This window comes from Phyllobates terribilis, unplaced genomic scaffold (assembly GCF_046119375.1).
Source record: "Phyllobates terribilis strain yellow unplaced genomic scaffold, ASM4611937v1 Scaffold_2__4_contigs__length_985480577, whole genome shotgun sequence".
NCBI classification, from domain to species: Eukaryota; Metazoa; Chordata; class Amphibia; order Anura; family Dendrobatidae; genus Phyllobates; species Phyllobates terribilis.
This window is the reverse complement of record NW_027362762.1, coordinates 524500720-524644898: the sequence shown is the minus strand read 5'-3', so window position 1 is coordinate 524644898 and position 144179 is coordinate 524500720. Positions and strand designations below refer to the sequence as shown.

The 144179-nt window shown below is 42.8% G+C and overlaps 1 protein-coding gene across 1 annotated transcript; it reads left to right on the top strand.

The window, feature by feature from the left end:
* Positions 1-32687: 32687 nt before the first annotated feature.
* On the top strand, positions 32688-120259 carry HNRNPR (heterogeneous nuclear ribonucleoprotein R). Its single transcript, XM_073666019.1, has 9 exons — positions 32688-32832; positions 62451-62558; positions 88874-88987; positions 91449-91625; positions 95464-95599; positions 95936-96141; positions 96876-97025; positions 103452-103573; positions 116664-120259. The coding sequence occupies exons 2-9, from the start codon at positions 62478-62480 to the stop codon at positions 117274-117276; spliced, it is 1599 nt and encodes a 532-aa protein (XP_073522120.1). The 5' UTR covers positions 32688-32832; positions 62451-62477; the 3' UTR covers positions 117277-120259.
* Positions 120260-144179: the final 23920 nt, after the last annotated feature.

Sequence of the window (144179 nt, the reverse complement as noted above, 5' to 3'; positions counted from 1 at the left end):
TACTCGGGCGGGAGCTCGGGTCTCCGCCCTGCATGTTTGGCGCTGTTTACAGAGCCAATGAACATGCAGGGATTGCCAGCCAGTCACTGTAATGCCGCAGCCATGTTGTTTGTGGGCATTACAGTGATTGGCTGGCCGCACAGCGTCACCTCCCAGACGATCAGCCCGTCATGATTGGTGTGTGTGGGTGTCTGTGCGTGTGTCTGCGAGTGTGTGCGGGGTGTCTGTGCGATGTCTGCGGGTGTGTGCGGTGTCTGTGCGATGTGTGCGGGTGTGCGCGGTGTCTGTGCGGTGTCTGCGATGTCTGCGCGATGTCTGCGAGTGTGTGCGGTGTCTGTGCGATGTCTGCGGGTGTGTGCGTGCAGGCAGACATAGGCCAATGTGACACTACTACTCCCATCGGCCTATGTCTGTCCCCCGTCCACTCGTGCCAGCAGGATCAGCTCGATGGGAGCAGTAGTTCCCATCAGCCTGATCCTGCTATTTAAATTGCCCTACTGTGTCCCCAATAAATTTTAAATACATGTCATTGGTGGCCAGTGGTTGCCTATAATAAATTAGTTCATACATTACCTGTCCCTGCCGATCGCCACCTAAAATAAAGTAAAAAATAAAAAACTACACCTATACTCACCTAGACACCTAATTCCCCGAAGCCATTGATCTCCTGTAATAAAATATAAAATAATAAACCACAACCTTATCCTTACCCCTCCGTAGTAGTCCATGAGTGTCCCACGATGATCTCCAGTTTAGAGCAGCCACATAGAATGTGACCGCTCTGAACCGATGGGGCCGTAAAGCAGCCCCGTCATTGCATAAGCGGGTTCGCCGGAGTTCAGGCAGCGCTGCTCCGGTTAGCTCCTTTACGGCCCTGCTGTATCGTGAGAAATTCCCACGGTACAGCAGTGCCGTAAAGGAGGTCTCCGGAGCTGCGTTGCCTGAATGCACTCCGGTGACCTCAGTCAGTGGCTCCCGCTGCCGGGAGCAGACGTGTTCCCGGCAGCGTGAGCTTACAGCAGCCATGCACAGCTGTCACCATCTCCAGATGTGACAGCTGTGCATGGGAGATCAGCGCAGGAACGTGGAAAGGTAACTATTTTTTTTTAGTAAACTAAGAATTAAATAAAATTGTGTGTTTTATTTCAAATAAATTATCTTTTTCTGGGTGTAGTGTGTTTTTTCTTTTTAACACTTTGTAGGTTAGTAATGGGGGTGTCTTATAGACGCCCATCATTACTAACCTGGGCTTCATGGCAGCTGGCGCTGACATGAACCCCAACCCTATTACCCCCTGCCACTGCACCAGGGCAGCGTGGAAGAGCGAGGCTAAGTGCCAGAGTTGGCGCATCCTATGGATGCGCCATTTCTGGGGCGGCTGACGGCTGGTGTTTCTAGCTTGGGAGGGGGCCAATATTCATGGCACCCTTCCTGGGCTATTAATATCAGCCCCCAGCTGTCTGCCTAGCCTTTGCTAGCTATTAAATAGGGGGTACCCCACGTCATTTTTTGGGGGGGGTCCCCCATTTTAATAGCTAGTAAAGGCTAGGTATTCAGCTGGGGGCTGATATTCGTAGTCTGGGAAGCTCCGTGGGTATTACCCACTTCCCAGGCTTCAAACATCTGCCCCAGCCGTCTGCTTAACCTCCGCTAGAGCCTAAAATTATGGGGGAGCCCACGCCAATTTTTTTTTAAATAAATCCTTTATTTTAGCACTAAATGACATTTGAGGAGTTAATAAAGATGCAGTCCCTAAATTATTATTTATTTTTTAATTAATTTTTCCCAAAAATTTTGACGTGGGCTTTGCCATATTTTTGTATGCCAGCCAGGTACAGCATCCAGCTTCTATGAACGCGCCATTTTCCGGGGTGGCTGCGGACTGCAATTTGCACTGGGGGGGGGGGGGGCAGAAAGCTTGGGCCTCCCTGCGCTGCAGATTCCATCCCCCAGCTGCCTAGTTGTACCTGGCTGGACACACAAATAGGGAAAAGCCCCACGTATTTTTTTTTTTAGTTATTTCATGAAATTCATGAAATAATAAAGAAAAAAAGGGCTTCCCTATATTGTTGTGTCCGGCCAGGTACAAATAGGCAGCTGGTGGTTGGGCGCAGCCCGTTCCTGCCTGCTGTACCTGGCTGGACACAAATATAGTGCGAAGCCCCACGTCAATTTTTTTTTAATTATTTCAGGAAATTCATGAAATAATTAAAAAAAAATTGATGTGGGGCTTCGCCCTATATTTGTGTCCAGCCAGGTACAGCAGTCAGGAACGGGCTGCCCCCAACCACCAGCTGCCTATTTGTACCTGGTTGGAAACAACAATATAGGGAAGCCCTTTTTTTCTTAATTATTTCATTAATTTCATGAAATAATAAAAAAAAATAAAAAATACGTGGGGCTTCGCCCTATTTTTGTGTCCAGCCAGGTACAACTAGGCAGCTGGGGGCTGGAATCCGCAGCGCAGGGAGGCCCAAGCTTTCTGGGCCCCACCTGCTGCAAATTGCAGTCCGCAGCCACCCCGGAAAATGGCACGTTCATAGAAGCGCCATCTTCTGGTGCTCTACCCAACTCATCCAGGGCCCTGGTGCGGTGGCTCACTGGGTAATAAAGGGGTTAAGGCCAGCTTGGCATTATCAGCTGTCCCTAAGCCCGAAATTCATGGGGTCACGCCAATATTAGACATGACCACCATGAATTTCTAGTAAAGTATTTAAAAAAAACACAACACCCAGAAAAAAGTCCTTTAATTGAAATAAACACACAATTCTTTATTGTTCTAAATTAAACTATACTTATCATCACGCCCATTCCAGCTGAAGCCAACGATCTCCTGCAATAAAAGAAAAATAATAAAGCAACCTCATCCTTACCTTTCCATGGTTCCCACGACAGCTTCAGCTCTGCTACATCGAGATGACAGGCTGGACCGCAGCAGAACGCTGCCATCCAGCCTGTCATCCCGCAGACACTGAGAAGCGCAGGCATGCTTGCGCTCCTCAGTGTCTCTCTGTGACGGCATAAAGATGAGCCGAGGTCATGTCCAATGAACTCGGCTCACCTCATGCACGTCACTGACAGCGTGGGAAAATTCTCCTGCACTCAGCGCTTCAGCGTGAGAATTTTCCCACGCTGTCAGTGACGTGAATGAGGTGAGGTCATGTCCAATGAACTCAGCTCACCTCATGCACGTCACTGACAGCGTGGGAAAATTCTCACGCTGAAGCGCTGAGTGCAGGAGAATTCTCCCACGCTGTCAGTGACGTGCATGAGGTGAGCCGAGTTCATTGGACATGAACTCGGCTCATCTGGATGCCGTCACAGAGAGACACTGAGGAGCGCAAGCATGCCTGCGCTTCTCAGTGTCTGCGGGATGACAGGCTGGATGGCAGCGTTCTGCTGCGGTCCAGCCTGTCATCTCGATGTAGCAGAGCTGAAGCTGTCCTGGGAACCATGGAAAGACGAATTTTGGTAAGACCTTACCTGTAAAATCCTTTTCAGCGAAGGAAGGAAGGGAGACACAGTCATTACTAGTGGGGTAGGCGGAGCCCACATAGGATAGAACACCTCAGATTAAAAAAAAAAAAGAGTGTTGTCCGGCCCCTCCAGCTTGGGCTCCTCCTACTCCAGCTCTCCAGTCCGTACACAAGCTAAGGAAGAGCAAATATCACCAGCGGAGCAACATAACCCCTTCTGAAGAACTTCAGAGAAAAAACAAGAGACAGGTTATGCATATAACAGAAAAACCACACAGTCCCAGGTACTACTCACTGGACCTGACCACTGCGATGAGCTGGCAATGCTGGAACGGAGCCTTAGCGCGCCGACCTCAGCCCAGATAATCGCTATCAGAGAAGGGTCACGCTGCATCTGAAAACACAACAACACACTTCTGCCATGGGAGGGAGCTGTGTCTCCCTTCCTTCCTTCGCTGAAAAGGATTTTACAGGTAAGGTCTTACCAAAATCCGTCTTTCAGCAGCAGATGGAAGGAAGGGAGACACAGTCATTACTAGTGGGACGTCCCAAAGCAGTCCAAAAATTAAGGGTGGGAAAAAACCAACAGAGGCAGAATCCCAACAACCTCGAAAAATGCGCAACTAGCGCTAAATACAAGTTAACGATAACTTAAACTACAGCCGCCTGCAGGACCCTACGTCCTAATGCTGCATCAGCGGAAGCACTGACGTCCACCTTATAAAACTTTGTAAAAGTGTGGACGGAGCGCCAGGTAGCCGCCCGGCAGAGTTGAGCTGCCGAGGCCCCTTGATGAAAAGCCCACGATGAACCCACAGCTCTCGTGGAGTGAGCTCGAATCTTAATTGGACAAGATTCGCCCTTGAGTCGGTAAGCCTCTAAAATGGCCGACCGAATCCATCGAGCTATAGTGTCCTTGGAAGCTCGTTGACCACGCCGACGACCTGCTGGAATCACAAACAGAGAGTCCGATTTCCGAAAACCTTGAGTAATAGACAAATAGAACTTCAAAGCTCGCACTAAATCCAATGAGTGCAAGGCCCGTTCCTTCGCATTCCTCGGTTCCGGACAGAGCGAGGGCAACACAATATCCTGGTTAACATGAAATTGTGACACCACCTTAGGTAGAAAGTCGCCCCGTGTGCGAAGCACCACGCGATCCGGGAGAAACTCCAGAAAAGGAGGCGAGCAAGAAAGAGCCGCCAGTTCAGAAACCCTTCTCAAAGAGGTGACTGCCACTAAAAAGGCAACCTTCCAAGAAAGCAAAGAAAGGCTAACGGAGTCCATAGGCTCAAAAGGCTCATGTTGAAGAGCCTCCAAGACCAGATTGAGCCGCCAAGGGTACACAAGCGCCTTCCGTGGCGGAAACTGACGGGTTACCCCGCGAAAAAAGGAACGAACGTCCCTACGCGAGGCGATAGCCTTCCGAAACAGCAAGGACAAAGCAGAAACCTGACCCCTCAGAGTGCTAACTGCCAAACCCTTGTCCAGGCCATACTGCAAAAAGGCCAACAAATTGGGAATGGAAAAAATCCTCGGGTTCCTTGAAGAACCCGAACACCATGAAAAGAAGGCCTCCCAAGTCTTGTGATAGATCCTAGTAGTGGCAGGACCCCTGGCAGCTCGCAGAGTGGCAATGACTTCGGCTGAAAAACCTTGACGAGTCAAGATTTCGGTCTCAAGAGCCACGCAGTCAAACGCAGAGACTTCAGGTCCGGATGACGAACGGGCCCTTGGGTTAACAGGTCCGGGCGAAGAGGGAGAGGAAGTGGAGGCGCAGCCAGAAGCGAAACCAGCGTCGAGAACCACGTCCTCCTTGGCCAGTCTGGGGCTACTAACATAGCCGGGACTCTTTCCAGTCTGATCCGACGCAACACCAGAGGAAGTAAGGATATCGGCGGGAACACATAGATTAGCTCGAATTGGTCCCACGGAGCCACCAGAGCATCCACCGCCACAGTTTTCGGGTCCTTGTACCTGGACATGAACGTCGGTAACTTGGTGTTGAACCTTGATGCCATCAAATCCACTTGAGGAGTTCCCCAACGGGAGCACAGCTGTGCAAAAATTTCTGGGTGAAGACTCCATTCTCCGGGATCCACCTTCTCGCGACTGAGGAAGTCCGCCGTGATATTCTGAACTCCCGGAATGTGAATCGCAGAGATGGCTGGCACCTTGGCCTCGGCCCATACCAGGATCCGAGACACTTCCATCATGAGCCTGGAGCTCCTCGTTCCACCTTGATGGTTGATATACGCGACCGCTGTCGCGTTGTCTGTCTGCACTCGGACTGGCAGACCGTTTAAAGGGACCGTCCAGTGTTGGAGGCAAAGGAAAATCGCCCTCAATTCCAGGATGTTGATCGGCAGGACAGACTCTTCCGACGACCATACTCCCTGAATCCAGAGATCGTTCCAGACACCCCCCCCCAGCCTGACAGGCTGGCATCGGTGGTTATGACCGACCACCTCGGAAGGAGGAAGGACTTCACCAGGGATAACGCTTCCGGACGTAACCACCATTCTAGAGACTCTCGCACCCTGTGGGAGATGATGACACTGCGATCCAGCGAAGCCTGTGATCGATCCCAACGGTTCAGAATGAGCATTTGGAGAGTCCTGGAATGAAATTGGGCAAACGGAAGTGCCTCCATTGACGCCACCATAAAACCCAAAAGGCGCATACACCTTCGAAGGGACATTGCTGTCGAAGACTTCATAACCTGTACATGTCGAAGAAGACTTGCTTGCTTGTCTGGAGGCAGGGACACCACTGCTCGTACCGTGTCGAAATGCATCCCCAAAAACAGGATTGACTGCGACGGTTCCAGAGACAACTTCTTCCAATTGACCAGCCACCCGAAGTCCTCCAGGAGCTGAAGGGATAGATTGCGAGCCGTCACCGCCTCCTCCTTTGAGGACGCCACAATCAAAAGGTCGTCCAGGTAGGGAAGAACCGTAACCCCCTGTCTTCGAAGGATCGCCATGAGAGGTGCCAGAATTTTTGTAAAAACTCTGGGCGCCGAGGCCAACCCGAATGGTAGGGCCACAAACTGGAAATGGTCCTGACCTATGGCAAAACGAAGGAAGCGTTGGTGGGCCCTTCCGACAGGAACATGCAAATAAGCGTCGCGAATGTCGATTGACACCAAAAAGTCGTTCTGCGACAGGGCCGCCACAACCAAGCGAAGCGACTCCATGCGGAATTTCCGGGTGCGGACATGCCGATTCAATCTTTTGAGATCCAGAATGGGGCGAAAATTGTCCTCCTTTTTGGGGACCACAAAGAGGTTTGAATAAAACCCTCTTCCCCGGTCCTCCGGCGGAACCGGTACCACCACACCCTTCTGCAGAAGGGAATCGACCTCCTGCCGTAGAGCGGCAACTAGCTCGGGCTCTGACGGAATGCGAGATCGGCAAAACCTGTCCGGGGGTCGAGAAAGAAACTCTATGAAGTAGCCTGCTGACACAACCCGCGTCACCCAGGCGTCCGAAACGCGGGACGCCCAAGTCGATTCGAATTGGAGCAGGCGACCCCCCACTCGAGAGCCCTCGAGTGAAAACCTGGCGTCAGTCCGCCTTAGCGGGCTTTTTGTCAGCTTCCCGCTTGTCTTGACGGAAGCTCTGTTTCCAGGGAGTGCGGGATTTCTGAGAAGCCTTTTTTCCTGAAAAAGAGGGACGACCCGATCCCCAAGAGGGCTGACCGGACCGTCCCCTGGACCGAAAGGGCCGCCGACTACTACCGGCACTAGGCCTGCCCGACGCAGAAGCCACAGTTCTTCGCTTTGGTAAGGCCACTTCTTTTGCCTTTGCCTTGACAATCAGCTCCGTGAGGTCAGATCCAAATAACTGACCACCCTTGTAAGCTAAAGATAGCAAACCTTGCATGGAAACCGCGTCCCCGGTCCACTGTCTGAGCCACAGTGCTCTTCTGACTGTGACCGCCGAGGATTGCGCCCTGGACAGCAGTGACGCGGTATCCAAACCTGCATCACTGCCATATCGGGCCGCATCCTCCAACAACTTGAAAAGCCCATCTACCTCGGATAGCGGGGATCCATCCTGCCACGCCGTCCGTAGATGGTCCAACCAGCTTAGGGAAGCTTTACAAGCACACATGGATCCTAGCACCACTCTGAATCCATGACCCGCGGCCTCGTAGATGGATTTCGCCGCCATCTCCGTTTTTCTGTCCAGCGGATCCTGCAGACTCGCCTTCCCTTTAACAGGCAGTAATGAGGATTTGCTAAGCTGGGATAAAGGGACATCCACTTCAGGAGAAGGAATCCAATTATCAATCAACTCCGTGGAACACGGATACAGTGCCTCAAAAAACCGTGTCCCCTGAAAACGTTTATCTGGACACAGGCGTTCCTTCTCCACTGCCCCATTAAGCTCATCCAGAGATGGTAATGCCAAGCGTGACCTATGCGACTCCTGAAACATCCGGGCCGACTTACCAGGACGTCTAGTTACCTCCTCCGGAAACTGTAATGCCACCCTCATGGCTCCAATAAAAGCCTCTGCACGGCCCAAAAAAGAGGCAGAGTGCCCCTGCCGATCCTCCTTATCCGAATCGGACATCTCCCCATCTGAGCTTGATGGGGAACCCTCCATAACAGAGATCTCCGAGTCGCTGCGCGGGGAGGGCAGTACCGGCCTGTGGCGCTTCCTGCCATGAGAGGATCTAGCTGACACCCAATAACCTAGAAGGTCAGACAGGCCATCAATAGAACGAGTGAGGGCCTCCATTTTGACCACTGCCCCATCACCAAAACCCCCGACCGCTGCGCTTGACGCCGTCGAGGACTCCTGCGTGTCAGACACGCGAGACTGATCCTGTAGCGGACCTGGGAGACGGTCCGCACCTCCTGGACCCTGATCTGACATGCCCTCACACAGTATATGGCAGGTTAAACCTGTCAGTAAGTAGGACAGTGTGGTTTCTTAAAAGAAAGCTGAAGGGTTAAAGCTCTTAAAGAGAGAGCTACCCCAGCTGACCCCCAATTAAGGGATAACCGCCTAATAAGGGGTTAATGTCGCAGACTCCCCACAACCTCTGTGAAATGAAAAGGATGTGCGAGCCCCAGACAAAAAAAGGAACCTCTATATGAGGTAATAGCTGCAGGACAGCACAGTCTGCCACCTTATTGTGCCTCAGAAAGGTGCCCTGCGCTGAGGGGGTGAGGGGTTAAGCTTCTGCCCTGACAGGCAGAAGCAACTCACCCAGCTGGCTGCGGTGCAGTGTTCTTCGGTCTGTCGGGAGGAGAGGAGAGTGAGGAGCCCGATGGAAGCCGTTCAGTAATGGCCGCCGCGCTGTGAGGAGAGAGAAGCCGGAAGAGGAGGGGCAGGAGAAAGCGCGCGCTCAGAGCGCTTCCTGCCCGCGAAAGACCGGGAAGGCGCGAAGCCACGCCCCCCGCCGGCTTCAAAAAAAGCGCGCGCGACTCCTCCGCTCTCCGCTCCTGCCCCGCTTCCATGTCCTGCAGGCATCCACCTGCGGACAAAAAAACACAAGTCACCACATGAATACATGTAGCAGCGGCTGCCGCAGCAGCCGCTGAAGCACTCAAAACACATTAACATGCTGAGTACTCACCCAGCTGAGCGCCACAGGGACCCCCAGGGATTTGTGGCGCTGTGCCCAAGCTTCCCCCCAGGGCGGAGAACGCAGTGACCCCAGATGCGCGGTTTGCGTCCCCGCCAGGGAAGCATCCCTCATCCCCCGGGGCCGGCAGGGTTCTGCAGGGACCTCTCTCAAAGGGTAATGCAGATCCGCCAAGGGAGGGGTGGGGGTCCAGCAGCGCTGAGACCCCTGAGACCTCAAGACCACGGGGGTCCAAGTCTCTGTCCGATAAAAATAAAAGAAATTTCTGAGGAGCTGCTTCCAGCAGCGACCATCCTCTGTGACCTCAAATTTTAGACTGGAGAGCTGGAGTAGGAGGAGCCCAAGCTGGAGGGGCCGGACAACACTCTTTTTTTTTTTTTTTAATCTGAGGTGTTCTATCCTATGTGGGCTCCGCCTACCCCACTAGTAATGACTGTGTCTCCCTTCCTTCCATCTGCTGCTGAAAGGTAAGGATGAGGTTGCTTTATTATTTTTCTTTTATTGCCGGAGATCGTTGGCTTCAGCTGGAATGGGCGTGATGGTAAGTAGAGTTTAATTTAGAACAATAAAGAATTGTGTGTTTATTTCAATTAAAGGACTTTATTCTGGGTGTTTGTGTTTTTTTTTTTAACTTTGACTATGGGGTTAGTAATGGGGGTGTCTTATAGACGCCTCTCCATTACTAACCTGGGCTTGATGTCAGCTGGCATTATAAGCTGACATCAACCCCAACCCTATTACCCCACTGCCACCGCTACAGGGCAGTGGGAAGAGCGAGGCTAAGTGCCAGAATTGGCGCATCCTATGGATGCGCCATTTCTGGGGCGGCTGACGGCTGGTGTTTCTAGCCTGGGAGGGGGCCAATATTCATGGCACCCTTCCTGGGCTATTAATATCAGCCCCAGCTGTCTGCCTAGCCTTTGCTAGCTATTAAATTAGGGCGGACCCCACGTCATTTTTTTGAGGGGGTCCCCCATTTTAATAGCTAGTAAAGGCTAGGTATTCAGCTGGGGGCTGATATTAGTAGCCTGGGAAGCTCCGTGGGTATTACCCCCTTCCCAGGCTTCAAACATCTGCCCCAGCCGTCTGCTTAACCTCTGCTAGAGACTAAAATTAAGGGGAACCCCACGCCAATTTTTTTTTAATAAATCCTTTATTTTAACACTAAATGACAAGTACAGTAATCAACACTATCACTGTACTTCATATATATGTGATTAACATGTTTCTATCTATCTAATCTATGTATGATTCTCTATTCCTTCTATTCTAAATTGTCGGGTACCGCTGCTGAATTGCCGGCCGGCTTTTTTAAAGAGACAGTACATGAAAACACTATTATTTTTTTAAATAAATCCTTTACACTAAATGACAAGTACAGTAAGCAACACTGTCACTGTACTTCATATATATGTGACTGACATGTTTCTATCTATCTAATCTATGTGTGAAGCTCTATTCTTTCTGTTGTAAATTGTTGGGTACCGGTGTATGCCGCTGATGAATTGCCGGCTTTTCGCATAATACATTCTACATTATTCTTAGTTGTTTTACTTCATGTAGAATTAACCTACAAGGAAAGAAAGGGTTTATTTTCATTCCGATATTTGTGTCCCATTGACTTGCATTGGTTTCCGGTATCGGAATAGGCGATATCCGATACTTTTTGGGTATCGGTCCGATCCAATCCGATACGATATTTCCTGATATCGGAAGGTATTGCTCAACACTATCCTTAACATATTTCACAGGAAAAAAGTTTCACTTTCGTTTTTGAACGTTTTATTGTGAGCCCGTAAAAGTGGCTTAATACCTCTGACCACGTTGTTGACAGCAGTGACCTGGGGGTCAGAAATGCTTCCTGGGGCGATCCCCATGCTGTCCCCATGTCATTTGAGCACTGTCACTATCGTTTTGGGCAATTGTTAGGCTTTTAAAAGACTGCCGGGGGTGCCGCCGCAAAAATGCTCGAGTCTCCCATAGACTAACATTGGGCTCGTTGCTCGGGTCGAGCACCCGAGTATCACGGCGAGCTCGGCCCGAGCTTCGAGCACCCGAGCATTTTAGTGCTCGCTCAACACTAATAGCCACCCTTTCTTTGAGCTGGAAAGCTTATTCATCTTGCTCCTCATGTCTCTGTGTCCACTGTTTTGGTTCAGTCTCTCTGCCCCTATCCACATGTATGTCACCTGACAAATGGTAAGGTTTTAAATATTAGAGTTAGGACTGTCCCATAAGGGTGGCCTTGACGAGGCGGGATGGCTTTCGCATTATTTTGATCAAAATTATGTTAACTAAGTACCTTTTATTATTTTCATGCACTATTGCGATTTATTTATTTACTGCAGGGTACTTGTGTATTGTATTTCTGTCTTTGTTTTTTTTCACATATGTAGCCAGCAGCTTTTGTTTTGGCCAAAGATTTTTAAGACGCCACCATGACAAGGAGACTCTTCTGGCCGAACCCTACTCTACTCTAACCTATTAAACATTTCTTATAATACCCACTACTCTTTTAGGTATATTTTTATTTATGAGAATGTGTCACATACATTTTTTAAAATTACCTATAATACTACATACAAAAGATAAATACCACCACACTATGACCATATTACCACCACATAGTGACCGTATAATACCACATACAAGGGACAAATACCGCCACACCGTGACCAGATCACATATTACCACCACATAGTGACCGAATACTACAATACTGATCATTAGTAAAAAAACAGAATACTAATATTACCATAAGTACCATTATACACAGGATCTCTGTACATAGTATACAGTGTATAGTGTAAGTGTACAGGTAACACACTGACTCACCGGTGACGTCTCTAGTTGAAGTCTTTCATCTTCGCTTTCCTCTTCAACCAGCGCAGACCGCCATCACTTCTTCCAGCCAGGGCTCGTCTCTGCATAAAATAACACAGTTGTGAAGAAAAAAAGTGACAGTGTCGCCCTGCACAGTAACAGGACCCCCCCCACTGAAAACAGTATCCTCAAAAATAACACATCACAGCAGTAATAATATCCTTTAATTAGCCCCGACAGTAATAATGTCCCACATCTTGCCCCCATGTCTCCATCCCACCCCCATTGTCTCCGTAATTAGCCCCTACAGTAATAATGTCCCACATCTTGCCCCCATGTCTCCATCCCACCCCCATTGTCTCCGTAATTAGCCCCTACAGTAATAATGTCCCACATCCTGCTCCCATGTCTCTCCATCCAGCCCCCCATGTTTCCATTCTGCCCCCATGGCTCTCCATCCTGCCCCTATATGTCTCCATTCTGCCAATGACCCTCCGTCCTGCCCCCGTCTCCCATTCTGCCCCCAATGTGTCACATTTTGCCTCCATGTTTCCTGCCCCCAACGTCCCCCATGTTTTCTGCTCCCAATATTTTCATCCTGCCCCCAATGTTCCCCATCCTGTCCTGGTGTGGCTTTAACCCCTTTACCCCCGTGGGTGGTTTGCACGTTAATGACGGGGCCAATTTTTACAATTCTGACCACTGTCACTTTATGAGGTAATTACTCTGGAACACTTCAATGGAGCCCCTTGATTCTGAGATTGTTTTTTCGTGACATATTGCACTTCACGATAGTGGTAAAATTACTTCGATAACTTGCATTTATTTAGGAAAAAAATGGAAATTTGGCGAAAATTTAGCAATTTTCAAAATTTTAATTTTTATGCCCTTAAATCAGAGAGATACAGTACAGAACAAAAGTTTGGACACACCTTATCATTTAAAGATTTTTCTGTATTTTCATGACTATGAAAATTGTACATTCACGCTGAAGGCATCAAAACTATGAATTAACACATGTGGGATTATATTCTTAACAAAAAAGTGTGAAACAACTGAAAATATGTCTTATATTCTAGGTTCTTCAAAGTAGCCACCTTTTGCTTTGATGACTGCTTTGCACACTCTTGGCATTCTCTTGATGAGCTTCAAGAGGTAGTCACCGGAAATGGTTTTCACTTCACAGGTATGCCCTGTCAGGTTTAATAAATGGGATTTCTTGCCTTATACTGTAAATGGGATTGGGACCATCAGTTGTGTTGTGCAGAAGTCTGGTGGATACACAGCTGATAGTCCTACTGAATAGACTGTTAGAATTTGTATTATGGCAAGAAAAAGCACCTAAGTAAAGAAAAACGAGTGGCCATCATTACTTTAAGAAATGAAGGTCAGTCAGTCCGAAAAATTGGGCAAACTTTGAAAGTGTCCCCAAGTGCAGTTGCAAAAACCATCAAGCGCTACAAAGAAACTGGCTCACATGAGGACCGCCCCAGGAAAGGAAGACCAAGAGTCACCTCTGCTTCTGAGGATAAGTTTATCCGAGTCACCAGCCTCAGAAATCTCAGGTTAACAGCAGCTCAGATTAGAGACCAGGTCAATGCCACACAGAGTTTTAGCAGCAGACACATCTCTTCAACAACTGTTAAAAGGAGACTTTGTGCAGCAGGCCTTCATGGTAAAATAGCTGCTAGGAAACCACTGCTAAGGACAGGCAACAAGCAGAAGAGACTTGTTTGGGCTAAAGAACACAAGGAATGGACATTAGACCAGTGGAAATCTGTGCTTTGGTCTGATGAGTCCAAATTGGATATCTTTGGTTCCAACCACCGTGTCTTTGTGCGACGCAGAAAAGGTGAACGGATGGACTCTACATGCTTGGTTCCCACCGTGAAGCATGGAAGAGGAGGTGTGATGGTGTGGGGGTGCTTTGCTGGTGACACTGTTGGGGATTTATTCAAAATTGAAGGCATACTGAACCAGCATGGCTACCACAGCATCTTGCAGCGGCATGCTATTCCATCCGGTTTGCGTTTAGTTGGACCATCATTTATTTTTTAACAGGATAATGACCCCAAACACACCTCCAGGTGGTGTAAGGGCTATTTGACCAAGAGGGAGAGTGATGGGGTGCTACGCCAGATGAACTGGCCTCCACAGTCACCATACCTGAACCCAATCGAGATGGTTTGGGGTGAGCTGGACCGCAGAGTGAAGGCAAAAGGGCCAACAAGTGCTAAGCATCTCTGGGAACTCCTCCAAGATTGTTGGAAGACCAGTTCCAGTGACTACCTCTTGAAGCTCATCAAGAGAATGCCAAGAGTGTGCAAAGCAGTCATTAAAGCAAAAGGTGGCTACTTTAAAGAACCTAGAATATAAGACATATTTTCAGTTGTTTCACACTTTTTTGTTAAGTATATAATTTCACATGTGTTAATTCATAGTTTTGATGCCTTCAGTGTGAATGTACAATTTTCATAGTCATGAAAATACAGAAAAATCTTTAAATGAGAAGGTGTGTCCAAACTTTTGGTCTGTACTGTATGTCACAAAAAAATAGTTAATGAATAACATTTCCCACATGTATACTTTACATCAGCACAATTTTGGAACCCAATTTTTTTTTTGATAGGGAGCTATAAAGGTTAAAAGTTGACCAGCGATTTCTAAATTTTCCAACAAAATTTACAAAACCATTTTTTTTAGGGACCACGTCACATTTGAAGTGACTTTGAGGGGCCTTTATGACAGAAAGAGATTAGTTACTTACCGGAAACGGGATTTCTCGGAGACCATGACAGCACCACGAGAGAGAGGGAATCCGCCCACCAAGGACAGGAAACCTACTGGCTTAAAAGGGGGCGGCCCTCCCTCTCGCCTCAGTTTGGATTACAGAGCATTGAGAGGACCGCCCGGTTAGTAGACATAGCAACATAATCATGAAACAAACAGTATATACATTTTCTTACAACACCAATGTGTGAGAATAAAGAATGAAAACAGATAAGAAGTGCTCCCAAAAAGGGGTGAAGGGAGGGAATATAAGGGTGCTGTCATGGTCTCCGAGAAATCCCATTACCGGTAAGTAACTAATCTCTTTATCGGTCGACCATGACAGCACCACGAGAGAATTGCAGAGATGAAGATTCTAGGGAGGGACCACCGCTTGGAGCACCCTTCTCCCAAATGTGAGGTCAGACGAAGCACCCAGATCTAGTCTATAGTGCTTATAGAAGGTAGATGGAGAAGACCAGGTAGCTGCCTTACATATGTCCTCCATTGAGACGCCAGACCTCTCTGCCCATGAGGTTGCCACCGCCCGGGTAGAGTGAGCTTTCAGGCCACGCGGTGCTTCCTCTCCACTGGATACATAGGCTAGCGTAATGGCCTCCCTAATCCATCTAGCTATGGTGGATCTAGAGACCTTAAGCCCCTTCCTAACCCACTGATAGGAGATAAATAAGGAACTCTCTCTCCTAAAGGGCTGAGTGACAGCAAGGTACCTAACCACACACCTTCTCACATCTAAAGCATGGAAATCTGCTTCTATCTGATTACTAGGGTTCGGACAAAAAGAGGGTAATATTACTTCCTGAAGTCTATGAAACCGGGAAGCTATCTTAGGCAAGTATGCTGGATCTGCTCTAAGAATTATTCTGTCGTCCAGAACCTGGGTGAAGGGAGGGCCAGAGGACAGAGCCTGAATATCACCAATCCTCCTAGCAGATGTTAGGGCTACAAGAAGTGCTGTTTTGAGGGTAATAGATCTCAGGGATACAGAATCTATTGGTTCAAAGGGTGCCCCAGCTAACGCTTTCAGAACCAGGTTTAGGTCCCATGGAACGACATTAGTTTTGGTAACCGGCCTGGACCTACCTACTGCTTTTATAAAGCGGGAAATCCAATAGTTTTCTGCAAGGACACAGTTATAGAGGGCACCTAGTGCCGACACTTGGACCTTCAAGGTGCTCGTTGCTAACCCCAGCTCGAAGCCCCTTTGTAGGAACTCTAAAATCTTCCCAATTGGCGCTCCCTTATCCACTGAAGATTTAGAAGATAAAAACTTTACCAAAATTTATGCAAAAGTTTGGAACGTGACAGGCTTTCTACTACGTAATAAAGTAGATACTAGACTCTGGGAAAAACCTTTTAGTTCTAGCAGGGACCTCTCAAATTCTACGCCGTCAAGTGGAGGCCCGGAGCTCGCGGATGGAGCACTGGACCCTGGCTGAGGAGATCCGGAACTTCGGGCAGGACCCAAGGGTCCGAGATGGACATGTTCCTCAGGCATGAGAACCAGGGTCTTTTGGGCCAAAAGGGGGCGATCAAGAGGACCCTTGCCTTGTCCTCTCTGATCTTTCTTAGCACCATAGGCAGAAGGTTTAACGGTGGGAAGGCATAGGCCAGACTGAAGTTCCAAGGGATTTGGAGAGCGTCTACTGTCAGGGGCCTTTCTCTCGGATCTAGGGAGCAAAAAACCTTTGTCTTCCGGTTTTGCTTTGTGGCGAAGAGATCCACCACCGGAAGACCCCATTTCCGGACTAATAGGGAAAAAATGTCCTGTTTTAGTTCCCATTCGCCTTGCCTTAAAAAATGACGGCTTAAGAAGTCTGCCTTTGAATTTTCTTTCCCTTTGATGTGGAGGGCTGTTAAAGAGAGGAGATGGTGTTCCGAGATCTGAAAAAGATGATCCGCCACTCTCATTAGTGATCCAGCACGAGTACCCCCCTGATGGTTAATATAAGCTACTGCTATATTATTATCGGACAGGATCCTAATGTTCTTATTGTGAAGGAATGGTAAGAAATGATTAACAGCCCTATCAACTGCCAGTAGTTCCCTAGTATTAGAGGAAAGAGTTCTCTCAGCGTCCGACCAGAACCCCTGGGCAATCATATCCCCCAAGTGAGCTCCCCATCCATGTAGACTTGCGTCAGTTGTAATTATTTCAGATATTCTGACCACCCAGGGAACTCCTCGAGACAAGTTTTCTAAATTCACCCACCACTGTAGAGAGTCAATAGACCGGGGAGATAGGAACATCCGTCTCTCCAAGTGCCCATGTAACGAGACCTCATTCTGTAGGACGTCCCACTGTAAAACTCTGGAGTGGTATTGTGCCCACATTACCCCCGGCAGACAAGATATCAGGGTACCAAGTAAGGACATTGCAGCCCTAAGGGACATGACCGGGTTCGCAAGAGCTCCTTCCACCAGCCTTTTGACCTTCTGTTTTTTGGCTTCTGGAAGGAAACACATCTGGAGGTCTGAGTCTAGCATGATACCTAGGAACTGCTGTACTCTCGAAGGGACTACCCTGGATTTCTCCAGATTTAGGATCCAGCCCAGGCCTTCCAGAATAGAGGAGACCAATTTAAGATGGGAGAGACATTGAGAGGCTGAGTCTCCAATGATCAAAAAATCATCTAAGTAAGGGAAAATTAACACATTATGTTCCCGTACATGAGCCATCACCTCCGCTATCACCTTCGTAAATATTCTAGGGGCTATAGCTAGACCGAATGGCAAGGCCGCAAATTGCAAATGTCTGATTTCATCCCCTATGACCAAGGCCACTCTAAGGTATTTTTGGAAGCTTCTGTGTACAGTTATGGCCAAAAGTATTGAGAATGAGACAAATAGTAATTTTTCCAAAGTTTACTGCTTCATTTTTTGTAATGGCAATTTGCATATACTCCTGAGTGTCAAAGAGTGATCAGCTTAACAGCAATTACTGTACTTGCAAAGTCAATATTTGCCCAGAAAATGAACTTTAACCCCCAAAACACATTTCAACATCATTGCAGTCCTGCCTTAAAAGGAGCAGCTAACATCGTTTTAGTGATTGATCCATTAACACAGGTGTGGGTGTTGATGAGGACAGGGCTGGCGATCAGTCAGTCACGATTAAGTAAGAATGACATCACTGGACACTTTAAAAGGAGTCTGGTTCTTGGTATCATTGTTTCTCTTCAGTTAACCATGGTTATCTCTAAAGAAACACGTGCAGCCATCATTGCACTGCACAAAAATGGCCTAACAGGGAAGAGTATCGCAGCTACAAAGATTGCACCTCAGTCAACAATCTATCGCATCATCAAGAACTTCAAGGAGAGAGCTTCCATTGTTGTCAAAAAGGCTCCAGGGCGCCCAAGAAAGACCAGCAAGCGCCAGGACCGTATCTTAAAACTGTTTCAGCTGCGGGATCGGACTACCAGCAGTGCCGAGCAAGGGCTGGTTTCAAGGAGGGCAGCAAAGAAGCCACTTCTCTCCAGAAAAAACATCAGGGACCGACTGATATTCTGCAAAAGGTATAGGGAGTGGACTGCTGAGGACTGGGGCAAAGTCATTTTCTCTGATGAATCCCCTTTTCGATTGTTTGGGACATCTGGAAAACAGCTTATTCGGAGAAGAAGAGGTGAGAGCTACCACCAGTCTTGTCTCATGCCAACTGTAAAGCATCCTGAAACCATTCATGTGTGGGGTTGCTTCTCAGCCAAGGGAATCGGCTCACTCACAGTCTTGCCTAAAAACACAGCCATGAATAAAGAATGGTACCAGAATGTCCTCCAAGAGCAACTTCTCCCAACCGTCCAAGAGCAGTTTGGCGCCCAACAATGCCTTTTCCAGCATGATGGAGCACCTTGCCAATAAAGCAAAGGTGATAACAAAATGGCTCATGGAACAAAACATAGAGATTTTGGGTCCATGGCCTGGAAACTCCCCAGATCTTAATCCCATTGAGAACTTGTGGTCAATCATCAAGAGACGGGTGGACAAACAAAAACCAACAAATTCTGGCAAAATGCAAGCATTGATTATGCAAGAATGGACTGCTATCAGTCAGGATTTGGTCCAAAAGTTGAATGAGAGCATGCCAGGGAGAATTACAGAGGTCTTGAAGAAGAAGGGGCAACACTGCAAATATTGACTTGCTGCATTAACTCATTCTAACTGTCAATATAACCTATTGGTACTCATAATATGATTGCAATTATATTTCTGTATGTGATATAAACATCAGACAAACACTAATAAAAACCAGAGGCCAGCAGATCATGTGAAAATATAATTTTGGTGTCATTCTCAAAACTTTTGGCCATGACTGTATAGGTATATGGTAATATGCGTCCTTTAGATCCAATACTACCATGTGACAGCCTGAGAACAATAGTTTTATAGTAGACTTAATGGACTCCATTTTAAAGGTGGGAATTAACAAAAATGTATTCAGGGCCTTAAGGTTAACAATACACCTAAAGGATCCGTCAGGTTTAGTGACCAAAAACAACGGTGAGTAGAACCCCAGTCCCTTCTCTGCTATCGGGACCTCCACTAAGACGGCCTTATGGACCAGATTCAGGACCTCCACTTGTAGGGCCATCTGCTCCCGTGTTGAGGACCGGTTTGGGGTCAGGACGAACCTCCCACGAGGGACTCGCTGAAAGTCGAGTCTCAGGCCGGAACCTACTAGACCAAGGATCCAATTATTAGAAGAGATATTTGTCCAGGCAGGTAAGAAGCCCAAAAACCTCCCCCCTACCTGGGCCGCGAGTCATTGGCTCGGTTTTCGGGGGCCTTGGCTAGCAGAAGATGATCCGAACAGGAGCCCTTTACCTTTCGGTCTACGGTCTTCCCATTTATCCTGACCCTTCTGGCGCTTATTACGTAGAAACCTTCTTTTCTGAAAATAACGTTTGTACGTGGGGGCAGATAGGTTAGGAAAGCCCTTTTTTGTGTCACTTGCTCTATCCAGTAGCTCATCCAGAACCGACCCAAAGAGATGTCCCCCTTCACAAGGGATAGCGCAGAGTCTTGTCCTCGCATGAATGTCCCCCGGCCAACATTTTAACCACAAGGCTCTCCGGGCCGAGTTAGACATGGCGGCCGACCTTGCTGCTAAATGACGGAATCTGCTGATGCGTCCGCCAGAAAGGCTGCCGCCCCCTGAAGAAGAGACATGTCCGCCAAGATTTCCTTCCTGGGGGTATTGTTTTTAAGATGGGCTTCCAGCTGGTCCAGCCAGATCATTAGGGACCTGGCGGTACAAGTAGCTGCCACCGCGGGTTTTAGGGCTCCCGCAGAAGTCTCCCAGGTCCCTCTAAGGAAAGAATCAGCCTTTCTATCCAGGGGGTCTTTAAGAGCTCCCATATCATCAAACGGAAGGGAGGAACTCTTAGAGGCTTTGGAAATGGCCACATCAGTCTTGGGGGCTTTTTCCCAGGAGGAAGAGGCCGATTCCTCAAAGGGGTACTTCCTTTTGAAGAATGGAGGTAGAGCGCCCTTCCTTTCCATTTTTTTCCATTCGCTAAGGATTAAGCCCTGGATTTTTTCGCTCAACGGAAAACTCCTTCTCTTCCTTTGACCCAGCCCCCCGAACATAACGTCCTGGACTGACTTCTCCTGCCTGGCCTCTGTGATGCCCATAGTGGACCGAACAATTTTAATCAATCTGTCCACTTCACCAAGGGGGAAGCAATTTTGTCCCACACCACTATCAGAGGTGGAAGCAGAGGAAAAGTCTGCACTATCTGAATCCGACTCATAGGGAGAGGATAGGGGGTCATCCAAGACTAAGGGGATCTCACAGTCCGAGTTCATTTTCTCTTTAACTCTCTTGGAGAGGACCTTGTGAATCTCTGTTTTAACTAAGGTTTTTAAACCAGAAGCTAGAGCAGGACCCTCTTCTGCCAGTGTCTGGTTTATGCACAACTGACAAAGCTTTTTAGGGTATACGTCAGGAAGAAGAGACTTGCATAGCGCACACTGTATATGCTTTGCCTTGGCGTTACATTTCTTCCCCTGATAAAATATGGAAGGGGAGAAGGGATACCATATTACTAAGTGAACTTACTCAAAGATCACTTACCCAGGCGGCTCAGGAAGAAAAAACAGCTGGTACCGGATTGGAGGAAGGACCCTTCTCAGCCGGGGGACCTTCCCTAGAGGCTGCAGATTCGTCCGTTCTACCAGAGGTATGGTGACCAGACCTAGACCCCGAGCTCCATTTTCCTGAGGACCGGCTACCAGGACCACGTGCGCGATGCGTTTTTTGGGGCTCCCTAGACAGCCGCTGAGATGGTGAAGATGGCGGCTGCTCAACCTGCTGCTGCTGCAACTGGACACCTTCAGACTCCATAATGAAAGAATGAAGGTTTGGGAAGCACTGAGCCATGTTACCTGATACGTTAAATAGGTACTGGCTCCTCCCCTCTAGCAGCGCCTCAGCACACTCTTTTTTTTTTTTGAATTTCGCGCTCTTTTGCACATGATCGCCGAGTCGCGGTGACGTCATCGGGCCGCGACTTATCGAAACCCGGAAGTACGCGCCGCACGAGCTTCGCGCGAGGACGCATGCTGTCAGCGCTTCCACAGGTAAGCCGCGCTTTCGCGATGTACTGCGCTGCGTTCACCAAGGGCAGGGCGAGGGGACACAATCACCTTGGCCCTTGCCCCCCCTCCCCATACTTACGGAGGGTGATGGTGGACTGTCACCCCCACTTGGAATGCAGACCCCACCGCACTTTTGGGGCTCAGCCAGGGCCTACACTCCCACGGGAGGCGCACCTGGCTGAGGCAGAAAAAGGGGATGCCACCCCAGACAGGGGCACAGCCCCACTGCAAACAAAAAAGAAAAGAGAACCCCCAGTGCCTCAGGATACTGTGCCTCTCCCATATAGGGGCGCACGAGCATCGGCCAATGCTGGAGCTGCTGTCCCCAGACAGGGGTGCAGGATCACAGCCGTCGCCATCCATGTTTTACGCCTGCGACCGGCTTCCTCCATCAAGGACAGGAAACCAAACTGAGGCGAGAGGGAGGGCCGCCCCCTTTTAAGCCTGTAGGTTTCCTGTCCTTGGTGGGCGGATTCCCTCTCTCTCGTGGTGCTGTCATGGTGGACCGATAAAATACCCAAAAGTGACACCATTCTAAAAACTGCAACCCTCAAGGTGCTAAAAATCACATTCAAGAAGTTTATTAACCCTTCAGGTGCTTCACAGGAATTTCTGGAATGTGGAAGAAAAAAAATGAACATTTAACTTTTTTCACAAAAATGTTAATTTAGACCCCAATTTTTTTATTTTTGCAAGGGTAACAGGAAAAAATGGACCTCAAAATTTGTTGTGCAATTCCTCCTGAGCATGCAGATACCCCCATATGTGGGGGGAAACCACTGTTTGGGCGCACGGCAGGGCTCGGAAGGGAAGGTGTGCCATTTGACTTTTTGAATGTAAAATTTGCTTGAATAATTAGTGGATGCCATGTTGCTTTTGAAGAGCCCCTGATATGCCTAAACAGTGGAAACCACCCACAAGTGTCCCCATTTTGGATACTAGCCCCTTCAAGGATTTTATCAAGGGGTATAGTGAACATTTTGAGCCCAGAGGTACGACACAGAATTTGATAACATTAGGTCGTCATATTTAATAAGTGGTCATTAGTCTTGAGCGCAAGTTCTCGCTACTTGTGTTTACATCGGGTACTCAGGTATGCACCATGTATCGCGGGTGCTCAAGTGACATACTCGAGTCCCCGCATGTTTCACGGTTATTAGACCCCCCCCCCCAAAAAAAAACAATATGCAGGGATCGCTTGTGCATGGCCTAGCCCTAGAGTTTATTTTTTTACACTGTTCCTCGTGCAGTATAAGTGATTAGACAGCTTTATTCTTCGGATCGGTGCGATTACAGCGATATCAGATTCATATCGAGTTTTTATGATTGACAGCTGTCACACACTAAAAGACGCTTTTTTTTTTTTTTTTTTTTGCAAAGACTAGTTTTTGCATCGCCATATTTTGAGAGCTATAATTTTTCCGTATTTCGGCCGACTGAGTCATGTGATAGCTTGCTTTTTTGCGGGACAAGGTGACTTTTTTATTGGTACCATTTTTGGGCACGTGACATTTTTTGATCACTTTCTATTCCGATATTTGGGAGGGAGAATAAATAAAACCAATTCCGGAATTGCTTTTTTTTTTTTTTTTTTTTTTTTATACCGTTCCACTTGTGGTAAAATTGAAAAGGCAGCGTTATTTTTCGGGTCAGTATTGTTTTTTTTTATGTTTTATAGAAAAAATATTTTTTTTGTATCGCTTTATTCTGAGAGCTATAACTTTTTTATTTTTTGGCCGATGGAGCTGTTTGGCAACTTGTTTTTTGCGGGACAAGATGATGTTTTCAGCGGTACCATTTCTATTTGCATTAGTCTTTTTGATCGCGTTTTATAGCATTTTTTGTTTGGCAGTGATGATAAAACATGTTTTTTTGCTTTGTTTTTTTTTTTTTTACTGTGTTCACTAAAGGGGTTAACTAGTAAGACAGTTTTAGAGGACAGGTCGTTCCGGACACGGCAATACCATATATGGGTACTTTTATTGTTTTTTTTTTCCACTATATATATATATATATATATATATACATACACAGTTATATGAAAAAGTTTGGGCACCCCTATTAATCTTAAGCTTAATGTTTTCTTAAAATTGGTGTTTTTGCAACAGCTATTTCAGTTTGATATATGTAATAACTGTTGGACACAGTAATGTTTCTGCCTTGAAATGAGGTTTATTGTACTAACAGAAAATGTGAAATCTGCATTCAAACAAAATTTGACAGGTGCATAAGTATGGGCACCCTTATCATTTTCTTGTTTTAAATACTCCTACCTACTTTTTACTGACTTACTAAAGCACTTTTTTTGGTTTTGTAACCTCATTGAGCTTTGAACTTCATAGCCAGGTGTATGCAATCGTGAGAAAAGCTACTTAAAGTGGCCACTTGCAAGTTGTTCTCCTGTTTGAATCTCCTCTGAAGAGTGGCATCATGGGCTCCTCACAACAACTGTCAAATGATCTGAAAACAAAGATTATTCAACATAGTTGTTCAGGGGAAGGATACAAAAAGCTGTCTCAGAGATTTAACCTGTTAGTTTCCACTGTGAGGAACATAGTAAGGAAATGGAAGAACACAGGGACAGTTCTTGTTAAGGCCAGAAGTGGCAGGCCAAGAAAAACATCAGAAAGGCAGAGAAGAAGAATGGTGAGATCAGTCAAGGACAATCCTCAGACCACCTCCAGAGAGCTGCAGCATCAACTTGCTGCAGATGGTGTCACTGTGCATCGGTCAACTATACAACACACTTTGCACAAGGAGAAGCTGTATGGGAGAGTGATGCGAAAGAAGCCGTTTCTGCAAGCACGCCACAAACAGAGTCGGCTGAGGTATGTAAAAACACATTTGGAGAAGCCAATTTCTTTTTGGAAGAAGGTCCTTTGGACTGATGAAACCAAGATTGAGTTGTTTGGTCATACAAAAAGGCGTTATGCATGGCATCAAAAAAACACAGCATTCCAAGAAAAACACTTGCTACCCACAATAAAATTTGGTGGAGGTTCCATCATGCTTTGGGGCTGTGTGGCCAATGCCGGTACCGGGAATCTTGTTAAAGTTGAGGGACGCATGGATTCCACTCAGTATCAGCAGATTCTTGACGACAATGTTCAGGAATCAGTGATAAAGTTGAAGTTAAGCAGGGAATGGATCTTTCAGCAAGACAATGATCCAAAACACCGCTCCAAATCTACTCAGGCATTCATGCAGAGGAACAATTACAATGTTCTGGAATGGCCATCCCAGTCCCCAGACCTGAATATCATTGAACATCTGTGGGATCATTTGAAGAGGGCTGTCCATGCTCGGCGACCATCAAACTTAACGGAACTGGAATTGTTTTGTAAAGAGGAATGGTCAAAAATACCTTCATCCAGGATCCAGGAACTCATTAAAAGCTACAGGAAGCGACTAGAGGCTGTTATTTTTGCAAAAGGAGGATCTACTAAATATTAATGTCACTTTTCTGGTGAGGTGCCCATACTTATGCACCTGTCAAATTTTGTTTGAATGCAGATTGCACATTTTCTGTTAGTACAATAAACCTCATTTCAAGGCAGAAACATTACTGTGTCCAACAGTTATTACATATATCAAACTGAAATAGCTGTTGCAAAAACACCAATTTTAAGAAAACATTAAGCTTAAGATTAATAGGGGTGCCCAAACTTTTTCATATAACTGTATATATATATATATTTTTTTACCATTTTTTTTTTCACATTCTGGATTATTTTTTTTACTTTTACACCTTGTCCCACTATAGGAGTTTCACATTTTATTTTCAGATTGCCTGTATAGCATAGAGAGCAGCAGCAGCTCCCTGTGCTATACAGGCGGTCACTGCTGCAGAGGGAGAAGATACTTTGGTCATGCACTGTGTATGACCAATGTATCTTCCTGCTGTCTGGGTGACTCGGATGTTGTCATGACGACATCGGGTCGTCATGGCAACATCCGGGAGCCGCGGCAGACAGCATTGGACGCCGGCAGGAGAGGTGAGTATCTGCAATCATCTCCCCTTGCCCCCGCATTGCTGCGATCGACTTCGATCGCAGTATTGAGGGGGTTAATGTGCAGGGAGCGGTGCAGGCCCGCTCCCTGCACATTGTCACAGCTGACACCCGATACTATCAGCTGACACCCGGCGGTGATTGCCGCGCACCACTTGTGTGCGCGCATGATCGCCATATGACCTAATAGTACGTCATTGGTCCAATCGGTCCAGGTCACCATGACGTACTATTAGGTCACATGTCAGAAAGGGGTTAAAAAAAAGTATTTTCTTACCTTGCGGGGCTCCCGCGGTGTCCTGCTCTGCCATCGCCGGAAACACGATCGCTGGCACATGACAGTGACGCCATACGCCAGCGACTTGCGCACTGACGTCAGCCGCCGGCTAATCCCTCACAGCATTAGATTTAAAGTGAACCTGCATCCGAGGACTCAGGTTCACTGAACCAACAGAATGCTGCTGCTCGGGCTCGGTGAGCAGAAGAACGGGGCCCCAACCGGGCCCTCTCTGCTCACCGGGCCCCATATTCCAGTAATGCCCTGATGGCGGCCCTGACAGTGAATGATGAAACTGTGACAGTACCCCCTCTTCTAGGGGGGACACCAGATCCTCAGGGCATTTTGAATGAAAAGCCCTGATGAGTTAATCGGCCTTAACCTAGTATCTCTCCTCCGGTTCGTATCCCTTCCAATGGAAGAGGTACTAGAATAAATTTCGGACCCTATGAGAATCCACAACTCTCTGCACCTCATACTCTAGACTAGGGGTGGAAAACCTCTTTTTCTGCCAAGGGCCGTTTGGATATTTATATCATCCTTCGGGGGTCGTACAAATTGTGCTCTAACTCCGCCCACAAAATACATCCTGATGCTAAAACTGGTGTCAGGGCGTAATCTTTGATTGTACGTGCCTCAGTGTTCAGTAGTGAACATTGCGTGCGCGTGCTCACAGAGCGAGAAGAAATTAACCCTCCGTCACATACAATGTGACTGTCAGGCGCAGGCTAGAAAAATACCTATAATATCTAATGTTTGCAATTTCAGTGCTCTAAAAGTGATAAGTGACATTCATAGGGATGTAATAAAAGAGACTACACATAATCAGGTGCAAAAAACCCCCATTTACTTAACATAAAACTAATAACTCTGAAATACAAACATTTCAAAACTCCCGCCAAATAGTCCCCAGTTCGAGTCTGTCAAAAAACTCTACAAAGAAACTTTATGGAAACAAACTTAATTTTAAGGTACCTTAAGTACTATTAAACACATATTCAATCAGAATTAGATCCTGAAGTTTCCCCAGAAAAATTACACTTGCAGAGCAAAGAGCAAGAATTACACATCATTTTTGCATGTGTCAGGCAGATTGCATTATGACATTTGTGACATTCATAATTAGAAAGCCTTCTGATTCCGCTTTCCGTGGTGCATCTCCTTCTTTTGGGAGGTGGTGCAGGTGGTGAATTTTCACTATCTTCTGGGCGGAATCTGTTGAGCTGAACTTGAAGGCGAGAGGGGATACCGATTGTTTTCATACTTCTCCTGCGTAGCTCTCCAAGCACTAGTTCATGGGCCAATTTTTTCAGATAGAATCGTCTACGGAGTGGTTCAAGCTTGTTTTCAAGGTAAATGACTTGTGAATTTATACCACCCAAATTCAACATAGCAAAAAATATGACCATTGGCTAGAGTTTGGTGTTTCTGCTGACGTTGAAAGTTGAGCACATCTGATCAGCTGTATCAACACCCCCTTTGGTTGCATTATAAAATGTAATTATCTCCGTTTTATTTTGTGCCTCAGTCCCAGGATCGATGGCATCATCATCATGAAGTGTTGATAGAAAAAGTACAATTTTTTTTGCTTGTGGTACATAGGAAACCAAAACCTTTCCATTATGGAAAGCAAACATACTGCTGTACTGTTGTCTCCCTTTCACACTTACAAACTGTGTAGGCAATTCTCTTTTATTTTTTCTTACAGTTCCGACATATGAAAGCTTCTGCATTTTCAGATAATCAATCAGATCACAATTTGAAAACAAATTGTCAGCTGTTCTATTGCGACCCGATCCAAATAAGGGCTCAGCCAGTCTTTTTACAACATCACTGGGTTTGTTGCTGACACAGTAAGGACCTTCTGGTTGTTTTCCTGCATAAACTTCCAGGTTGTAAGTGTAGGTCTTACTGGCATCAACAAGGGCATACATTTTTATTCCATATTTGTTAGGCTTTGATGGAATATATTGACGAAAGGCACATTTACCACGAAAACCAGGGAGCATTTTGTCAATAGTGAGATTCTCCCCAGGGCAATAGCTTTTTTTACAGTTTTCAACAAATTTTTGGAATATATCACGAATTGGAGCAAGTCGGTCATGTGTTTTACGTTTGGTTCGGGTAGTTCTGTCGTCAAACCGAAGGCAACGAATTAGAAGCTTGAATCTGTTTATGGACATAACAAGGCCAAATTTTTCAACTCCATCCCCATCTTTACTCCAAAGTTCCTCCAAACTTTGTCTATTTGCCCTATAAGCTCCTGCAAGGTATAATAATCCAAAAAAAGCACGCAGTTCTATTTCATCTGTGGCCTTGATGGTTCTGTTGCAGATGAACTTGTCCTTTATAATGTCTATATATTGGTTGGTATATGTGACAATAGAGTCCAGAATGTCATCTGTGAATAAACTATTCCAGCATTCAACTGCAGTTTTTGCATTACTTGCAGTTCCTATAACTGCAGGAAGGTGAGTAATAATGTTTTGAGGTTCCCTACGTTTTTTCTGGAGTGGCTTCTTGTTCCATTGTTTTTTTTTTATCTTTTCCCATATAATAAGATTCTACATCTTCATCCTCATCACTGTCACCATCTTGCTCTGTTTCAGAATCCACTTCACATACTTCCACCTAATCATGAGAATCAATCTCACTTTCCTCTCCTAAATCCTCATTCAGTGTGGGGTCTGCATCATCTAACAGCATGTTTGTTACTTCCTCAACATCAAGGTTTTTTGATAAATTGTACATTTTCCTCTCCATTTCAGCAGATAATCTGAAGCAAGAGAAGGAATATGTGTTAGGGAACTACCGTATATGCCTGAGCAGCACACTTTCTTTTTTAATCTGCCTTATTTCTATGAAATATCCTCACACTTTGTGCTATACATTCATAAAACAAGCTAAATAAACAATTGTGATGAATAAAAACATAAAATACCAACCTTATTGAGTGTGACGTGTTCACATACAATGAGCCTGAGAGATTAGCGCAGTTATATCTGTCCTCCTGAAGCTCTGCAATCCAACTGTGGTATGAGGTTTCACAGAGCTGCTAGAGACAGGAGACTACCTGGAGGGAGGGGATTTCCTCACAATCTGGTGAGGAAGGAGAAATGAAAGTAAAAGAGATGTGCATGTCAGGCCTATTGTATGTGACGGAGGGTTAATGAGTCGTCAAAACGCAGCTGCCAACATAAGCACTGTGGTCCCGGGGAATCTGCCCGGATAAAAGGTCATCGAGGGCCATAAACGGCCCACGGCCCTGAGGTTCCCCACCCCTGCTTTAGACTGTCATCGACAGCAGCCGGAGAAGGCAGGCACAAGGGCGACACCACCAAGGGAACAATCTCCTTCAACAGGGATCCATGGAAGACGTCAGGGATGAGGAGAGATGTAGCAAGCTTCAACCTAAAGACTACTGGTTTGACCACTTCCAGAATCTCAGAGACGGATGAACTTCAGACCCAACTTCGCCAAAGGTAGCTCAAGTTTAAAGTTTCTGGATGACAGCTATACCTTATCACCTACTTTAAAAACACAGAACCGCCGAACGTCTTTATCAGTCTTACATTTTCTGCGAACTTGAGCAACCCCAAAATTCTTCTGAACCTCCTTCCAAACATTCTCGATCTTCTGTATAGCGACCTCCACCCTAGGACACTCAGGACTTATCATGGAAAACTCCCCCAAATGGGGATGAAAACCATAATTACAGAAAAAAAACTAAGCCAGGCCCAGTTGCTGTTGTGAGAGGTGGATACAGGAAGTGTAACACAACTGGCATTTGCTTTGTGAAACGTGGGCTTAGTGCATTGGCCCTGTCCATACAACCACACTCTACATAACAAGAGATGCTACAGCGCGGGCCATTTTGGTGCATGTAAATTTCATATGTGGCACACAAATTACACAGGCAGTATTTAAAATAGCAGGCAGGTCACTGAAAGCAGTGATCTGTCAGAAGGCAGAAATATGAATATATAAGCAGAGTACCAGTTACAGCCCCTCCCCAAAGGCCACCCCAATGCACGAGCATCTCATTATGTCAGAAATGAAAATAAAGATTATAAAAGAACCACAGCACGGATTTAATCAACAAAGGTATCATTTTACTCAGTGTAACGGAGCCCACATGACAGTACATGTGGTTTACTAACAGGCCCGGCGTCAGCACCTGGGCAAGTGCCGGGGCCCTGAGCAGGCGAGGGGCCAACTAGCAGTCGGGCACCCCGGCGCACTATGGGGCCTGTGAGCGGAGGCGTGCGGTGTGGCGCCCCCCCCCCCCGTGCTTGGTCAGGGCCCCGGCCGGCACAATGCGGACCCCTCCCCGTGCGTCTGCTCTGGTGTCTTCACGCTCTCTGCTGCACTGTGACGTCTCAGGTCAGAGGGCGTGGTGACGTCTTTCAACCACGCCGTCTGCTGAGCAGTCATAGTGCAGCAGAGAGTGGGAAGACGCCATTGACGCGGCTGAGGAGTCCGGACTTTGGAGCAGAGCAGCAGGTGAGGTATTTGATATATATTTTTTTTTTATGTATGGGGGACAGGAGGCATGGCCCATTATATGGGGGCCAGCAGGCATGGCTGCATGGGGCATTATATGGGGGCCAGCAGGCATGGCCGCATGGGGCATTATATGGAGGCCAGCAGGCATGGCCGCATGGGGCATTATATGGAGGCCAGCAGGCATGGCCGCATGGGGCATTATATGGAGGCCAGCAGGCATGGCCGCATGGGGCATTATATGGAGGCCCGCAGGCATGGCCGCATGGGGCATTATATGGAGGCCCGCAGGCATGGCCGCATGGGGCATTATATGGGGGCCAGCAGGCATGGCCGCATGGGGCATTATATGGGGGCCTGTATCCTGTAAGGAGCATTTTATGGAGTCCATTATTCTGTATGGAGCATTATATGGAGTCCATTATTCTGTATGGAGCATTATATGAAGTCCATTATTCTGTATGGAGCATTATATGAAGTCCATTATTCTGTATGGAGCATTATATGAAGTCCATAATACTATATGGAGGACTATATTGTCCGGTCTGCACTGTGCGCTGCGAGGATTCACCGGTTTCTGAGCTATACTGGTACTAATATATATATATATATATATATATATATATATATATTTTTTTTTTCCGCCGCATTTGTGCGTCATGAATCGTGGAATGTGTTAAAGGGGCCCATTGAGACTCTTTCGAGAAGGGCCCACGAAAACCTGGAGCCGGCCCTGTTTACTAAGCACAATCCAGCTGACAGGTGCGCTTTAAAGAAGCATACCTGTGAACTCTTTTTCCCCTAAGTCTACATGGTTTTACAGTACCAGCAAAAGCTATGAGATTTCAGAAATCTCATGCACACACATTGTTTTTTCATCCTGACTGAATTGTAAGACTGCTGCATTTTTGAAAACTGCAGCATGTCACTTTTTTCAGCGTTTTTTCACCCATAGAAAGCAATGAGTAAGTGCAAATACGCAACAAAAACCGCAGGTATCAGGTTGTGCAGCGTTTTTGGTGTAGAAAACTCAGAAAGTTGCATCATGTTTTTTGGGGGGTTCTAAACCTATATCAGCATGCACAACAGACAAATCTACCTGAAAAAAAAAAAACGCAGCAAAGCCTGCCTTTTGTAAGCAGCTTCTTTACTGCTAAGAGAGCAGGTTTTGCCTGCAGAAAAACGCAATGTGTGAACATAGCCTAAACCTGTGTATATGTGTATATATGTATGTACAGTAGTTTCAGTGTGTTAATATACTCACCTATCACAGTCATCTCCGGAAATCAGCACCGATATGATCCTCTTTTCAGTAATCACCTATCACAGTCTTCTCCGGTAATCAGCACCAATATGATCCTCTTTTCAGTAATCACCTATCACAGTCTTCTCCGGAAATCAGCGCCGATATGATCCTCTTTTCAGTAATGTCACAGCTCTTCAGACTCTCCGGATTACACTGCGCTCTGAATGAGGTTCCATAGGCTTACATTGAAAATCAGACTTTGGTTGGCTCACACAAAGAATACAATGATCAGGGGAGTTTGAATTGTCATAATGTTCCCACTCTGCTCCTGTATCTTCAGGTCCTCTAGACACCCCTGTACAGCTTAGGCGCATTGTAATGATGTCATGGCGCCTCCTGCGCTGAGACGTCAGACACAGGGGGAATGATGGGACAGGTAGCGTCAGCTGATGCTCCGTCCTCCATCGTTTCTACTGTAACGGCATCTAGGATGTTGATATAGTTGAAAGTGCGATACCGGGAGGGGGAGGGGGGCCCGCCCTGCATCATGGGGGCCCGCCCTGCATCATGGGCCAAATATCCTCACTCTGCGGGCCAGGGTTTGACATATGTCTTTTACAATATGGAGATGCTGTATACTTTACAATACAAGTCAATGGGAAGGTTAAAATAGTGCCTACAAGACCCCTTGTGTCTTTTTGAAAGAGTTGAAAGTGATTTTGCTTAAAAAACCCCACTAGCGTTGTCATTATTGTTAAATGGACCGGAGAGCGACAGCTTAAAAAAAGAAAAAAAAAATGGACGCCTCACAAATGCTTTAAAAAGCTCTCATAAACCACCAGCAGTCAAGAACATTGAAAAACAAGCACTCAGAAAATGGAAAAATGACGCTGTTTCCCGAAGCATCGTCTTCCTGAAATAACGCGAGGATTTGACCGCCTGAAAAAGCACGTTGTGTGTACAGAGCCTAAAAATACGCGAGGAACGCCATACTAGAGCTCTGCGCACTTCTCATGGGGCTTCTCAGAGTTGCAAAAAATATATAGTTTAATTACTCGCCCCTCATGGCACATTCAAGCGCCAGGACAATTCCTGTCAGAAGTGCTACATGATTTGCCTCTCTCCCCTCCAAACAAAGCTGAGGGATTGCTGCTGTGAAATGCGCCTGTCCAACTCCAGGTGGCCGTGCAGGGAACACCACAGGAGGCTGCATTGTCCCTCGCTCTACGAGTGATTGGCCAATGCCGCCCCTCGGAACATGCGGCATTCCAGCCATGCTTCTCCTGAGCGGCGGTTGGTCGGAGCCGCTCATCCCCCTTCCCGCTCCCTTATCCCTTGCTCAACCCCATTGGAGAGCCCCTGGTATTGGCTGCAGACAGCCCCGCGTGCGGCGCCTGGGATTGGCTAAGCGTTCCGGGAGAACGAGGCGTGGTCTGTCGGGGAAGACGCGCCATTTTACCAGCGTAGTGCGGTGGCTGCTTGCTGCAGCCTTTTTGTACTCGGGTGAGTGAGCTGCTCAGACTTCGTGTCATTGCATGTGGTGTGTGAACGGCTCTGCACGGCCTCCGTGTGTGGCTGGTTAGCGGCCACATTGCCGCTGCCCAGCGCTCTGTAGGCGTGTGCCTGAGATAATAGGTTGGCAATCAGTGCCTGCCCCCTGTGGCAACTGATAAGAGGTGTGTGCTGAGGATACAGGCGTGTGGCATCCGGCAGGACCACAGCTCTGCTAGCCATATTGTGTGCCTGTGGGTATAGGCCTGGCCTTCTGTGTGCTGCTTGTGATGGCAGGGACATGTGTGAGGTATATCCTCTATGCATGAATTATATCGCCTACTGTAGAGCTCATTGTTACAGGATCGATAAATCTATGACATGTTGCGTATCTTAGTAAAACATTGGGACATGACTTGTCATTGAGGTCTGGAGCTGCATTCACGACTCTGCTTGTATTATACACAGTTTGTGAGCTCGACAGGAAAAACGTTTATGAAAAGTTAAAGTCAATTTTTCTTGCCGCACTGGAGTGGTGACACTAATTTAAGTTCTCTGCCCCATGTCTTATACTTGCCACTGTGTTTTGTTATTGGCACCGCTTCGGTCGTCTTCAGCAGTTTGTGACCAGCTGGATCTCTCTAGTGTTTGCTGGGTGATCTTGAAGTCACAACTCAGATCGAGGCTCTCCGACTTACACTGAGAACTTGTGACCATTACCTCTGACTTCTGGTCAGTCACAAGATGGAGACCCAGAACCCCTAGCAGCATCAGATCAGCTGAAGATGGTGGCTGGCTGGCAATTAAGACTGGGGACAGGAAACTTAGATTAGTAGCACCACTCCAGTGCTGAAATAGTGCTGGGTTTTTAAAGCAGTTGTCCTGGCATGGGTATTTGACTACAGTTATCTACCGTATAGGACATTAAAGAAGCACTCCTCCCATCAAGGTTTTCATCCTCTTACTATATTGCAATCCTCATATTATATAGCACTCTGTACTTAAATTACTAATTTTGACTTTCTCCCCAGATAATTCTTCTTCTCTTTTCCATTAGGTATATGACCAGGGTCGGACTGGGATGTCTGGGGCCCACAGGGGGAATGATTCTAGGGGCCCAGCCTACAGTTATATGCAAATATCCATAAGTCGTTATCCCTGTTATAGTGGAGCGTTGACTGTAAAACAAAGGTGGCTCCTGCTCATCTACTGTGCGCCACCATAACTGGGATGTACAATTACGGTAGTTTGCAAGAGTTCTTTGATGAAAACTAGTTATCACCAATACACAGGTTAGGTAGGTGATAACTTATTGATCGGTGGATTCCGAACATTGGACACCGTGCTGATCAGAAGAGTGGGGAACTTTTAGGCTGTGTGCCCACAATGCGTGTTTTAAGCGTTTCCGCAGCGGCAAAAACGCTGCAGAAACGCTTAAAAAACGCATGGTAGAAGGCCTGCCATGTCCCCCAATGATAATCCGCATGTGCTGTGCACATGCTGCGGAAATTTCCGCTGCAGATTATCATTGCGGAAAAAAACGCAGCACTACCAATTATTTTGCGGAAGTGCTGCGTTTTTGCCAACATTGACTTGCATTAGATCGCGCCAATTCCGCAAGACTGCACCTGTACTTGCGTAATTGGTGCGTTCTAATGTGCGGATGGTACCCGGGTGTAGAGGAGAGGCGAGTCTCATCCACACCCAGGTACCATTAAAAAAAGCTGTAGAAAAAGAATAAAATAAAAAATAAATGTATACTTGCCTTTTTGCGGCCCGCGCTGCGCTCCTCCTTGCTTCCCGGCACTTCGCGATGGAATGAAGGACCTGCGAAGACGTCAGTCATGTGACGGGTCACGCGACGCTGACGTCGGCTGGTCCTTCAATGTACCGCAGCCGGGACCGAGCGAAGCAAGACAGCGCGGGCCATCGGAGGGTAAGTATATATTTATTTTTTTTATTTTTAACCATTCTCTCAGGTCACACTATATAAATCCATGCTGTTTGCATGGATTTATATAGTGTGACCGAGTTCTCAAGCACTTTCCAAGTGATGCTAAAATCGCTTGGAAAGCGCTTGTCAACCCGCATGCGGAAATGCAAGTGAAGAACGCTTCACATCCGCTTGTCCCTGGCAGGAAAACGCATGTACAATGCGCATGCATTTTTTTCTGCCAGGGAGATGCAGAAACGCTCAGGAAAAAATCCTGAGCATTTCTGCATCGTGGGCACATAGCCTCAGCCACATTTTAAAATGGGGTGGCAGGTGGGATGTCTGACCACAGCTCCATTCATACTCTTTGGGGATTCCAAAAAAGCTAAGTGCAGCCCCTTAGGGAATGAATGGAACAGTAGTAGAGTCGTACATGCCGCTTCATACTAATGGGGATAAAAGTTGCACATTCTTGGAGTCAATGGGCGTTCATTTTGCTGAGTGCTGTCGGTTCCTTCTTCTTTGGACAATGCCGTGCGCTGACGTCACATAGACGTAACATGGAAAGGCCGTTGGCCATTTAATGTCACTGTTATGTGACGTTGGCGCACGGCCTGTCACAGGTGCAGCCGGTGTTCATCTTGATGTGCGTCGTCGCAGCGGATAAGGTAAGAACCCTGCGTGCGCCCGCCCCTGCCTGCAGTCTTAAAAGGCCCGTGCCCCTAACAGGTTGTTTTTCTCCTCTCTCTTCTTTCTCTCTCTGGAGCGCTGGACATTTCACCAGTACCCCGCCAGGTCAGTCCGACACAGTATATGACATCACATGATTAAAAACTGACTAGCTGAATCCTTCTAAGCGTTATGTAGATACAGGATGTCTCTTTTCCCTGTGTGCCTCAGCATTAGGACATCACTGAAATGTCCCTGGTAGCCCAGCTCCACCTGCTTTTCAACTCCTGACCCAGCTGCTCCCGCCTCCCTTGCTTCTATCTCTCTTCCTTGTTTCCTTTTGTCAGTGACAGAATTGTAGTTCTAATGATGACTCGTGAATGGAAAATGGACTTTGTCTTTTGATATAGATCTTAGAAGGATTCAGCTGTTTTTAATGACATGATGTCATAGACCTAATGGAAAACAGAAGGATTACCTGGGTAGAAAGACAAAATGAGCAATTGGAAGTGCACCTTGGGTTTTTTATGTGTGTTTTTTTTTTTCTTTTTTTTTGCGGCTGCCGGATATGTTCACCTTGAATGGAGCTGCTGAGAGCGACTTCTTTCAAAGTTTAGCAGCTGCCACTGGGTACTACACTGCTCAAAAAAATAAAGGGAACACTCTAATAACACATCCTAGATCTGAATGAATGAAATATTCTCGTTGAATGTGCTGACAACAAAATCACACAAAAATCATCAATGGAAATCAAATTTATTAACCAATGGAGGCCTGGATTTGGAGTCACCCCCAAAATTAAAGTGGAAAAACACTACAGGCTGCTCCAACTTTGATGTAATGTCCTTAAAACAAGTAAAAATGAGGCTCAGTATTGTGTGTGTGGCGCCTCCACGTGCCTGTATGACCTCCCTACAACGCCTGGGCATGCTCCTGATGAGGTTGCGGATGGTCTGTGGGATCTCCTCCCAGACCTGGACTAAAGCATCTGCCAACTCCTGGACAGTCTGTGGTGCAACATGATGTTGGTGGATGGAGCGAGACATGATGTCCCAGATGTGCTCAATCGGATTCAGGTCTGGGGAACGGGCGGGCCAGTCCATAGCTTCAATGCCTTCATCTTGCAGGAACTGCTGACACACTCCTGCCACATGAGGTCTGGCATTGTCCTTCATTAGGAGGAACCCAGGGCCAACCGCACCAGCATATGGTCTCACAAGGGGTTTGAGGATCTCATCTCGGTACCTAATGGCAGTCAGGCTACCTCTGGCGAGCACATGGAGGGCTGTGCGGCCAAACCGGTCATGCTGAAGGATGTTGCAGGCAGCAGATCGCTCTCCACGGCGTCTCCAGACTCTGTCATTTCTGTCACATGTGCTCAGTGTGAACCTGCTTTCATCTGTGAAGAGCACAGGGTGCCAGTGGTGACTTTGCCTATCCTGGTGTTCTGTGGCAAATGCCAAGCGTCCTGCACGGTGTTGGGCTGTGAGCACAACCCCCATCTGTGGACGTCGGGCCCTCATACCACCCTCATGGAGTCGGTTTCTAACCGTTTGTGCAGACTCCTGCACATTTGTGGCCTTCTGGAGGTTATTTTGCAGGGCTCTGGCAGTGCTTCTCCTGTTCCTCCTTGCACAAAGGCGGAGGTAGCGGTCCTGCTGCTGGGTTGTTGCCCTCCTATGGCCGCCTGTCTCCTGGTAGCGCCTCCAGCCTCTGGACACTACGCTGACAGACACAGCAAACCTATTTGCCTCAGCTCGCATTGATGTGCCATCCTGGATGAGCTGCACGAACTGAGCAACTTTTGTGGGTTGTAGAGTCCGTCTCCTGCTACCACGAGTGTGAAAGCACAACCAACATTCAAAAGTGACCAAAACATCAGCCAGAAAGCATTGGTACTGAGATGTGGTCTGTGGTCCCCACCTGCAGAACCACTCCTTTATTGAGGGTGTCTTGATAATTGCCAATAATTTCAATCTATTGTCTATTCCATTTGCACAACAGCATGTGAAATTGATTGTCAATCAGTGTTGCTTCCTAAGTGGACAATTTGATTTCACAGAAGTTTGATTTACGTGGAGTTATATTCTGATGTTTAAGTGTTCCCTTTATTTTTTTGAGCAGTGTATTATACCGCTTATATGCAAAACAAAAGTGGCTATTATATATTGACTGTGTTCATCAGCACCGTTCAGATTGTTTGCATCTGACCTGAGCATAAAAACAAACAGCTGATTGGTGGGGGCGCCAAGTGTCAGACACCCACCTATCTATTGTTGACCTATCCTATAGATAGGTATTTGATAACCTATTTCTGGACAACCCCTTTACAGTTTGTACCCAAGTTTAAACTTTATGCTGACTGCTGACATACTTGGCTAGATGCAGCAGTCTAATAGAGAATGAAACAGTGTTGCACATTCTCAGCTGTTTAGATTAAGATTGGTGGGGTGGAATCCAAGTGATCTATAATTTATCATCTAGCCTCTTTGTCATAGAAGAATTGAAAGGGGTATGCTCATCTTGGACAGTTGTCATTTCGAATTGTTTTCCAAATTCTCATAAAATGGATAGAGACATGTGTGATCACCTCTCTATTCTTACTCTGGATTTGAATGCAGGTGGTTGTTTAAAGGTAATCTTTCTCCAGGTCCTCCATAGTCATGAGCTCTGTGTAACCCTGTCCCCATCAATGATTAGCAACTTTCTGCCTATGCACATCAGTGGTGTGGACGGATTATACAGCACTCAGCATTCAGAGAACTGGTAGATCTCCATGTTGAGTTGCCAGTCTGTTTTTTTTTTTTTTTCCTGCAGTTTTGTGGTCTCCTGTTGTCTTAAGCTAGTTGATTGATTGCTAACGAGTTAAATCTGTGTAGATCTAAGCAGATACGTCCCTATATATTGAGACAGTCAAGGGGCAGCATTTATGCCGGGGCATTTATGCATACTTTATCGAAGTGCCATAATTTATCAAAGTATCTCGGCAGTTAGATATGGCAGTTGGACACGGCAGGAGACAGGTAAGACATGCAAGACAATGGAACAAACTTGCTTCCAGGTCATCTGTTTTGCAAACAGTATTCACCATTTGTATTTGTGCCATTTACATTCTGGCTGCTCCAATCATCCACATTAACCGTTCTCCCACAAATTCTGCACACTTCATCCGTATTAACCCCTCACTCCTCTCTTCACCTATGTACAGCTGTCATGCTCTCTTCACAATGTTATACCACACAGATTCATTCATTTCCACCATACACCACACGAAACGCTCTCACAAATCGCTCAACCATCTGCTCACTCTCTGTATCTTCCTTCTCTTAGTCGTAGGTGATATTTCTCCTAATCCAGGACTCTCCAGTAATAACACCAACTCTTTCCCTGTTACATTCAGTAACCCTACTAATCTCATTAATATTCCCTGCATATCTTCTGTCTCATTCAACTGTGCCCTTTGGAATGCGCGCTCAACATGTAATAAACTCTCTTACATCCATGACTTTTTCCTCTCTAATTCCCTCAACCTTCTGGCTCTCACTGAAACCTGGATCCAGCAGTCGGACACCACCGCCGCTGCGGCTCTCTCCTATGGTGGCCTACACTTCTCTCATACTCTGAGACCTGACAACAGATCAGGTGGAGGTTTTGGTCTGCTTCTTTCAACAAAATATACTTTTCAGGTTATCCCCCCAGTACCCTCCCTTGTCTTCCCTTCTTTTGAGGCCCACACAGTCAGACTCTACCTGCCCTTCTCCCTGCGAGTGGTCGTTGTCTATCGCCCTCCAGGTCCCTCCCATCAGTTTCTGGATCACTTTGCTGCCTGGCTTGCAAATTTTCTATCCTGCGACATCCCCACGATAATCATGGGAGATTTTAAAATCCCAATTGGCGATCCTCTTTCCCCCTCTGCCGCTCACCTTTTATCACTAACCTCCTCCTTCGGCCTTTCACAGCTTGCTAATTCTCCTACACATGAGGATGGGAACACATTGGACCTGATCTTCTCCCGGCTTTGCTCAGTACATGACTTTACTAACTCTCCCCTTCCACTGTCTGACCATAATCTTCTTTCATTCTCTGTCAAGAATTGTGACACTACTCAAGACCCCCCCCCCCCCACTTTCCACACTTAGAGAAATATACGCGCCATTAACACCCAGAAATTTCTGAAAAAGTTGCAATCATCATTGGCTCCAATCTCCTCCCTCTCATGTCCTGACTCTGCACTGAAGCTTTATAATGAAACATTGCAATGTGCCCTGAATGAAGCCGCACCTCCTACACAGAGAACAATTCGGCGTAGACGGCAACAACCCTGGCACACACCTCAAACACGTCTTCTCCAGCGGTGTTCCAGGTGCTCTGAAAGGCTGTGGAGAAAATCTAATCTGCCCGAAGATTTCCTCCATTATAAATTTATGCTGAAAACATATAACTCTGCGCTTCACCTCTCCAAACAAACCTACTTTAACAACCTCATAATCTCACTTTCCAATAATCCTAAACGACTCTTTGACACGTTTCATTCTCTCCTCAATCAAACAGCACAGGCCCCGATGACCAACCTCAGCGCTGACTATCTGGCCAATTATTTCAAAGAAAAAATTGACCATATCCGACAGAAAATTTTCTCCCAATCCCCAAACGTTATGCATGGTCTCCCCCGCCACATTGTATCTTGCTCACTTTCTGACTTCGAACCAGTCACGGAAGATGAAGTGATCAGGCTCCTTGCATCTTCTCACCCTACCACCTGCACCAGTGACCCTATTCCCTCACATCTCCTTCAGTCTCTTGCTCCAGCTGTCACCATTCACCTAACTAAAATTTTCAACCTCTCCCTCTCATCTGGTATCTTTCCCTCTTCTTTTAAACATGCCAGCATACATCCATTACTTAAAAAACCATCCAGTGACCACTGCACGGCCAACCACAGACCTGTTTCCAATCTTCCCTTTATCTCTAAACTCCTGGAACGCCTGGTCCATTCCAGTCTAATCCGCTATCTATCAGACAACTCTCTTCTTGACCCTTTACAATCTGGTTTCCGCTCTTTACATTCTACTGAAACTGCCCTCACTAAAGTCTCTAATGATCTACTAATACCGAAATCTAATGGTCACTACTCCCTGCTGATTCTCCTGGATCTCTCTGCAGCATTCGACACTGTGGATCACCAGCTCCTCCTCACTATGCTCCGCACTATTGGCCTCAAGGACACTGTTCTCTCCTGGTTCTCCTCCTATCTCTCTGACCGCTCCTTCTCTGTGTCTTTCGCTGGCTCCTCCTCCTCCTCTCTCCTTCCCCTTACTGTCGGGGTTCCTCAAGGATCAGTCCTAGGCCCCCTTCTTTTCTCCTTATACACCGCTCCCATTGGACAAACAATCAGCAGATTCGGTTTTCAGTACCATCTCTACGCTGATAACACCCAATTATACACCTCTGCTCCGGACATCACCCCTGCATTACTACAAAAGACCAGTGATTGTCTTTCTGCTGTGTCTAACATTATGTCCTCCCTCTGTCTAAAACTGAACTACTCGTATTTCCTCCCTCCACTAACCTACCTGTGCCCGATATTGCCATTTCCGTTTGTGGCTCAACCATTACTCCCCAGCAACAAGCCCGCTGTCTTGCGGTCATTTTTGACTCTGATCTTTCCTTCACTCCTCACATCAAATCACTCGCTCGTTCATGTCATCTACACCTCAAAAACATCTCAAGAATCAGGACTTTTCTCACCTTTGACTCAGCAAAAACTCTTACTGTAGCTCTTATTGCTTCCCGTCTGGACTACTGCAACTCTCTACTTATCGGGCTCCCTCTTACTAAACTCTCCCCTCTCCAATCCGTCCTTAACGCAGCAGCCAGGATCATATTCCTCTCCAGCCGTTACACCGATGCCTCTTCCCTGTGCCAGTCATTGCATTGGTTACCCATCCAATATAGAGTTCAAGTTAAACTTATCACGCTTACCCACAAAGCGCTCCATGCTTCAGTACCCCACTACATCTCCTCCCTTGTCTCAGTCTACCACCCTACACGTGCCCTCCGTTCTGCCAGTGACTTAAAACTAAAATCCTCCATAATCCGAACTTCCCACTCCCGTCTCCAAGATTTCTCGCGTGCTGCGCCAATTCTTTGGAATGCACTACCAAGGACAGTTTGATTAATTCCCAATACCCACAGTTTCAAGCGGACCCTAAAAACCCATTTCTTTAGACTGGCGTATCGCCTCCACACACTATCTGTCCGTCCCAGTTTTCCCCCATATTAAAATCTTCTTCAATTTCAGGTTCATACCAACCATGCACATAATAGCCTCGGTCAGGACTGCACACATACTTGCAGGCGACCAGTCCATGTATTATTTATCCTATTTAGTATATCAAGGCTGCATTATACAATATATGTACATTCTACCTTTTGTGTCTCCCCCATTTCCTCATAGACTGTAAGCTTGCGAGCAGGGCCCTCACTCCTTTTTATGTGAAATATGTTTATTCTGTATTGTCTGTATAAGTCCCCCCTAAAATTTGTAAAGTGCTGCGGAATATGTTGGCGCTATAAAAATAAAAAGTATTATTATTATTATCTTCAGATAAAATAGTGATATTTATTTCTTTTTAAATCAAAACTGCAGCAAGCAGCCCGGTAAGGGACCACATCCTTGTAATCAGGACTTCTACCCCTACATCATGCTGCTCTCACGCCTCTCAGATAGCAAAGACCTATTGACAGATTACCTTTAAGTTCATAACAAGGCACACGCTACAGTAGAGGCATGTGCAACAGACTTTCTGGGTGGAAAATGTGCTGCATGTTACAGTACCAGAATTATGTAACCGTTTTGCAAATTGTATATCTACAGCATCTCCAGTTGTGCTGCTGATTTTACCCTTTCCAATGAAAAGGGTGAAATCTAAGTTAAATATCCAGCATTTCTGTGAAGTAATCCGCAGCAAGATCTATACAAATGTTAAGCCGCTGCAGGCAATCCATAGTCGAAAATCCTGGAAAACTGTTCAACAATAAGGTTTTAAGGGCTTGTTCAGATGTGTTATATAGCTTCATTATTCGTGATGAGCGAACGTGCTCTGACAACGTGCTATCTGAGCATGCTCTGTGGTTATCCGAGCATCTTCGGCGTGCTCCGCTAATATGTTTGACTCCCTGCGACTGCATGTTTTGCGTTGGTAGACCGCCTCAACACATACTGGGATTGCCTAACAAACAAGCAGTCCCCAAATGCTCTGTTAGCACGTTATCTGAGCACGTTCGCTCATCACTATTCATTATACATTAAAAATTTGCAGTTCACAGTACTCTGATCTGTTTTTATGGATCTTACTTTCCTATTAAAGGCCTTATCTGGGACTAATTTTTTTTTTTTCCTCATAGGGCTAAGAGCTCACAGGCAGGTAGTTGCTAATCACTACTCTGTTCTGTTTGGCTCTGGCTCAGAGTGTTCAGACTGCTCCTGCTGGTGATTCTGCTTTTCTCGTTAACGGAGCCGGTCTTCCTCTTCCAGGATAATTCTCTACAATGTCAATAAGCATGACATTGGCAGTCAAGCCCCATCGACAGAATAGAGCGTTAGAGAAGCAGCTGCTTTGTGGACAAAACGTCGCTGTCAGGAGCAGAGCTAGGCGCCGGGCACAACTTGCAGGTAGTTATCAACTAGACCCTAGAAGTTCCTAGACTCATGAGAAAGAAAATAAAAAGTCCCGGATAATGTCTTTTACCTAAATTATTGCATTAAAAAAAATTGATTCCACACAGTTGCCATCGTATGGCATCCGTTTTAATGCCTCCACTCTAATTAGTAACGTAAACTATTTGTCCATTTAAAGTTGTGTAAAATGTATGCCGTACGGATGTAGAAAATGAATGTGTATGAAAACAGAATATAGTAATCGGCGTGAATAAGCCGAATGCTGTTTATATGGCTTAGTATGGTTTATTCTGACAGTTCATTTGAGTTCAGCTGTGGGATTTTAGGACTATAGTGACAGGAATGATTAGGTCACTCTCGCAGGGATTGCTGAGTTAACATAGTTTTTTCAGAATTGTTTTAATAAGAATCTTACCTTTGGGCTAACAGCTGTATAATATGCTCTGTACATCTTTGCCTCACCTCCATGTGTTGTTGACCATAGAGATCTGCTGTTCAGCTTATACGCTATGTAGAACTGCTCTGTGATACTGCATGAAAGCCCCCTATATTTCCGTTAACAGATGACAGACCTGAGTAAGGACTTGCTTTTTTCGTGGATTGAGTTGAAGCATTTGCGTACAGTTTACATAATATTTTGGATGACATTTCTCCTGTGCTCTACGCTACACACTTACATTGATGTTTCCATTTAAATCACTAATATGAGGCAGCAGAGTTACTCTGGACTCCGTCTAGCCTCTGCTCAGCATTGTCTTTCTTTTCAGAAGTGCTCAAATCTGTGGCCGACCGCGCTTTTATGCACGCCTAAAAAGATGGACACCACTGGATCATAGGCCAGACTGTCCACAGTGCCTCCATCTGCCTCACTATAGGGTTTTTTCCGCCAGCTTTTCCGTCTGAATCACTTAGGATAGTGATTTACATGGAAAACCCAGTGTAAGCACTCAGCGTAGAGCGCAGGATAAATGTGAGCCGAGCCTTACTGCGATCTTAAAGAGACCCAAAACAAGAAGAAAAACCGACAGAGATCAATAGCAGTTAAAGCTGTCTCTCGGCTGTCATGTTAGTCGAGCTCCCGGTAGCAATCCTGCGACCACAGCTCTTGTGCCCGCACGATCGGCAGGATGTACCCATACATTCTATGTCTGGAACCCTTTCCCAACCAGGGCTCTGTGAGTATGTCCAAGGTCATGAAGGGGTTAAACTTTTTCAGTCCCCTCAGTTTAGGGGACTTGAACCTTCGATGATCCGATTTGCTTAAACTCGAATATCACAGTTTTGCAGTAAATCCCAGTCTTCTTTTGAAGTTCAGCTTATAATAGGAAGACCAAGATGGCAGGGATGGGAGAAGGACATAAGGAAGTCTATAAATTTGAACAATTTTTCAAAAAACTTCCCAAGCAAACTTGGTAAAAAAATTAAAGGGGTATTCTCGTCTCCCAAGATCCTATCCCAATATGTAGTAGGTGTAATAATAACATTATTAGCAAATACCTCCAATTAGAAATGTCGTATAGTTTTTCTAATTCACTATGTCGCTTTCCTCATGTGCAGGCATTACAGGACCTTAGATATCCATGGTTACGAACACTGATATAGTGTCAGGTAGTTAGCTAGTTGCTAGTGGTCGTAGCCATGGATACCTAAGGTCCTGCAATGCCTGCACATGAGAAAAGACATGGTGAATCAGAAAAACTATACTACATTTCTAATTGGAGGTATTTGCTAATAATGTTATTATTACACCTACTACATATTGGGATCGGACTTGGAGATGGGGAATACCCCTTTAAACTTTACATATTTTTGACAGATATTCAATCTTAACCCCTTAAGGACCGAGCCACTTTGTACGTTAATGACCAGGCCAATTTTTTTCAATTCTGACCAGTGTCACTTTGAGGTAATACCTCTGGAACGCTTTAACGGATCCCCCTGATTCTGAGATTGTTTGTTTTTTTCCTGACATTTTGTACTTCATGATAGTGTTAAAATTCATTTGATATGACTTGTGTTTATATGTAAAATAAACAGAAATTTGGCCAAATTTTTTAAAATTTTGCAATTTTCAAACTTTGAATCGTTATGCCCTTAAATCAGAGAGATATGTCACACAAAATAGTTAATAAATAACATTTCTCACATGTCTACTTTACATCAGCACAATTTTGGAACCAAATTTTTTGTTAGGAAGTTATAAGGGTAAAAAGTTGACCAGCGATTTCTCATTTTTCCCAAAAAATTTACAGAACCATTTTTTTTTAGTGACCACATCACATCTGAAGTGACTTTTTTTGTGTCTATATGACAGAAAATACCCAAAAGTGACACCATTCCAAAAACTGCACCCCTCAAGGAGCTCAAAACCACATTCAAGAAGTTTATTAACCTCTCAGGTGCTTCACAGGAACTGAAGCAATGAGGAAGAAAAAAATTAACATTTACTATATTTTTCGGGCTAGAAGACGCACCGGACCATAAGACGCACCTAGGTTTTAGAGGAGGAAAAAAAAAAATTGAAGCAAAATATGTGGTCATGATACACTTTTAAGGGGGAGGGGGTCTTCTGCTGACACTGGTATAGGGGTAATGTCCTTAAATTCTGACAATATTCCCCATCCTGGTATATATGCCCCCCCCTTCCTATTATACGTGGTCCCCATCCCCATCCTGGTATGCCTGGCATCCCTCCATCCTGGTATGCCTGGCATCCCTCATCCCCGTCATGCTGCACATAAAAAAATAAACACTCCTACTCACCTTTCTTCTCTCCTCCAGCGCTGCGTCCTGTCTGCCCGCACTGATCTCTCCATGTGAGCCGCGCATGAGGTCACTGCCATGTGCGGCTCACAAGGAGAGATCAGCTGCCGGAAGTCACTGCTCCTCACTCCGGGACTGTGTGCGCGGGGAGCAGTGACTTCACTCTCCTTGATAGCTGTCACACAGCGTAGCCGCGCTGCGGCTCCTGCTGCTGCCGAGCTATCTCGTGTGCCCGCTTATTAAAGGGCATGAATATTCACCCCCTCCCCACACCCATGGGCGTGGAGAGAGGTTGAATATTCATGCCCTTTAACAGCGGGCACAGGTGATTCCGGCAGGAGCCGCAGAGCGGCTACACTGTGTGCCGCTATTAAGGAGCATGAATATTCTGTGCTCCCCACGCCCATGGGCGTGGGGAGCAGTGAATATTCATTTTCTTTAGCAGCGGGGACAGTGTAGGCTGCAGCGGGCGGCTGCTGCCTCCTGTGCCCCGCTCCTCCACCGCTACCGCTCCCCCCCCACACCCTTCATATATATACACCCCCCCCCACCCCAACATTCAGACTATAAGACGCACCCCCCATTTTCCTCCAAAATTTTGGAGGAAAAAAGTTCGTCTTATAGTCCGAAAAATACGGTAACTTTTTTCCACAAAAAAATGGGTCTACATTTAATTTTTTATTTTCACAAGGGTAACAGATAAAAATGGACCCCAAAATGTATTGTGCAATCTTTCCTGGGCATGCGGATACCAAATATGTGGCGGAAAACCACTGTTTGGGTCATGGCATGGTTCAGAAGGGAAGGAGCGTCATTTGACTTTTTGAATTCAAAATTTGCTGGAATAATGTTGCGTTTGGTGAGCCCCTGATGTGCCTAAACAGCAGAAATCCCCCACAAGTGACCCCATTTTGGAAACTAGACCCCTCAATGAACTTATCTAGATGTGTGATGAGCACTTTGAACCACCAGATGCTTCACAGAAGTTTATAACATAAAGACGTGAAAATAAAAAAAAAATCATATTTTCTTTTAGCCCCAAATTTTTTATTTTCACAAGGGTAACAGGAGAAAATTGACCTCTCATTTTGTTGTGCAATTTCACCTGAATATGCCAATACCCTACATGTAATTGGCAACTACTTTTGAGGTACAGTGCAAAGGAAAAAATCTTGAGCATTTCTGCATCGTGGGCACATAGCCTTACTCTGGACTCCTTATGGGCTCAGTCAATTGTTATCCTTCTTTTCAGAGGTGCACAAAGCTGTGGCTGACCGCGCTTTTATTTGCGCCTAAAAAGATGGACACCGCCAAATCATAGGTCAGACGGCATCCACGGTGCCTCCACCTGCCTCATTACAGGGAATCTTCCGTCAGGGGTTTCCGTCTGAATCACATATTTCAGAGATTTACACGGAAAGTCCGGTGTAAGCGCTCCGCGCAGAGCGCAGGGTAAATGTGCGCCGAGTCTTACTGTGATCTTAGGGAGGCAGAATAAACAAATCAGCAGCAGGAGAAGAATTGGTTTTATTTATTTTTTATGCCGTTCCTCGTGCAGTATAAAAGTGATTAGGTGACTTTATTCTTCGGGTTGGTGCGATTACAGTGATACCAGATTTGTAGCGGGTTTTTATGATTGACAGCTGTCACTCACTGAAAGACGCTTTTTTTTTTTTTTGCAAAAACTAATGCTTGCATCGCCATATTTAGAGAGCTATAATTTTTCCATATTTCGGCCGACAGTCATGTGATGGCTTGTTTTTTGCGGGACGAGTTGATGTTTTTATTGGTACCATTTTTGGGCAAATTACATTTTTTGATAGTTTTCTATTCTGATTTTTGGGAGGCAGAATGAACAAAAACCAACAATTCAGGATTTTTTTTTTTGTTACTTGTGTGGTAAAATTGATAAGGCAGCTTTATTCTTTGGGTCAGTACGTTTACAGCGGTACAACATTTATGTAATTTTTTTTATGTTTTTGCGCTTTTACATATAATAACTTTTATAGAAAAAATAATTATCTTTGCATTGCTTTATTCTGAGCGCTGTAACTTTTTAATTTTTAGCTGATGGAGCTGTATGGCGGCTTAATTTTTGCGGGACAAGATGACGTTTTCAGCGGTACCATTTTTATTTTCATCCGTCTTTCTGATCGTGTTTTATTCCACTTTTTTCCAGCGGTATGATGTCAGTTTCTCATGTTTTTTTTTTTTTTTACGCTGTTAACTGAAAGGGTTAACTAGTGTGACACGTTTATAGATCAGGTCGTTCCAGACGCGCCAATACCAAATATGTGTACTTGTTTGTTTACCTAAAAATCTGTATTTTAGTGTAATAATATTTTTGTTTTACAGTTTTATTTATTTATTTTTTTAAAACTTTTTACTTAGTCCCACTATGGGACTTTCACTTTTTTCATAGGTATGTAGTGCATTGCAATACATTATACCTATAATGAAAGCTCCTGAGACCATGCTGTGCTCCTGAGCCGGACCAATCAGCGACGTGGGATTTCCTGGACAGACAGACTGGATAAGACGTGTGTGTGTATATGTACGTACATACATACATACATACATACATACATACATACATACATACATACATACATACATACATACATACATACCTACCTACCTCAAAAAAATAAAGGGAACACTCAAATAACACATCCTAGATCTGAATGAATGAAATATTCTCATTGAATACTTTGTTCTGTACTAAGTTGAATGTGCTGACAGCAAAATCACACAAAAATCATCAATGGAAATCAAATTTATTAATCAATGGAGGCCTGGATTTGGAGTCACCCCCAAAATTAAAGTGGAAAAACACACTACAGGCAGATCCAACTTTGATGTAATGTCCTTAAAACTAGTCAAAATGAGGCTCAGTATTGTGTGTGGCCTCCACGTATGACCTCCCTACAATGCCTGGGCAGGCTCCTGATGAGGTTGCAGATGGTCTCCTGTGGGATCTCCTCCCAGACCTGGACAAAAGCATCCGCCAACTCCTGGACAGTCTGTTGGTGGATGCAGCGAGACATGATGTCCCAGATGTTCTCAATCGGATTCAGGTCTGGGGAACAGGCGGGCCAGTCCATAGCTTCAATGCCTTCATCTTGCCGGAACTGCTGACACACTCCAGACACATGAGGTCTGGCATTGTCCTGCATTAGGGGGAACCCAGGGCCAACCGCACCAGCATATGGTCTCACAATGGGTTTGAGGATCTCATCTCGGTACCTAATGGCAGTCAGGCTACCTCTGGCGAGCACATGGAGTGCTGTGCGGCCCTCCAAAGAAATGCCACCCCACACCATTACTGAACCACTGCCAAACCGGTCATGCTGAAGGATGTTGCAGGCAGCAGATCGCTCTCCACGGCGTCTCCAGGCTGTCACGTCTGTCACATGTGCTCAGTGTGAACCTGCTTTCATCTGTGAAGAGCACAGGGCGCCAGTGGTGACTTTGCCTATCCTGGTGTTCTGTGGCAAATGCCAAGCGTCCTGCACGGTGTTGGGCTGTGAGCACAACCCCCATCTCTGGACGTCGGGCCCTCATACCACCCTCATGGAGTCGGTTTCTAACCGTTTGTGCAGACTCCTGCACATTTGTGGCCTTCTGGAGGTTATTTTGCAGGGCTCTGGCAGTGCTCCTCCTGTTCCTCCTTGCACAAAGGCGGAGGTAGCAGTCCTGCTGCTGGGTTGTTGCCCTCCTATGGCCGCCTGTCTCCTGGTAGCGCCTCCAGCCTCTGGACACTACGCTGACAGACACAGCAAACCTATTTGCCACAGCTCGCATTGATGTGTGATGGATGAGCTGCACTACCTGAGCAACTTCTGTGGGTTGTAGAGTCCGTCTCATGCTACCACGAGTGTGAAAGCACAACCAACATTCAAAAGTGACCAAAACATCAGCCAGAAAGCATTGGTACTGAGATGTGGTCTGTGGTCCCCACCTGCAGAACCACTCCTTTATTGAGGGTGTCTTGATAATTGCCAATAATCTATTGTCTATTCCATTTGCACAACAGCATGTGAAATTGATTGTCAATCAGTGTTGCTTCCTAAGTGGACAGTTTGATTTCACAGAAGTTTGATTTACTTGAAGTTATATTCTGTTGTTTAAGTGTTCCCTTTATTTTTTTGAGGTGTGTGTGTGTGTGTATGCATTATACAAATTGTTGTGCATACAGAAAACATATAATCTAGGAAATAGATTTTGAAAAGTATTTCTTGGGACCCAGTGGTCACAAATTTTGATTCCTAACCTTCCCAAAAATTAATGAATCTGGAGCTGGTATACAATTAGAATATGTATTTAGGGTCTTTAAAATTATGTGACGTTTATGGTGTGCACATTATTAGAAATCGGATTGAAAAAAAAATGGCATGTTATGTACAAAAAATTAAAATTGCAAAAATTAGGGCATAGAGTTAAAGAGGACCTTTCACACGTATGAACATGTTAACCCCTTAACGACCGCCGACACGCATTCCCTCATTGCGGTTTTAAAATTGCCAATTCTGTGTTGTACTTGTGGGTTCAAAATACTCACCATACCCCCTGGATAAGATCCTTGAGGGGTCTAGTTTCCAAAATGGGGTCACGTGTGGGGGGTTTCCACTGTTCAGGCACATCAGGTGCTTTGAATAGATTTCAAGATCTATTGATTAAAATTAAATTTTGTTCATGGGAAAACCCCTTTAACGCATCCTATACATTCTATTGTGGAGACTACCATCTCCGCAACAGAAATTGACATGCTGTGGCTCGTAAACCCGCTCCGCGGGTGAGTTTCAGCAGTCTCTAATAGAAGCACAGTGGGCATGGGATTTCTATAAATTCCATCCACTGTGCTTCGAACATAGAACGCAGTGTTTGGATGCAGCGCAGGCGAGCTGCGTCCAAACCACTGCTATTCCTGATCGTGGGCATACAACCCCATGTATGCTGTACGACTCCTCCCCAACACTGACTAGCGTGAAATGAAACCTGACAGGGTGAATGTAATCACACCCATCTCTGCTCCACTCCCAGCGCTTTATAATCAAACTCTGCTCTGCTGTACTCCCTCCACTTGTAATCACTCAAACACAGATCTGCTGTACTGCTACTCCACCACCCATTTGGCTTTAACATACATTATAACCTAAATTTACAAGGTAATATTTCCACAAAGGAGAGGAGAAATTAAAAAATAAAAACTGTTTTACTTGGCTCTGCAGCCACTCTTTCATGACATGGCCAGTTTTACATGCTTTAACTGGTGGAAGGTCCTCATTAAGTACTAAAAATGTTGAACAAAAGATTTTGTACATGTGCTTCCGGTTATGGCAGTAGCCTACAAAGCTTCTTGAGCACATGGCAGGGCTCAGAAGGGAGGGGAGGGGGTCAGATACAAGCTATGCTTAGCGCATCAAAGTACAGGAAAGGGAGTTAAAATACTATTAAATTAATGTGTGATGAATTTGAAACATTCCCTGATTTTGTCAGGGCTTGGGCCACACTGATATGTTTTATCTCTTATCCCTATCTTAATGACTGGTTCAGACAAATGTATGAAAAAGCATGACGTGTGGTCTTCCACATAGCACTGTACAGCTGTAGTACCTGATCTGAGAGATCCACCACACCAAATACTTTTTTTTAATCCTAAATGCACTGGGGCTTTAGGGCTTTTTTTTATGGGTACCTCGTATTGGTACGTGATAGTACTACATCCATTCATTATGGTCAAGATAAGGACGTCCCTCTTATCCTTATTTCTTGGTTACTCCTTGATACCTTGCAATTCCTGGCAAGTCTTTGCCTCAGCTGCGACTTGGGGATGTTTTGTTTGTTTTTCCATTCGATGCCGCATGCTAACCTACTTCTGGAAGCAAGGCATTGGAATAGAGGGACACAAGTGTAATAGTTGTCTACGTAGAGTTGGTAGCCTTGGTCTAGCAGTGGGAAAACTGGGAGATGGTGCACCCACGAACTCAGGAATGGGGGAGGAGATTCAGGTGGGGCAATTCTGATGTTTTTCCCTGCATAGATGTGGAATCTATAGGTGTATCCTGATACACTCTCGCACAGCTTGCATAAATTTACGCCATACACTGCCCTCTTACTAAGCTGTTACTGGCTGAAATAGAGCCGCCCCCTAAAAATGAATCAAGACCTTGTCTATGCAAATCATTTTTTCAGGGGTGATAGAGAGATCCAGCACATCAAAAAATGTATAAAGCTTTATTTTCTAGTACCGTAATTTAAAAATATGACAATAACTAGTTTAATTAGTGTGTAAGAGTTTGCCTCAAAATGCATCCACTTGTATGGGGCTGCTTCACTTTTTTCAAGGTTGTTTGATATGCCATCCTTTTATTCAGGGCTGTGGAGTCGGTAAGCCAAACCTCCGACTCCTCAATTTCCATGACACCGACTCCTTCATACAACCCCTGGCGAAAATTATGGAATCACCAGGCTCGGAGGATGTTCATTCAGTTGTTTAATGTTGTTGAAAAAAAGCTGATCACAGACTTGGCACAGAACCAAAGTCATTTCAAATGGCAACTTTAGGGCTTTAAGAAACACTAAAAGAAATCAAGATAAAAAATGTGGTACTCAGTAAGGGTAATTTTTTTCAGACCAAACAGAGGGAAAAAATTATGGAATAACTCAATTCTGAGGAAAAAATTATGGAATCACGAAAAACAAACACACAAAATAACACTCCAATACATCACTAGTATTTTGTTGCACGACCTCTGGCTTTAATAACTGCTTGCAGTTGCTGAGGCATGGACTTAATGAGTGACAAACAGTACTCTTCATCAATATTGCTCCAACTTTCTCTGATTGCTGTTGCCAGATCAGCTTTGCAGGTTGGAGCCTTGTCATTGGACCATTTTCTTCAACTTCCACCAAAGATTTTCAATTGGATTGAGATCCGGACTATTTGCAGGCCATGACATTGACCTTATTTGTCTTCTTTCAAGGAATGTTTTCACAGTTTTTGCACTATGGCAGGATGCATTATCATCTTGAAAAATTGTCATCATCCCCAAACGTCCTTTCAATTGATGGGAAAAGAAAACTGTCCAAAATATCAATGTAAACTTGGGCATTTATTGAAGATTTAATGACAGCCATCTCACCAGTGCCTTTACCTGACATGCAGCCCCATATCATCAATGACTGTGGAAATTTGCATGTTGTCTTCATGCAGTCATCTTTATAAATCTCATTAGAACGGCACCAAACAAAAGTTCCAGCATCATCACCTTGCCCAATGCAGATTCGCGATTCATCACTGAATGACTTTCATCCAGTCATCCACAGTCCACGGTTGCTTTTCCTTAGCCCATTGTAACCTTGTTTTTTTCTGTTCAGGTGTTAATGATGACTTATGTTTAGCTTTTCTGTATGTAAATCCCATTTCCTTTAGGCGGTTTCTTACAGTTTGGTCACAGACATTGACTCCAGTTTCCTCCCATTAGTTCCTCATTTGTTTTGTTGTGCATTTCCTGTTTTGGAGACCTATTGCTTTAAGTTTCCGGTCTTGATGCTTTGATGTCTTCCTTGGTCTACCAGTGTATTTGCCTTTAACAACCTTCCCATGTTTGTATTTGGTCCAGATTTTAGACACAGCTGACTGAACAACCAACATCTTTTGCATCTCTCGTGTTGGAGCCATGATTCATGTCAGTCCACTTGGTGGACAGCTCTCCAAGGTGTGATTACTCCTTTTTAGATGCAGACTAATGAGCAGATCTAATTTGATGCAGGTGTTAGTTTTGGAAATTAAAATTTACAGGGTGATTCCATAATATTTTTTCCCTGTGCTTCGTCTGAAAAAAATTACCTTTACTGAGTACCGCATTTTTAATCTTTATTTCTTTTAGTGTTTCCTAAAGCCCTAAAGTTGCCATTTGAAATGACTTTAGTTTTGTGCCATGTCTGTGATCTGCTTTTTTTCAACAACATTACACAACTGAATGAACATCCTCCGAGCCCGGTGATTCCATAATTTTTGCCAGGGGTTGTACATTGCTTATGTTTAAGTGATAAACTGTACTGTAGCACAGATTCATCTCAACTAAAAGTCTAGGCCCTTAGATCAGGAATAGGACAGACATTTATAGAACATTTCAGAACTTTCCCAAATTCTTATGAAAAAATATTCCCCACAAACTGCATTGAACTACTGTACCCAATTTATTATATATTTTAGGAGTCGGAGTTGGTTCTTTTTATACCGACTTCGACTCCGCAGCCCTGCTTTTATTGACATATTTTTAATTACTAGAAAATAAAGCTTTATACTTTTTAGAGATGTTGGATCTCTCTCTTGGACTTTATCTGTGGTGAATTTAAATTCAGTAGTCTTCTAGACAGGTGAGCTATCTGTTAGTTTTCAATATGCTCAGGGGTCTGTGCCTCAACAAATATGGCTAAATATGGGCATAATCTTAAAAAAAAAAAAAAAAAAAATCTGTCATTTTTGGTGGGCACTGGCATTATTCTAATATAAATGAGATGAAGCATTGCCTCAGAATGTTATTGCCATACGTTACATGGGGTACGATTTAATAAATATGTGCTCCAATAGGCGCATATGAATAGCGTCTAAACCTGACTCGCGCTGTACAAAATGCTACAAAATGTCTCCACATTTATGACAGTAATGGGAGTTCATCTATGGGATTTGGCTTTATACAGCTCTGGCAAAAATTTAGAGACCCCTGCAAAATTTTCAGTTTCTCTGATTTTTCTCTTTTATAGGTATATTTTTTGAGTAAAACGTACATTGTTGTTTTAGTCTATAAACTACTGACAACATGTCTCCGAAATTCAAAGTAAAAATTTTGTTTTTATTTGCAGCAAATGAGAAATCGTTAAAATACTAAAAAAGAAACAGTGCTTTTCCCCTCACCCATGACGGCACACCTGGAGAGAGGGATCCGCCCCACCAAGGACAGGAAACCGTCTGAAATAAAAGGGCGGTACCTCTCCCTCGCTTCAGTTGGTTTTCTGTCCTTGATGGGGAACCTGTCTGGAAGAAAGAAGACTTACCTGGTGGAAGAGCGGGCAATGGCCTGTGCACCGGGTTCAGTATCCAAGAAGCGCCGTCCGCAGCTTCCCCTGGGGTTACTGCGCCGAGCGGGCGCACGCGGTGAGGCAGGCTCCGTCCTCCCGTAGACCGCTGCGCCGCCCTCCCCCTGCCGCTTCTGCCGGCCGCACAGTGACTTCCGGGTAGGACGCGTCTGACGTCACGGTGCGGGGCACTCTGGGAGAGGCGTGCCAGATGACGTCAGGAGGCGGCGCCGGATCTAAGATGGCGGCGCCCTGTGAAGCGTTCCAGGCCGGTTTTTTTCGATGGAGCTCCGGCCTGGGAGTGGGGGGGGGCCCATGAACCGGAGGAGGTGCTGGATGGCCCTATTTTAGGAGGAGGGGGTTATCCTGAAAGCGTGGTACGCTTCTGAAGCATGGCTGACCAGGATAGCCAAGAGCAGCAGCTAACCCCCCCCCCCTCTCAGCAACGGAAGAAGCAGAGGGATGCCTCTCACACAGATAGCCGCTTGAGCAATCGCAGTGGCAGCCGCAGGAGCAAGGTGTCAAGCGCCTCTGGTCCATCCAGAAAGGAATCATCTGTTCCTCTACAGCCTCCGAATCCGGTACCCGTTTGTGACTTCCAGGGGTGAGTGATCCTCGTGAATGTCACCTTTTAGTAATGGGAAGTCTCTTCTGTGCTTCCTTTTATAGGAGCCTAAAAGAGTAGCGCCAAGCAAAAGCACAGAATGTGTGCCCTATGCCAAACTTCCCTCCCCATAGATTGGCAAAAGCCGCTTTGCCCGAACTGCGTTGCTAAAACTATAGCGGAAAATTCCCTGGATTTCGCATCTAATTTAAAGTCTATAGTCCACGCAGAGGTTCAGGGGTCCCTGAAGGGGTTGCTTAGAGGGAAGAAAAGATCCCATAGAGATGTCTCCTCCAACTCTGATTCCTCCCAGTCCGAGGATCTGTGGCTGAGTGATTCATCATCCTCTTCCTCATCGGATAACGGTAGACCCTGTTTTCCCATTGAGAGTACTGACAGACTGGTTAGAGCAGTCAGATCAACCATGGGTCTGGGGGAGGAGAAAGCATCCAAATCCCAGGAAGACATTATGTTTGCGGGCCTTGGAGAAAGAAAGAGGCGCTCCTTTCCGGTAAACACTAAAATTCAGGGCCTCATTGACCGAGAGTGGAAGAGACCAGAAAGATCAGGGACCTTACCCTCCTTCTCTAAAAGAAGGTACCCCTTCGAAGAGAAGGACTGAGCCTTGGGATAAGATCCCCCAAGGTTGACGGGACTGTAGCCAGGTCGTCCAAAAAATCTTCCCTGCCCTTGGAGGACTCAGGCGTCCTAAAAGATGCCCTTGATAAAAAGGCTGACTCCTTTCTCCGTCATACTTGGGAAGCTGCAGCAGGAGGCCTGAAGCCAGCTGTAGCGGGCACCTGTGTGGCAAGATCCCTAATGGTGTGGCTCCAACAGTTGGAGGACCAGCTTAAGGATAAAAAGGTCTCTAGGGATAGAATCCTTTCAAATCTACCCCTAATGCAGGCAGCATCGGCCTTCCTGGCGGACTCTTCAGCAGACTCTGTCAGGCTTTCGGCTAGAGCAGCAGGTGTATCTAATGCTGCCAGACGGGCCTTGTGGCTCAAAGGTTGCCCAGGCGACCTACGGTAAGAACAGTGAGAATATGGAATTCACTGAGTGAGGAGACGGTAATGTCGGATTCACTACACCAGTTCAAGCGGGGACTGGGTGCATTTCTAGATACCAGGCAGATTTCAGCGTATACTTAAAAATAAAATAAAATAGTAGGTTGATACAGGGATTTATTCTGACTGCTGGTTTCAGAGTCGGGAGGGAATTTTTCCTCAGGTGAAGATTGGCTAAATCATTTGGGGTTTTTGCCCTCCTCTGGATCAACTTTAGCAATTATAGAACCAACAGGTCGAACTTGATGGACGCAAGTCTTTATTCGGCTTTACAAACTGTTACTATGTTATAAATTGTGTTCCCTCCCGTTTGATGGTAGACTCCTGTTTGGCCAAAAGTTGGAAGACCTTTTAGCAAAGGCGGGCGATAAAAACAAAGGGTTCTCAGGATTTTCAGGGGACTCAAAAAGGTTTGGTTTTCGGAGGAGGAAATTTAATCGGGGTCGCCCTCCAGGAGACAGGAGAAGATGGGAAACCAAGTCCAAAAAGGAGTCGGGCTATGTTTGGGGACCGTCCTCAAATACAAAGAGATCCTCCCAATGACGCCATGCCGAAGGTTGAGGCTTTTCCACTTTTTTCCAGCTTGGAAAGCAATTACAGCAAACCCCTGGATTTTGAACATTGTAAGTGGTGGCCTGAAGATACGGTTCAGCCAGATCCCTTGTCGGACCTTTGTGGTTACCCCCCAAAAGGAAGATCCAGGAAGAACAGATAACACTGGAAGCAGAGATATTAGAGCTAGTAGGGAAACGAGTCCTTCTCGAAGGGCTGATACCACAAAGAGGGAAGGGATTCTATTCCCCTCTGTTCATGATAAAAAAAACCAACGGGTCCCTAAGGACCATCATCAACCTCAGGAGTCTGAACCAGTTAATAGAAAATCAGACCTTCAAGATGGAATCAGTGGGCTCGGCAGTGAAGCTCTTACACCACAATTTGCTTTATGGCAGTAATAGACTTGAAGGACGCATATTATCCCAATTCATCCAGACTACCAGAAGTATCTGAGAGTAGCCCTGTTCATTCAGGAAGAGCTGAGGCATTTTTGGTTTGCTGCCCTACCCCTTCGGCCTCTCCATAGCCCCAAGAATATTTCCAAAATTAATAGCGGAAGTAACAACCTTTCTACGAATCAAGAACGTAGTAATCGTGCCCTATTTAGACGATTTCTTAATAGTAGGGAAATCAGAAGCCCACTGCTCCAGTCAACTTCTAGAAGTCGCGACAGTGTTGCATCAGCTAGGGTGGTTGGTAAATTCCCAAAAGTCAAAACTAACCCCCTCAAGGACTCAGACCTTCCTAGGTCTAATCCTAGACTCTCATCTCCAAGCCTGCTTTTTCCCAGAAGACAAGGTCCGCAATTTGCTCGTTTTAGTCTTGAAAGCCATGCGATCTCCAGTGATGTCTCTTAAGAGAGGCAATGTCCCTCCTAGGCTCTGACGGCCTGTCTCCCAGCAGTCAAATGGGCTCAGGGGCATATGAGACTTCTTCAGTGGAAGGTCCTGTCAGCGCAGAGGTCCTTCAACGGGCATTTAGAAAGCAAGTTCTCTCTCTCCCCAGAAGCTGTAGATTCCCTTTCGTGGTGGACAGACAGGGGAAATCTGACCTCAGGCGTACAGTGGTCCAGGCCAGTCGATCGGGTGATTACGACCGATGCGAGCAGTTCCGGATGGGGGGGGGGGGGTCATCTGGCAGAGCTCTCAATACAGGGTCACTGGACATACCACGAGATGGGGGCATCCTCAAACATAAAGGAGCTTTGGGCAGTAGAGAGATCCCTCATAGGCTTCCTTCCTCACATTCAGGGTCACCACGTCCAGGTCAGGTCCGACAACCGAACATCAGTAGCCTATGTGAATCTTCAGGGGGGAACAAGATCACGCTATCTGATGGCTGTGGCAGACAGAATCCTTCATCTGGCAGAGCGACACCTCCCTTCCCTCAGTGCCCTTCACATAAAGGGGGTAGAAAACGTAAAAGCAGACTTTCAGGGGGAATGGAGCTTGAACCCAGTGGTCTTCCAACTGATTGTCCAGTTATGGGGGCAGCCAGACATAGACCTGTTCGCCACAGGAGCAAACAGGAAGGTAGACAGATTCTGTTCCTTAAATCCAGCAGAAAGTCCCCATGCCGTGGATGCCCTACAGATCCCTTGGAAGTTCAGGAAGGCCTGTGCCTTTCCCCCGTTAGTAATGTTTCCAGTAGTGGTGAGGAAGATTCGGGAGGAAGGCGCAAGGGTAATTCTTATAGCCCCTTTTTGGCCCAAGAGGCCTTGATTCTCCCTGCTCCGACTAATGTCGGTTTCAGATCCCTGGGTTCTACCAGAGAGGCCGGACCTTCTCATTCAGGGACCAGTATTCCACGCCCAAGCCTGAGGTTTCCATCTTGCGGCGTGGAATTTGAAAGGTCACTACTAAGTAGCAAGGGGTTTTCACCAGGGTTAGTCTCTACCTTGCTGGGTAGTAGGAAACCAATAACGACAAAAATTTATAACAGAGTCTGGAGTAAATTCCTAGAATTTATAGATACCCCATTATCAGACAAGCCTCCGATCAGGGGAGTCCTGGAGTTTCTGCAAAAGGGGCGCGACCTAGGTCTAGCCACAGGGACTCTTAAAGTTCAGGTGTCTGCATTGGGGGCGCTCTATAATTGTAACTTGGCGGGGAACAGATGGGTCTCGAGGTTTATCAACTCCTGTGCCAGAGCCAGACCGGTTCGGTCCCTAAGAGTTCCTTCCTGGGACCTGAATTTGGTCTTGAATGCACTTACCAGTGATCTGTTCGAACCCCTACAGGATGTCTCTCCTAAGATCCTCACCCTTAAAACCATCCTCTTAGTGGCCTTAACGTCTGCTCGTAGGGTGGGTGACCTGCATGCCCTTTCGGTTAATCCTCCCTACATACAAATTTATGATGAGTCATCTTGCGTCCAGATCCAGCATACCTTCCCAAAGTGGTATCTAGATTTCACTGTAATCAGGAGATTGTGCTTCCCTCGTTTTGCAGCAATCCTAAAAACCCAGGGGAAGTTAGATTCCATAACCTAGATGTTAGAAGATCACTACTACAGTACATTAACATGACTAGTGTATGGGGGAAGGACCATTCCTTGTCCCTGGCCTTTCAGGGGAATAGGAAGGGTCACGGGGTGTCCAAGGGTACCATTTCTAGGTGACTTGGGGAGGCCATTTGTCTAGCATATACGTCCACAGGAGTTCCGGCCCCAGACAATGTCAGGGCTCATTCCACCAGAGCCGTCGCAACCTCCTGGGCGGAAAGGGCAGACGTCTCAATCGATCAGATATATAGAGCTGCTACTTGGTCTACACCATCCACCTTCTTTAAACACTATCGGTTGGATCTGTCCTCCTCTGACCTTACCTTTGGGAGAAGGGTACTTCAGGCGGTGGTCCCTCCCTAGGGTGCTCATAATTCTCCAAAATTCTCTCCAGGTGTGCTGTCATGGGTGAGGGGAAAACACCACGGTTACTTACCGGTAGCTGGTTTTTCCTGAACCCATGACAGCACCCGTAGTTTTTCCTGCCTATTTTTTCTGTTTCTCGCACCCTGGTGTGCACTGTTTTGGGTGTTATATATATGTATATATATTGTAGGTGTTGGTTATATGCCTAACCTCTTTGGGAGGTCCTCTCAATGCTCTGTAAACAACTGAAGCGAGGGAGAGGTACCGCCCTTTTATTTCAGACTGTTTCCTGTCCTTGGTGGGGCGGATCCCTCTCTCCAGGTGTGCTGTCATGGGCTCAGGAAAAACCGGCTACCGGTAAGTAACCGTTGTGTTTCAGACCTCAAATTACTCATGTTTTAACTCTGGAACAATACAGAAATCAATATTTGGTGGACTAACCATGATTTTTAATCACAGCTTTCATGCGTCTTAGCATGCTTTCTACTAGTCTTTCCATGCTTTCCTATAGAAAACTGTTCAGTGGTCTCTCAATTTTTGCCAGAGTTGTATACCGGTAGATGTGGAGTTTTTGGATAGAAATTACTTTGTATACGGTATATATATTTCTCAACCGCCCTTATTTGTGAAATTGGCCTTTGAAAAAATCTATTCCTTGGAACCCAATGGTCTTGGATTGTATCTTTCTGGCCTTTCTGAGAATTCAGGGATCTGAGGCTGAGAATTCTTTGAGTGTAGAGATCAAAAGTGGTCACTGGTTTCTATGATGGGTGCAGCGCATCTTCCAGGGTGCATTCTTTGAGGTCCCTCATTCTAACTGGATGACTCTGTTGCTAGGATGTATGGAATATCACCTGCACTGGCAACCTCCGTGTCTGAACCCAGTATGCCATATGCCTTACCTGCGGAAAATAACATACAGGCCAACATTTCAGATGAAATGTAAAAAAAATTATAATTTTAGAGTTTATTACAGAGCAATTACAAAGTTTTACTAAAAAGTTTGAATTTGATGAGTGATGGCAGATGCAGAAATATAATATGGTTTTATATAATTTTATGAAACAAAAAAAGTGCTGAGGAAGAAAAGAGACAAGGACCTGATCAGCGATAAGTGATGGTAATGTCACCAATCGGACTCTGGTTAGATTGATTAGTGTACCAATTACAGCTATGCATACCTAAGTACTAGGTTGTCTTTTCACACCAACAGAAGTTAGGTGGGCAGAGCCACGATCATGAGGTTAACCTAGCACCTGTACTGTGATTGGTCTGTCAAGATTGAGTAATCTTAGTGATTCCGCTCTGTGATGTGTTCAGATTTGCTGCTGTCCTTTAACAGCAGTGATTGATTGCAGCGATCGATGAAGGGTTGCATTGATGGTTCCCATGGAGATGAACTGTGCTAGGCTACTGTCCATGAGAGCAGCCGATCACTTCTCATGCTCCATGTTTGTAGATGGAATGCCCTAAACAAGATGCCATAATAGTACCACTATTTGCGTTAAATCCCTCATCTCAGTGTCATAATAGTACGTCATGGGGCGTAAAGGGGCAAAGAAACAATTAAAAGTCCCTTCCTGTTGCTGTGTCAGAACTTTGTGAAGGTGAATGTTGCCATTTTTGAGGCTGAGTATGTTTATGCTATGAAAATCAGTGTTTACCAAACCACGGATAATGCAGTCCTTGTAAAGTACTTGCATCACATGATAGGGAATCTGTCACCAAATTTTTTTTTTCACTTAATCAGCATAATGTAGAGACCCTTATTCCAGTGATGTCACTTACTGAGCTGCTGGCTGTAGTTCTGATAACTTCTTGTTGATAAGATGGTGTTTGTATGACCAGAGGACTAATAAACCTGCTGCCATGTTATCCTTCATATTCCTGAGCTCGGTATAACTCTGATCCCACAGCAGTTTTCTTCCTATGCGCATTGTACACAGAAAGCGGTCACTCAATGGTGTGGGCACAGAGAACTACTAGATTTGCAGTAGATATAAGTGATTTTATCAAAACAACAACAAGAAGCCCAATTAGTGATAGATCACAGGAATTAGTCTCTTCCTCTACATTATGCTTCTCTCAGGGTAGCAAAAACCTAGTGACAGATTTCCTTTAAGTGAGCACATTGTGTATTTATCACTTGTGGTTTGAAATTATTGCTAGTGTCTTTTATACATTGTATTATGTGAATAGAGCCTACCAGGAATGCAAGTAAAAAACAAAACAACTTCCATTATAATATATTTTATATTCTCTATGGTATCTTTTTACTGGTTAAAGATATACTCTGTAATTAGCAGCATTATTGTCACAGACCGAATCTATAATATTAGTTGAGAAAACGTATTCACCTTTCATTTTGCTTAGCTCTATGAGTAAGTTAAAGTTTCCTCTTTTCAGAACTAGAACTCCCATTTTACTGGTGTCATGAAAACCTATAGACAGAGGGAGAAGCAGGGAAACAAGACCCAAGAAAGTGTCAAGGCTCCAGATGAGGCAAAGATCAAGGTAAATATGCATGTACATATGTATATCTATACATTGAGTAGCCATTATGTTAGATTCACTGACAGGTTAAGTGAGGAACATTGATTATCACAATGGCACCTGTTAAGCAGAGAAATATATTGGGAATTAAAGGAACAGTCAATTCTTCAAGTTGGTGTCATTGAAGAAGAAATATGGTCAAGAATAAGGATCTGAGTGACTTTAAAGGGAATCTGTCAGGTCATTTTTGTGTAGCATCCTAAGGCTATGTTCACATATCTTGTTTTTTTCACTGTCCTTCTGTCTGTTATGCATGTATATAAAGTTCAGTGAAAAAAAAAATATTTTGGTTTTGGCGCAAAAAACGCTGAAAAACCTGATACCTGCGTTTTTGGTACATTTTTTTTCAGCATTTTTTTCACCACCCATTACTGCCAATGGGTGAAAAAACACAAAGAAGTGACGTGCTCTTTTTTTTTTTTTTTTTTTTTCTTTGCAAAAAAAATAAACTATTCAAAGCACAAAATCATGATAAAAAAAACCCAAAACAAAACGTGTGCATGAGATTTCTGGAATCTCAGACTTTGCTGATACTGTAAAACGCAGCTGAAAATTTGCATAAAAAAATGCTGAAAAAAAAAAAAACAAGATGTGTGAAAATAGCCTAATAGCCTCCTGAAATGGGGCTTTGGCAGCCCTTTTAGGATATGTAACTTTTATTTCTCTACGTGGCCCCGTTGTGTTCCTGTAAGCCCCGGACAAATTTATTGTTTCGCGTCAGCAAGTCAAGCATATGTGAATTGCAATTGAATATTCACCCCTTTTCCCGCCCATGATCCCGCCCATCCCTCTGCACTGGCATCACCGATTCAGTCAGATTACAATATGCCCGAGGATCGCATCAGAATCCTCGGACTGGCCGTCTGCTCTCCTGTCATGAGTGTGAATGGTGTCCGGGGGAAGGGGTGAATACTCATTTGCAGTTTACATATGCTTGACTTGCCAGCATGAGACAATAAATTTGTCCGGGGCTTACAGGAACACAACAGGACCACGTAGAGAAAAAAAAGTTAAAGATTCTGAAACGCCTGCCCAAGCCCTATTTCAGGATACTATTAGGATACTAATACCAAATCGGTAGATTTGTGGGGTGTTCCTGGCATGCGTGCTTAGTACCTGCCAGAAGTAGTTTAATGCTCTGTGACCCCTTGGTCCTAGCATTAATGTGAATGTTACTTTGACATGTATTACCTATGTATTGTTGCAGATCAAATGCACTTCTTCACCCCTTACAGAGAACTTGTCCTCAAAAAAAATCTGTTAATTACCTTGTAAAAATAATCACGCTCAACTGATTCTACCTTTCTTTTCCATTTTTTTTCTGCTTCTATCCATTACAGTGATGTTCACATTTATTACTTTTGCAGCGCGGTATGTGAGATCTTTTGATTTCAGTTCAACTAGGTGTTTCTTCGGTTTTCTATTGGGAGTGCACTTTCACTCCTCCCTCCCAGATCACAAGTCGGTAGCTGATCTAGCAGTTAAATGCTGCCGAGCTGTGATTGGTAGCATCTGGTAGGGATTGGTGAGAGCCATCAGGAACACGTTACTTTAAAAGACATACAAACACTGTTCATCAGTAAAATGGTAGAAAATTTTAAATGTATACTACAGGTGCTTCTGACAAAATTAGAAAAAAAAAGTTAATTTATTTCAGTTCTTCAATCCAAAAAGTGAAACTCATATTATATAGAGTCTTTACAAACAGAGTGATTTATTTCAAGTGTTTAATTCTGTTAATGTTGATGATTATGGCTTACAGCCTATGAAAAAACAAGTCATTATCTCAGTAAATTAGAATAATTAACAAAAAACAGCTACAAAGGCTTCCTACACATTTTAAAAAGGTCTCTTAGTCTGTTTCAGTAGGCTCCACAATAATGGGGAAGATTGCTGACTTGACAGATGTCCAGAAGTCAGTCATTGACACAATCCACAAGGAGGGTAAGCCACAAAAGGTCATTGCTAAAGAAGCTGGCTGTTCAGAGCTCTGTATATAAGCATATTAATGGAAAGTTGAGTGGAAGGAAAAGGTGCACAAGCAACCGGGATAACCGCGGCTTTGAAAGGATTAAGAAAAGATCATTCAAACATTTGGGGGAGATTGATAAGGAGTGGATTTCTGATGGAGTCATTGTTTCAAGAGCTACCACACACAGATGTATCCAGGACATGGGTACAAGTGTCGCATTCCTTGTGTCAAGCCACTCATCACCAATAGACAACTTCAGAAGCGTCTTACCTGGGCCGAGGAGAAAAAAACCTGGACTGTTGCTCAGTGGTCCAAGATATTGTTTTCAGATGAAAGTAAATTTTGCATTTCATTTGGAAATCAGGGTCCCAGAGTCTGGAGGTAGAGTGGAGAATCACAAAATCCAAGCTGCTTGAGGTCTAGTGTGAAGTTTCCACAATCAGTGATGGTTTGGGGAGCCATGTCATCTGCTGGTGTAGGTCCACTGTGTTTTATCAAGACCAAAGTCAGCGCAGCACTCTACCAGGAAATTTTAGAGCACTTCATGCTTCCCTCTACCGACAAACTTTTTGGAGATGGAAATTTCATTTTCCAGCAGGACTTGGCACCTGTCCACACTGCCAAAAGTACCAATACCTGTGCTTGATTGACCAGCAAACTCACCTGATCTTAAAGGGAACTTGTGTGTCACTGTTCTCCACTGCCCTTATCTAATCTTATACTTGGTTAACCTCATGCTGCCCCAACCCCTCTACTTACAATGTATGAAACTGAAAGTGAAAATGTGTTGCAAATTCTTAGTAGTAAAGCTCCTCCTCTAGACTAGATGTTTACTAGGTGTGCGTCTTCCAAGCATCTCACAGCTGCTACTCAGAAGAGGAAGACTGTAAGAAGTATTATCCTTTCAACAAACTTTGCATCAGTTAACTGTGAGTAATAATGAGGAATGACAGTATTACTGACCACTATATCAGTTGTACGACCTGGCAATAATTTTGTACAATTGTTTTTAGGAAAAACAATTGTCATTTGGATTGTGAATGCAGAATTAAAAACCTGAGAATGTCAAAGAAGCGTCACATTAAATCAGTTGTATTTGAACATTTCACCATCACTCAAGATAGAAAACATTATGTCTGTCAGTGTATGACAAATGATCCAGACGAAAACAAATGCTGTGAAGCCAAGATCAGTGCATATTCAGGCAAAGATAAAAATGCTCCTACCAGAGCTTCTAATCTAAAGAGACATTTACAGCGCTTTCATCCAGAAGTACTGAAAGCAGTGGATGAGAGAGACTGCATCCAAACCAATGAACCAGTGCCCAGCTCTTCCAGCCAAACAAAGGAGCAGAGAACTTTGCAGCCATCAGTTGCAAGATATTTTGTCAGTGACAAAGTTACTGTGACAATGACAGTAGATACATTTAAAAAACAGATCATAGAGCTTGTTGTAAAGGATAGTGTGCCTATTTCATTATTTTCACGACCAGCTTTTATGTGTCTGAATGGGGAAATGGCCCGCAAGCTTGGTGTTTCTCTGGAGAGAGAGAGTATTAGAAAATTAGTAATCGAAGAAGCTTTTAAACAAAAGGAAGAACTTAAAAAAACTCTCAAGGGACGCTTTCTGTTTCTTAAAATGGATGCCTGCACACGTCAGAGTGAACTATTTTGCCATCAATGTCCGATTTGTTTGTGACAAAAATGAAATAGTTACCAAGACATTGGCAGTAAAAGACACCAAAGCTCATCACACCAGTGAGTTTCTCCAGGTCTTGGTGGAAAAGGTTCTGCAAGACTATAAACTTAAAAAAGAGCAAGTTCTTTCTGTCGTAACTGACAATGCTTCAAATATGATAAGTACTATTAAGCTAATGAATGAGAGTAATGATGGTGACCAGCAGCTAGAAGAACATTCTGGGTCCACAGACACAAATGTTTGAGATAGAGCAACACAGTATTGTAACTGAGGAGCAAACTGAAGTTGCTTCAGATGAACAGCAACATGATAGTTTAGATGATCTTGTTGAAACTGTGTCAATACGTTCTTTCATTCATCACATGCGCTGTGTTGTGCATACGCTACTGCTGGCTATAAGAGACAGTCTGCAAGAAGGACATGCTGCTGCACTGATTGGCAAGGTGAGAAAATTGGCTACTGTTGCCAGAACCCCTAAAGTTGACTCAATTTTGAAGAGACGTGCTGGAAAAGGGGCAATTATTGATCAAGCCACACGATGGTGCAGTACTTACTTAATGATTCAGCGCTTGGTTGAACTGAAAACCTTTCTTGTAGACATGGCTAATCCTCAACTGACGCTAAATGAAAGTCAGTGGAATCAGGTGACTGAGATGGAAAAAATGCTAGAGCACCCATTTACAGTGACTAAAAAATTACAAGCAGAGGACTTAACTCCAGGTATTTTCTTAAAGGAGTGAAAGAACCTGATGTTTCGCCTGTCCCAAAGAGGAGGGTTAATTGCAAGTGGCACTGCTACATCAATGAAACTGAGAGAGGAGCTACTATTACAAAATAACATTCTTTTGGCAGCTGTTTATGTAGACCCAATGCATCGGATTCTTCTAGATGATCAACAGCTAACTAAAGGAAAAGAAGCTCTGTTTGAAATAGCAGTAAGGATGAAAGGGTTGCAGAACAGTCAGGAGGAACAAGAAGAATTTGGTCGTCCTGCCACATCTTCACCCTCATCAACTGATGAAGAATTTAATTTTGAAAAATATTTGGATCACAAGGACCGTGCAAAGCATTCCCGCATAGAAGGGTCATCCCCATCAAAGAACACAGCCAGTACATTTCAGCAGAATTTTTCATGTGCACTAAAAGAAATTGAGAAATTTGACCGTTCATCAAAAATAACAGTGCAACAAGCGATTCCTCTGTATCCTGACATTGTCAGAGATGTTTCCCGAGTGGTTACTGCTTTGCCACCAACCCAAGTTAGTGTAGAGAGGTTGTTCTCTGCTCTCAAAATAATTAGATCAGATTTGAGGGCATCCATGAAGGAGGATCTGACAGAGGCTATACTTTTTCTGAGAACAAATTTATAGATTTTTTTCTTATTAACTGCATAACAGTGTTTATTGCATATTTACTTACAAGAGTTTATAAAAGTTTATAAAAGTTATTTGCTATATTCTAATTGTATTCTAATAAATATAGTTTTTGCTCTAAGTGGTCTGATTACTTATATGATGGTGAGAAACTGAATAAGCACGATGTTAATATTTTACAACAGTAAATTTATTGTTACGAATTGGCCATTTATGAAGGAGCCGGAGCCGGATCAAATCCAGGAGTCGGAGCCGCAACTGTGGCCTACCGACTCCACAGCCCTGGATTGCAGCATGAGATTGGGGCGGAGACACAGATTTCAGTGATTTCTCATTTTAGACTGTGTGCTGTTGTTTCCATAAAGTGAATGTTTTATCACCAGGACATTATCACTACAGAGACTAGCTCCCAAGTTGTCAGATTCTGCCCCCTCCTCTGATAAGCAGCTCATTTTCTATAGACCATGTACACAGAAAGTTGTGACTCGGGTATGTGCTTAGGCAGCTTTTTTAGTTCTTCTACATGCTACTTCTAAAAACTGCTTCACCTAGTGAATTAAGTGATATATTGCTGGAATCAAGGTCTCTTTTTTTTCCTACATTATGCTTCTCTCAGATGACGTAGCAAAAACCTGGTGACAGATTCCCTTCTTAGCTTAACTTTTTTTAAATTTCTCTGTCAATATAAACATGTGAGGAGTTGTATTTTCAAATGGCACCATTTATTTTATCATATGATGTACTGGAAAGAGGCTGGGGACCGAGTATGGACACCCGGCCGCCCCCTGGCGGCTGGGGACCGAGCGTGGACACCCGGCCACCGGGCGGCTGGGGGCTGAGTATGGATACCAGGCCGCCGATACAGCCATGACATGGTGGCTGGCGTCTGCCTCCACATGCCTAAAAGGCCCAGTTTCAGGTGCAAGCAAGCTAGCAGTATGGTATTGCAGCCTGGGGGTGGGTGGATGGCAGGCTGCACACTTAGGCTTGCATTCCAAGAAAACAAAGCAGGCGCTAACTTCTATCATCATCATCATGCTCCTCACCTTGGCACTCTCAACTCCCCTGATGGAGAAGCCAGGGCCCACCGGAGGAGTCTGGTTCTCTGGTGGGCTCGTCCAATGGCCAGGCTAAGAAAAGTGTGGGGGAAGTTTGAAGGAGAAATAGAGGCGGCTGGGGACCGTGTGTGGACACCCGGCCGCCCCCAGGCGGCTGGGGACCGTGTGTGGACACCCGGCCGCCCCTAGGCGGCTGGGGACCGTGTGTGGACACCCGGCCGCCCCCAGGCGGCTGGGGACCGTGTGTGGACACCCGGCCGCCCCCAGGCGGCTGGGGACTGAGTATGGATACCTCGCTGCCGAAGCAGCCATGAGGTAGTGGCCAGCTTCGGCCTCCTCCAAACTAGAAGGCCCCATTTCAAGTGCAAGCAAGCTAGCAGTATGGCATTGTAGCCTGGGGGTGGGTGGGTGGCAGGTTGCACACTTACTTGCATTCCAAGAAAACAAAGTGTGGCAAAATGGCAAAAAAAAAAAATTTTTTTAAAAAAATGTTTTTACAGGGTTGATTTTACGGTAAAACTGACCTGACAATATGATTCTACAGGTCCGAACGGTTACTCAGATACCAAACATGCACTTGACATTCCGAGAACCGTAACATTTTACATTTTCGGGATATGGTGCTTTGTGAGGGCTTGTTTTTTGCGCCCTCAGCCAATGTTTTTATTGATATAATTTTGGTGTAGATATGATGCTTTGATCGCCTGTTATTACATTTTTTTTCTGTTGCAGTGGCTGAAAAACTGCAATTTTGTCTTTTTTTTTTTTTTTTTTTTTTTTTTTTTGTTATTTACTGATCGGATTAAGTTATTTTATATTTTTATAGATTGGATTTTTACGAACACCAAATGTGTATTTTTTTTCTCCATATTTTTGAAAACCTTTTTTTAATCTTTTCACAGTATTTTAGTCCCCTAAAGGGACTTGAACCTTCAGTTGTCTGATCGCTTGTGCTAGATACAGCAATGCCATGTTATTCCTATATATAGCAAAAATCACGGTCTCCTATGATCACCAGCCATAGGCTATTTTTCACAGGCGTACGACAGGCGCTGGTGTCTTCAGCAGACCCCTGGCTGTTATAGTAACACATCTGTGTCACGCAATCATGTTGCCGGTGCGCAGATGAGGGGATAGAACGGCGCCCTCCTTGTTGGCGCGCTGTAATACTGCTGTCACAGATTGACAGTGCCATTTAACAGGTTAACAGCCGTCAGTAGAGCTCTGATCTGCTCCACCCACGACTGTTAGGCTAAGTGCCCACGATGCAGAAATGCTGCAGATTTTTTCCGCATCTCCCTGGCAGGAAAAACGCATACGGATTTTACATGCGTTTTTTCTGCTAGGTAGAAGCGTCTGTCAAGCGTTTTTGCATGCGGGTTATCAAACGCTTTTCCAAGCGATTTTAGCATCACTTGGAAAAGTGCTTGTCAACTTGGTCACACTATATAAATCCATGCAACCGGCATGGATTTATATAGTGTGACCAAGTAATAGTTAAAAAAAAGAATAAAAAATGGTAACCCCCCCCCCCCTCCTCCCCCCCAAAAAAAACATTATACTCACCTTCTGATGGCCCCCGGTCTTTTCTCCGGTGCGTCCGGTCTCTTGTACGGCTCGCGGTGGTGTAAAAAGACCTTTCATGACTTCATTTAGTCATGCGACCGCCGACGTCAGCTGTCGCTTGACCTGTCACATGACTAAATTACATCATGGAAGGTCCTTTTACACCATCGCGAGCCGCCGGGGAGCCTGGACGCATCATACAGGAGACCTGGGGACATCGGAAGGTGAGTATAATGTTTCTTTTATTTTTATTTTTTTCAGGTAATATGGTTCCCGGGGTCTGGATGAGTCTCCTCTTCTCCAGACCCGGGTACCATCCGCACATTGAATCGCTTAATATCCTCATGTGCACATGTAGTCATTTGCATTGAATCGCTTAATATCCGAGTCAATGGCCGCAATTACGCTGCGTGTCCGCAAAAATAATGGACATGCTGCGGATTTTTCCGCAATGATAATTCGCAGCAGAAATTTCCGCAGCATGTGCACAGCACATGCGGATTATCATTGGGGATCATGGGGCACATATTAACAAGCGTTTTTTAAGCGTTTTCGCTGCTTAAATTCCGCGGCAAAAACACTTGAAAAACGCATAGTGGGCACGCAGCCTTAGAGGCAGATAATGGCTGAAGTAGCCATCATCTGCCTGGAAAGATGCGGGCTCAGCTTGTGAGGCAGTATCAAAGGCAGAAAGATGACTTATCGAGGTCATAGTACGGGGTTTAAGTTGGGATTTCAGGGTATTGTTGGGATGCCTTGTTCTTTTCGTGATCTGGATGATGGTTTAACCCCTTACCGACATGTCTGCTCCCTGTTTTTAACGCCGTCCCCAGAATTGAGCCTTTATTTTTTTAACCAATAGATAATGGATGTATTATTAACCCATTGCTCATTTGCCTTCAACATCCGCAAATGGAGTGGAGCGCTTTCTGTGACTGTCAACTTGTTAAATGACGCTGTAAATATCCCGCAGCTGCATTTACATCGCTCGACCCAGGGCACCTGCTGTTCTACCCTCCTATCGACCCCATGCAACATAACTGGATACCACTGGATTGCCATAAAGGCCGGGGGTTCATAAGAGACCGTGATTTTTGCTATGTACAGGAATACTATTGTCTTGATATGTACAGTATAAGTCAATGGCTAATAGGGGGACTACAAAATACAGTGAAAAGTAAAAAAAAAAAAAAAAAGTTTTTAAAAATGACACCTGATGTTGCTTCATCTGTAAAAGTCTAATCTATCAAAACATAAAATAAAATAAATTAACCCAATTGGTAAACACTAATGGACTATGGTCTTCACCTTGGTGCTTTCAACTGTGGATTCTACATTATGCGATTCATAAACAATATTATGTTGAGTAATGATATTAATAAAAGAAAGTTGCAAGTATAAAATAAGCCTTCAGTTACTGTGTCCTTTGTATTGCTTACTGGGGAATGAGGAGTCTCTATTTGTGAGCATGAAGATGTGTCTGGTATATATTACATTAACTCCTTTAGTAACCACCAATACGTCTTTTTACTGACCTGCGATATAAGAGACTAGCATCACCAGACAGCTGAGAATCCAGTAGCTGTCAGCTGTACACTACAGCTGATAACCTGCTGCATCAGCCATGATAAGTGTTGGCACCGACCAACGCCGTTTAACCCCTTAGATGCCGCTGTCAATAGTGACTACAGCATCTAGATGGTTAACAGAGTATGGGGGCTACCTCTTTAACCCCATTGGTTAATATTGACTGTGTGGTCCTGATATTTGCATGGCATCTCATAGCCAAATAATGGCCTTAGAGTCTGCTGGCTTTAGCGGCCTGTTCAGAAGTTATCAAACTTTAGGTTTTAAAAATAAACATTTTCATGCCTGCCATGTCATTTAGTATTCCTGTAAGTATCTGAAAGGTTAATGAACTGCCTGTCTGAAAGCAATTTTGAATGCGTTGAGGAGTACGGTTTTTAAAGTGGTATCACTTTTGGGTGGTTTCAAATATATAAGACCCCCAAAGTCACTTCAAAACTGAACAGGTCCCTATAAAAATAAGGTTTGTAAACTTACTTGAAAAAATGAAAAATGATAGCATTTTAGAAGGTTTCAAAATGTAGCAAACAAAATAAAACACCATTTTACAAATGGTGTAATGTAAGGCAGACATGAGGGAAATGTTTATTAATATTACTGTATGGTATGACTGTAGATTAAAGGGATAGCTTATCATTCAAAGTTTGAAAATTGCTAATTTTTTTTTTACGTTTGTCAAATTTCTGATATTTTTATAAATAAATGCAAAACATATCAACCTAAATTTACCATTACTATAAATTATCATGTGTCACGAAAAAACGAGTCACAAAATCAGCGGGCTATGTTGAAGCATTCCAGAGTTATTGCTACATAAAATGACACATGTCAGATTTCCAAAAATTGGTCCGGTCACTTAAGGGTTAAAGAAGAACTCACATCAAATTGTTTATCCACATATTGCAGTAATCATATTATATAGCACTGTGTACTTACTCTTGCTCATTTTGCCTTTCTACCCAGCTAATTCTTCTATTTTCCATTAGGTCTTAAATCACGTTATTAAAAACTGACTAGCTGAATCCTTCTAAGCTCTATGTAAAACAGGGAAAGCAGGGAGTGTTTTTGTATGAGTCATGAGTCACTGCACAAGTCTCTGGCAAGGGGGAGGAGCAGCTGTGTCAGGAATTGAAGAGGGGGACAATAAATGCAGGGACAAGAGACCTCTTGTTTCTACATAGAGCAGAGAAAAGAGAAGAATTGGCTGGGTAGAAGGGCAAAATGAGCAATTATAAGTACACAGTGCTGTATAATATGATTGCAGTATATAAAGATAATAAACAGGTGGGAATGCTTCTTTAATGATATTAGGCCTAGAAATCTTCCTGAAATACTTTAATTGCCCTGAATAAGCAATAATGCTTCAGAATGACTTTAGTGCAACAATACAGTACTTTAAAAAAATTATAAGGCCATATACAGACATGGATTTTCTAATATTTTTTTTTTTTCTCCTACAACCTGGGGGTTGAGGCGTGAGTCAGCAGTCACATTCTGTTGGAAGGGAGCCATTGTACTCTTTCTTCTGGCTTAGATGGAATGTGACCGCTGGAGTGGTCACTTGAGGTGCCCTCAAGAGGAAGCAAATAGACTAGGACAAGCTCACTTAAACTCAGTCTCTGGCCATCTAGTCTCATCAACAGCTCCTCCTTGCTGCTGAAATCTCAAAATGCTCAGTGCAAGCTGCAGTTTGTCAGTCAGGCTGGTTGAGCATGGAGTATACAGTTAGGTCCAGAAATATTTGGTTAGTGACTGAATCTCCGTGATTTGGGTTCTACATGCCACTATTTTTTATGATTTTAAAATGAAACAATTGAGACGCAATTGAAGAGTAGACTTTCAGGTTTAAATACGGGGTTAAACAAAAATATTCTGTGAAACTTTGAGAAATTGTAAGCAGTCTTCCATAAAGCCTTCTCATTTCAGGGGCTGAAAAGGTAATTGGAAAGATTAACTTTACCATAAATAAAATGTTCATTTTTAATACTTTGTAGAGAATTCTTTGCAGGCAATGACTGCCTGAAGTCTGCAAGCCATGGACCTCACCAAATACTGGATTTCTTCCTTTGTGATGCTTTGCCAGGCCTTCACTGCAGTTGACTTAAGTGGTTGCTTGTTTCTGTGTCTTTCTTTCTTAACTTTTGTCTATAGCATGTGAAATACATGCTCGATGGGGTTGAGATCTGATGATTGACTCTGCCATTGCAGAATATTCCACTTCTTTGCCTTAAATTCCTGGATTGCTTTCCCAGTATGTTTTGGGTCATTGGATGGCACTTCACAGTACTGATGTACAATCAACCTTGCTGCATTTGTTTGAATCTGAGCAGAAAGTGTAGCCCTGTACACTTCAGAATTCATCTGGCTGTTTTTATCTTTAGTCACATCAGTAAACACTAGTGACCCAGTACCATTGGAAGCCATGCATGCCCATCCATCACACTACCTCCACCATGTTTTGCATAGGATGTCATGTGCATCTGGTTTGGATGATGAGTCATTCCAAGCCTTCTCCATCCTTTTTTCTTCTTCCCATCATTCTGGTACATGGTGATCCTCTGATTTGGTTACTACTAACATTTCTGCTATCTCTGATGGATTACTTTTTATTTTTTCAGCCTAATGACTTTCTGTTTCTCTTCCATTGCTAGCTCTTCTGGCTGCATGTTGTGGGTTCACAGCAACAGCTTCCAAATGCAAATGTCACACCTGGAATGAGCTCCAAACCTTTAGCTGCCTAATGGTTGATGGAATAACGAGGGAATAGCCCATTATAGAGCTTTTGAGATAATTGTCATATTACCTCTGGTTTCTTTAACCCCTTTACCCCCGAGGGTGGTTTGCACGTTAATGACCGGGCCAATTTTTACAAATCTGACCACTGTGACTTTATGAGGTAATACCTCTGTAACGCTTCAACGGATCCCGCTGATTCTCAGTTTGTTTTTTCGTGACACATTGTACTTCATGATAGTGGTAAAATTTCTTCGATATCACTTGCGTTTATTTGTGAAAAAAACGGAAATTTTCTGAAAATTTTGAAAATATTGCAATTTTCAAAATTTGAATTTGGATGTCCTTAAATTAGAGAGATATATCTCACAAAATAGTTAATAAATAACATTTCCCACATGTCTATTTTACATCAGCACAATTTTGGAACCCAATTTTTTTTTTTTTTTTTAGAAGGGAGCTATAAGGGTTAAAAGTTGACCAGCGATTTCTCATTTTTACAACAAAATTTACGAAACCATTTTTTAGGGACCACATCACATTTGAAGTCACTTTGAGGGATCTACATGACAGAAAATACCCAAAAGTGACAGCATTCTAAAAACTGCACCCCTCAAGGTGCTCAAAACCACATTCAAGAAGTTTATTAACCCTTCAGGTGCTTCACAGGAATTTTTGGAATGTGGAAGAAAAAAAATGAACATTTAACTTTTTTTCACAAAAATGTTCCTTTAGACCCCAATTTTTTATTTTTGCAGGGTTAACAGGAAAAAATGGACCCCAAAATTTGTTGTGCAATTTCCCCTGAATATGCAGATACCCCATATGTGGGGAAAAAACACTGTTTGGGCGCACGCAGGGCTTAGAAGGGAAGGAGCGCCATTTCACTTTTTGAAAGTAAAATTTGCTTGAATAATTAGCGGACGCCATATCGCGTTTGGGGAGCCCCTGATGTGCCTAAACAGTGGAAACCCCCCCACAAGTGACACCATTTTGGCAACTAGACCCCTCAGGGAACTTATCTAGATGTGTGGTGAGCACCTTGAACCCCCAGGTACTTCACAGAAGTTTATAACATGGAGCCGTGAAAATAAAAAAATCTAACTTTTTCCACAAAAAAAATTTGGGGCTAAAAGATCATTTTATTTTCACAAGGGTAAGAGGAGAAAATGGACCCTAAAAACTGTTGTGCAATTTCTCTTGAGTACGCTGATACCCCATATGTGGGGAAAATACACTGTTTGGGCGCACATCAGGGTTCAGAAGGGAAGGAGCACTGTGTGACTTTTTGAACGCAAAATTGGCTGGAATCAAGAGCCGACGCCATGTCGCATTTAGGGAGCCCCTGATGTGTCTAAATAGTGGAAACTCCCCACAATTGACTCCATTTTGGAAACTAGACCCCTCAAGGATTTTATCAAGGGGTATAGTGTACATTTTGAACCCAGAGGTACGACAGAATTTGATAACATTAGGTCATCATATTGAATAAGTTGTCATTAGTCTTGAGCACAAGTGCTCGCTACTTGAGTTTGCATCGGGTACTCAGGTATGCACCATGTATCACGGGTGCTCAAGTGACATGTTCAATGCCACGCCCCGCATGATTCACGGTTATTAGACACCCAAAATTAAAACATGCGGGGATCGTGCATGGCAGGCGATCCCAGCAGCGTTTTTTTTTTGGCCACAAAGCGTATGGGGCAGAGACTCGAGCAGGTCACTCGAACATCCACGATACTCTTTGTATAGCCGAGCACCCGATGCAAACTCAAGTAGTGAGCGCTTGCACTCAATACTGGTCGCAATATCGTGTTTTTTTTTTTTTTTTTTTTTTTTTTTTTTACTTTTGAAAAAATCCTTAGCCTAACTCTAGAGTTAATTTTTTTACGCCGTTCCTCGTGCGGTGTAAGTGATTAGATGACTTTATTCTTCGGGTCTGTGCGATTACAGCGATACCAGATTCATATCGGTGTTTTATGATTGACCGCTGTCACACACTAAAAGACGCTTTTTTTTGCAAAGTCTAGTTTTTGCATCGCCATATTTTGAGAGCTATCATTTTTCCATATTTTGGCTGACAGTCATGTGATGGCTTGTTTTTTTGAGAGACAAGTTGACATTTTTATTGGTACCATTTTTGGGCATGTGACATTTTTTGATCGCTTTCTATTCCGATTTTTGAGAGGCAGAATAAACAAAAACCAGCAATTCCAGAATTTTTTTTTTTTTAATGCCGTTCCGTGTGTGGTGAAATTGATAAGGCAGCTTTATTCTTCGGGTCAGTACGTTTACAGCGATACCGCATTTGTTTATTTTTTTTTATGTTTTGCCACTTTTACACAATAAAAACTATTTTCTAGAAAAAATATATTTTTTTTGCATCGCTTTATTCTGAGAGCTACAGCTTTTTTATTTTTTGGATGATGGAGCTGTATGGCTGCTTGGTTTTTGCGGGACAAAATTACGTTTTCTGCGGTACCATTTTTAGTTACATTCATCTTTTTGATCGCGTGTTATTCCATTTTTTTGTTTGGTAGTATGATAAAGCATTTTTTTTTTTTTTTTTTTTTTTTTTTTTTTTTTATATACAGTGTTCACTAAAGGGGTTAACTAGTGGGACAGTTTTATAGGTCTGGTCGTTCCGGACGCGGCAATACCAAATATGTGTACTTTTATTGGTTTATTTATTTTTCATAAATATGGGTACAATAATAATTTTATTTTTTGGGGATTCTTTTTTTCATATTTTTTTTTTCACTTTCCTACCTTTTTTTTACTTTTACACTATGTCCCACTATGGGACTTTCACTTTTTGCAGCCTGGCAACAGCTCCTTATGCCATGCAGCCTCTCAGCGCTGCACACAGGGGAGACATTACTTTGGTCATGCACTGCGCATGACCAAAGTAATTTCCTGCCTCCTAGTGACCCGGATGTTGTCATGACGACATCGGGTCGTGATAACATCCGGAAGCCGCCGCAGACATCACTGGAGGCCGGAGAGGAGGTGAGTACCGGTCACTGTCCAAATATTTCTGGACCTAACTATCTCCTGACTATATATTCTGGCTCATGTTCTCTTTTTAGTTGAATTCCTAAAATGCTAATTTTTATTTCTAAAGCATAATGCAGCCATTTTAACAGGGATCTTAAAGCTGTGAACACCAGCATCATTAGATTTGAGACTAATATCTCAAGAATATACACAGTATTGTGAAATCTTGTGACTGATGCTTTCTAACCCCTTTCCGACATATGACGTAGCTGTACATAATGATCAGGAAAAGGTTCCCCCCAAATTGACATACTGTTACATCATGGCGGTTATGTGGGCAAATGGCTGTCCCTGCTTGATTGCCATTGGGAGCACTGCTTAACCCCTTCAGGACAAGCGTTGTATATGTACGGCGCATTGCGTGTCTCTCCCTTTGATGCGGGCTCCGGGGCTGACCCCGCATCTTTCCCGGCACATGACAGATCAGCTGTCATGTGCCCCTAACAGCCGCGGGTGGAATAGTGATCTACCCACTGCTGTTAACATATTTAAATGCCGCTGTCAATCTCCGACAGCGGCATTTAACATGGTGGCGCTGGAAGTGCGTCATTAATCACGCCCATCGGCATCCGTGTCACATGACTTTGGGCCGCCGATGGGTTTTTATGACAACCCGGGGTCTGCAGGAGACCCCTGTGGTTGTCATTGCTGGGATGCTATGAGCGCCTCCCAGCAGTCGGCGCTCATAACAAGTGAGCACTTTTGCTACACATAGCAGGGCTGAAGTCCTGCTGTGTGTAGCACAGCCGATCGTATGATCGCAGGTTCTGGTCTCCCATGGAGACTATTGAAGCATGTGAAAAAAAAAAAAAAAAAAATCTAACAAAAAAAAAATCACATTTTTGGTATCGCCGTGTTCAGAATCGCCCGATCTATCCATATATAAAAAGACCTAATCCGATCGGTAAACGGCGTAACGAGAGAAAAAAAAATCAAAATTCTAGAATTGTTTATTTCGGTCACCGCAACATTTAAATTAAGATACAATAAGGGGCGATTAAAACATCGTATCTAATTAAAAACATCAGCTCGACGCTAAAAAAATAAGCCCTCACCCAAACCCAGATCCCGAAAAATAGAGACTGTGTCTCAGATAATGACGTCCCTTTTTTTTTTTTTTTAATAACCAAACTTTGAATATTTTTTTCACCACTTAAACATAGATTTATAGATTCTTTTTTATTTATCTACAAAGTCATAATGACCTGGAGAATTGTAATGGCAGGTCAGTTTTTTTTAGCATTTAGTGAACATGGTTAAAAAACAAACAAAAAAAAAAAAAACGCTGTGGAATTGCACTTTTTTTTTTTGCAATTTCACCACACTTACATGACTGTCAGCAGAAAAATAGAAAAATTATAGCTCTCAAAATATGGTGATGCAAAAAAGTGTTTTTTAGTGTGTAATAGCAAAACCTATAAAAAAAAAATGTAAATGTTGGATCGCTGTAATTGTATTGACGAATAAAGTCGTCTTATCATTTGTACTGCAAGGTGAACAGCGTAAAAAAAAAAAAACCCAAAAAACTATTTTTGAACTACTGTCGATTTGTTCATCCTGCCTCCCAAAGATGGAAGTAAGGCTTGACTCTCATATATCTTGTGCTGTATTCTGAGTGCTTACATCAAAATATTATTTGCACAAAATCCCCAACAGAACGTTCCCTATAATGAGGCAGTTGGAGTCACTTTGTACTGTCTGGCTTATTATGCAGTGGTGTCCATCTTTTCAGGCGTGCTTTTAGAAACGCACAAAAGCGCTGTTGACCACAATTTTATACACCTCTGAAAAGCCTAACACCGCTGAACAGAGGCCAGACGGAGCCCAGAGTACCTCTGCCTGCCTCATTAGTGAATGGATCTGTCGGAGATTTCATTTGAATCACGTATATCGGAGATTTAGATAGAAACCCTGATGTAAGTGCTTAGTGTAGAGCACAGGATAAATTTGAAAGGATTAAAAATGTTCGGTACCCTGAAAATGCTACCAATAAAAGCTTTAACTTAACTCACAAATGTCCGGCATCTGTTAATGGCAATATAAGGGGCTTCCACGTTTCTGATAGCACTGAGTCTCAGTAAAAAAGTGCCATGGCTCCCACCACAAAAAAAAATAATCCAGTGATATCTGCACTACCAAATGCCTCCTTCCTTCTGAGCCCGCAAATGTGCCTAAACCGCAGTTAGCAACCACGTTTGGCAATACTGTAGTGAGCAGAGCCCGCTTAATTTATGCGGTGCATATCTCCAGGCACTACAGTGTACTGGGCACTGCAATGGCATATTTGCATTTTTTCTTTGCAACATCCAATGCATACTTGTTTCTGGAAAACACCCAGAAACTGTAAATGCTAATAAGGTGTCACTTGGAGGATTTCTGTTGTTCTGGCACTTAAAAGCTTTGCAAATGGAGTCTGCAAACTATTCTAGGAAATTCTCCCCCCCCCAAAAATCAAATGGCACTTCTTCTGTCCCAAACCCCTGCGGTGTGGCCAAACAGTACTGTACAGCCACATATGGGGTATTGCCTCATTCAAGAGAAATTGTAACACATTTTTGTGCAATTTTTACCTATTTCCTCTTGAAATTGTAAAATCTGGGGGCTAAAACAACATTTTTGGGCACCCCTGGTCAAAATTACTGTTATTGTCAACAGTCAAAGAAGTTGTCTACTACTTGGACACTCCCTTCTTAAACCCCCACTTGGCCCCGATTAAATGAAAAAAGCTTATACTCACCTCCCGTTCCAGCGGTGTCTGCACTTGCATTCCCGGTGCACTCATGCGGTTGTTATGACACGTGAGTCCGGTGCCCAATAAGTGCTGGCGTCACTTGCTCCGCCTTCATACGGTTAAGTAATTAACAGGAGGTGAGGGCTTCAGCTGCTGTCTCACCTTTTGTTAATTACTTAACCGTACGAAGGCAGAGACATTGATGCCAGCACTGATTGGGCACCAGGCTCACGTGTCATAACAACCGCAGGAGAGCCCCGGGATCGAGAGTGTGGACACCGCTAAAACTACGCCGGCACGGGAGTTTAGTATAAGCTTTTTTATTTTTTCAGGCCAAGTGAAGGATACGAGAAGGGGTTGTCCAAGTAGTGGACAAGTTTGGGCACTTTGCGTGGTTAGTGCCTAGTGGTACCTCTTTATTAAAGTATCACTGCTTGTAAACGCTTTTTGTAGCCAGCCAAGTCTTTCAATTCTTGTTTTGATGAGCGATTTTCATCCATTATTTCTTGGAAAATTCTTCCAGTTCTGTGAGATACCTGGGTCATCTTGCATGCACTGCTATTTTGAGGTCTAGCCACAGAATTTCAATGATGATCAGATCGGGGGACTGAGAGCCACTGTAAAACCTTTAGCTTGCGCCTTTTGAGGTAATCTATTGCGTGTTTAGGATATGCATTTGTAGAAACCATCTTCTCTACAACTTCAGCTTTTTTACTGATGGTGTTATGTTTGCATCAAGAATTTGTTGAAATTTCATTGAATCCATTTTTCCCTCTACCCGTGAAATGTTCCCTGTGCCACTGGCTGCAACACAACCACAAAAGTATGGTTCATCCACCCCATGCTTAATGTGAGGCAAAATGTTCTTTTCCTGAAATTCTGTGGCCTTTTTTTCCCCCACATATATCTTTGATCATTGTGGCCAAACAGATCTATTTTACCCTCATCAGTCCATAGGACTTGTTTCCAAAATGCATAAGGTTTGTTGAGATGCTCTTTCGCATACTTTTGCCACTGAATTTTATGGTGAGGATGTTTTCTTCTGATGACTCTTCCATAAAGGCCATATTTGTGCACGAGTCTCTGAACAGTATAACAATGTACCACAACTCCAGAGTCTGCTAAATCTTTCTGAATGTCTTGTGCAGTCAAAGGGGGGGGGGGTTCTGATCTGCTTCTATAGCAATCCTACAAGCAGTTCTCACTGAAATTTTGCTTGGTCTTCCAGACCTTATCTTGACCTCCACTGTTCCTGTTAACTGTCATTTCTTAATTACATTTCAAACTGAGGAAAGGGCAACTTGAAAATACTTTGCTATCTGCTTATATCCTTCTACTTTGTGGGCCTCCATTTTCAGACTGCTAGGCAGTTCCTTAGAAGAACCCATGGCTGATGTTTTTTGGCACAAGGTTAGAGGAGTCTGAGTTTTTATAAAGCTGGGAAATTTGCATCAACGGGGTCCATCATCATCATCATCATCATATAGTCTGAATAGATATGGTATCTTACCTGGGGGGCTGTGGAGCTAGGGTCACAGGAGGCAGGGTCCCTCAGGAAGTCGGCGGCTGCAGCAGGAGAGGTCAGATGCTGTGGCTCAGGCCCTTAGCCTGGCCGGTTCCTGTGCTGGGGCCTCTGGCTGGGGCTGGGGCCTGTACCGGGCTGTGAGCGGCGTAGCAGTGCGGCCTGCGCAGGTTTCCGGTGTGCGCGGCCATCTTCCTAGAGCTGTGATCTACAGGTCCCGGCCCCAGCCGCTCCGCCTCACCTCTGCTGACGCCGCCGCTACCACCACCACAGGTAACGTTCGAACCATAAGACGCACCCCCCCCCCATTTTCCTCCCAAATATTGGGGGGGGGTGGGGGGGAGAGTGCGTCTTATGGTCCGAAAAATACGGACATATATATACACTGCTCAAAAAAACTAAGGGAACACTCAAATAACACATCCAAGATCTGAATGAATGAAATATTCTCATTGAATACTTTGTTCTGTACAAAGTTGAATGTGCTGACAATAAAATCACACAAAAATCGTCAATGGAAATCAAATTTATTAACCAATGGAGGCCTGGATTTGGAGTCAAAATTAAAGTGGAAAAACACACCACAGGCTGATCCAACTTTGATGTAATGTCCTTAAAACAAGTCAAAATGAGGCTCAGTATTGTGTGTGGCCTCCACGTGCCTGTATGACCTCCCTACGACGCCTGGGCATGCTCCTGAGGAGGTTGTGGATGGTCTCCTGTGGGATCTCCTCCCAGACCTGGACTAAAGCATCCGCCAACTCCTGGACAGTCTGTGGTGCAACGTGATGTTGGTGGATGGAGCGAGACATGATGTCCCAGATATGCTCAATCGGATTCAGGTCTGGGGAAAGGGCGGGCCAGTCCATAGCTTCAATGCCTTCATCTTGCAGGAACTGCTGACACACTCCAGCCACATGAGGTCTGGCATTGTCCCTCATTAGGAGGAACCCAGGGCCAACTGCACCAGCATATGGTGCAAAATACAAAGGAAATGTGTCCTCTTTAACCCCTTCCTGACCTTTGATGTACTTGTTGGGAAGTGCTTCCAGACCTTGCCTGTACTGAGCATGTCCAGGCGATTTTGTGCATACGGGCTATGTGCGTGCGATCACCGCCTGGTGTCAGCTGATTCCGACAGCTGACACCCGGCACTCAATGCCAGAAGCGGTGCCTACATCGGCACTTTAACCCCCTAAATGCTGCGATCTCAGAATTTAACAAGCATGTAGAGGGAGGGAGCCCCTCTGCACTCCTATCGGTGCCCCCATGATGTCATCGCGGCGGCCTGATTGTTGCCATGATGACTTGATGTCGTCATGACCCGATGTCCGGGTCACCAGGAACTAGCAAGTTAGTTAGATCATGCCCAGTACACATTTGGTATTGCCGCGTCCAAAACTACTTACCCCATAAAACTGTCACACTAATTCCCCACTTTAGTGTACACCATAAAAAATTTTTTTTAAAAAAGGGGTAAAAAAAACAATACAAACAAAAAGTGGAATAAAATGCAACAAAAAAGACGAATGCAAATAAAAATGGTATCGCTTAAAATGTCATCTTGCCCGGCAAAAAAACAGTCGCCATAAAGCTCAATCAAGGGAAAAATAAAGTTATGAAATAAGTATTGGATACAAATGGAAAAACACAACTTTTTTTTTTTTTTTAAGGATATGCACTTGTCAATTGCATTTTATATTGGATGTAAAGAGAAGTCCATTCACCACATTTAACTGGTAACATAGTTTGACCTTTCGGTATTGTGTTTTGGCTCACATTTAGAAACTTATTCTCCATGCAAAATTACACAGTAGTGCCATCTAGTGGTCATACTACATTATTACTTTGAGGTCCCATTATTATTTGATATTTATTTGGCTGTTGTTCTCAATATATGGACTAACATTTCAATGTGTAACCTACTTATGTGCAATAATTTTGCAATTTGCAAAAACATTTATGATTTTACGGTGCCTATATATTTTGTATCTTTACTGTTTGGCCTACTACTATTTTTCATATATTCATTGTATTGTTGCATATTAATTTTCTTGACTTATTTCAATAAAATAATTTTTTTTTATTAAGTAGGCCTCCCTATTTACTTTGGAGTTTATTCTTCATTTTTTCTTTGTGTCTGACTTGTATTGAAAGTTCCCTACATTGTTTTTGGGACTGTACTCCCTGATTTCGTCCATTATTCTGGCAATTTTTAAGGTTTATGTGGTAAATGTTATTAATTATTTTGTGCTGTATGACAGTTTGTTTTGCGTCATAAAAAGTTCAAAAATTGCAAATGTTTCAATATTTTTTTTACAAATTTTAAAATTTCATAAACGCAAATCATATCTACCGAAATTTACTACTATCATGAAGTACAACATGACACGAAAACAGTCTCATAATCAGTGAGATATGTTAAAGCCTTCCTGAGTTATTGCCACCTAAAGTGACACTGGTCAGAATTGAAAAATTTGGCCTGGTCATGAAAGTGAAAACGGGCTGTGCCGTGAAGGGTTTAAATATGTGTTTTTTTTTTTTTTGTTTTTTTGTTTTTTTTTGTACCATGAACAACCATTTCACCTAACATTGTACATAGTGTATTGGAAAATGTATAAAACTTTTCATTTATACAGTGTTTGAAGATGCTTTCTATGAGTTGACATTCCCTACCTTGGGGTTAATTTTGCAGTCAAAGAAATAATTACTTGCCCTTTGAAATACCTGACATTACTGGAATTGATGAGTCACCTTACCATTGCAGCCAATCATGGACTTCATTGGTTTGCAATAAAAAATAATGGCAACAATTCGTATGCATGTCATTTGTATATAAAGTGTGTTTATAGATAAATATTCATATATGCCATATTTTTAGACTAGAAGATGTACCTTTTTAGAAAGAAATGCACACTATTAGTTTAAGGTTTTTTTATAGCCCAGAAGCAGCTTGCTGTGATGGAAAAGCACTGGCACAGTGTCCTACTCAATCACTTCTCTCCTCCTGCCCGGCACTGATCAGTCTGATAAGTGAAGGGCAGGAAACGAAGCCCTACACAGATAATGCACATCCTGAGTAGCAGAAGGACGTTTCATCAAACTAGCTGAAGGACCTTTCCATTCATGTGATCATTAAGCTGTATGCGCATGTTTCAAATCTGTGTGTGTGTATGTACACTGCTCAAAAAAATAAAGGGAACACTTAAACAACAGAATATAGCTCAAAGTAAATCCAACTTCTGTGAAATCAAACTGTCCACTTAGGAAGCAACACTGATTGACAATCAATTTCACATGCTGTTGTGCAAATGGAAAAGACAATAGATGGAAATTATTGGCAATTATTAAGACACCCTCAATAAAGGAGTGGTTCTGCAGGTGGGGACCACAGACCACATCTCATTACCAATGCTTTCCGGCTGATGTTTTGGTCACTTTTGAATGTTGGTTGTGCTTTCACACTTGTGGTAGCATGAGACGGACTCTACAACCCACAGAAGTTGCTCAGGTAGTGCAGCTCATCCAGGATGGCACATCAATGCGAGCTGTGGCAAGAAGGTTTGCTGTGTCTGTCAGCGTAGTGTCCAGAGGCTGGAGGCGCTACCAGGAGATAGCCAGTACACCAGGAGACGTGGAGGGGGCCGTAGGAGGGCAACAACCCAGCAGCAGGACCGCTACCTCCACCTTTGTGCAAGGAGGAACAGGAGGAGCACTACCAGAGCCCTGCAAAATGACCTCCAGCAGGCCACAAATGTGCATGCGTCTGCACAAACAGTTAGAAACCGACTCAATGAGGGTTGCATGAGGGCCCGACGTCCATAGATGGGGGTTGTGCTCACAGCCCAACACCGTGCAGGACGCTTGGCATTTGCCACAGAACACCAGGATTGGCAAAGTCGCCACTGGCGCCCTGTGCTCTTCACAGATGAAAGCAGGTTTACACTGAGCACATGTGACAGCCTGGAGACGCCGTGGAGAGTGATCTGCTGCCTGCAACATCCTTCAGCATGACCGGTTTGGCAATGGGTCAGTAATGGTGTGGGGTGGCATTTCTTTGAGGGGCCGCACAGCCCTCCATGTGCTCACCAGAGGTAGCCTGACTCCCATTAGGTACCGAGATGAGATCCTCAGACCCCTTGTGAGACCATATGCCGGTGCGGTTAGCCCTGGGTTCCTCCTAATGCAGGACAATGCCAGCTCTCATGTGGCTGGAGTGTGTCACCAGTCCTTGCAAGATGAAGGCATTGAAGCTATGGACTCGCCCGCCCGTTCCCCAGACCTGAATCTGATTGAGCACATCTGGGACATCATGTCTCGCTCCATCCACCAACATCACGTTGCACCACAGACTGTCCAGGAGTTGGCGGATGCTTTAGTCCAGGTCTGGGAGGAGATCCCACAGGAGACCATCCACAACCTCCTCAGGAGCATGCCCAGGCGTCGTAGGGAGGTCATACAGGCACGTGGAGGCCACACACAATACTGAGCCTCATTTTGACTTGTTTTAAGGACATTACATCAAAGTTGGATCAGCCTGTAGTGTGTTTTTCCACTTTAATTTTGGGGGTGACTCCATTGGTTAATAAATTTGATTTCCATTGATGATTTTTGTGTGATTTTGTTGTCAGCACATTCAGCTTTGTACAGAACAAAATATTAAATGAGAATATTTCATTCATTCAGATCTAGGATGTGTTATTTGAGTGTTCCCTTTATTTTTTTTTTTGAGCAGTGTATATATGAGCAGTGTATATATGTATGTAGATATAGAGAGGGGGAGAGCTATAGAGTGGAAGAGAGATTATATACATATACAGTTATATGAAAAAGTTTGGGCACCCCTATTAATCTTAAGCTTAATGTTTTCTTAAAATTGGTGTTTTTGCAACAGCTATTTCAGTTTGATATATGTAATAACTGTTGGACACAGTAATGTTTCTGCCTTTAAATGAGGTTTATTGTACTAACAGAAAATGTGCAATCTGCATTCAAACAAAATTTGACAGGTGCATAAGTATGGGCACCCTTATTTTCTTGTTTTAAATACTCCTACCTACTTTTTACTGACTTACTAAAGCACTTTTTTGGTTTTGAAACCTCATTGAGCTTTGAACTTCATAGCCAGGTGTATGCAATCATGAGAAAAGCTACTTAAAGTGGCCACTTGCAAGTTGTTCTCCTGTTTGAATCTCCTCTGAAGAGTGGCATCATGGGCTCCTCAAAACAGCTGTCAAATGATCTGAAAACAAAGATTATTCAACATAGTTGTTCAGGGGAAGGATACAAAAAGCTGTCTCAGAGATTTAACCTGTCAGTTTCCACTGTGAGGAACATAGTAAGGAAATGGAAGAACACAGGGACAGTTCTTGTTAAGGCCAGAAGTGGCAGGCCAAGAAAAACATCAGAAAGGCAGAGAAGAAGAATGGTGAGATCAGTCAAGGACAATCCTCAGACCACCTCCAGAGAGCTGCAGCATCAACTTGCTGCAGATGGTGTCACTGTGCATCGGTCATCTATACAACGCACTTTGCACAAGGAGAAGCTGTATGGGAGAGTGATGCGAAAGAAGCCGTTTCTGCAAGCACGCCACAAACAGAGTCGGCTGAGGTATGCAAAAGCACATTTGGAGAAGCCAATTTCTTTTTGGAAGAAGGTCCTGTGGACTGATGAAACCAAGATTGAGTTGTTTGGTCATACAAAAAGGCGTTATGCATGGCGGCAAAAAAACACAGCATTCCAAGAAAAACACTTGCTACCCACAGTAAAATTTGGTGGAGGTTCCATCATGCTTTGGGGCTGTGTTGCCAATGCCGGCATCGGGAATCTTGTTAAAGTTGAGGGACGCATGGATTCCACTCAGTATCAGCAGATTCTTGACAATAATGTTCAAGAATCAGTGATAAAGTTGAAGTTACGCAGGGGATGGATCTTTCAGCAAGACAATGATCCAAAACACCGCTCCAAATCTACTCAGGCATTCATGCAGAGGAACAATTACAATGTTCTGGAATGGCCATCCCAGTCCCCAGACCTGAATATCATTGAACATCTGTGGGATCATTTGAAGAGGGCTGTCCATGCTCGGCGACCATCAAACTTAACTGAACTGGAATTGTTTTGTAAAGAGGAATGGTCAAAAATACCTTCATCCAGGATCCAGGAACTCCTTAAAAGCTACAGGAAGCGACTAGAGGCTGTTATTTTTGCAAAAGGAGGATCTACTAAATATTAATGTCACTTTTCTGGGGAGGTGCCCATACTTATGCACCTGTCAAATTTTGATTGAATGCATAATTGTACATTTCTGTTAGTACAATAATCCTCATTTCAAGGCAGAAACATTACTGTGTCCAACAGTTATTACATATATCAAACTGAAATAGCTGTTGCAAAAACACCAATTTTTATAAAACATTAAGCTTAAGATTAATAGGGGTGCCCAAACTTTTTCATATAACTGTATCTATCTCTCTTATAGCTATATAGTTATAGTGTGTGTGGCTGTATCACAGCTTTGTGTACTGCGTAGCAAAGCTGCATACGTAGCAGAGAAACACGAATACCTAAACATTACATCTATTCTACCCTAGTGCATTAAAATGATATTGACCCCCTCCACTTCTTTACACCTACAGGAAACTTTTAATCATTAGGAAATGTGCTTTTCCTATTTTCTGCTCTCTAAACGTTAGGTGTTTTTTTTTTATAATAAGATGCATCCTAAAGTCAGTAATTTTGTTAAGAAATTTAAACGGCACCCCAGGTCGAATAAGTTATCTCCGACAGTCCCATAGACAACAAATGGATTATCGGTGCACATGGTCAAAACCATTCTGCAAATGGTGGGCACAAGTTCTTTTTTGTGGACTCAGTGGCTGGACATACCTGATTTGTGGATAGGTGATAATTTTATTTAATTGGAATTCCCCTTTTAAGCTAGAGTATTGTTCTCAGATGTTTTAATGATTTTATTTAGGCATTACTGGAAAGAACTGGCTACAGTTTGGATGTAACAACGGGGCAAAGAAAATATGGTGGACCACCTCCAGAATCTGTTTCATCATGTGCACAACCTGGCATTGGTACAGAGGTATGTCAGACTTTTTGCTCTCATACGTTTTTCATCTATATTTTCTATGCATAGGATAAACGTTATCAAAATTAACAGGAAAAAAAAATATTTTCAACTTCTAAAATTGTGGCATTTCACATGAGTAGCCATTACAGTACCTAACATCTGCCAGGTAACATTGACGGGTATACTGCGCTAGAAAACAAAGTTATTGCAGTTAATTATAAAGTGTTTGCAGCATTCGACACTATGGATCACCAGCTCCTCCTCACTATGCTCTGCTCTTTCAGCCTCAAGGACACTGTTCTCTCCTGCTTCTCCTCCTACCTATCTGACCGCTCCTTCTGTGTCTCTTGCCAGCTCTTCTTCTTCCCCTTTTCCCCTTACTGTTGGGGTTCCTCAAGGATCGGTCCTAGGCCCCCTCCTCTTATCCTTATATACCACCCCTATTGGGCAAACAATCAGTAGATTTGGTTTTCAGTACTATCTCTATGCTAATGACACCCAATTATACATATCGCCTCCTGACCTCACTCCTGAATTATTACAAAACACCAGTGATTGTCTTTCCGCCATCTCTAACATCCTGTCCTCCCTCTATCTGAAACTGAACCTGTCAGAAACTGAACTTCTTGTGTTTCCTCCCTCCACTAACCTACCTGTGCCCAATATTGCCATTTCAGTGTGTGGCTCCACCATTACTCCCCAGCAACAAACCCGCTGTCTTGGGGTTATACTTGATTCAGATCTTTCCTTCTCTCCCCATATCCAATCACTCATCTGCTCATGTCATCTACACCTCAAAAACATTTCTAGAATCTGACCTTTTCTTATCTTTGACTCAGCAAAAACTCTTAATGTCACACTGATTCATTCTCGTCTGGACTACTGCAACTCTCTACTAATCGGTCTCTCTCTTACTAAACTTTCCTCTCTCCAGTCTGTCCTAAATGCAGCAGCCAGGATCATATTTCTTACCAACCGATACACCGATGCCTCTTCCCTGTGCCAGTTGTTGCACTGGTTACCCATCCGCTACAGAGTTCAATATAAACTCCTCACCCTCACCAACAAAGCGCTCCGTGCTTCAGCACCACCCTACATCTCTTCTCTCGTCACAGTCTACCACCCTACCCGTGCCCTCCTTTCTGCTAATGACGTAAGATTAACATCCTCAATAATCCGGACCTCCCGTCTCCAAAACGTCTAACGTTCTGCACTAATTCTTTGGAATGCACTACCCAGAACTCTTCGATTAATCCCCAATACCCACAGTTTTAAGCATGCCCTAAAACGCATTTGTTTAGACTGGCCTATCACCTCACCTACCTAACTTCCAAATCAGGCCCTACCATCCACCTTTCGGGTCTCCCCTATTTCCTCAGATTGCAGTATTTAGAATAGTAGGCAGGTCACTGAAGACAGTGACCTGTCGGAAGGCAGACATAGGAATATATAAGCAGAGCACAAGATAGAGCCCCGCCCCGAAGCACCAGAAATCATCTCAAAACTGAAAATAAATTTTTAACCCTCAACTGGTGAGGTGGGGTTTGCCACACCCCAGGGAATTTTTGTTCGGCTGCCATTCTTTGAAAAATGCTGGTATGAGGATACGTATCTCACTAGCTTCCATCCATTTGTGGGTGTCAAAAATTTGTTATACTCATGTGTAATCAATCGCCCATAAGAAAACGATTAAAACAAACGTGATCTTTGCATTTTCTGTAAAAATAAGAGATTTCTAAGCACTGGGGTATAGGAAACCCCACATCACCAGTTGCGTGACAAAAACCCCACCTCACCAGTTGAGGGTTAAAAAGAACCACAGCACGGATTTGATCAACCAAGGTATCATTTTAATCACACACTGTATGTGGTTTACTGCGCACAATCCTGCTGACAGGTGTGCTTTTAAGTTTTAAATTAATTACATTTCTCTGGTGTTAAAATGTGCTTAAAGGAGTTGTCTAAACATAATAAATGATTAAAGTTGCAACGTTATTGTAAATACAAGCAACTTTGCAGTTTTCTTTTTGTTAAAAATCCCCTCCTTCCTCAAGAATGGAGGGATTATTAATTCTATTGTTTACTGGTCATTGAATGGGTTTCCGTCCACTACTGTACTCAGACTTTGGGAGTGCCGTTCTAGGTATGAAGCACAGCATTTGAAAGCACTCTGCTATAGCATCCCAGGATCCAGTTAGTTTCAGAGTCATGCTCCTGCGCTCCACCAATACTGCAGAAGCAAAACGGTCTGCTTACAGCTTATGAGAGTTTGCCGTTCAGATTACTGATTAAATTGTACTTCTGGCCTGTGTGAACCATTCAGTAGCACACTCCTCAAGATTGAACTTTTAGAAAACCTCTTTTAACTTGCTTACATTTTAAGAGCTCTAAATCTTCTCTAGATTCAAAATCTTAAATTTGAAAGACATATACTGGAAATGTTAAAAACTCATTATTTATTTTTTTTAAACAGGTGTTCGTTGGAAAGATACCAAGAGACTTGTATGAAGATGAGCTAGTACCTCTCTTTGAAAAAGCAGGCCCCATTTGGGATCTTCGTCTCATGATGGATCCTCTTTCGGGCCAAAACCGTGGTTATGCCTTTATTACTTTCTGTAACAAAGACGGAGCACAGGAGGCTGTAAAGTTGGTAAATAATAAACAAGTACTCTGTTCATGCTACCATTTGGAACCTCTTTTGGGGCATTACTTGGGATTTTTGTCTTTTGATAGCAAGAATACTGCATCATATATAGTTACATACATTGGGTATGGAAAGTATTTAGACCCCTTTAAAATTTTCCCTTTATTTCATTGTAGCCATTTTGTAAACTCTAAAAAGTTCATTTTTTTTTTTCTCATTAAAGTACACTTTGCACCCCATTTTGACTGAAAAAAAACCAAATGTAGAAATTTTTTCAAATTTATTAAAAAAGAAAAACTGAAATATCACATGGTCATAAGTATTGAGACACTTTGCTCAGTATTGAGTTGAAACACCCTTTTGAGCTAGTACAGCCATGAGTCTTCTTGGGAATCATGCGACAAGTTTTTCACACCTGGATTTGGGGATCCTCTGCCATTCTTCCTTGCAGATCCTCTCCAGTTCCGCCAGGTTGGATGGTGAACTTTAGTGAACAGCCATTTTCAGGTCTTTCCTGAGATGCTCAATTGGGTTATGGTCACAGAGTTGTTCTGAAGCCACTCCTTTGTTATTTTAGCTGTGTGATTGGGGTCATTGTCTTGTTGGAAGGTGAACCTTCGGCCAAGTCTGAGGTCCAGAGCACTCTGGAAGAGGTTTTCATCCAGGATATCTCTGTACTTGGCCGCATTCATGTTTCCTTCAATTGCAACCAGTCGTCCTGTCCCTGCAGCTGAAAAACACCCCCATAGCATGATGCTGCCACTACCATGTTTCACTGTTGGGAATGTATTGGGCTGGTGATGAGCAGTGCCTGGTTTTCTCCACACATACCGCTTAGAATAATCACCAGAAAGTTCTGTCTTCATCTCATCAGACCAGAGAATCTTATTTCTCATAGTCTGAGTCCTTCATGTGTTTTTGAGCAAACTCTATGCGGGCTTTCATATGTCTTGCACTGAGGAGAGGCTTCCATTGGGCCACTCTGCCATAAATGCCCGACTGGTGGAGGGCTGCAGTGATAGTTGACTTTGTGGAACTTTCTCCCATCCCCCTACTGCATCTCTGGAGTTCAGCCACAGTGATCTTGGCGTTCTTCTTTACCTCTCTCACCAAGGCTCTTCTCCCACGATTGCTCAGTTTGGCTGGATGGCCAGGTCTAGGAAGACTTCTGGTGGTCCCAAACTTCTTCCGTTTAAGGATTATGGAGGCCACTGTGCTCTTAGGAACCTTGAGTAATGGCGAAATTCTTTTGTAACCTTGGCCTGATTAGTACCGTGCCACAATTGTCTCCTTGGGCAGTTCCTTTTGACCTCATGATTCTCATTTGGTCTGACATGCACTGTGAGCTGTGAGGTCTTATATAGACAGGTGTGTGCCTTTCCAAATCAAGTCCTATCAGCTTAATTAATCACAGCTGGACTCCAATGAAGGAGTAGAACCATCTCAAGGAGGATCACAAGGAAATGGACAACATGTGACTTAAATATGAATGTCTGAGCAAAGGGTCTGAATACTTATGATCATGTGATATTTCAGTTTTTCTTTTTTAATAAATTTGCAAAAATTTCTACATTTCTGTTTTTTTTTCAGTCAAGATGAGGTGCAGAGTGTACTTTGAGAAGAAAATGAACTCTTTAGAATTTACCAAATTGCTGCAATGAAATAGAGTGAAAAATTTAAAGGGGTCCGAATACTTTCCGTACCAACTGTAGGTTGAAAATGACCTAGGTCCATCAAGTTCAACCTTTCTCCACCACTTACACATTTTATTACTACATTTAACTATAACCCATAATGTTATGTGTACTGAGGAAATCATCCAGCCCTGCCATGCAACAATATTCCTAAAGGAGTTGTTACACACGAAGTACTGTCTAATTAATAGGTCTTGGAATAATAATAATTTTCACAATTGCATGTGTTGGAAAAAAAATGTTTGTGTTAAGATAATCTTATAAATGTGCCCCTGCCTTGCCCATGTACTGCATATGTGCGTGGTTTTTTTTTTGGCTGTGTTTGTCCATGCAGGAACATGGTTGGTGCATGCCACAACTCCTGGCTAGGGGAGAAATCATAAGGGAGCGTACAGACACTGCAGGGCTTGGCTTGCAGCTGCTTGTTTGGGTGAGGGAACACATTTCCCTGCTTGTTTGTTTTATGAAAGGAGAGAGGGTTTCTGCCCTATCACTAGTCCTTTGAGCTCATCCTAAATCAAGTCTGTGACATACGAGCTCAGCAGCCGAAGAAACTTGAAGGAAATGGACTTGATTTATGATGAGCTCACAGGGCTAGTGACACATAAAAAAACACATCCAATTGTGGAACTTATTATTCCAAGGTCTGTTGTTTAAAATGTACTTTGTTGTATTAAAGTTAATAGGGTCATCACATGACAGAATTCTCATAGCTTTGCAATCACAGGGGTGTTCTCATGTCCTTAATTGCTTTAATTAGTTTGACAATGTGCAAATAAGCAAATTTTCACTTGCTTTGCTTTTTCTATCTGCTGTCATTCTCCTAAAATAAGAGAATCCCAGGGATTCTCAAACAAAGCATCATTAAGAAAGTAGGGAAAAACATATATATTTCCATTCATATATTTGCTATAACAAAGCTGCTTATTGCATCTAAATGGAGGTCCGTTAATGTTCCTACTATCTCAGAAATTTATAGATAAAATGTTTATTCACAGTTCTTTTGAACATTCCTATGCTTTAAGAACCAACTCTCTTAAGAGATACTTTTCCATATGGTCTTCCTGGAACTCATACTTTTCTCTGAATAAGAATACCTCTCCAAACAAATAACGACCTCTTCTTTTAGCCATAAAGTATATAGATCATTTATTATTTTAATATAATTAAACTGAAATCCTGTGATGCCATAACAATGATTATACTGTAGATGATCTATTGTGTTTTCTCCTCCTTTTACATATTTTCCTTGTTTATCCTTCTCTTTCGTTTTCTATTTTCCCATTGCATTCATCTCTCCCCTACCTTCCTTTCTCTCCGGCATCCTTTCCCTGGTTCTTCTTCCAAGTTAAGTTTTGTTGTTAGCATGATATAACTGTTGTAATACTAATATTTTATCATATTTTATTTCCCTTCTCCCTTGTTTTGTAAAGAAGCCCTTAATAAAAAAGTATGTTACTGAAAGTAGGGAAAAAATAGAATACCAGTTAGTGTAGTTAAAGAACGGTAGGGAATTTTTAATGTAAGTATATTAGAAAATAGCGTAGATTATGGCAATTTTTTTTCACCACTTAAATATAAAAGAACCTATACATGTTTGGTGTCTACGAACTCGTAATGATCTGGAGAATAAGAATGGCAGGTCAGTTTTAGCATTCAGTGAACGTGGTAAAAAAAATAAATAAAAAACAACTGTGGTATTGCACTTTTTTTGCAATTTTACCGCACTTGGAATTTTTTTCCCGTTTTCCCATACACGATGTGGTAAAACTAGTAATGGTGTTGAAAAGTACAACTCGTCCGGGAAAAAATAAGCCCTCACATGGTCATATTGACCAAAAAATAAAAACGCTATGGCTCTGGGAACAAGGGGAGCAAAAAACGAAAAATCAAAAACTGAAAAAGCTCTGGTCCTTAAGGGGTTAAACTAGGTGCTCTATGTGACTTGTCCCTCAGACGTTCATGTGATCGCATAGTCCACTGGTTCTAGTGCTGCACATTTTGGGCTGCTGATCACTTGTTTTATCATTTAATGGATGAAATACAATTTACACTTTGCATTTATTCTCATTAAGCTTAGTTTTGCAATTACCTTATTATATAATGTATTATTACTTTTCATTTTTTTCTCTTCTAACTACTTTCTCCAGTGTGACAACTATGAAATACGCCCTGGGAAACATATTGGAGTGTGCATATCTGTTGCTAATAACAGACTCTTTGTTGGATCCATCCCCAAAAATAAAACTAAGGAAAATATTCTGGAAGAGTTCAGTAAAGTCACAGGTATTGTTATTGAATACCAAAGGAGTGCTTCTCCTATCTGGAACAAAAACAATTAAATCAAATGAGCTAGAACGGACATTGAATGTGCGTTCTTCAATGTATTCACTCTAATTTGCATCAAGGGTACTGTGCTGTACTAGAAATGATAATTCGGTTCTCGCTCCTCTTCATTACTGGAGAGCTTTGCTTGCCATATTATATCAAGGCAGAATTCACTGCTTAACTCTAATCGGACTTGTAGGCAAGTAGATACTAAGTTTAGAGTGTCTGAGAAGCCCCAGCTGCTGTATATTACCATGTTGTAGTAACTTTCATATTAATAACTGTGATCTCTAGAGGGCCTGGTGGATGTGATTCTGTACCATCAACCTGACGATAAGAGAAAGAACCGTGGATTTTGTTTCTTGGAGTACGAGGACCACAAAACTGCAGCACAAGCTAGACGGAGGTTAATGAGTGGCAAAGTGAAAGTTTGGGGCAATGTTGTAACTGTAGAATGGGCAGATCCAGTGGAGGAGCCAGACCCAGAGATAATGGCAAAGGTGAGCAATTTTAGTAATTGGTAAAGTTGCTGTATACTACACTAAAAAACAACAACAATTAATACTGTCACAATAGATGGTAAAAAACCTTCAAAAATGTATGATAGGTTAAAAAAAAAAGCAATTCTGCTCTCTCCAACAACTTCTATTTTGACCCAGACTAGTTCACTACTCTTCTTTTCCTGCTGCACCAATGACTTTCTGAAAGGGGCTTTGACAGCCAATCAATGACTGTAGCCGGTCACCAAGTTTCTGTTTTGACTGTTAATACTTTTTTTGTTGTAAAACTTTTTAAAGTGTGAGACATTGACTACTAGGGTAGCTGGCTTTACTAAAAGGCACTTGTGAGATTTTTACTCACTTGGCAACCCTTGACAACAAATCTTGACAACCCAAAAGATTTATCATTTACGTTATGTGCTTCAGTTTTTTTTTCTAATATCAATCTAGATAGAGTCCAGTGGACCACGTATATATTTTTTTACACTTGTAAGAATAGTGTTAGTCTCCTTCTTATGATTTTTTTATACCATTAAATAGAGGGGTCTGTAAAAAGGTGAATAAAGTCATGGGATGCACTCTACTTTAAAATGTTCTACCACTAAGGCATCTTTTGCGTGAGCAGTGTATGTATAAAGGTAATACAGACATGAGTATTATCATACTGGTGTTGGTCATTCATCATTTTGTTTTTTAATTAGTCTCTCTAAGTCTTCTCTCTTTTGTCATTTTAGGTTAAAGTACTTTTTGTTAGAAACTTGTCTTCTACAGTAACAGAGGAGATTCTAGAAAAAGCCTTTACAGTGTTTGGAAAGTTGGAGCGGGTGAAGAAACTGAAAGATTATGCTTTTGTGCACTTTGAAGAGAGGGATTCAGCAGTTAGGGTGAGAAGGGTATCCGTTTGATAAAACAAACACTGTTGGAACAATGCTCTGGATTAGAAATATTACCATAGTGCATTCATATAAATGGTGTGGTTTCTGGTGAAAAAAAAATTAGACCTTCCAGCTATACTTATATTTATGACAACTCTGTTCATCTTCTGCTTTCTTAATTCAATAATCTGTAAGAAAATCTGTCCAGCTAGAACTATTGTCAGAGACTTGCTAGTGTATATGCTGCTATTTTCACTTGATGGTCTTCAACAAGGGTATGTAAAGATATTTGACCTTTTTAAGCTTTCAATTAATAGCACAAGTATGTAATCTAATGAAGTAAGCCGCATATTTTGTGCCAAACATGCAAAAAAATAATATTTTGAAACACTAACCACATTTCATACATTGCAAGAACAGTTTTTTTAAAGAAATGTTATATACCATATTTAAGTATAATAATCGTAAAATATTGCACCGTTACATAGAATAGTGAGTCTTAGGAGATAAAGCCAGCAGCCCTTCCCTTGTCCTAAGTTTTGCTACAGAGCTATCACAATTATCTTGTCCAATCTGTAAATGTACCGTATTTTTTGGACTATAAGACTCACTTTTTTCCTCCAAATTTAGGAGGAAACTGGTGGGGGGGGTGCGTCTTATAGGCCGATATACATAAATACTGTCGCTGAGTGGGAGGAGCAACAGTAGCGGGGCACAGGAGGCAGCAACTGCCTGCTGCAGCCTACACTGTGCCCGCTACTAAAGAAAACGAATATTTACTGCTCCCCATGGGCATGGGGAGCAGTGAATATTCATTTTCCTTAATAGCCGGCACACTATGCCTGCAGCGCGGCTCCTGGTAAGTATGGCTCCCTTCATCCCTGATAGTTTATTTTTTTTGGGTGCAGTGTGACGGATCGGGGGGGTGGGGGGCCATACATACAGGGATGAAGGGTGCCAAGTATATCAGGATGAGGGGGGGCCATACATACCGGGATGAAGGGTGCCATGCATACCAGAATGGTGGATTGGGGTGCCATGCATATCAGGATGGGGATGAGGGCCACGTATTACAGGAAGGAGGGGGCCACATATACTAGGATGGAGGATATTAACATAATTGGAGGACATTACCCATATAACAGTGTCAGCAGCAGACCCCCTTCCCCTTAACCGTGCATAATGACCACATTTTTTGCTTAATTTTTTTTTTTCCTCCTCTAAAACCTAGGTGGGGCTTATGGTCCGAAAAATACAGTATATATGTGTGCATATGTATAGGTGTGTGTATGTGTTGGTGTATATTATATATAATTTATTAAAGAATTGGAAGCGCTAGAGAAAATGCTGGGCAGCACAAGTTAGGCTATGTTCACATAGCATTTTAGCTTGCGTTCAGTGGCTTTGTCAGGGCTTACATCCAAAGTCTCGCAAATTGAGATTCGGGCTTATGTTCTGACTGGAGCATTGACTGTAATAGTGCACACTGTGACTCAGTCTGGATCATGTGAAAGAATTTTTGGCCATGTGCTGCTAGTTGAGGTGGGCAGCAAGATGCAAAATGATGTCTGTGCATATTGTGACTCCATCTCCATCATTCTAGTCGATAGCCCCATCATCGCATACGCCTGATTCCCATTTTATGGGGTTTCGAATGTAAGTGCCAACGGAGCTACTGAATATAGCATTACAAAGAATATACTGCTGGGAATATTAATCCTTTCCTGATGTAGGTGTTAATAGTATGTCCTACTTTGGGTCCCAATGTCCATAAAAGCTCCTGAGCATCAGCCGGCATCTGACTGTACCAGCAATAACAATGCATTTAAAAAGCAATCAAAAAGTTTTATGTACCAAAAAATTGGCAATACAAATGTCACCTCGCCATGCAATGAGATAAATAACAATGTTACAGGTTTCAGAAAATGGCAATACAAGGATTGTTTTGTGGGTTTTTTTTGTTTAAAGCACCACTTCAGCGTTTTTTTTTAGGTGCTCGAGTGGCTCTTTAAAACTAAGCCCCCTGTCCCCGGTCATATACTCGCCCTCCAGCGTTTTCAGTTTTTTTTTTGGTGCCTCTCCAGTCCCCCTGCGCCATCTTGTGAGCGCAGCTTCTGACTGCCCGGAAGTCAGAAGCTACTTCACGAGCGTAATGCAAGTGTATGAGAGCCAGAACGAAGCTCTCATAGACCTGTATTGTAAAGTGACACCTGCACAGTATCCAAAAACCGCTGGAGTTTGTTCTTTAAAGAAACCTCCAAATATTTTTTCACTATTCATCACTGACATTAAAAATATATATATATATTTGTTTGATATTGCTGTCATCATACTGACCTGGAAAATCAAATTGTTAGGTCAATTTTACCTCACAGTGATGAACACACTAAAAAATAAATGCCAGAATTGCATTATATTTATTGTATTTGGAATGGATTTTGTGTTTTTCAGTACATTTATATGGTAAAGTAAATGGTGTCATTCCAAAGTGCAACTTGTTCTATCAAAAACAAGCCTTTAAATTGCTTTGTAAGAAAGTTCTGACTTTTGAAGGAAGAAAAAAACTAAAGTGCAAAAACAAAAATTGGCAGTAGCAGGAAGATGTTTAACCCCTTTCCGACCTCCGAAACACATTAAAACTGCAGCAGTTAAGGAGCCTTATTCCCTCATTGCCATTTTAAAACTGTGATAGGGAATAAGCCTATAGCGCCCCCCAGAGTCCGAAAATCTCTGGAGTCTCTGCTCCCAGGGGGTAGTTGAGACCCTGGAGGACATGATCAGGGCCAGATTTTCTGGTCATTTTATAACTGCGATCAGACAAAGTGTGCCCGCTGTTAAGTTTATTTTATCTCTCTTCTGACATGATATACATGTCAGCGGAGAGAGAAATGATGTCCCCCAAGCCTCCCCGGTACCGCCGCCATCCCCCGGGCCCTCCTGCTCCATCCCCCAGCCCTCCGCCTCCTCTTCATGAAAAAAAGGGCATGCGCAGTGCGCCCTCTGCAATCTGCCTGCCGGCACCTGACAACAGCAGGGAATTTTCTTATAGGGTCTATCACAGTGATCAGAAAGAACCTATTACAATGATCAAAAGTCACCCCTCAAAGGATTTTATTCAGGGGTATAGTGAGCATTTTGAACCCAAAGATACTGCAAAGAATTTGATAACATTAGGTCATCATATTGAATATGTCGTCATTAGTGTTGAGTGCAAGTACTCTCTACTCGTGTTTGCATCAGGTGCTCGGGTATGCACCTAGTATCGCGGGTGCTCGAGTGACATGCTCAAGTATCTGCCCAACATGTTTTGTGGCTGTTATACACCCAAAAAAACATGGCAGGGATTGCCTGTGTATGGCTGGCAATCCCCGCATGTTTTGCCTAAAAGCTGCGAAACATGCGGGGCGGAGACTCGAGCTTGTCATTCGAGCACCGACGATACTCGGTGCATACCTGAGCACCCAATGCAAACTCGAGTAGCGAGCGCTTATGCTTAACACTGGTCATCATATCATCATTTTTTTAAACTTTTGAAAAAACCCTAACCCTTAGCCAAGCCCTAATCCAAACCCCAAACCTAAGCCCAGCTCTAAACCCAACCCCTAAGCCCACCCCAACTGTAACTGCAAAGAATGAAAGAAATAAAATAATTAAAATGAAATAATAATCTGACTAAGGGTTATGACACACGGAGGGGTGTAGTTTCCAAAATGGGGTCCGTTGTGGGAGGTTTCTGCTGTTTGAGCACCTTATGGGTCTTGCAAATGTGACATGTCACCTGTAATCTATTTCCGCCAATTTGTGTTCCAAAATTCAAATATTGCTCCTTCCGTTCCGAGCCCTGCCGTTTCCTCAAACAGAACTTTTTGACTACATGTGGGATATCGCCGCGCTCATAAGAAAGTGAATAACAAACTGTGGGGTCCACTTTTTGGTGTTGCCTCTTCAAAAAGTGAGAAATTTGGGGCTAAGCCAAGATTTTTGTGGAAAAAAAATGAACTTTTCAATATGACCTAATTATCAAATTCTGTGTCATACCTGTGGGTTCCAAATGCTCGCTATACAGGCCCCCCAAGGATTTTATCCAGGGGTGGTTTCCAAAATTGAGTCACTAGTACGTGGTTTCTGCTGTTTAGGCACATCAGGGGCTCTCCAAACGTAACATGGCGTCCACTCTCGATTCCAGCTATTTTTGCGTTCAAAAAGTCAAATGGTGCGGCTTCCCTTCCGAGCCCTGCTGTGTGCCCAAATAGTAGTTTTTCCCCACATATGGGGTATCTGCATACTCTGGACAAACTGAACAACAAAATTTGGTTTTCATTTTCTCCTGTTACCCTTGTGAAAATAAGAAATTGGGGCTAAAGTAAATTTTATTGTGAAAAAAAAAGTAAAATGTTCATTACTTTTCCTTCCACATTCCAATAATTCCTGTGAAACACCTAAAGGGTTAATAAACGTATAGAATGTGGTTTTGAGGACTTTTAGGGTTGCAGTTTTTAGCATGCAAAATTTTAAATTTTTTTTGTCAATTTTTTTGATATTTTTATAAATACACACATCATATTGACCAAATTTTGCCACTAGACGTACAGTGTGTCCCAAAAAACAATCTCCGTATTACAGGGATAAGATGGTGATCCAGAGTTATTACCACATAAATTGACACTGGTCAGAATTGTAAAATTTGGCCCGGTCATAAAGCTCAAAATTGGCTACGTCACTAAGGGGTTAAAGGATAAAAATGTAAGTTTTTAAACTTGGAAAATGTAAGGTTCTGTTTAAGGGGTGCTATATAATATTTTCAGTTATTGATTTCTATTTTACTATATCTTTACAGCTGAGATTGGAACAGTATAATTGCAGAATAGTAGAAAAAAATCACAGGTCTAAATTGTATTTTGGTGATAAAATGAAGCCTATATACTATAATGATTTAAACTGGTTGAACTTCTAGCATTTCTGCTGATTAGTTACAGGTGCATCTCACTAAATTAGAATATCATCAAAAAGTTAATATATTTCAGCTCTTGAATACAAAAAGTGAAACTCGTATATTATATAGAGTCATTACAAAGAGTTATCTATTTCAAGTGTTTATTTCTGTTAATATTGATGATTATGGCTTACATTCAATGAAAACACAAGGCTCATTATCTCAGTAAATTAGAATACTTTATAACAGCTTGAAAAATTATTTTAAAATCCTAAATGTTGGCATACTGAAATGTATGTTCAGTAAATGCACTCAATACTTGGTCCGGGCTCCTTTTGCATCAATTACTGCATCAATGCGGCGTGGCATGGAGGTGATCAGCCTGTGGCACTGCTGAGGTGTTATGGAAGCCCAGATTGCTTTGATAGCAGCCTTCAGCTCGTCTGCATTGTTGGGTCTGGTGTCTCTCATCTTCCCCTTGACAATACTCCATAGATTCTCTATGGGGTTAAGGTTAGGCAAGTTTGCTGGCCAATCAAGCACAGTGATACTGTTGTTTTTAAACCAGGTATTGGTACTTTTGGCAGTGTGGACAGATGCCAAGTCCTGCTGAAGAATGAAATTTCCATCTCCAAAAAGCTTATCAGCAGAGGGAAGCATGAAGTGCTCTAAAATTTCCTGGTAGAGTGCTGCGCTGACTTTGGTCTTGATAAAACACAGTGGACCTACACCAGCAGATGACATGGCTCCCCAAACCATCACTGATTGTGGAAACTTCACACTAGACCTCAAGCAGTTTGGATTGTGGCCTCTCCACTCTTCCGCCAGACTCTGGGACCTTGATTTCCAAATGATAATTGGAACTCTGGGACCTTGTGGAGTGTGTCATTGACTGCCATCTGGACATCTGTCAAGTCAGCCGTCTTCCCCATGATTGTGGAGCCTACTGAAACAGACTAAGGGACCTTTTTAAATGCTTAGGTAGCCTTTGCAGGTGTTTTTTTGTTAATTATTTTAATTTACTGAGATAATGACTTTTGTGTTTTTATTGGCTGTAAGCCATAATCATCAACATTAGCAGAAATAAACACTTGAAATAAAACACTGTTTGTTGTAATGACTATATATAATGAGTTTCACTTTTTGTATTGAAGAACTGAAACTAACTTTTTGATAATCTAATTTAGTGAGATGCACCTGTACATGAGACTGCACTGTACATATGGTTGTGGCTGTACCTAGTACTAGTTATTGCTAGATGCAGTATCAGCCCATATATTGAGCCTAGGGCTCCATGTTTGCTGGATTTATTTATTCAGCTTGAGTATCATGGGTCATGGAAATCTACCCAACTGATCAAATATTGATGACCTACACTAAGGATAGAACGTTCAGTAGTAATGTCCCTAAAAGTAAAAAATGATAACCTTTTTGACTATTGTATGCTGTTTGTGATTTTAGCTACATATCTAAAGTTTGTGAATGTCCTTGCTTCTGGGCAGGCTATGGACGAAATGAATGGAACAGACCTGGAGGGTGAAGAAATTGAAATAGTTCTAGCAAAACCCCCAGATAAGAAGAGAAAAGAGCGACAGGCTGCACGACAGGCGTCTCGTGGTACTTTGTGAGTATTTTGGCTATCTCTACAATTCTTAAAGGGAATGAGTTATCAGACAATGACTTATTTACATCAGGTTTTTGTGTTTTAAAATGATTTTTTTTTAATAAAGTCACGATCTGTATTAAAAATAAAACAAAATAATCTTTCCATTTTCACACTGACTATTCTAGGCTTGTACATCTTGTTTCATCAAATCCAAATGTACTTTATCCAGCAGTAGACTGACACAGACCCTATCTTTTGTACTGGAGCATCTAATGAGTTTGTGTAAAGGTCATTTTGAAGAGAGGGGGCACAGGATCAGCTCTGACATCACCTATTGTGAATGCTAGATCCTGTGTCATCTTCTCAGTATAGTGGTGTTACCGGTCATTGTAATCTTGCTTGTGATGATAATTAGCCTTCTGAAAACTGTTTCTGAAAGGATAGGAAGTATGAGTATAAAATATCCCCAATAGCAAGTGTGAAAATTGCAATAATTACTGTTTTTTTTTAATGCAGGTCTTGATATGAAAAAAAAATGCCACAAATATTAAAAACAAACAAACAAAAGTCTAACATACAAAAAACATGATTTAAAGAGGTTGTCCACTACCCTGTCTATGTTATGGGTTTTACCATAAATTCTTAAGGATAATGCCCTATAAATATCCACATATACCTTTTCTGCCAAGTTTAATGTTTTATGCTTCTGCTTCACTTTCTCTGCCCTGGCACCAGATCTGTTCCTTTTCAGAATCTTCTGCTCCCTTCTTACTACATTTCCCATCATTCCTTTATACTGGGCTGTAAGCCAGCAGTGAGCACAGACCTGTAACTCCACCTAATCCCCAACCACTCCTCATGTCTCACACAGCATCAGCATGACCTACTGTACTGTACTGCACTGCATAGAATTAGTGCAGAAAGCTCCAATTCACCAGCCCTGCCAATAAAGATTATCCACTACTCCCACTCACTGCAAGCCCCGCAAGTTTCCAAAGCCTGGAGCTGAGGGAGAATCTGACATGACCTCACAGGATGCCAGAAGATTGTCCGCTAAAGATCATGTGACCAGAAGAGCAACTCTAGTTACAGAACAATTTGGAAAAGGAAGTTATTTAATGAAGTACTTATCTATGCAGTTAGGTTACATGAAAGAGACATGTAAAGTAGAGACCATTCCCTTTAAAGAGGATCTTTCACCAGGTTAGATGTGGCCACGTTTGCTCTTATTTTATTCCCACTTCTCCCACTGAGGTTTTTCTATTTTTTATTTTTTTTTTTATTTTACTTTTTTAAAATCCACTATAGGTATGGGCCGCCTCCGCAGTGAGGCTGTGTGACTACCAGCTTCACTGCACATGTGCGGGAAACATAGCGCGTCATAGCACAGTGAAGCTGTGTAGTTTGCAGCTGCACTGTGCATGCGCTATGATGCTCTATTCCCCGCGCATGCGGAGTGAGGCTGTGTGATTACCAGCTTCACTGCGCATTCGCTATGACGCGCTAGGTTACCCGCGCGTGCGCAGTGAAGCTGGTAATCACACAGCCTCACTGCGCAGGCGGCTGGACATATACAAGTGCGCCTGTGCCCCACAATATCAGCGCTTGACGGGAGCAGGATTCAAATACATTGGCGGCGTCAGCAGTGAGTGAATGCTGGCCCTGCCCATAACTGAATATGACAAGCGCCCCCAATGACTGAAAACGCAGGTAGGATCTAAGTATATTAAACGTTATAAAATCATTATAGCTGTACCAATTTTCATGAAAACTGCTGGTTAGTGATGCACATTGCAGTGATGATAGTAACTAGGACGTGACAGGTTCCTTTTAAGTAGGATGTTGTCACGTTATTGTGGAAATTAAGACTTTACAGCAGCCTACAAGTCCTAGCTATCTTCTGAAACCTACTTTTCCCCCTTTCTCAAAATTACATGGGCAATTTTTTATTAAAGCAGCACTCCAGCAAATTTATTATTTTTGAAATATAATATTAAATGACTAGCAGTATTATAGCAGTGTAATTTGTTTTATCCATACATTTTGAACCCCTTTATTATGGTTTTATCATTTTCTTACCACAAGTCTAGAGCTTGGATATCCGTCACACTGTACTCCAGTCTTCACTATTTGGAGGGCTACTTCTGAACTACAGGATTACATCAGTTTTAGGCTGTGTGCCCACGATGCGTTTTTTAAGCATTTCCGCAGCGGCAAAAACGCAGCAGAAACGCTTAAACGCATGGCAGAAGGCCTTCGATGTTCCCCAATGATAATCCGCATATGCTGTGCACATGCTGGAGAAATTTCCGCTGCGGGTTATCATTGCGGAAAAAAAAGCAGCACTACCAATTATTTTGCGGAAGCGCTGCGTTTTTGCCGCCATTGACTTTCATTGGAACACATGGATTCCGCATCACTGGATCTGTACATGCGGAATCCAAGCGTTTGAATGTGCTGATAGTACCCGGGTGTGGAGGACAGGAGACTCTCCTCCGGACCTGGGTACCATAGAACATGTAAAAAAAAAAAAGAATAAAATAAAAAATAAATATATTTACCATCTGATGGCCCCCGGTCTCCTGGTCTTCCCTTGCCGGCAGCTCGCGGTGGACTGAAGGACCTGCGCTGACGTCATTTAGTCATGTGACGGCAGGTCCTTCAGTGTAGTGTACCGCGAGCTGCCGGCAAGCCAGGACAGAGCGAATAAAGACTGCGGGGGCCATCAGAAGGTAAGTATAGATTTATTTTTTTAGTTTTTACCATTCTTTAAGGTCACAGTATACAAATCCATGTCGGTTGCATGAATTTATATAGTGTGACCAAGTTGTCAATCACTTTCCAAGCGATGCTAAAATCTCTCTGAAAGCGCTTGTCAACCCGCCTGCAGAAATGCATGTGAAGAACGCTTCACATCCGCAAGTCCCTGGCAGGAAAAACGCATGTACAATCCGCATGCGTTTTTACTGCCAGGGAGATGCAGAAACGCTCAGGAAAAAATCCTAAGCATTTCTGCATCGTGGGTACATAGCCTCAACCTGCTATTTAGTCCTCCGTATTCATGAGCTGTGTATAGCCCACCGACAGCAGTCTGCCTATGTACAGTGTTCGCAGAGAGCTGTCACTTAGTGGTGTGGGCGATGTTATATAGAGGTCAGTACTCAGAGATCTTTTTAATTTGCAGCTGATAAAGCAATGATTTTTATCAAAACTACAGCAGGCAACCCAGTAAGTGATACTTTGCTGCAATCTGTGTCTCTTCCTCTACATCATGCTGCTTTCAGATGGCATAGCAAAAATCTGTTGACAGATACTTTTTAAGCTCCCCTAATTCACACTTCCAATCTGCCCTGTGTGTGTGTTGCTGCAGAATCTTCAGTGTATCCTATGTGATGCTGCATGCTGCTTAAAGACAACCTTTCATCAAATTTTTCATGTTGAACTGGACACACAATGGAATATTTATCTGCTAAGCGGAATAAAACATTTTTGTTTTTCTTTTTAATTTGCCTCTCCGTTGTGGAGATGATGGCAAAATATTCGGGTCCGAGTAAGTTAACTTTTGTTAAATCCAAGTATATGTTATCAAATAGTTTGCACTGGGCGCATGTACTCTTTCTCCCTGTAGGAGTTGCCCAATCCTAAACAGACTACACAGCAGAAAAAGAACATGCCACCACAATCGCTTCGTTTTCTGTGTGTAATGAAATAGCTCTGATTGTCTATTCTAACCTCTTGCATAACGAGAAGATGTTTGGAGATTAGACTACAGCTGTAACACCTTCAGATATGGTCCCTGTAGGGAAAGGGGCAGCACAGCTAAGTTTAGCTGTGTCACATTACGAACCCTTCTATCAGTCGTCCTCCGCTCATAGCACGGTCCGCTTTGCTGTACTGCCTTTTCTCACACAACACCCCGGTAACTCCGCCATCCTCCGGGCCCTTCTGCTTTGTCCCCCGGTCCTCCGCTTTGTCTACATGAAAAACAATTGGCGAATGTACCCTCCGAAGTCTGCCTGCTGGCACCTGGCAACAGCAGGGAGTTTTCTTATTGGTTCCCTTTGATCATTGTGATGGGGTCTATCACAATTATCAAAACCAATAATTAGTATGAGCCCCCCCCCCCACCTCTGTTATCCCCTTAGTTAGATTATTTTTTTTATTTTATAAATTTTATTTCTTTTATTCTTTGTAGTTGGGATTGGGGTTGAGATTGGGTTTAGGGGTTATTTTTTCAAAAGTAAAAAAAAAAAAAAAAAAAAAAGAAAAAAAGATGACTAGTGTTGGGTGTAAGTGCTCGTTACTAGAATTTGCATCTGGTGCTCGGATATGCACCGAGTATCGTGGGTGCTCGATTGACATGCTTGAGTCTCCACCCCGCATGTTTCGCGGCTGTTAGACAGGCAAAAAAACATGCGATGATTGCCTGCCATACACGGGTAATCCCCGCGTGTTATTTTTGTGTGTCTAACAGCCGTGAAACATGCGGGCAGAGACTCGAGCACCAGCGATACTCTGTACATACCTAAGCACACTATGTAAACTCAAGTAGTGAGCACTTGCGCTTAACACTAATAATGACATATTCAATATGATGACCTACTGTTATCAAATTCTTTGTAGTACCTTTGGGTTAAAAATGCTCACTCTACCCTGAATAAAATCCTTGAGGGGTGTAGTTTACAAAATGGGGTCAGTTGTGGGGGTTTTCTGCTCTTTAGGCACCTTTATGGGCCCTGCAAATGTGACATGTCGCCTGCAATCTATTTCCACCAATTTGTGTTCCAAAATTCAAATATTGCTCCTTCCGTTCCAAGCCCTGCCGTTTATCCAAACAGAACTTTTTGACTACATGTGGGTATGGCCAAGCTCATAAGAAAGTGAATAACAAACTGCGGGGTCCACTTTTTGGTGTTGCCTATTGCATAAGTGAGAAATTTGGGGCTAAAGCAAGCTTTTTGTGAAATTTTTTTTTTTAACTTTTTCAATTTGACGACCTAATGTTATCAAATTCTATGTCGTACCTGCGGGGGCAAAATGCTCACTATACACCCCTCAAGGATTTTATCCATGGGTAGTTTCCAAAATGGAGTTACTTGTACGTGGTTTCTGCTGTTTTGGCACATCAGGGGCAAATGCAACATGGTATCCGTTCTCAATTCCAGATATTTTTGCTTTCAAAAATTCAAACTGTGCTCCTTCCCTTCTGAGCCCCTGCCATGTGCCCAAATAGCAGTTTCCCCCCATGTATGGGGTATCTGCGTACTCAGGAGAATTTGCACAACAAATTTTGGAGTTCATTTTCTCCTGTTACCCTTGTGAAAGTAAAAAAAAATTGGGGCTAAAGTAAAATTTGTGAAAAAATTCCAATTCCTGTGAAGCACCTGAAGGGTTAAACTTCTTGAATGTGGTTTTAAGGGGTGCAGTTTTTGGAAAGCAAAATTTTTTAAAAATTTTTTGTCAAATTTTCGATATTTTCATAAATATATGCAAATCATATGGACTACATTGTGAGGTCCTTTGCAGACTTGTGGTCACGTGACGACAGACGTTCCTCCTGCTTCTCTCAGTTGAAAATTAGATCAAATAGAGCAGGAGAAGGGATGAGGCTGTCATGTCTGCCTGACAGGAAAACTGTAGACTGGGTGTGACCAGCTCCTCCAGAATCAGGAGAGAGCTGGTTACATCCCCCCAAGTGTGGTATCTAGGCCACAGTGCAGAATGCTGATGGTGAGTATATTACAACAAACTGTAAGCATTCTGCTGCCTAGGTACACACACAGAATAGGAAAAAAGCTTGGACTACCCCTTTTAATAGGTACAGAAAATCTGCAACTTTAAAAACTCACCAAATACTCAACTTGGGAATATGGCTTTAAAGCTTTTTTCCTATCACCCATGACAGCACCACAACGAGAGAGGGGATCCGCCCTTCCAGGACAGGAAACCTACAGAATAAAAGGGCGGCTCCTCTCCACCACCTCAGTTGGTTTCCTGTCCTTGAGGGGGAACCTCGTTAAAACGGCAGCAGAAGAAAGAAGAGAAGATTATTCCCAGACCTGGGCCTTTCTTTTTCCAACAGGGCACTGTCTCTGCTGCGGCCTTTGCCAGGGACCTGGAAGCGCCATGGTGGGTCCAAGGAGTTTCGTCGGACGGGCGTGAGCAGCAGCCCGCACCATTACCTTATGGTGGACTGGCAGCCGCGCATCCCGGTTGCACAGGCGCAGGACGCTATCCAGGAAATCGCGCCCTAAGACGCACTCCGGTGAAAAAAGTAGTAGCAGAGACCCATGTCTTCTAACATGTTTCCAGCTACTGTTTTGTACCAGCCTGCGGCCCTGATGACGAGCGTACTGGAGAGTCCTTGATGGGAGAACCTTAGACAGGCTTACCTGTTGAAGATCCGGATATGACTGAGCGGCGCCCCTGCCTGGGGTCTGCTGCTCCAACTCCGTGCATCAGTGGAGAAGCTGCTGTGGAGCGTCCCCCCTGTCTGGGGTCAGCAGCTCCAGCTCTGCACGTCAATGGGAGCACCTGTTGAGCTGCGCCCCTGCCGGGGGTCAGCAGCTCCAGCTTTGATCGATGCACTATTGGAGGCCACCCCAGTATTGCTCATGCACGGCCGGATGGAGAGGAACAGGCCTGTGACTTGGTCCAGCCTCCGAATCCGTACAGCTGGTGGTGAGTGATCTTCGTGAATGTTTACCTTGTTTATGGGGCCCTTTCCTTGTTATGGTTACTAGGAAAGGCTGAAGGAAGTTGGCACAAAACTCAAAAATGTGTGTGTGTGTGTGTGTGCGCGCGCTCTGTAAGATCCCATCAGGGCCAAGGGCCTCGTGCTTTAAACTTGGCTTCAGGACGGAAGCTGGACCTTAGACCTCTAGGCTTAAGTTAGCCACATGTCCTGGGCCGCACAGAGCCTTATGATTGGCCTTCAGAATTTACCACAAAAATAAACCTCAATCTCCACAGTAAATGTTAAACTAACACTGAGGTTTTTACTGTTGTCCTCCAGTCTGTTTACTCCATCCATAGGACAGCACATGGTCTCTGTGAAGGTCTGCTGTCCAGCTGCGCCTCATCAGTTGGCTCCTTTGGGTGGGGCTAGTCTGTCAGTTGAGATTTACCACCCAAAGGAAAGGTTTATCCTTCATTCAGATGGATTACTCTTTTAAATAAAAATCTGAGTACAGTGCCTCATAAAGTCTCGTTGCGCTTCACAAAGAGCACATCATAGTGCCTCATAGCATAGCACTTTATAGCACATCATAGTGCCTCATGGCATAGCGCTTTAAAGCACATAATAGTGCCTCACAGCGCTTCATGGCACATCATAGTGCGTCATAGCATAACGCTTCATAGCACATCATAGTATAGCGCCTCATGGCACAACACAGCATAGTGCCTCATGGCACGACACAGCATAGCGCCTCATGGCACGACACAGCATAGCGCCTCATGGCACGACACAGCATAGCGCCTCATGGCACGACACAGCATAGCGCCTCATGGCACGACACAGCATAGCGCCTCATGGCACGACACAGCATAGCGCCTCATGGCACGACACAGCATAGCGCCTCATGGCACGACACAGCATAGCGCCTCATGGCACGACACAGCATAGCGCCTCATGGCACGACACAGCATAGCGCCTCATGGCACGACACAGCATAGCGCCTCATGGCACGACACAGCATAGCGCCTCATGGCACGACACAGCATAGCGCCTCATGGCACGACACAGCATAGCGCCTCATGGCACGACACAGCATAGCGCCTCATGGCACGACACAGCATAGCGCCTCATGGCACGACACAGCATAGCGCCTCATGGCACGACACAGCATAGCGCCTCATGGCACGACACAGCATAGCGCCTCATGGCACGACACAGCATAGCGCCTCATGGCACGACACAGCATAGCGCCTCATGGCACGACACAGCATAGCGCCTCATGGCACGACACAGCATAGCGCCTCATGGCACGACACAGCATAGCGCCTCATGGCACGACACAGCATAGCGCCTCATGGCACGACACAGCATAGCGCCTCATGGCACGACACAGCATAGCGCCTCATGGCACGACACAGCATAGCGCCTCATGGCACGACACAGCATAGCGCCTCATGGCTCTTCATAGCGCCTGTTAGTACTTTATGATGCCTCATAGTGTCTCTCGGTGCTTCAGGGTGCCCCTGTGCCTCATAGTCCCTCTTTGTAAAGGTACTGGTTGCACAACTAAGTTTATGTCTGACAAAACCAAGTTCAGCAACAGTAAACTGTGCATGGCAAGCTTAACGAATTCAGGGGGAAAAACATCCTAGCCTCTATTTTGAGACAGAGGGTGGCAATATTCCTGGCTGGTGCTCCGCTGGCTCGGTGGAAGGCCGGTTGGAGGCAGGTGACAATAAGAGCGCTTCCTTAGTTTAGCAGGTTAATAATAAACCTTGTAGGGTTTCACTCTTAAAGGTAGGAGGCATCATATAGTGCTCATACAGCCATTGTGGGTTTGGTTCAATCAAGCGCAGTTTTATTGCTTTTTACAGGTTGCACAGAAGTCCTAAACATTAATATTTCTGGTCTTGTCCAAGCGCTGACTAGATAGGACAGACTCTGCCTACTCATATACAGCTCATCTAACCCAGCTTTATCAAACAAAACAATATTTATCCAGGGCAACCACTGATACTTGCAGACTCAGCTCAGGTGCAGTCTGGCTTCTGTCTCTGATTAGCTCCAAGACACATACAGTCTTCTCTGCTTTCCAGCAGTCTGACTAAGGTGAATGCCTAGCCTGCTCTGGTGCTTAGCTCTCCAGGTGCCCTAGTCGAGACCTGTAAATCTATTTAACCCCGTCCTACCTGGGTTTGCTCCAACCCGAAAGGGCTGTACAGATTCCTGAGAGTTAGATCATTGGAAATGGACTCTATAAAACCTGCTAGTAAATCTGCAGTTCCAGATTGTATACCTCCTTAAACACCTATACTACTATATAACAATCAGGTTCCAATTCACGTGAAAGTTCTTGGCATAAAATGAGGATTTAGGCTTTCTGTTTGTGTCCTTCCATTCAGATGTTAATGAGCCTTAAGGCTTTATGGAGAATTATAGTAGTTAGGACAACTCTCATATTTAAGGAAGAGGCATTGACAATAGTTTACCTCAACTATCTCGGGATTATGGGCAGATCCATCGAGTGCTGCAGAACTCACTGGGCAGTGAGTAAGAGTTGTGGTCTCCCAAGGTAGAATAAGGAGTCCTGTTATATGTCAAAATTAATAAGCAGTCTGGCCACAACTCTGAAGAAGGCAATATTGCTGTTAATAACTCCAATCTCCTACATTCCAGTAGTAGCATGGTCACAGGTACACACCCGTGGGCTGCCTCTAAAGATCCGGTTCCTCTAACCTAAAGAAGCTTTAGGCAGTATATAAGAGAGCTCCATTCATCTATACATGGTCACCATGTAAATGTCTTGTCATACAACCGAGTAGCTTTAGCTTAACTAAACCATTATCGAGGTACTCTGCCAAGATCCCTAATGACACTTATGTCTAATCAGTTCAGATGGCGAAGTCTCCCTTTCTATAACAGCACCTCATATAAAGAGGAAGAGTATTGCAAGTGGACCTTTTTAGCCGTAGACTACTGGAACAGTGTCCAACCTGCATTGAATAAGCAAGGAATGTGAAAGTGAGTTTTGGATCTAGGCCCATTTTCAGTCCAAAGATGGCACCCTGGGATCTCAATCCAGTGCTTACGGCTCTAACAAGTCTTCGCTTGAACCCATGGATTCAGGGTCTTCACATTAAAGACTATTATCCCGGTGGCTCTGACTTCAGCATGGTAAGTTAGTGACATTCAAGCTTTGTCGGTTAATCGTTTGTTTATACAGATCCTTGAAGATGGGCCGGTTCCGGAGCTACCCTATCTTCCGAAGATGGATTCCAATTTCCATAGAAGTCAGGAAATTGTGCACCCTACTTTCTGTGCTAATCCGCTTTTTTATTGTTCTGCCATGGATTCCCCGGATGTCCGCATCAAGCATTATGTAAGGTTGCGATTCAGTCTTCACCTTGCACCTTCTATAGATACTATAGGCTTGATCTGGGATCTTCTTGCTGTCCTTTCCTTTAGGAAAACTGTTCTACATGCTGTGGTCCCACCCTAACTTTAAAGTTTTTTTTCTCTGTAAATCTCTCGTTGTGGTGCTGTCATGGGTGATAGGAAAACACTAAAATACTTACCGCTAATGTGATTTTTCTGAGCCCATGACAGCTCCCTTATATTCCCTCCCATCACTGGTAGAAGTTGATCACTTCATTTCCTTCGTGGTGTTTGATTCACGTGGTGTGTAGAAGGAAAAATCATGGGATATATAACTATTAAGTAGTGTCCTCTCGTGCTCTGTAAACAACTGAGGTGGTGGAGAGGCGTCGCCCTTTTATTCTGTAGGTTTCCTGTCCTGGAAGGGCGGATCCCCTCTCTCGTTGTGGTGCTGTCATCGGCTCAGGAAAATCACATTACCGGTAAGTAATTTAGTGTTTTCCTTCTGTACTTTCTGTACTTGATATGAATAAAAAAACATTTTACAAGTTATGGGGTGAGTGCCACAGTTTTTTCCTGCGTCTGTGGATTTGTTCATGTGATGAACACCCGTAGACTTAGGCTGTGTGCCCACGATGCGTTTTTGTTGCTGATTTACAGCTCGGAAACGCTCCAGAAACGCATTGCATACCTTATCACATGACTTCCAATGACATTCTGCAAGTTCTGTGCACATGTCAGGATTTTTTCTGCGCGGATTTTACTCGCAGAAAAAATCCGGACATGACCAATTCTTGTGATTTTCTGCATGCAGATTTGCCTATACAATGCATTGGAAAAAACGGTTCCCTTTGAATGACTGATCTCTATTGATTGCATGCTGACACTAGTGTCGATCCAATTTCTTTACAAAGATTGTTAGACTTGGCACTTTTTTGCTCATCCAGCCTAACAAAAAATGTAAATAAGTGAGAGGAGGTGTGTTTGTGTGTGTGTGTGTATAAATATGAACTCCGTGTACATTATTTAAGTACATATAGTAGCGTCAATTAGATCATGATCATTGCCAGTAAATAGTGTAAAATAAAACATCGATATATAGTGAATACTAACAAAAGTTAAAGGGGTATTTCCATCTCCCAGATCCTATCCCAATATGTAGTAGGTATAATAATAATAATATTAGCAAATACCTACAATTAGAAATGTAGTATAGTATTTTTGATTCGCTATGGCTTTCCTCATGTGCAGGCATCGCAGGACCTTAGTTATCCATGGTTACGTCCACTGATAAAGTGACGGTTAGCTAGCTGCTAGTGGTCGTAACCGTGGATACCTAAGGTCCTGTATTGCCTGCACATGAAGTAAGTGGCATAGTGAATCAAAAATACTATACTACATTTCTTATTGGAGGTATTTGCTAATATTATTATTATTATTATTACACCTACTACATATTGGGATAGGATCTTGGAGATGGGAATACCCCTTTAATAACCATACAAGTGTTACAGGTTAAATATAATCATGAAAAAAACATTTCACCATGCAGCAGTGCGGAACATAATCTAAAAAAGCCAGCTGAATACAATTTAAAGGGACGACTGGAGTCAACCAGTGCGGGGTGTCTAACTGGAAAATCCTGGGCAGGGGGTCCTGTTATATGCCTCGTGCTGGTTGATCTCCCTTTAAATTGTATTTAGTGGGCTCTTTTTAATTATTATGTTACATTATATTCCACCTGTGACACTTGTATAGTTATTACGATTGTATTGAGTATTCACTGTATATTGATGTTTACTTTACTGACAATGATCTTGTGATTACTAATTAATGCTTTTATATTCACTTACGGTATATTATATTAAGTCTTTGTAACTTTTATTATGACTGTCGTTCACTATATACAATTGTTATTCTGTTTATATGCAAATAAGACTATTCCTTTATAATATCACTTGACAAAGGTTTGAAACTGAAACGTTTCCACTTTTGCACATGGTTGAATAAACCTACATTTTTACTATTGGATCATTGGAGTGCTGCCTTCATTTCTTGAAACTACATTGTGGAATCTGTTTTTTTTTTTTTTTTTTTTTAATATATAAAGATCGTTAAACATAAATAAAAAAAACAATATAAACTTCATATCTGCATAATCCAGGTGAACCACAGAATAACCATAACCCTTTGTGCAGCATGGTTAATCGCATAAACTTTAAAACCTCACAAAACAAAATTGCTAGTTTTATTTATTTTAAATAAAAGTTAATAAATTATGTACCTGAAATGGTGCCCCTGACAAAAAACTCGCCCCACAAAAAAAAAAACAAAAACAAAAACATCCTCAAATAGCTAGGTTGACGATGAAAAAAAATCTGTGCCCTAAAGGCCTGAAATAGCCACACACTTAAGGTGTTAAGGTTATGTTTCTTTATATGAGCTGTTTAATTACATTTTTATTTTTCAATATGACCTACAAGGTTAGCTGTGATTGTTGTTGCTCTCATCAAATTGCATTTAGGTAACGGTAACCCATCATCAGGATGTAATACCCCTATCTAATGCCATCTGTTTAAAGGCCTTTTAATACTTTTTAAATGTTCACCTTGCTTGGAGTATTTCATTTGGAAGATTTGAGGAAGCTCCTGATGATACTGCAAGAGTTGGACTATCGATTTTCGCATGTGCTGCCCCTTCTACGGAGATGCCCTCGTGAAATGATGGTGCTTATGTCCGGCAGGGGAGGCAGGTCACTGAGATGCGTGACCTGCCGGTCAAAGGCGGACAGGTATAATGAAAAGAGGAAGGAGAGCTGAAGTGACGCAGGATTTCGCTAAATCTTCCAAATGAAACTCTACATGCAGAGTAAGGATTTAATAAGCACTAAATGGCCTTTACACACATGGCATTAGTTAGGGGGGTAATTTCATGATGAAAGATTGTTTTTGAATATCTTTGTTTTTAATGTCAATAACTAAATCTGCATACAGTTATTTTCTTGAAATTTGTGCTTTCACCATGCATATGCTTATACTTCGTTTATATTCTTAGGTATGATGATTATTACTATTATCCCCCTCCTCGGATGCCATCTCTAGGCAGAGGCAGGGGCCGTGGGGGCAGAGGTGGCTATTCATATCCGCAAGATTATTATGGCTATGAAGATTACTATGATGATTATTACTCATATGATTATCATGACTACCGTGGTGGCTACGATGATCCATATTATGGGTATGAAGAAGCATACCCTGTGCGTGGGAGAGGAGGAAGAGGTGGCAGAGGCGGGCCTCCACCACCTAGAGGCAGATCAGCACCTCCTCAGCGTGGAGGGCGCTCCAGTTATGTACCAAGAGGTTCTCCCATGGGCCCTCCTAGAGGATCCAGAGGTGGACGAGGTGGGCCATCACTGCAGCCACAACGAGGTCGCAATTCACGTGGTAACCGTGGAAGTAGAGGTGGGAATGTTGGTGGAAAAAGAAAGGCAGATGGGTACAGCCAGCCAGACTCCAAGCGTCGCCAGACCAACCATCAGCAGAATTGGGGAACCCAGCCTATAGCGCAACAGCCTTTGCAGCAAGGTGGTGATTATTCTGGTAACTATGGTTACAGTAATGACAGCCAAGAGTTTTATCAGGATTCTTATGGTCAGCAATGGAAATAGGAAAGGCAACAATGAGTTTTTTTTTTTTCCCACACACCTATATTTACATACTCACACACAGGCTTCAGTATCCGTTTTCCTGTAATTTGTACTTGTTTCTTCACTATATTGTAAATAGTTTTCTTATTTACTTTACCATTGGTGTGCTCCAAATATGCCCCAGTAAAGTAATGGGATTTTAAGTTGGGTTTTACTTAGCATTTAAGTCATGCAGAAAACCAAGCTTAATGGGAGCTTTGTAATACTATTTTTGCTCCAATGGTTTACTTTTTGTTTCTAGATTTACTATTTAGGTTTTTATGTGCTTCTAGATTGTGATGCTATGGCTTTTCTGCATTTTTGCAGTCATTTTGATTTATCTTTTAATCACTCCCTAAGAAAGACTGCCAGATACTATTGTTTTTTTTTTTTTTTTTTTTTTTTTATATATATAGACTGTATCTGATATTTTGGGGATGGTCGAAATAATTTGTGCAGAAAGGCTGCATTTCTGGCAAGGTTTCCTTTTAATTTTTGAGGTGTCTCCAGTAGCATTATGTTGTACATAAATGTAAACAGTATTGAAGTCTTTAGTATTTTAAAGGTAGTCTTTATAATTAAACATTTTAGGATTTCATGTGTTTGCTGTTTTTGACTTTCTAGACTTGGTTACTTTGTATTTTATTGTTATCATTTCACATTTTTTGGAAGGGAAAAATATGCCCTACCAAATTGTTTCGCTTTGGCTCTTGAAGCCTCTCCAATATGTTCTGTGACTGTATTTTCCCGCTTATTTGTTTGTAAAATTTCAATAAAACTCTTCAAAAAAAAATTATAATAAAATTAAAACAAAATTCCACTGCAAAAAACCTCATCCTTTTCAAAACTTGGATGTATCGTATTAAAAAGAACAAACGAAAAAAAAAAAATTCTGAGTTGTAATTCTTGAAACAATCACAATTCAAGACTGGACTGCATATGTGAGTGATCAAATCTGTGTTTTAAGCACAATTTTAAAATGTAGAACTTTTAGAAAAATTTGATATGAGGCAACAAAGTGGAAACTCAAGGACCTGGAATTGAAGTTGCACTTATTCCTATTTGGTATGATCTCTTAGCGTACCATTATGTTTTTCACGTGACTAGGGTTTCTTTTTCATTTCGTGTACGAAACAGGTGGCTTTCATTGCCATTTTGGTTTTTCTGCAATGATATTTAAAATGAATGTAAATTGTAAAAGCTGAAATTTACTGCATTTGACTCTTTGAATAACAAAAACTAAAGTCTAAAAGAAAAGGTTCACGTTAAAACATTTTCTGACATGCCTCCAAGTCATGTTAGGAAATATTATTGGTAAGGTTCAATGAGAGGGGACCTTGGCTACTAGAATGAACAGAAGCCCAAGATCATTTTGGAATGATTTATATATGAAGTAGAAGTACACCTTTTGATGCGATTTGTCATGTGTGTCTTCTTAATTGCAAGCAGATCGGTGGGTGTCTTTGATTCTGAGACCCTCACCAATCGCTCCATCCCCCTCACCTTGCCTTTGAGATTGTGCTCTGCTCAAGAGACAGGAGCACAAAGAACCTGCCTGTGTGCACAAACAAAGCTGAGTACAGATACAATAGAAAGCAGGATGCCTTCTACTGCATGCATACTCAGCTGTGTCTGCTCGCTCAGCCAGAAGTCCTGCACTCATGTCTCCTGAGCTGTGCACATCTTTGAGGTGTTTTTTGAGTGATCAGTGGGTAACTGGGGGACACACACACACATACTTCAATGGGAGACCTGGCACAACTTGGACATCCAAAGATTGCTAGATTGAAGTTTCTAGAGAGCCTATCCAGGATGTAAAATTGTATCGTGAAGTTTCATAATATGACATATGTTTAAAATCTCAAGGGAAAAGAAGGGAGGGAACCAAATGTAGTAGCCTGCTTGTATAAAAGCTGTTTTAGAGAGAACTAGAGAAACCAATAGGAGTCCATGTTACGTTATTGTAGTGCAGTTTGGAAAATTTAAACTGAACTTGTTAATGCACATTTTTTTTTGTTACTCCTCTACATATGAGCTTAGTTATCAGCCATGAAATGACATCTGGTGTAAATAAAACTGCAGGTACAGAGGTTTTCTAATAAAGGGAATCTGTCAGTGAGATTAACCCTTTCTCCGTTTATATATGGGCATGCATGTCATAGTTGAATAAAATGATACACCGATGTCTTCAATCTGATGTCTTGTTCCTGAGAAATCCACATTTTTCTTAATATGTAAATGAGCTGTTAAGATCTATGGGCAGACATTGATCCCCCAGAAGGTCCTGCCTCCAGAGCTCATTTTTAAATGAAAATTGGTGTTAAAAATGTGAGACATGTAATGACTGACAGTTTGCTCTCACAGTCACACAGCTCTGCAATGAGATCAGAACTAACATAGTTCAGCAGAACTACACTTTCTCATTACAAACACATTTGCAATTGTCCTCTTGCAGTGCTGTCAACTCTGCTATACTACACTCACACTGGCTGCTTTGTGAGATAGAAGCTGAAACACAGTGAGATGAACTCTGCAAATGTTTGTAATGAGACAGAGTTCATTTCTGCTGTACAGTGCTATAATCAAACACCACTGCAGTGAGATCAGGAGAGCAGGCTGTAAGTCATTACATGTCTCACACTGGTAATGCCTACTCTAATTTAAAACAAGCACTGGAGGCTGATCTGTGTCTGGCTTATGGATCTTAACAGCTCATTTACATGTAGGAAAAATAAGGATGTTTCTGGCACAAGATATTAGGTTGCAGATATCAATATATTATTTTATTCAGCTTCCTGTGACCTACATGCCCATATAGATGGCTTAGGAGGATTGATCCCACTGACAGATTCCCTTTAATGCTTAAGCTTGTTTGTATCAATGACCCTAAAAATGCAATTGTCCTTTTACCCCTAAGGCATGTAAATTACTTGTTGGCAGGCAAATAAAAAAAAAATAATTCTCATCACTGCTGACCTTGTAGAAATCATTTGTCTGTCTGTTGTGATACACAATTATGAAATTCTTTAGGCCCCAAACATTTATTTTGAAAAATGAAATTGCTCCAAATATGTCTCTTCTTGACTAATATTGAAATAATGCGTTAATTCTAATATGTCCACTCTCCAGGGTGGACCATTTATATGGATACACCTAATGGTTGGTGATATCAACTTCCTGTTTGTGGCACATAAGTATATGGGAGGGGGAAAACTTTTCCAGATGGGTAGTGACCATGGTGGCCATATTGAAGTCGGTCATTTTGGATCCAACTTTATTTTTTCCAATGGGAAGAGAGTCACATGACACATCAAACTTATTGAGAATTTCATAAGAAAAACAATGGTGTGCTTGGTTTTAACTTAACTTTATTCTTTCATGAGTTATTTACAAGTTTATGACCACTTACAAAATGTGTTCAAAGTGCTGCCAATTGTGTTGGATTGTCAATGCAACCCTCTTCTCCCAATCTTAACACACTGATAGCAACACCTCAGAAGAAATGCTAGCACAGGCTTTCAGTATTCGTTGTTTCAGATGCCTCACATCTCGTATCTTCACAGCATAGACAATTGCCTTCAGATGACCCCAAAGATAAAAGTCTAAGGGGGTCAGATCGGGACTGTTTCAGGAAACTGTTCATGTAGGAATGCTCGGACCTGACACCCATAATGTGGTGGTGCACCATCTTGTTGGAAAAACTCAGGGAACGTGCCATCTTAAGTGCATAAAGAGGGCAACACATCATCATGTAGCAATTTCAGATATCCAGTGGCATTGAGGTTTCCATTGATGAAGAATGGCCCCACTAACTTTGTACCCCATATACCACACCATACTATCAATTTTTGTGTTCCAACAGTCTTGGAGGGAACTATCCACTGTGGGTTAGTGTCAGACCAATATCTATTGTTTTGTTTAACTTCACCATTCACAAAAAAGTTTGCCTCATCACTGAACATAATGTTCTGTGTAAACTGAGGGTCCTGTTCCAATTTTTGTTTTGCCCATTCTGCAAATTCAGTGCGCCGATCTTGGTCTTCCTCTTTGAGATTCTGCAGCAGCTGGATTTTGTAAGGGTGCCATTTGTGAGTAGCTAATATCCGCCGAAGGGATGTTCGACTGACGCCACTCTGCAGTGACATGCGGCGAGTGCTACGCTGTGGGCTCTTGCTGAATGAAACTAGGACAGCCACTGATGTTTCTTCATTAGTGACCGTTTTCTTGCTTCCACATTTTGGCAAATCCAACACTGAACCTGTTTCACGAAATTTGGCAAGCAGTTTGCTAACTGTAGCATGGGAGATGGGTGGTCTCGTAGGGTGTCTTGCATTGAAATCTGCTGCAATGACCCGGGTCATGCGTTCACCAAACATCAACACAATTTCTATCTTCTCCTCACGTGTTAACCTCTGCGACATGTCAATGGCTGGAAACAAAGAGAAACTTGTAAATAACTCATGAAAGAATTAAGTAACTTTAAAACCAAGCACACCTTTGTTTTTCTTATGAAATTCTCAATAAGGTTTGTGTGTCACATGACCCTCTCCCCACTGAAAAAAATAAAGTTGGATCCAAAATGGGCAACTTCAAAATGGCTGCCATGGTCACCACCCATCTGGAAAAGTTTTCCCCCTCCCATATACCACAAACAGGACGTTGATATCACCAACCATTCCCATTTTATTAAGTTGTATCCATATAAATGGCCCACCCTGTATATAAGAGTTTTCCTATGCTAAAACGATGTAACTTGTTTGTTAAAAACAACAATGAAATTGGAGTAGTTTTGCAACCATTTGAAATCAATCTTGTTGCAAAATTAAAAAATAGACTGGAACCTCAAAGCCAGGCCATCCGCAATGAATATTGATATCATTAAGGAATAAAGTGACTGTTGAAATTAAAAATCTATCAATTTTGTCTTTTACAACTGCATGCTCCATGTGCTTAAAAAAATTGTGTGTGGTTGTAGGTAATGAACACAAGTTGAAAATCTTTAAATTGCACGTAGTTATAGTCCTCTAATGTGAAATTGTTTTAAATTTGAGGATTTTTTTTCTGAAATGCCTAACTTTTGTTCCATTAATACTAGAAAATGGATGTCTGTAGCTTACAAAGTTTTTAATGTGGTCTCGGTATCTTCAACAAAACTGCTGTAGCTGTAGTAAGCAGTTTAACTACTCAGATTTCAAATTGTATTTGATCACTCATTTAAAGCAGTCGCAATAAAACCAACTTTGTCTTTTCTATTCTGTGTATATATATATCAAATAAGTATTTCAAACAGGTCTGAGCAGAGGACACAAAGTCAGCTTACAGATCTCAAAACTATACTGAGCGTGGATTCTTTTTTCAAGATCTACATCAAGAATCTTCCATCTAAATTTTCATCGTGCAATTTCCTTTTGCAAATAAAGTGATTTTATCCTTGCAACTGAATCAAATGAAATTTATCTTGTTAAAAATTTTAAATTGTTCTAAAAAGCAATTCAATTGAACTGCATTCTACTTCTTTTCTAATTTTGAAGTGGACTTGAGTTCTTCAACAAAAATCCATGTGTCTTCAATGTATTCAAATTGTTTTTCAATGACTTACTTTTGTGGGGCAAAATAAAATATTGAAAATGTAATTAATATGAAGATGATTGAATCCCTTCACAAAATATTGCAAAAAATGTGAAAGACCTTTTTCTCCTTTTCCCTATATTTCATGTACCATTTAAGGCATATACTGTACCAGCTGTCGGTGTAGCACATATGGAATGAACTGTTCCCAGACCCAGCAGCTCACTTGCATATAGTGACACTGATCTGTATGCCACTAGAATACCAGTTTATTTATTTTTGGGTCTTTTTTTCCCCAAGTTTGTGTAATTTTATTTTGTGTATGTACATATATTTTACTATGGTGGTGTTTAATTATATACCGTAGTTTTTGCTTTGTGATCATAGGCCACTTCTATTTTTTTTTTTTTTTTTTTTTTTAATCCTAGATTACAGATTAATAAATTGAAAAGTTAAAGGGGTTCTCCAGGATTAGAAAAACTTGGCTGCTTCATTTGAACAACTCCACTCACAGGTTTGTGTGGTATAGCAGATAACCCCCATTCACTTCAATATAGCTGAGCAGAAACACAGCACCCATTGACAGGTGTGGTGCTGTTTCTATAAGTAAGCAATGATGTTTATCTGATTATGAACAAACTCTTTTAAATATAAATATTTAATATTTCATTCAAAACATATTGCTGAAAAGTGCTTTATGGTGCACACACGTGCATTTGTTTTCAGTTTTGTTTCTCTTTTTGCCAAGGTTGTTAGTTTAAATTGAAATAAAAAGAAACCCTCAATGTACAAATGTGCATTATGAAAGTCTGCAGACTTGTGAACTCTCACAGTACGCACTGTCAGGACTCTCCATTGCCGGTATATCGCATACTTGCGGTCCCCTCTTCCTCCTCCTCTCGCCGTTAGCAAAAGAGGATCATGACTGCACGTGCTGTGAGAAGTGTCACCAACCTGGACAACTCCTTTAAGGCTTTGATAACATAAACCATTGTGACATTGCAAAAGAGAGTAGTGAAGCAACATTGTAAATGTGTCTGCTGTCAGGGTGGCTAAATGCAGGAGTCTAAAAAAGGCGGACTGTTGGCTGCTTTCTGTCCCCAATTGCTGGTTGTACAGCAGCACAGTATTCTGCAAGTTATATTCTGCAGATAATAGAACATTCATGGAGGTTTTTTTAGTTGGAAACATACTTTTAAATTAAACCATTAGTTAAGAGCATAAAGTCCTTGTGGAAGAAAATGAAGCCTTAATAAGACAGCAAAGGGCTCATACACATGGTAGAGACTTCTTGCTACATGCGCCTTCAAACAAGAACCTCTCTATACATTTGGAGTCCAGCAGAGCATACATCTATTATTTTTCTATTGGATTCTGCAAGCTTTCATATAAATTGGAGACCTACAAAGGTACCATAAAGGCCTCATGAACCTCTATGGCAGCCTTATGACTCTGTATAAAACATGAACAAAATATGTAAAACAAACTGGTTCGACCCCTTAAATGATTACTTAAAAGCCACGGCCCCACTATCAGTATTCGGTCAATATTGTTTCTCAAGATTGGGAGATAAAACCAGATGAGGCACAATCAGAAAAGGGAGAATAGAAACAAGTCACCAATTCTGCATGTATCACCCACTCCTGAGAAAAAATACTGACCGAATACTGCTAGGTACTCTTTGGCCACAACCCCACTATCACCTTTCTGTGATTGCGCCTTTTAAGAAAACAGTTGACAGCTAGTAGGTGATTTTGTTTAATAACTTTAGTTAGAAAATATTGCCTAGAAGTGTCCCTGAAAGCAGCCCTAAAGGACCCGACTTTTGGATCCAAACGTCCGATCCCACAATCCTCCTTAGCTCTTACTGGCTAAGCTTAAGCTCAGTTACGTCATTGCGAGATCTTGTGCTTTTAAATAAACTGCACTGTCACAATATGTACACAGCAGTTATCCACTATTTCGATGTTACCAATTGGGAACTGGTGTGTATGTAAAGGACGCCCTGTTTTGCTTTCTCACTCTTTTCCAGTAAGAAAGAGATGCACAGAGGATTTAATGGATCACACTCTGTATTCTGGGATCTTACAACCTGGAAATTTGGACCCATCTTTTACAAGAAGGTCGGGTACTTTATGGTGGCGTTAAGGGCCTGGGCATTTGCTATAATAAATGCCATTAAGTAAAATCTCCGTTCTGCGGCTGCCCACTGCTTTCTTTAAAAAGGGCCGACACAGACAGGTGATAGGTACTCTATTAGCTTACTCTTCTAGGTAGTATTTTTTTGTCTTTAATTTTTAATCAAGGCTGATTATGTGAACACTGCTCTGTGGGGCGAGGTTATTAACCTCTTACTGGCTGGGCAATTTTCCTTTTTATTTTCCCCTTCCGACGGCTATAACTTTTTTTCTGCTGACAGAAATATTAGGGCTTGCTCTTTGCAAGATGATTTGTATTGTAATTTTACCATTCAATCCTTTGGAAAACGAGTTTTGCTTTTTTTCCCCAACTGCATTTTTGGGGTTTTATTTGTGTTATTCGTTGTTCGGGAAAAAAAATGGCTCGACAGTATGATTCTCCAGCAATTCTGCTGTTTTTATTTTTTTCTCATTATGGCTTTTACCAGTTGGGTTAATTTTTTTATTCGGACCTTTACACAACACAACAATATCATGGATATTTTCTACTTTATTTTTAATGGAGGAAAAAGGAGGTTATTCAAACCTTTTATCATCACTTGTTTTATTTTTTTATTTTTTTTTTAAATGTAACTTTATTTCCTTTTGGGAAGTTGATTCTGCAAGTATATGCACGATCTTCTATGAACACTAGCCATAATAAGCTGGTTTTCATAGGAGCACCATCATGACAGACGTAGGGGTCTTTGGCAGACCTCTGGCTGACATGGAACGCCATAAGTGCCTTGCGATTGTGTCACTGAAGGATTAATGGGTGTGCAGAAAGATGCGCCCCCATTCCTCATGTTTTAAATGCTGCTGTCAGAGATTGACAATGATATTTAAGTGCTTAACAGTATAGGGTAGAGCTTGGCTCCTCTCCTTGCATTTTAAGGCAGATCCTAGCTGCTCAGTTCATGAGCTTGCATCAACTACTAGGACCAGACATGAAATGATATGTCAGGAAGGGGTTAAACGGAATGGTCAACCAGAAAATGTCATATTTGGCCACTGGGGCCATTTTTACACCTACTTCCTTTTCTCCTCAGACAGCTTTTTAAAAGTGCAATATCATTACAGGAAGAATTACAATGACAGGTAGACTTAATACCCATATAATAACCCAGGCTCCAATATTCACAGCAGGTTATATCATAGCTCCTCTACCTTCACAATGACCTTTTCCCTAGATGAACAAGTGGATTTCCTTATAGATCAGGAGGTATGCAATTAGAATAGGAGCAATGGCCAGAGTGAATATTGCAAGACTTCTCTATTTTTGTTACAAAATGTAATATATAAAAAGCCAGCATTTTTTAAAAAAAAAAATAAAAATTACATTTAACGCATGAACCTGATTTAAACAATAGGTTATTTTTTGGTGACACGTTCACTGTAAAAGTAGGCTCAAAGGCTCCTAGCATGATAGGTCATACAAATGAAGTACACTTTTTAATTTTAATATTTTAAATATAAATGTATATTTTAACCCCCTTTCCTCTAAAAAGGCAACGGTTTGCCAATTGTTTACTTTTGTTTATATAGTAAGACATTTGCTACTTAGGGCCAAATTCAGACATCCGTTAGACACGTTCCAAGTTTATGGCTGTTCAGTTCAGGAGACCCACGGCTGATCCAGAGATCATTGTTCGTATTCCAACCGTGGTTTATGGAATGTGAATTCTGCATAAGCCAAAGAGAACTGCAGAGAATGGGAACCCGTCATCTGATTCATGCTACTCAAACAGTGGGCAGCATGATTCAGATCCTAGCTGCCCGATTGCATCCAACGATATAATTCTCTGAAACCTGCGACGTTTCATAGAAAATATCCTCCAAACGTCTGCTGGTCCCTGGCTGGATATACTTGACTGCAGTAGTGTAGTCAGAATCCTATTCATGCTGCTTCTGGTTGACCTGAACAGCTGTGTAATGTTTGAGTGGGATTTGAGTGGGATCTGTGTGTAGTGTTTGTTTGTTTTTTAGATTAGTTAGCACGCAGACACACTGAATGCCTTATTCTGATCCCAACATTGGATGAAAAAAATACATACTCTGATTTTCATGGACCTCATTCTCAGATCTGTGATTTTCACAGATATATGAATAGACCTGTGAAACTCTATAGAGTGTGTGATATCAGCTGGAGAAAAAAAACAGACCGCACGTGTGATAATTACACATAATGCCATGGGCGATTCCTGGAGGGAAATTAGAAAGTGCAATGACAATCCACTATGTATAAAATGATTGTTTATTTAAACATATTTGAAACATTAACCAATAATAAAAGTTACCTCAGGGAACACAATTGGATCAGGCAAGGGAAAAGTAGTTTCTGTAAAGCATGGCAGTCTCACGTATAGTAATATAGTTTTAAGGACAATGGTCCATATTAGTGTATGTGTATGGCAAGTGAAGCCTAAAAGTATATAGGCCAGGCAATGATTAAATAGTATATTGACTCTTATACCCTATTTAAGTCCACAGGGCTCTCCCTTACCCTCATACACGTCCCCTGAGGAAGCAGGGTGAAACTCAACGTTTGGGCTCGAGACACCATTAGTCAGGCTACCTTCTCACAGGTTTGTAACTGGTACTAATAGTGATGAGCGAGCATGTTCTACTAACCCTTTAAGCGAGCACGCTCGGGTGCTCGCCAAGTATTTTGGCATGCTCGGCATTTCTTTTAATGTCGCCGCGCCTGCAAGTGTCACAGCTGTTTGACAGCTGTGACACATGCAGAGATAGGTTAACAGAACATGCTTGCTCATCACTAGTTACTAACTATTCTAAGTATTATTGATATTTGCCTTGTGTACTTTTGCTATCTGATTTCTCTACCTATAGTGACATGGTCGGAATTTTTTAAGGTTTTCACTTTTGCATGTTAAAATGATTAAGCTACTAATTGCTACACTATTCTAACATATGTCTGCCCTAAGCATCATTAGGTTCCACTTTCTATATGAATATACTGGTATGGACCATTATCCTTAGTACTATATTACCCATAGGTGAAACTTCTATGCATACATTGATATTTGTGTATTGTTCTTTAGCCATTGGAATTTTTAATGCTTTCACTTCGGCATGGTAAAATAATTTGTAAGCTACTAATTGCTATACTATTCTTATCATTGCCTGCCCTATGCACTAGTAGGCTTCACTTCCCATGTACTTACACTAGTATGGACCCTTTTCCCATGCCTGATCTGGTTGTGTTCCCTGAGGTAACCTTGCCTTTTTATTATTGGTTAATGGTTTTAAATAAACAATTAATTTATTTGTAGTGGATTTCCACTTCACATTTTTCTATCCCTCCGGCCATCACCCGTGTGATTGTGTAATTTATATATAAGGTGCTTTCCTTTTAGGTCAGTGTAAGGATTATTGTTAGCACACGTGATAATGTAATTTATAGTTAGTCATTGATTTCAGTCAGTGCCATGTAATACACATATCCCCATGTGGAAAATGTAGTAACGTCTAAATATTTCCCTGATCACTTGCATCTAAAGCTCAGGACTTTCTGCAGCCTTAACGCTAATGTAAAAAAAAAGATGATTGTTTTCATGGTAAAACCTTTTGTAACGAGCATTGCATTTTGAAACGTAATTTTTGAAGCCTCTGGCAAATTTTGCTTGACAAGAATAAATGTAATGCTAAAAAGTATAGAGCTGCGGTTCTATTCACTGTTTTGCTGTATCTTCAACTTGTTACCGACCCTTTATAAGCTGGTATTAAAGTTGCTATATGAGTGTTTTTTTGCAAGATGAGTTAATTTTTTTGATAATAGTATCATTTAATACATCATTTATTGAAACCATTTAAAATGTGTGTTGTAGGATGGAATAGAAAACATTCCATAACTGCTATTTTTGTTTTTAGTTTGTAGCGTTGACTTTGACGTATAAATGACATGTTTATTTTATTTTGCTAGCCAGTAGGCGACGCCAAATTTATATTATTTTGTTGTATTACTACTTTTAGAACAACTGGGAAAAAAATTCTTGTTACATTAAGTGGGGAAAATAATTATTTGATACACTGCTGATTTTGCAAGTTTTCCCACCTACAAAGAATGCAGAGGTCTGTAATTTTTATCGTAGGTACACTTCAACTGTGAGAAACAGAATCTAAAAAAAAAAAATCCAGAAAATCACATTGTATGGTTTTTACATAATTAATTAGCATTTTATTACATGAAATAAGTATTTGATACAATAGAAAAACAGAACTTAATATTTGGTACAGAAATCTTTGTTTGTAATTACAGAGGTCAGATGTTTCCTGTAGCTCTTTACCAAGTTAGCACACACTGCAGCAGGGATTTTGGCCCCCTCCTCCATACAGATCTTCTTTTTCAGGTTTCTGGGCTGTCGCTGGGCAACATGGAGTTTCAGCTCCCTCCAAAGATTTTCATTTGTGTTTAAGTCTGGATACTGGCTAGGCCACTCCACGACTTTGACATGTTCTTACGGAGCCGCCACTTAGTTGCCCTGGCTGCGATTTTTAGGTCATTGTCATGCTGGAAGACACAGCCACGACCCATCTTCAGTGCTCTCACTGAGAAAAGGAAGTTGTTGGTCAAAATCTCGCAATACATGACCCCATCCATCCTCCCTTCAATATGGTGCAGTCGTCCTGTCCCCTTGGCAGAAAAGCATCCCCAAAGTATGATGTTTCCCCCACCATGCTTCACGGTTGTGGTGGTGTTCTTGGGGTTGCACTCATCCTTCTTCCTTCAAACACGGTGAGTGGAGTTGATACCAAAAAGTTATATTTTGGTCTCATCTGACCACATGACCTTCTCCCATGCCTCCTCTGGATCATCCAGATGGTCATTGGGGAACTTCAAATGAGCCTGGACATGTGCTGGCATGAGCAGGGGGACCTTGCGTGCCCTGCAGGATTTTAATCCATGATAGTGTAGTGTATTACTAATGGTAATGTTTGAGACTGTGGTCCCAGTTCTCTTCAGGTCATTGACCAGGTCCTCCCATGTAGTTCTGGGCTGATTCTTTACCTTTCTCAGGTGCATCCTTACCCCACAAGGCGAGATCTTGCATGGAGCCCCAGACTGAGGAAGATTGACAGTTATCTTGTGTTTTTTCCATCTTCTAATTGTGCCAACAATTGTTGCCTTCTCAACAAGCTGCTTGCCTATTGTTCTGTAGCCCATCACAGCCTTGTGCAGGTCTCCAATTCTGTCCCTGTTCCTTAGACAGCTCTTTGGTCTTGGTTATGGTGGAGAGGTTGGAGTGTGATTGCTTGTGTGGACAGGTGCAATTAATACAGTAATGAGTGCAGAGTAGGAGAGCTTCTTAAAGAAAAACTAACAGGTCTGTAAGAGCCAGAATTCTTGCTGGTTAGTAGATGATCAAATACGTATTTCATGCATTAAAACGCAATTTAATCATTTTAAAATCATACAATGTGATTTTCTGTTTTTTTATTTTTAGATTCTCTCTCTCACAGTTGATGTGTACCTACGATAAAAATTGCAGAGCTCTCCATTCTTTGTAGGTGGGAATACTTACTGTCGATTTTGCATCAAATACTTATTTTCTCCACTGTATACTGAGACCTATAACATATTTTTTGTCTGATGTTCGAACTTTGAGGGCTTGTTTTTTGAGGGGTGAGCTGTAGATTTTGATACCATGTTAGCGTACATATGAATTTTTGATCACTCTTTTTTATTAAAAGTGGTGCCAATCTGTTAACAGGACCTGGTTCATTGGCCATGTCCGTAATCTGTGGCTGCTGGATGGGAACTCTGCGGTGTGCCATTAACCTCCCAGCAAACTTTGTATTGGCATACTTCTTTTTCTGTTACAAAAGGGTCACCTACAAATTATTTAAATGGAAGAAGACAAAGCCACATTCATAAAAACAATTAAAAAGCCATGGGGCTATTGGTACATTGGCACAATAGGCATGCTCCCAAAAGTGCTAATTCCTAAACTCTTATGCCTATGGGGTGAATGTGCACAGGATATTTGCAATGATGCACAGTTCAGTCATATATGCAAATACAATTTAAACAATTGCCAGAGCTCCTTCTTCATTGTTTAGACTTTATTTGCATTTATGACTGAACTGTGTACCATTGCAAATACCCTGTGCACTTTCACCCTACAGGCATATTAAGGCTCCGTCACATTTAGCGACGCTGCAACGATCCCAACAACGATATGACCTGTCAGGGATCGTTGCTGCGTCGCTATGTGGTCGCTGGGGAGCTGTCAAACAGGCAGGCTCACCAACGATCAGGGGAGGGAGCAGTGACATCGTGGAAAGAATCTTTCCACGATGTCCTGCTCCTGGTTACCAGCCTGCTGCTGAAGCAGGAGCAGGCTGGTAACCATGGTAAACATCGGGTTACTAGGGGCACACGCGCACCTAGTAACCCGTTGTTTATCATGGTTACCACTCTGCTACAGTGAGCGGGAGGTTACCGCTCACTTTAGCAGGCTGGTAACCATGATAAACATCGGGTTACTAGGGGCACACGCGCACCTAGTAACCCTTTTGTTTATCATGGTTACCACTCTGCTACAGTGAGCGGGAGGTTACCGCTCACTTTAGCAGGCTCGTAACCATAATAAACAACGGGTTACTAGGTGCGCGTGTGCCCCTAGTAACCCGATGTTTATCATGGTTACCAGCCAGATCGCTGCTCCCGCTGGTCACACACAGCGATGTGTGCTGACCAGCGGGAGAGCAACGACCAAAAAATGGTCCAGGACACTTTGCAGCGATCAGCGACCTCACAGCAGGGGCCTGATCGCTGCAAAGTGTCACACATAGCGACATCGCTGGTGAGGTCGCTGTTGCGTCACCAAAACCGTGACACAGCAGTGATCTCGCTAGCGATCTCGCTATGTGAGACGGGGGCTTTACTTTAGACATTAGCTCTATTGTGAGTACGCCTATTGTTTTGTACCAGTAGCCCCATGGCTTTTTAATTGTTTTTATACATGTGGCTTTGGTGTCTTCTGTTTATATAAAAATTATTTGTAGGTGATACCTTTTGTATTGGTATGCTTTAGGTATATCCCATTTATTGGGTGGTGCCCTCATTTTTCCTGCATACCTCCCAGCATCTACTGTTCCTCTTTTGATAAGCCAGTATGGCTTGACGTTATCGTTGTGGTGCGATGCACATGTGGACAATAGTCAGGGCTCCCTTCCAGCAGCCCCAGACTACTCATGTGGCCAATAAACCAGGTCTTGCAAATCAATTTTCACCAGCTCTACTTTTTATTTAATTTTTTGGGAAGCATGGTGGCCAAAAGCAGCTAATCACTGTGCAAGGTAATGTGATATTACTTTGAATCATTACAGACTCGACTATTTAACTTAAGCTTAATAGGAGTCTCAAGATGGCACCGTACTCTTGTGTAAGAGCGGTGACAGCCATTGAAACCTCCCACTGGCTGTGCAGTAAGCTTTTACCTTGTGAGGAGCTGGCTGAACGCTATACATTTTCTGATGCCTTAAGCCTTAAATATACTGCAGATGGCGCTAGCAGTTAATATTTCTTAGCTACACTCTGCATGAAAACTGTAGCATTTTTTTTCTTAAGGAATGCACTGCAGAAAAAAGGCTCCCATTTTCAACCATTACCTCCCATTTACAGTATCTACATTTTTGTCTAATATCAAAATTACTAAGGATTAAGAGAAACATGTTTATATGTATTAACTGCTTCTTTTACCTAACTATCAGGAGAATCTGCTCTGTCCAGACATGCTATGAATGGGGTATGCTAAGCTACATTGTCATTGAAGATTAGCATTGGATTACTTGGTAAGACCTTTTTGTTCATATTTGTGTTTTCGTATATTAAGCTAATATTGTATTTCCTCCTTATGCGCAACTTGGGTTCTCTGAAAACACAAATTTTATGGATCTACGCCACAACTCAAATTTATGACAGCCCGGGAATAAGGTTTTTTTTTTGTTTTATGTTTGTCACGAACTACAACCTGATGCACTTATTAATTACCACACTAGTTGTTCTAGGGACAGTACAAAGTTATCTTGTGCTTTGCAATATAACTTGTGCCCCGCCACTTATATTAATTTGAAAACGCCTTTCTCATCTGTGTTACTGTGGTTTTTTGTTTTTTTTTTGCACATTGAACAATCAGATCCTGTCCAGTGCTTATCTTTTGAAGGTGAAGATACTGAAAAGCATCAGTAGATACATGATGAAAGTACACAAGCATGAAAGGGTATTCCAGTTACAATAATTGCTAGATAAGTAACTATTGGATCAATGATGTATGGCCACTGGGCAACCAATGATTGCCACCATGTCTCTCGTTTCTCTTAGCTACAAGGCGGCAACGTGTGGGAGTTTGAATAGCACAGTGCATGTTACCCTTGTGCTCCATTCACATCTTGCTTGCCATTTGTCTGGGGGAAACAAAGTACACTGGACAAAGGTTCTGCTGATTGGTAAGTATCCCAAAGGTCAGACTACCACTGATCTCACATCACCTCTCCAGTCTGTAGGTGATTATTTATGACCTGAATACGCCGTTAACATCCCAAATTTACAAAAACGAGATGGTCATCTTTGCTTACTGGTAATACACTACAGAAAAGTAAACCTTTTAGATTCCTACCTTACTTCAATACTTCCTAAAAACTCTAGAAGTTGGATCCAGTAATGTCTGCAGATGTATGGATAGAGGTTTACAACTCTCACCTTCTAATCAACTACTGATGAACAATCTCGTGAATCTACGTAAGTTTTATAAAAAAAAAATAATTCCAGTTTTATAAAAAAAAATAATTCCACAATAAGCCTTTCCTAAGGTGCTCATCTCCATTGTATCTTCTACTGAAATAGGTAAGATTTTTATGGCTTCAGGACTATTACCTGTCCATGTCTGCTCCAAAAATAAATCTCTGCCAGGAAATGGGCAAAGCAGGCCTGGATGTGCCAAGAAGAATGCATACCAACTCTAGCTGTCACTGCCAGGTAAGTAAGACTTTGAAGAATGAGATATTATGGGACATTTCTACAAAAAGAAGTTTTAGTGGACCTGCTCTGCAATCCATTAAAGATGGCAAGCCATGAATTTTTTTTTGTTAAATCTCTTCATTTTTAAAGTCAGTCATACTTTTAAATAGCAGCTCTCACCACCAACAGATGAAGGTGTGGGAGATGATTGTCAGCTGTCTGAATTCAAGGGCCTGACTCATTTGTTCTCAGGAAGATAAGCTGCTGTGATACCTCTCTGGCAGCGGCTTTCTCTTGTCTCCCCATTGAAAACAATGCTCCCCTGGCTGAGTGTGCACGTATGTGTGAATTGCAAGATATACTGTCATGCCTGAAAGTGTTGGCACCCTTGAAATTGTTCCAGGAAATGAAGTATTTCTCTAAGAAAATTATTTGTTATACACGTTTATTTCCTTTGTGTGTATTGGAACAACACAAAAAAGGGCAAATTGGACATGGCTAGGCAAAAACCTAGCTTTCTGACACAGGGCACTACATTGTGACACAACATCTTTTGGTAATCTTCACATTTCATGATGCCTCGCGCACAGTCAAGGCACCCAGTGCCAAAGGCTGCAAAACAACCCCAAAACATCTTTGAACCTCCACCATATTTGACTGTAGGTACTGTTACTTTTCTTTGTAGGCCTCATTCCATAATTGGTAAATAGTAGAATGATGTGCTTGACCAAAAAGCTCTATGTCCCATTTGTCCGCAAGATTCTTTCCCAGAAGGATTTTGGCTTTCTTTGTGCATTTTGGCAAGCTGCAGTCTCACTTTGTCTGTGTCAGCAGTGGGGTCCTCTTGGGTCTCCTGCCATAGCATTTCATTTCATTCAAATGTCGACGGATAGTTCGTGCCTACACTCATGCACCCTGAGCCTGCAGGACAGCTTGAATTTCTTTGGAACTTGACTGGAGCTGCTTATCCACTATCCGGACTATCATGCGTTGCAACCTTTCATCGATTTTTCTCTGCTGTCCGGGGAGATTAGCTATAGTGCCATTGGTTGTAAACGTATGTTGCACACCATGGACGTAGAAACAGATCTCTGGAGATGGACTTGTAACATTGAGATTGTTGATATTTTTTCAACAATTTTGGTTCTCAAGTCCTCAGACAGTTATCTTTTCCTCTTTCTGGTCTCCATGCTGTGTGTGGCACACAGACATGCAATGCAAAGATTGAGTCAATTTTTCCCCTTTTTGTCTGGTTTCAGGTGTTACTTGCCACAGGTGAGTATGAACGAACACACATGCTTAAAACAAAGTTGTTACAATTTTGGAAAGGTGCTAACAATTTTGTCCGGCCCATTTGTGGGGTTTTGTGTGAAATTATGTCCAATTTGCCTTTTTTTGTGGTGTTCCAATACCCACAAAGGAAATAAATGTGTGTATAACAAAATATGTGTAATTGCAATTATTTTCTGGGTCAAATACTTCATTTTCAAGGGTGCCAACACTTTCGGCCATGACTGTAGTTCTCAGACAAGCTGGTGTCTAGCTGACAAGTATCATATTTGTATGGCCAGTTCAATATCCATAGCTTAGTTCTGTTGATGGAACCGTGTGAAAGGTGACCAAAAAAACGGACAGAAGGGCATCCCACCACACACACACTGCATCTTACGAGCTTATACTGCTGCTGCGATCTCTGCAGTTAACAGATTGGGATTCTGTTCTATAACATAACCAACTTTCTCCATGCAACCAATTCTTCTTGTTGGATAACTGTTAATTTTATGGCGTAGTCATGATGTGGCAGTACCAATTTTAGGTTTGGTTTTCTTTCACATTCCTTAAAATAAAGGACTTAAGGGAAAAAACTGAGGATACCAGATCCTGAGACCCCAACTGATTGAAGAGAATCTGTCAGTAGGATCAACCCTCCTAAGCCAACTGTACGGGCATGCAGGTTATAGATAGTTGAATAAAATGATACCTTGAAGTCTTTTCCAGAAAAAAATTATATATATTTTTTTAGATCTTAACAGTTTATTTACATTTATCTCCAAAACGTATTTTAAATAAAAAGGGCCATTACTAGTGTGAATCTTATAATGACTGACTCTTTGCTCTCATAATCACACATGGCTCTGCAGTGAGATCATAAGCTAGCACAGTGCAGCAGACGTGAGCTTTGTTTCATTACAAACACATTTGCATCTACAGTTGTCCTCTCATACTACTGCAGAGCTGTGTATGATTATAGCCGCCATAGTACAGCAGAGTTGAATCTTGTCTCATTGCAGACACACTTGCAATGCTGTCAAATCTGCTGCACTCTCTCCCCCCCCCCCCCCCCAAACTACACACACACACACACACACACACACACACACACACACACACACACACACACACACACACACACACACACACCTGCAGTGCAAATTTTTTTGTAATGAGACAAAGTTCACTTCTGCTGTATTGTGTTAATTCTGAAGTTTGCAGAGCTGTGTATGATTAAGGGTAGACTGTCAGTCAATACATGTCTCACATTGGTAACATCCCTTTTCATTTAAAATAAGTTCTGTGTGGATATTCTCATACAGATCTGTGTATGGCCCATAGATCTTTACAGCTCATTTGCATACAAGAAAAACACTGAATCGCAGATATCTCGGTATCATTTGATTCAGCTTCTTATGACATGCATGCCCATGTAGATTGCTTAGGATGGTTGATCCTACTGACAGATTCCCTTTAAAACAGTGTGCTGCTGGTTAGCTGGCGGAAATGCTGAGCTTTCTGCATGACAGAAGTACAGGAACTCCGTAGAATGTCTATGAGCCTGTACACAGAGTGGAGTAGGGTCCACTTTTTGGGGTTACCTCTTACATAAGTGAGAAATTTGGGGCTAAAGCAAGATTTTTTTTTTTTTTTTTTTTTCAACTCCACTTTACATTTAGAGGGGTATTCCCATCTCCAAGATCCTATCCCAATATGTCATAGGTGTAATAATAATAATAATATTACAAAAACCTCCAATTAGAAATGTAGTACAGTTCTTCTGATTCGCTATGTCTCTTTCCTCATGTGCAGGCTTTGCAGGACCTTTGGTATCCATGGTTACGACCACTAGCAACTAGCTAACTCACTATATCCGTGATCGTAACCATGGATACCTAAGGTCCTGCAATGCCTGCACGAGGAAAGAGACATAGCGAATCAGAAGAACTATACTATATTTCTAATTGAAGGTATTTGCTAACATTATTATTACACCTACTACATATTGGGATAATATCTTGGAAATGGGAATACTCCTTTAATTCCTGTGTAGCAACTGAAGGGTTAAAATATTTCCCGACAACCATTTTGAAGTATTTGAGGGGTGTGGTTTTTAAAATGTCCTCACTTTTGGGGAGTTTCCAATATATAAGTCCCTCAAAGTCCATTTAAATCTGAATAGTTCCTTAAAGACACAGGTTTTATAAATTTGTTGAAAAAATGAAAAATTGCTGCTAAAGTTTTAACATACTAACTAAATAAAATAAAATTGTGTCAAAAATGATGCAGGTGTAAAGTCGACTTTTCGGAAATGTTGTTTATTAATTATTTTGTGTGGTATAACTATCTGATTTAAATTTAAAATTTTAAAGTTTGAAAATTGCAACATTTTCTATTTTTTTTTTGTGTCAAATTATCAATATTTTCATAAATATACTGATTTCCCATCAACCAAAATTTACCACTGACATGAAAGTACAATATGTCACAAAAAAACATTCTCAGAATCGGTGGAATCCGTTGAATCGTTCCAGAGTTATTACCTCATAAAGTGAAACTAGGCAGATTACTAAAATTTTGATCTAGTCATTAAGGTCAAAATTAGCTCTGTCACTAAGGAGTTAAAGTAAAAAAAAAAAAGTACAGTGGGCATGACATTTCTATAAATCCCATACAATTTCATGGAACTGTAAGACGCTTAGTTTTTTTGCGCAGCGAAAATACGTACCTTCAAAAACTCATCTTGGTAACTAAACCTTTATCGTTACATAATTGCAAACCTTGTTGCATAAAAAATGAGTGAGAAAAAAAGGATATAAAAATATATACTGCACGAATGTAAGTTGATAAGGCCCATACATAAAATTAGATACAGTTGCAAACTCATACACAATAGGACGTAACTTCATTGCGCTAACTGTGCACTGTGGAGAGTCTGTGCCAGAGGCGGAGCGCCGGGGGAACGGGAGAGACGTGAATGTCGTGATTTTTTTAAAAATGTATATGGGATATTTGGCTGGACATGGGGAGGCTACAGTATGTGGGGGCTCATGCTGTATATAGAGCGGCTCTGTGGGGGCTCATGCTGTATACAGTAGTGTTCAAAATAATAGCAGTGTGTTCAAAAACATGAGTTAAGCAAAAAAAAATCTTTTTACTAGTTTTTATTTCCATGCATTGGGAACATTGTGCACTGTTTTCTAATTCAAAACATGAAGACAAATGTTAATAATTTTTATCTACTTTACAGAAAATAACAAAAAATTAACATTGGGCTGTTCTAAAAAAAAATAGCAGTATCTGCATTTGTCTTTACAAACTCACAATATGTACTTTTTTTTTTTTTTTTTTTTTTTTTTTTTTTTTTTTTGAGGATTTGGCATTTCTGTGAATAACTAATATTTTGTTGCATACCCACAGTTTTTTAGAACTGCTTCACATCTATGTTGCATAGAGTCAACCAACTTCTGGCACCTGTCAACTGTTATTCCAGCCCAGGATGCTTTGACTACATTCCACAATTTTTTGGCATTTATTAACTATGCCTCAGAAACGACATTTTTTTATGTCACCTCACAAGTATTCTATCGGATTAAGGTCCGGGCATTGGGCTGGCCACTCCATAACCTCAATTTTGTTGAACTGGAACCAAGATTTTGCTTGTTAACTGGTGTGTTTAGGGCCGTTGTCTTGTTGAAACACCAGTTTCAAGGGCATAGCCTCTTCAGCATAAGGCAACATGACCTCTTCAAGTATTTTAATATATGCAAACTGGTCCATGATCCCTAGTATGCGGTAAATTGGACTGGCACCATAGTGAGAGAAACATGCCCATATCATGATGCTTTCACCACCATGCTTCATTGTCTTCAGAGTGTACTGTGGCTTGAATGCAGAGTTTGTGGGTCGTCTGACAAACTGTCTGCGGCCCTCGGACCCAAAAAGAACAGTTTTACGTTCATCAGTCCACAAAATTTTTCTCCATTTCTCTTTAGGCCAGTTGACATGTTCTTTTGCAAATTGTATCCGCTTCCGTACGCGTCTTCATCCTGTAGCTGATCATTAGCTGAACCTTTGCCGTTCTGGCTATTCTATACATCGAATGGTAGTCTTCTGTTTTCTTCCACTTCTCTCTGGTTTTGCTTTTCATTTTAAAGCATTGGAGATCATTTTAGCTGAACAGCCTATTATTGTCTGCACTTCTTTATAAGTTTTAGCTTCTCCAATGAACTTTTTAATCAAAGTACACTGTTCTTCTGAACAATGTCTCGAATGACCCATATTTCTCAGGCTTTCAAGGAGAAATGCATGTACAACATGTGCTGGCTTCATCCATAAATAAGGTCCACCGGATTCAAACCTGTTTCTTCACAGAATGATTGACCTCACTAATTGAACTCCACACTGCTATTATTTTGAAAACACCCCCTTTCAATTAATTATTCAAATACACAGACTCCAAAACATGCAGATCATGAATGCTGAGTCTGTTGGTTTTCTTAGAATCTACTGCACCAACTGGTAAATTGTTTGACATGTGGTAATATAATTTAGACCAAAAACAGTGATTAATCTGGTTAGTCATATTGGACTGCTATTATTTTGAACACTACTGTATGAGATTATGTGGGGGTTTATTCTGTATATAGGAGGCTATTTGCGGGGCTCATGCTGAATATTGGGAGGCTGTGGCAGCTCATGCTGTGTATAGGCCGCTGTGTGGGGGCTCTTACGGTATATAGGGGCTGTGTGAAGGTTCTTATGGTATATAGGGGGCTGTGTGCGGGCTCAAACGGTATATAGGGGGATGTCGGCATACTTAATTCTGCTCAATATTAAGTGATATAAAATATTTATATAAAATAATTATAAATAATATGTTGATATTAATATTAAGCATAATTAATTTCCGCCTATTGCTTCAGCTCTCCACAACAGTCACGGTCTCATGTGGCCCCTCGGGAAAATTAATTACCCACCCCTGGTCCATGGGATTCCAAGATTAAATTACTTTCTTTTTATACAACTAAATTAATTTAACACTGTATTAATTGTGCCGTATATTTAATGACAAAATTTTAGTTTTTGTTAACCATTATGGATTGTTAGGTTTTTTATTAAACCAGTTGTTCAGCTTTTGTTTTGTTTTTTTGTGTTGTTTTTATAGGTTCTTGGATGAAAATATCAATTTCTTATGGAAAAATGTTTCAGAAGGACTCTGTCCACGCAGGAGCCGACATACCATTCGTACAATCTGTACAGTAGCCCAAGAGGTAAGCGGGGCCACCCCTACCTCCAAAGCAGCAAGCACATTCATTCATACCCCAAAACGTGTGCATTATTCTAAACTATTTGACTGCAAAAGACCCATGTGCTGTTCTTGCGACGGGTCACTATGCTGTCTGTGTCAGCCTCTTTCTCCACATATATATTGGCAACCATTAATTTGAATAGTTGTGAAATATCGCTGCATTTCTCACTGCAGGACATGTGGTTCTGTTTGCACCAACATATCCCAAATGATACTTCATAAGACTTAAGGGGGTATTCCCGTCTCCAAGATCCTATCCCAATATCTAGTAGGTGTAATAATAATAATATTAGCAAATACCTTCAATTAGAAATTTAGTATAGTATTTTTGATTCGCTATGTCACTTACTTCATGTGCAGGTATTGCGGGACCTTAGGTATCCACGGTTATGACCAGCTAGAGAACTGTCACTTTATCAGTGGACGTAACCATGGATAACTAAGGTCCTGCGATGCCTGCACATGAGGAAAGAGACATATCAAATCAGAAAAACTACACTGCATTTCTACATAGTTACATAGTTTATAAGGCCGAAAAAAGACAAGCGTCCATCCAGTTCAACCTATTTCTTGTGCACTGCAGCTATTCCGCAGCGTTGATCCAGGGGAAGGCAACAAAAAACCATGCGGTATAGGCCAATTTACATCATTGAGGAAAAATTCACTTCCCGACACCAATCTGGCAGTCAGATTAAATCCCTGGATTAATTAACTAAGCATAAGATGTAATTTTATTGTTCTCAAGAAAGGCGTCCAGGCTTCTCTTGAACTCATTAAGTGAGTTGGACATCACCACTTCCTCTCCCAGAGAGTTCGAGTCTCACGGCTCTGACCGTAAAGAATCCCCTTCTATGCTGGTGCAGGAACCTCCTTTCCTCCAGACGCATAGTGTGCCCCCTCGTTTTTGTCACCATCCTTGGTATAAACAGGTCATGGGAGAGATCTCTGTACTGCCCCCTGATGTATTTATACATGTTTATGAGGTCTCCCCTAAGCCTTCTCTTTTCCAACGTAAATAGGCCTAATTTTGACAACCTCTCTGGGTATTCTAGTCCCTCCATTCCCTTTATTACCTTAGTCGCCCTCCTTTGTACCCTCTCTAGCTCCAATATGTCTTTCCTGAGCACCGGAGCCCAGAACTGTGCACAATATTCTAAGTGCGGCCTTACCAGCGCTTTATACAGAGGAAGAACAATGTTCTTATCATATGCCCCTATTCCTCTTCTGATGCATGCCATGACTTTATTTGCCTTCGCAGCTGCTGCCTGACACTGGGCACTCCAATTTAATTTGCTATTAACCAAGACGCCCAGGTCCTTCTCCATGTCAGATTTCCTCAACGGTTTCCCATTTAATATGTATGGGTGACTGCTGTTTTTCTTTTCCATGTGCATGACCTTACATTTATCGGCATTGAACCCCATTTGCCATTTTTTGGCCCAACTCCCCAATTTATCTAAATCCTCCTGTATCTCTGCCCTATCCTCATCTGTATTAACTACTTTACAAAGTTTAGTATCATCTGCAAATATTGCTATTTTACTATGCAACCCTTCCACTAGATCATTAATAAATATATTAAATAATATAGGGCCCAAGACAGACCCTTGAGGCACCCCGCTAGTAACCCTGACACACCCTGAGCTTACTCCATTGATAACCACCCTCTGCTTTCTATCACTCAGCCAGCTATTTACCCACTTGCACACATTATCCCCCAGACCAAGCATTCTCATTTTATATACCAACCTTTTGTGTGGCACGGTATCAAACGCTTTGGAGAAGTCAAGGTATACAACATCCACTGACTCTCCCCGGTCCAGCTGTGAGCTCACCTCCTCGTAGAAGGCGATCAGGTTTGTTTGGCAGGAGCGATCCCTCATGAATCCATGTTGATATGGAGTTACAGTTATTATCATTAAGATATTCTACAATAGCATCTCTAAGAAATCCTTCAAACAATTTACCCACAACAGACGTTAAGCTTACTGGTCTATAGTTCCCAGGGTCACTTTTAGACCCCTTTTTGAATATTGGTACCACATTTGCTTGGCGCCAGTCTAGTGGGACAGTCCCTGTCCATAAAGAGTGCTTGAATATAAGATACAGCGGTCTGTCTATCACATTACTTAATTCTTTTAGTACTCGGGGGTGTATGTCATCTGGGCCTGGTGACTTGTCTATTTTGATATTATTTAGGCGTTTCTGAACTTCCTCCTGGGTTAGGTGGGTGATATTTAGCGGAGGGTTTACTTTATCACTCTGCATTTCCTCCGATAAATTGTTTTCTTTTGTGAAAACAGTGGAGAAGAAGCTATTGAGTAGGTTTGCTTTACCCTCATCGCCCTCTATGATTTTACCCAGGTTATTTTTAAGTGGGCCAACTCCATCAGTTTTAATCCTTAAATTGGAGGTATTTGCTAATATCATCATTATTATACCTGCTACATATTGGGATAGGATCTTGGAGATGGGAATACCCCTTAAAGCTACGTTCAAAAGTTCTTTTTGCTGAGATCTCCATGAGAATGGAGGGGTTAAGTCCTTATGTCAGTGCAGAGCACTTATGAATGTAAATGTAGCCCATCAGTGATTAACACCTTGAAGACCAATGACTTGTATAGCACATCATGAAGAAGTCTCAGTTCCCGCATCATAATGTGTTATACATATCATGTCTTTAAGTTGTTACTGTCTGAAAACACCCAGTGACAGCTCCGTGCCGACAGCAGTCACTGACTGCTGATAAGCAGGTATAAAGATGCGGTGACACATTTCAGTGGTCCCCGCTCTCCGATCGCTGTGATCGGTCAGTCAGTCTCACTGACCGATCACAGCATGTGATCGCCGGGAAGTGCTGAAATATATGCACTTCCCTGCACGATCACCTCCGAGACAGGCGAGCTTCTGCGGTAACAGTCACTGGCGGTGCTAGCACTGCCCCTGGCTGATTAACCCTCCAGATGACGCAGTTGCGACTTTTAGAAGGTTGTGAAAGGGAGGGGGCTCCCTCCCTCACCCCTATCGGCACCCTCGCGACAATATCACGGGGAGCTGATGGTTGTCATGGTACCCCGAGGTCAACCAATGACCTCCTGGTGTGCCAGGTCGGAAGGCTAGCGATGGGCAGGGTCTAAAAGGCGATCTGCCAGTGTAATCCGACAGGTCTTGACGCATCCGGAATGACCCAATTTAGTAAGCTTGCGAGCAGGGCTCACTCTTTTTGGTATCTTGAGTTATGTGTTATTCTGTAATGTCTTTATTGTCTTTACAACTCCTCTTCTAAAATTTGTAAAGTGCTGCTGAATATGTTGCACTAGAAAACTAAAAATTATAATTATTACCTGTAAAACTAGTTAAATCCTATAGTGAATGCAGTAAAAACATAAAAAAGTGACAAACTTGTCTTTTCATCATATCGCTGGAAAAAAGAATAGAACATGATCAAAAAGACCAATGTAAATAAAAATGGTATCTCTGAAAAAACAAGCCATACAGCTCAATCAGTGGAAAAATAGAAAAGCTATAGTTTTCAGAATACAGGGATGCAAAAAAAGTATTTCTATAAAATTGT

Coding starts and splice junctions, on each gene's coding strand:
- HNRNPR (XM_073666019.1), top strand. CDS start 62,478: ATGAAAACCTATAGACAGAGGGAGAAGCAGGGAAACAAGACCCAAGAA. Junction 95,600..95,935: donor AGAGTTCAGTAAAGTCACAG/GTATTGTTATTG, acceptor TGTGATCTCTAG/AGGGCCTGGTGGATGTGATT. Junction 103,574..116,663: donor CAGGCGTCTCGTGGTACTTT/GTGAGTATTTTG, acceptor TTATATTCTTAG/GTATGATGATTATTACTATT.